General features: G+C 43.6%; 2 protein-coding genes and 1 non-coding gene across 3 annotated transcripts; 2 read left to right on the plus strand and 1 right to left on the minus strand.

The window, feature by feature from the left end:
• The first annotated feature begins 42,492 nt into the window (after positions 1-42,492).
• On the plus strand, positions 42,493-66,566 carry Gypa (glycophorin A (MNS blood group)). The gene is made up of 10 exons (XM_042701758.1): positions 42,493-42,588; positions 44,474-44,539; positions 46,888-46,998; positions 49,918-50,028; positions 52,925-53,035; positions 60,446-60,517; positions 61,908-61,943; positions 63,407-63,492; positions 65,478-65,556; positions 66,011-66,566. Exons 1-10 carry the CDS (start codon positions 42,552-42,554, stop codon positions 66,016-66,018), a joined length of 717 nt encoding a protein of 238 aa, XP_042557692.1. The 5' UTR covers positions 42,493-42,551; the 3' UTR covers positions 66,019-66,566.
• Positions 66,567-77,889: 11,323 nt separating this feature from the next.
• Positions 77,890-77,958, plus strand: Trnaa-ugc. The gene has a single exon. It is a non-coding gene; the product is annotated as a tRNA-Ala (tRNA).
• A 5,688-nt stretch (positions 77,959-83,646) lies between these two features.
• Positions 83,647-115,513, minus strand: Smarca5 (SWI/SNF related, matrix associated, actin dependent regulator of chromatin, subfamily a, member 5). The gene is made up of 24 exons (XM_042701606.1): positions 115,263-115,513; positions 111,891-111,965; positions 109,126-109,292; positions 108,302-108,402; positions 106,240-106,340; positions 104,912-105,091; positions 104,104-104,259; positions 103,882-104,013; positions 101,953-102,021; positions 100,190-100,299; positions 98,928-99,154; positions 95,905-96,026; positions 95,551-95,703; positions 93,386-93,518; positions 92,648-92,796; positions 92,375-92,494; positions 91,084-91,194; positions 90,696-90,809; positions 90,416-90,538; positions 89,330-89,462; positions 87,971-88,089; positions 86,967-87,179; positions 85,426-85,533; positions 83,647-84,885 (listed from the first exon to the last, which is right to left on the minus strand). Exons 1-24 carry the CDS (start codon positions 115,431-115,433, stop codon positions 84,820-84,822), a joined length of 3,153 nt encoding a protein of 1,050 aa, XP_042557540.1. The 5' UTR covers positions 115,434-115,513; the 3' UTR covers positions 83,647-84,819.
• Between the last annotated feature and the right edge of the window lie 6,383 nt (positions 115,514-121,896).

The following is a 121,896-nucleotide window of genomic DNA, read 5'->3' on the forward strand; positions in this document are numbered from 1 at the left end:
CATCTGTTGCACTCAGCTGTCTAGTAGACAAAGCTTTTCAATGTCGCTGTAGAATTGCTTTTTATACTTTAAATATTATCTCCATGAGTTTGGAAGAATCTGTTGTGCTGGAGAATGTTAGTTTGAAGACATCCACTTGACTTTAAAATTACATCTTGTGACTTGGAACTTTGATATCTTTATCGGCTTGCTTTTATATACTCCATAAAAGACTTAATAAATGGGTGATGGCGTTCAACAATTAGTAAACCTGCATATTTTGGATGCCAGGCACTGTACACAAATTGACTCTTCAGGACTCCAACAGTCTATTTATCCACATTTTACTGAGAGAAATATTGAAGTTAACAGCTTGCTCAACCCCCTCAAGCCAGCGTGAGAGGTGGCTCAGGTGTAAATTCCTCTCTGAAGGCTCCAAAATCCTGCAGCTTCTCAACTATAGGCATAATCACATTGGTGTATGATTTATCCTTTATAAAAATATAAGAATACAATTTAAATAAATGGTTTTATAAATGCAGGAATTTTGATATTTATAATTCAATGTAACAGCAAAAAGACCAATGAAGTCTCAACCTTAACAATGACCTGAACTCTGCCTTACTAGCTTTTTGAAATTATTTTGTTAGTAATTATGACAGTGTCTTTCCAGCAATAAAATTGGTGAGGTCCATGGGCAGTTTTATTTTAACATAGATTTATGATGGGTTTTTAAATTACTAGATTGTTTTCAGCAGATAAACACAGACAACAGACAACCTGGTTTTTACAACGGGACCCTCCTTTATAAGGAAACTTAGTGACTGACCCTCCCTTGTGGGGGGGGGGGGGCGGCAGTGCAGTACCAATGAGCTATGATTCTTTACTCTAGCCACAGAGCTCTTATCCCAGCTTGATTCCTCTACCAGAGGAGAATCAATCCAGGTGACACAAACATGAATTTGCAACTTGAGACTTGAGTTCCTTAGTCACTCCTCAAAATCCTGTCTTTTAAGTTGTTAAAATTCTAATCATTTTTATATTTCCATTTCACTAAAAGGTATTAAGATTAAGTAATTGAAATCTAGCCAGGTAGCAAGTGGGTGGTAAGCTGAAAATCTTTTAACCCAAGTTTAACTGCTTGGCTTGTATAGTTCTAGGTAGGCTTCTTAACTTTCCTGCTAACCCCTGGGTTCCATGATTCTGCCAAACCCAAGGCATATTTTGGATTTATTGCTTTCATCTGATACATTCCTAGTATCCTTCTTTTTTTTTTAATTTTGTGCCAGTCCTGGGGCTTGAACTCAGGGCCTGGCCACCATCTCTGAGTTTGTTTTGATTTTTTCTTTTTTTTCCCTGAAGGCTAGCACTCTATCACTTGAGCCACAGCTCCACTTCTGGCTTTTTTTGGTATTTCACTGGAGATAAAAGCCTCATGGACTTTTCCTGCTCAGACTAGCTTCAAACTGTGGTCCTCAGATCTCAACCTCCTGAGTAGCTAGGATTACAGGTATGAGCCACTCACAGCCAGCAGTATATTTTTATCTCTGACCTGCCTCTTTCTCTAAACTACCAAACAAAGAAAAGTAATCAGTGAAAAGTTTTAGACTCAACTTTCCTATTAAATAAAGTAATTCACTTTGAGTGGAGATGGGAAATGAGAAAATGTAAAATGTGTTTAAAACATGAATTGCTTTTGTTTCTGTCCAATAATATTGGATTCAAACTGAGACATGACTCCTCTGTCCAATTAGGATTTTCTTTGTTCATTTTTATTTGATTTTATTTTTACCAAAAAAAAGAGTTGATTAGCTCTGCTTAAAGTAGGCTCTTTCTGAAAGACTGTGAAAAATATTTCATCTTTATACTAGTTTGTTTCTGCTCAATTATTTGGATTTTAATGTGTAGGAGTTTAGAAGAAATTATTTCCCTTCAATTCTTTCCATAAAAACAAGTGTCTTATAACAGTATATAATGTAGGAAAGATACAAAGTATTGGAAAAGATCAGACTAAGTTAATGCATTGCTAAAAGATGGCAAACAACTTAACAAGATGGTCAAGCAAACCAGGAGCTCTTAGCTCAAGCCACTTTTTAACAAGCCCAATTATCATAAAGAGTGTGTCTCAATAGATCTACAAATGTCATCAGTTTCATAGTGTGCTTGTGGGTTAAAAAAAAAAAAAACAATGTGTTCTGGTGTTCATTTCTCTTTTCCTATCTGCATTTATGTCTGATTAGGCCAAACAGGAAATCCGCTACTTGTTTATACTTTAGGTCATGACAAAAAGACAACATTTTTTTTTCCTAAAACAATTTCACATTCTTTTAGGCTCTTATAACTTCCAAAGAATTTATCGTTGTGAAGATTTTTTTTAAGTTCTGTCACTTCAAAAGAGTAGTCATTTATCCAATTTGACTCTATTATTTGAAATGTAATTGGAGGAACCAAAGTCATATTGGATAGCTTCATTCAATTTTAGAATAATTTTGTAAGATACATTCTTTCTTCAATTTCTTCAGAAGGAAAAAAAACTGCACTGAAATTCCAGAAGAAGACAAGAAAAAGAAAACAAATGCGATTTCCCAATTAATTAGATAGTTATTGAAGCATCTTTCATGTAAAGCATTGTCCTTTTCTTGCTATTCTTCAAATGCTCCTTGGGAAAATATCACATCCTGTTTTATCTAATTCTCTTCTGCTGGCTCCAGTCATCAGCCTATCACCAAAACGGACAAACAGCTGTATTTGGCATGTATGTTTATGCATTTATATCTTTTTCACTATTTATTTACTTCTGCACTTGGCCTCCTTTAATATACTTTATGCCCTATGATGTGAAAGACTTTTTTTTACCTTAAATATTTTTGGACTAAAATTTTGACTTTAAAATTGTTGTCTATAGGTGATAGACTTTCCATCCATTATTGATTGGTTTTAAAAAGAAATAAAAGTGCTCCCCATTCTTCATATAGTGGGAATCCATCAAGGAAAATGATACCCACATTCTCAAAAAAAACTGTTGTCACTTGTAAACCTTGGGTTGCACCCTTATCTTGACTTGGAGGATAAATGTTAGAACTGAACTACTAAACAGCAAGTCACTTACAAGGTCAATGAAGCAAGTAGAAAATTGCAGGATAGAATTACATTTGAAATCCATAGGCATTCTGATTTCACACACACATACACACATGCACACACTGTTTAGTTAGATGTGAGTTTGTGCACTAGAAATCCTGCTTAAACAGCCAGCTTTGTTCCCTTTAAGATGGATAATACTGTTAGCAGTATAACAGAGGCATCTTGTGCTACATAAACCAAGAATTCTGAATGCAAACCAGTGGACCCACAGGAGAGGTTTGTTTTATCTGAGCTTGGAAGAAAGGACCTGTGAAAACAAACCAATTTGCTTCCATTCCAAATGATCAACTGGAAAGATTCTTCAACAGAATACCAGAAACAGATGTGAATGCCATTTCTCCGTGACTGCAAGCCAGAAAATGGTTTCTTGCCATTTTATCCCTTTATGATAAAACCTCAAGCTCTCTCCATACCAGAAAAAAGGAAACCCCTAGCAGAGATATGGTCCCACTTGGCCCCGGTGTTTTTCCATCTTCTCTGTAGAGATTGGATGGGTTACCAGGGCTCTTCGCTGTGTGTTTTACACTGACATTGTTTTGAAGATAATATCTCACACCGTTTCATACGTCTGCAGGAATCGCTGAATGTTGAAGAGTTGACGCTTAAGGCATCCTTCCGCTTCCCAAAGGACAATTTTATGTGCAAAAAGGCCTAGAGTTTTATTTTCATTTGAGAAACTTCCGTTTCCTGAGTACTATCTTTTCTAGAACAAGCTGATATGCTAGCTTTGGGATCTTTAGAAGCACAAGTTCAAATTTGGCCCACAATAAGCAACAAGCAACAATGTCTGGCGTGAGCTCAAGCTATTCTCTGGATTCCTGCATCATCCTTCGCCCACGCCAAACAAATCACCATCAACACAACTGGAAACATCTGCTGAGGAAAGATCTCAGACTTGCGTAGAGAAGATAGCCAAAGGCTCTTTACTATCACACCGTTTAAAAAACCTAAACCTATTGCTGCTGTTCAGATGTAAAAGCAAGGTACTAATAGAGTAGGGTCTAAGATCTTTTGTAGATATTTTGGTTTTTTATTGTAATTTTTATTATCTTTGAGTGGTTGTTGTACAAAGGAGGCTCAGTTCAGCAAGTCAGTGTATGGGCACAAGGCATCCTCAGCAGCACCGCCCCTTCCATCTTCTCCCCATCTATTCCCTCAGATTTGCACTTCTTTGCCTTGTGGGTGGCCCCCTCTCTGAAGATGAATTCATGGAGACATATCTCCTCCAAAAGCACAGAGGTTGTAGGCTTCAAGTGGGTGCAACATGTCCTAGATCCTTGTGAACTTAAATGCAACCACAGATGTTGCGGAATGTGGAAAAGGACTCTGTTTAAAAACACTAGCGGGTAGAACGGTCACAGTTTAAAACTATGTGGAATCACTTTCAACAACTTTTTTTTTGCCTTGTTTTTAAAGACCAATTTTTTAGCTTATGTTCCATTCTTCTAAAGGGGAAGGGGAGGTGGGGAGGAGACAGAAGGGAGGTAGAGGAAATGGGAGGGGAGGGGAAAGGAGAAGAGGGAGGAAATTGGAAGAGAGGAAAGAAATGATTTTTCAATCTTTGAGTAATATAGGCCACTTCTATGAGACATTCAACTCAAGATCATTGGTTCCCGCCCAAGAACGGTTGGTGGAAGAGCAGAACCATTCACCTGGAGAGGTGGTAGAAAGAAGATCGAGGGCAGAGTTCTACAATCTCCTTCTAAGTTATATCCCCAATAACTCAAAATTTCCCACTAGGCCCATTTCTTACAGTTTCCGCCATTTCCCCCGAGCAGCAGGCTGGGGACTGGAACTCTTAACATGTGGGTCTTTGGGAGACATTAGAGATGCGAACGATGGCAGGTGCTTACTTCAGCAGAGGGAGTGAAGTCACCACTTTCTCACCTGTGTGAGTCTCGCAATGCCTAGTTTTCGGCTCCCTTGTGTTCCGTCGCTGTGGTTTGGGTGGCTCATCACTTGATGGGTCTTCTTGGGGTGTCAGAAGTGAAGTTTATGGTTGCTTATAAAATTCTGCATACTCAACATGTACCCTTCGCAAGTACAGCTTGTTTGTAGACCAACAGTTCAATTATTTCCTTTTTTAAAATCTTTTGATAAGTATAGATCAAGTTTAGGGGATTGAGAACATTTCAAAGAGGGAAACAAAAGGGTCATATCATGAAGGTGTTTTGCCAGGCCCCGTGGTTCACACCTATAATTCTAGATACTTGGAGAGGAGGAGGTTGGGAGCACACCCTCCCTGCCTCCAACACACACCCCTGACACATCTGACAGCACACGTCTGTGTGGTTATAAAGGTTCAACACAAGTGTAACTTCAGGGCAGTTCAATACCCAGCTTCTATGAAGGTCAGACACAATAATTCCAATGCATTCACCCTCCATTTTCCCTTCCCCCACTTCCCCACTTCCCCACTACACACACACACACACACACACACACACACACACATACACGCACATGCACACACACACACACACACACAGTACACCACTGAGACACAAAGAGCTCTTGAAGGGGTCACTTGCTCCTCTAGGCTACCCTAGGAAGGATGGATCTTGGATGTACAGAATTTTAAAAGCAGCAATATGTTGATCATGCTGGAGACACTTCCCTTACAACCAAAGTTCACTTCTGACATTCCACGAGCCATCCTCCTAGGGGCGGGGCCCCAGCGAACACACCTGAACAGAAAGCTCAGCATCTCCAGATGCGCACAGGTGAAGCTCTCCTGCTCCCTGGCCTCCTTGCTGTGAAGAAATGGCAGCATGCATCATCATTTCTTCTCTCTGTCCTGGCTGCAGAGTCAAGGAAACCTCGTGGCAATTCGCTGACGATAACTCCTTAGTTCTGTGACGTCCCATGGAGGCAGTCACAGATCAAAGCTCTGTGGGGAGCAGATGAATCTGTCTTGTCAATTCTTGGAAGCAGGCCCGGCTCATTCACTTTTGTGTAAACTACTTTTTTTTTTTTTTTTTTTTTTGTCGGTCGTGGGGCTTGAACTCTGGGCCTGGGCGCTGTCCCTCAGCTCTTCAGCTCAAGGCGAGCGCTCTACCACTTGAGCTACAGCGCCACTTCCGGTTTTCTGGTGGTTTATTGGAGATAGGAGTCTCACGGTCTCTCCTGCCCGGGCTGGCTTTGAACCGAGATTCTCAGATCTCAGCCTCCTGAGTAGCTAGGATTACAGGCGTGAGCCACCAGCGCCCGGCTGTGTAAACTACTTTTAACTGAGGAGATTGAAAATCATGGAACTGACGATTGTAAATAAAATTCAGAAAGAAATCCCATTTAACTATATGGGAGGAAATGCTGAAAAATGGAAAGAATCATTAAAATAAAATGAAAGTACAATCTGTAAGTGCACATCTCTACAAAATATATACAGTCCTCGTTTCCACAAATTCTGCTCAGAAAAGGTTTTGCTCTAAGGACATACACATCGGTATGGACGTGTATGTGTGTGTGTGTATATAGGTATATACATATATATGTATATGTGTGTATATATAAATATGCTACACATATGTCCTAAAAAATAAAATTGAATAAAGTACCTTTTATCCTTGAAGATAAGAAGCCTACCAGACCACTGAATACAGAAAGAATTGTGATCAAAAATAGTTTTCATTCTACTCATTAAAACAAAGTTCACATATTAGAAGTTTTAATGTTAAGTATCTAAATTCATAGCTACCTTATTTTTGTAGATAATTTAATATATGTCCCAAACTTAGGCATTTTTAGTATGTACGCAAAGTTTATCGGCTCTCGGAAATTTATTTTAAAGGTGTCACCACACCAAAACTTCTGGGATTATCATGGACTCCTAAACTGAATTAAAGGATGCATTTCTTTTTGTTGTTGGTGGTGGTGGTGGTGGTGGTCGTCGTGGGGCTTGAACTCTGGGCCTGAGCGCCATCCCTCAGCTCTTCAGCTCAAGGCGAGAGCTCTACCACTTGAGCCACAGCACCACTTCCAGTTTTCTGGTGGTTTATTGGAGATAAGAGTCTCTTGGACTTTCCTGCACTGGCTTTGAACCGCAATCCTCAGATCTCAGCCTCCTGAGTAGCTAGGATTACAGGGGTGAGCCACCGGCGCCAGCTAAGGATGCATTTCTGAGACATGCTCAGATCTTGTTATTTAAAGAAGTCGGGCGCTGGTGCTGCTCTCTGGGGGACTGGCACCTCATCATCTCCTTGCTGGAACTGCCATGGGACTTGTTAGAGTAGTAGTTAGAAGGGTGAAACTCCTGAGTTGTTTCCTTGTTGCAAACTGGTATTCTGAGAATGTAGAACACTTGCTAATAATGATTACATTACAAGAGTGCATTTTTCCATTTCTCACTTCAGAAAGATTTATGATGCTGTGTGGTCATGCCTTCTTACTGATGTTTCCAATGAAGAATAATCTAATTTCCCAGTGAAGAAAAAAAAAAATGCTCATGTGACCTAGAGACATTTCTGTTTTGTCACAACAACATTCAATTTGCACTGAAATTAGCCAGAATTACACCATGTTCCTGGCAGACACTACCCTGCAAAAAATATCACCATAGTAACATGTATGTGACCAACTATCTCCCTGCCTGAGTGTAAGGTCCCATTCAATCAATAATTCCAAAATGGAGGGGGAAAATTGTGTTGGAATGGCAACCTATTACGATAAGGTATTTGTACCTCCATTTAATGGTATAGAATGTGTTTCTTTACTTAATGAAGCAGTTGTGTGGTCATTAGGCTAGATTGTCTTGGATATGAAGTAAGGGTTTTCCAGAGATGTTTTATAGGACAAAGTACCAAAATTCAATTTTCTTGTTACTGTTTCTTTCATCGCCTTCTAAGAAATTATGTGTTCATTTCAAGGAGTTGGGTCCCAGCTGACGATGGGAAGGTAACTTTTTGAAAGTTTGCTTCTTCCAAGTGAGAGGCCACATCCCATATTCTCTCTCTTTTTTTTTTTTTTTTTTTTGGTCGGCCATGGTGCTAGAACTCTGGGCCTGGGCGCTGTCCCTCAGCTCTTCAGCTCAAGGTGAGTGCTCTACCACTTGAGCTACAGCGCCACTTCTGGTTTTCTGGTGGTTTATTGGAGATAGGAATCTCATGGTCTTTCTTGCCCGGGCTGGCTTTGAACCGCAATCCTCAGATCTCAGCCTCCTGAATAACTAGGATTACAGGCGTGAGCCACCAGCACCCGGCTAACATCCCATATTCTCAAAGTAGGCCTCGGCCCCCTCCTCCCCAGCTGACAGCAAGCCCTCCGGATTCTCTTCATTCCCTCCCTCCTTCATCCACGAGATTGGCTGAACAGCGGTAGAAAGGAACACTGCACAAAGAAGAACTGAAATTGGTCATTATGTTTATTTTTTTAATGCCAGAGGAATAAGGAGGAGACACAAGATAGAAAGAGGAGCTAACATTTCAGTACCACTAGTTTTTACACCCCTGGACCGCACGTGCATGAGAGTTGGATTTTTTTATTAACATCCGGTAGTTATACGAGGAGGGATTTCACTGTGAAATGTCCACCCATGTATACCATGTGTCCTGCCCAACCTCTCCCCTTCCACCTCCCTCTCTTACCTCACTCCCCCTATTCTAGAAACAATTCTGGATTTTTTTAAATTATCTTTAGGTTGTTGTACAGGGGTTTCAGTTCAGCATGTCAGTTTATGAATACAATGCATCTTATCAGCATTATCCCCTTCTTCATTCTCAACCTCCAATTGTGTGTGTGTGTGTGTGTGTGTGTGTGTGTGTGTGTGTGTGTGTGTGTGTGTGTGTGTGTGTTGTTTGTTGGCAGCCCTGGGCTTGAACTCAGGGCCTGCCTGCGTACCATCTGTAAATTTTTATACTCAAGGCTGGAGCTCTACCACTTGAGGCACAGCTTCACTTCCATCTTTTTGTTAATTAATTGGAGATAAGAGTCTCACAGACGTTCCTGTCTAGGCTGGCTCCTAATCGCAGTCTTCAGATCTTAGCCTCCTCAGGAGTTAGGATTACAGGTGTGACCCACCAGTGCCAATCCCCAATTAGATTTTGAAGGAAAAAACTCCTTTATTGGTTTTCCTGAAAAAGGAGTGACAGTTACACAAGGAAAGCCATTTTTAGAAGGACTGAATGGGCACACAGGTAGGGTGGCCTGTGGTGTGGACACATTGCATGAATACTTCAGCACCTCTGTATCTAAGGAGCTTCCGCTTGATAGAATAAAAAATTGTTTTGTAAGAAAGATTGTGTTTGATTAATCGTGTTTAGGGTACAGCACAAGGACAATGAACTTTTCAGAGATGTTAACTTTATCTTTATGTTTTTGTCGCTGTCAGTAGATTAATGACCTAGAAAGCCAAACACTACATGTAAAGCCATGTATTTTTCAGTTTGACTTGAACTCCCGAACCATAGTGCAAGCCTGCTGTTGGCATTTTCACTTACAACAACATGCTCCGTGTGCTCCCTTGGCCTCCTTTGAAATGATTTTTTGTTTGTTTCTCTCTGTTTGTGTTTGTTATCTTTCTGGTTGCTTGTATCTCATTCCATTGAGTTTATAGCTAGGCAGACAGTGACCTGTACTTTATTTCCTTTAGGAGAATTTTTTGTCTTCATTCTTTGATAAACAGCCATTCATAACTTGGGGAAAACTTTGACACAAAGATACCATACTGTTTTCTGTTTAAAACTATGACAACAGAAAGTACTTTTTTTTTTTTTTGGTATAGCAGCCCTGTGTTCAACAATTGTTTAAAAACTGCTCTGATCAGTGTCTGTGGATAGACATGAATAGGCGAAATAGTTATGATCTCTCCTACCACAAACCCATTTCAAATAATAAATATGAATAAGCATTAGAAACAGGGTGTGGGGCTAGAGAGCAGAGGAAAGGGCGGAGGGTATTTTAGCTGAAGAGCTAGGGAGGATCTCCCTGAAATCTAAGCTGATTTTACATTTCAGTCACAGTGGGAGACAGAGGGTGGATGCAATGTAGCCGTGAACAGCGCGTGTGGACCAGCGGGCTGCAGAGTTCTGCACTGCGAGGAGTTATGGAGAAATGGCAAGTGGGGGTCAAAGAGATGGGCAGAGAAGTCCCGTGGGCCTGAATACGGGATGTGGGTTTTGTGCTCGCGTTGATAAAGCATGAATGGAGAATCTCCAGAGTAACACATGTGATCATTTTCACAACATCTAATCCACCACTCTCTGAAAAATGCACTAGAAAAAAATAAGAGTAGACACGAGGAAACACCATTTGAGGAGTAAAACTCCAAGCAAAATACTGTGGTGAATCTGATGAGAGGCGTGATGGCAAAGACAGAGAGACCCGCTCTCAACTCTGAAATAATAAATTCTTATTTAAGTCAATTATGCTCGGCAGTGCTTTGTGACAATTGAAAATGCTGTTGTCCAAGTTGCTGGAGACTAGGAAGAGAGCTGGTTTGGAAGGAAAAAGCAAGAATTTTAGATTTTTTTTTTTAAATTTAAATGAATCAAATTTTTGTGGTATGCTTATGTAAGAGCATCCAAGAACTTCATACTCTATGAGACTTAGGTTCATGCAGGCAGAATATTCTAACATTGAAAAGAAGAGAATGAATAAAAACGGAATTCAAAGATGTGATCAGAGATGTCTAGGGGTACATGTGTTCAATCCCAGCTACTCAGGAGGGAGAGATAGGAGGATCATGAGGTTGAGGTCAGCCTAGGTAAAATGATCATGAAACCCTGTTGAAAGCCAAACAAAACTCCCAAAGGGGCGGAGGCCTAGCTCAAGTGGTGGACACTTGACTAAAACGTGAGAAGCTCCATCCCCAGAAGTACCACAAAGGATTTTTTAAAGGAATACAATCTGAGTTAATATAAATGTCAGAATTATACGCTTCTAGATGATCATTTCAACCACGAAAGCAGATGTGATCACTGAGAAAAAGGAGGACATTCCGAGAGAGAAGGCAGACTAGGGATCCCCAAAATTCAGACGTCTCTATATCTGCGTCTCTTTCGCACCCACTTTTGTCCACTTAGTGGCTAATCCCACTTGCCTTCCTACATCTTGCAGCCTGACAAGGCCACCCATCATCCACCAGCGTAGGACACTGCCTAGACACACTAGGAAGCTGCTCAGCACTCCTGCAAGTGTAACCTGGAGGTGCACAGAAGTTCCTCCCAGCAGCCCACCGCTGGAAGGCCCAGATGTCACGGATAAACGCTTCCTCCTTCTTCATGGTTCTAAAAGGCATCACACATTACACTTATAAACTGATTTGTTCAATGGTAACTCCTGGGTACAAGTACTGACAGATAATAACAACATAATATTTCCAAAAGATAAAATAAATGAAAAACAAGCAGAGGCATTTCTAAGTGTTCGTAGAACTCCTGCAGACTCTAGGACCCATTCACAGGAGAGCGGCCATTTTACCTTTGGTCTCCCCTCACCCTGTCTCAGTGGTCCAGCCACTCAACTTTGCTTACGCAGTTCACTGCCTGAATTACATGTTACAAACTTACATCTGCTTTCTGGGAAACCAACACTAAGAAAGCCTGGTAGAAAAGGTAGGTACGAAAGAAGACACAGGAGAAGAGATGCAAGAAAACCCGCCAAGGAGCATCTGAATGCTAAGAGACCAGGCCAGCTGGCTGTGGGATATGGATGGGCAGATACAGAAAAATGGGCATCACTGTACTCTGCACTCAGAGGCATTGGTTTGTACACGTGTGCTAACAATGCAGAAGTAGTTTAAACTCTAGGGGTTCTTTGAGAAATTTTATATGGGTGAAAGTAAGAGGTTGTTTTTTTTTTTCAAAGCACTTCATTGTGACTAAATACTCATAAGGTGTTATAAATGGAAACTATTTTATAGTTGTTTAAAAAAATAACCTCTAATATAAAATGATAGGAAAAGCCAGGTGCAGTGGCACACATCTGTGATCCTGGCACTCTGGGATCACATGTTCTAGGACAACCTGGCCCACATAATAAGACGGTCTCAAAAAGGAAAAAAATCTTACAGGAACAAAGGAAATGCTACAGTTCTACTGAAGACTTGAGGCCACATCAGTTTGAGATTTATTTCAAAGCTCCACAAATGCTGTAGGTTACCCAAATCACTGGGAAATTGAGATAATAGTCGTTGTAGCCATTTCTAGGCTAGATAAGTTACTGAAACATCAGAATACATTCATTATTAACATCTGAGTATTCACGATGTTTGTCACCGATCAGTCAAGGAGAGGAGGAGACGAGAGAGGAAGGGTCAGGACAAGAAGCTACATTTGGCTAAATGACCCCAAACCCCTAGAACTCTGTGCTGCAATGATAGTTTGCATTGCAAAGAAAGATGGGGCAGGATAGAAAAAAGATGAATGGAGAACCTTACATAGCTCTCTAAAGGAAGTAAAATTTGGGGTGCATACACCAAGGCACAAATGAGGATGTGAGAACCTCCTGCAGAACTTGTATTTCATCTTCTTCTCATTTCATCTTCTGCTCAGCACTGAGCCCACATGCCCGGCCTTCCTCCGAGGATGACCTTGGGCGAGGCCAGAGCATGATTCCAGGGCTGTGCACCCCATACCACACGCGGGTTTAAAAGAACTCCGGGCAGGCCTGGCCGCTGTCCCTGAGCTCTTTTTTTGCTCAAGGCAAACGCTCTAGCATTGTGAGCCACAGCTCCACTTCTGGTTTTCTGGTGTTTCTGGAAGTCTGTCACAGACTTCCCTGCCTAGGTTGGCTTTGAACCATGATCCTCAAATCTCAGCCTCCTGATTAGCAAGGATTTATAGGCCTGAGCTACCAGCACCTATCTCTCATTTTTATTTGTCATTTCATCTCTTCTAGTGTTGGATCACAACTCATCCTGAATGGGCTGTGAAGATTAATTTAAGAACTAAAAGACACACACACAGAGAAAATGAGAGGAGATATTAGTATAATTTCCAGCCTAGTAAACACTGAGATATTGTGGAGAGTGTCTTTTTCCTGCCTCGTGAATATTAACATGCAGAAATATAGCCCATGTGTTTAAAGTCCACCATAGCTCATTGAGCAAAGAATTCCCTAACTATGTTTGTGATCCACATGCATTTAAACTCAAAGCTTTCTCAAGCACAAACACCAAAACGTTTGCTTTTTGCAAGTGGCAGCAGATGTGCGCTGCTTTTGCCACCCCTTTTTCCTTGATAGGAAATGTCTTTTTCTGATAGCTGTTTTTCTAGTGAATGTATGATAAAGAAAAGCTATGCATGCTGGGATTCCTCACTGGCGACATAGTCTAACTGGTAATTAGTCAAAGATGATGAGATGGGATATTTGATGAAAGCCACGTTGAACGCTTTGTGCAGATCCTGAGTGCTTCTTTCTGAGCAAGCGAGCTAACTACTTGCTCGCAATTTCAATGCAAGATCCTATATAGAGTCCTAGATAGAGTGTCTAACCACTGAGAGACAACACATGACGGGCTCTGTTCTGGACGGCTAGTGCACTGTGGGATTGTGACTGCACATGTCTAAGAATGCTCTGCATTGAGTATGCTCATGATTCTTGCTTTCTGCAGATTAATTTATTCTGCATCTGCTCAGCACGCACGTAGAAAACTTCAACCCAGTCTCCAGTAAGACACTTTAGACTTATCAGAATTGCTATCATACTCTACCAACATAGCCTCTTTTTAACACAGTTCTGAAGGTCATCTGAAGGATATCTGAATGCTCTTTCAGTCTCTGACCCTAAAAAAAAAAAAAAAATCAACCCAATGTGGGAGAAAATGAAGCAAAAGGCAATAGCATTGCTAAACTTCTCCACATTTGACTGTTTGAATTGCTTTAACTTCCTTAAGCAGCCTTTATGAATCTGTACTGAGTACATTCTATACCACCGTGATAAGAAGTGACCGTGAAGCCCATGTGTTGAAGGCTGGGTCAGCAGACAGCCCTTGGAGCTACTGGATATGCGGGGGCCTTTAAGAGGCCTTGTGGGGTGTCTCCGGTGGTTGGGAGCATGCCATTGGAGGAGAGAATGAGATTTCAGTCTCCTCCTTCATTCTTTTTTGTGTCCCAGCCTTGGAGTAAATGATTTGCTATGCTGTGTACTCTTGTCATCCTGTGCAACACACACACACACACACACACACACACACACACACGAGAGGCCATGAGTCTGTCCAATCACAGGTGGAAACCTCCTAACACATGAGCCACATAAATTTTCTCTCTTTCTCTGTTGATTATCTCACCGAGTCATGGAAACGCTGACAACGACATAGAATATCTCATTTAATCTTCTTCACTCTCTGAGATAAATTTCATTATTCCCATCATATAAATGAGCAGCCATGACATAGACAAATTATCCTCATGCCATTTAGCTAAGACCAAATCATAGGCCTCTTGGACCTCAATTACTTGACCCTCAGCGGCTGAGGCTTGGGGAGCAAAATCTACTAAGATTCACAGTTAGGATACACTGCTATTGAGAGGCCAGCATCAAGCCAGGATAAATTATGCTCAGAGCTGTTTGGGGTTTTAACAGATGGGCAGAGAGAGAAAGAGAGAGAGAGAGAGCGAAAGAGAGAGAGAGAGCGCTTCTGAGGAGGCAATATTGCATCTCTCCCAGGAGTGGGTTGATAGGAGGATCCCTCTGTGTCCACTTCCTCAGGATCCCAGGGTCATGGCAGCTGACAGACCAGCACCCCACGGAGGGTGGGTGGGGTGGGGAGAGCTGGGGAAGAGTTAGGAAAGGGGTGACACGGATAACAATGCTTTGTACTCATAAACAGGCCTGTTCAGCTGAATCCCCTTTGTACAACTCCTTAAGGATCCTTGTTTAGAAAAAAATAATAAGGGCTGGGAAGGTGGCTCCGTGGTAGAGCGCTTGCCTTGCATGCATGAGGCCCTGGGTTTGATTCCTCAGCACCACAGAAGCAGAAAAAGCTGGAAGTGGTGCTGTGGCTCAAGTGGTAGGGCACTCACCTTGAGCTGAAGAGCTGAGGGACAGTGCCCAGGCCCAGAGTTCAGGCCCCACAACCGACCAAAAAAATAAAAAATAATGATCATAAATACAATAATAATGTTTAAAAGACCAGAGCTTCATGCACAGTCTCTGCAAGAGCTTCCTAGGCAGTAAGTTTGATAAAGACCTTCCCGTCCTGAGGGGGCTGTCTGGGGTCATGCCTGTCCGCGGTGCCGTAGATGTCACTCGTGCTCTACGTGGAGCAGCAGGAGCTGTTGTCTCCGCGGTGTCTGAGCTCTTGAACGTGGCTGAAGGCATCTCGGGGCGGTGAGGGCAGCAGCTGACCGGATTCATGAACAGCCCTGGAGAATTCATTCTAGGTCTGTGAGCCAGGGTTCTGTTCTGTGTCATCCTGACCCAAGCCCATGGACGCTGTGTGTTTACCTTTTCCTAGAAGCTTCCAGAGGCCCTAGGATCCGATCAATGTGTTGGATGTCACCCAGCAGCCTTTGCAACGTGGCCTGCCCTTAACCAACGTTTGCTCTGGCTGGTTATCTTATGCAAATTAGCCCCACTGCTCAGATGAATGCTCTGAACCCACTAATCCAACGCCCCCCCCTCCCAGGAGCATGCTCAGAGTCTGAGGAGACATTTGCTCATGGCAAGGGATTACTACTCTGTCCTGTTCTTGCTTGTAGAATGATCTGAGGTGGTGCCATGGCAGGGGGCTGGGGAGCTCAGCTGACGTGAAGGCTGGGAATACGTGTGGTTGCTCAAGAGTCACGGGTGCCTCTCCGTGGGTGGCACTGGCAGCAAAGCCCTTTCCTTAGACATTGCCAGACTTGCCGGTATATTCTAGAAAGCGCTGGAACAGGGACAGTCCCAGGGCAGGAGACAAGGAATGCCAAGCCATTCCCAGCCAAGTGACTCAGTGTTTGACAAGAGGACAAGTAGCTTAACTGTACTCAGAATCCCTCAACTCCATAATGTCAAATGCGAACAGCAGGGAATGTCCTTGAGTGCCTTAGTCTCTTCTTGACCTAGGGATGTGAAGTACTTTGTCCAGGGTGAAGAGTTCCTACATTTCCAGCCAGGGAAAAGGCTGGTGACAGGGTGCACACACTGCTACGCTGGCACCACGGGTCTGCTACCAAACCCGGCTGGAAGGAAACTTCTGACGTAATCAAGTATGAAACTCAACACTTCGTGCAATTATGACCCATGTTTCTCTTAATGTCAGACGTTAAAAATGTATCCGTACTCAGCTTCTGGCTTGCAAGCCAGTTTCAAACACTTATTTTTCATCCTTATTTTGAGTCTGACTCAGGCTAGAGCTTCCTCAAAGTCCTGTTGCAGCTTACAAGAACAATGGCTATTGAATAATGAAAGCCTCGGACACTTTAGCTTCCCACATTGCTAGTAGGTGCCAGGATTTCATTCGGCTCTGATGCACACATACAAAAGCTCAACATGAAGTGCTCGCGGGCCACCGGTCTTTTAGCCCACCCATCTCTTCACAGGTCTGAATCGTCTAAGGGAGATGTAAGTACATACTAGTCATCAATGAACTTCCACTTGATACGAGTGTGTGTGTGTGTGTGTGTGTGTGTGTGTGTGTGATGCCAGTTCTGATGTTTGAACTCAGCGCCTGGGTGCTGAGCTTCTTTTGCTCAAGGCTAGCGTTCTAACATCTGAGCCACAGCTCTACTTCTAGCTTTTTAGTAGTTTCTTGGGCATAAAAGTCTCACAGACTTTCCTGCCTGAGCTGGCTTTGAACTGTGATCCTCAGATCTAGCTTTCTGAGTAGCTAGTGCTGTAGGTGTGAAATTACGTTTAAAGCCAAATGGACAGTTCTTTTCTGATACAAGATCCTTCTGGCATCATTTTCTGAGGCTAGTTTTAGCTGACAAGGGGACATTGGTGGTCCTAATATCAAGCAATTCCTCAGCCCCTCTGGCCACCTAGCACCTTCCATGGGTGCTGTGTATATTCCAACCAGCAGCGACCTAGTGTGCTTGCTCTTCCAGTCCTGAAGCCAATGTCCGGTTGTCTCTGAAGCTCATGTCAGGGATTTGCCCTTTGGTCTCATTGCTTGTCTACACAGTACAGGTTTTTGTGCCCTCTTTCTAGTAAATAGAATTGGTTGCACCTACAACACCCAATTCTTCCTCCCCCAGAGCATCCTGACTTGATGTGGTTAGCGTTTTCCTCCTAATTGCCTCCTAAGAAGCCACCATTCCAAGTGGACCTGGTTGACAAAATTTAAACACTCCAATAGTTGTAATTGATTCCGAAATATTTGTGGACTTAAATCACAGAGGAAGTGTGAACACGGGAAACAACTGTACTGCAGGCGGATGGGCAGCTCCAAAGTCAAGGTGTTAGACACGAGCAACTCCCACACCTGTGCTGTGTCCATATCCCAGACCGTCTTCTTTTCCTGATTTAAAGGGTCCGGAAGGGAGGCAGCTTCATCTTCTTAGTCTGTCAATCAATGGTGTGATTTTATGCAGAGTTCTAAGGATTTGCTGAAAAACTCACTTTTCACTACACAGGATTATATCTCTTGCTTGTATGGTATGCAGATAGCAAAACAATGAGACAATTGATCGTGTATTGGTAAGCGAAAAGCAGAAGGGGCTACAGGTTAGATTGGATATAATCGGAAAGATAATATTAGTCTACTTCAAAGACCAGACCTTGAAATGACTAGAATGTTCCCAAGGTATAACTGAGAAAATTGTAAAGAATAATAAGAAAGAGAGGAAGAGTAATAGAGGGAGTGAACATATCTAAGTGCATTTGCATGCATACACGGAACTATTACAATGAAATATTCTACTTTGTGCATTTAATACTTCCAGATTTAAACAAAGAAAAAAGACTAAAGCTGAAAAGGGAATGAAGAGAAAGAGTTGAGAGAAAAAGAGAGTTAGAACCCGAGAAGAGGGGAGGGAGAAAGACTCAGAGAGGGAGGAGGGAAAGAGAGGGGGGAGGAGGAGGGAGAGAGAAGAGAGGCATGTGGAGAAGGAGAAAGAGGAGAGGAAAGGAGAGGAGGGAGGGAGGAGGGAGGAGGAGAATACAAGCGAGAGAGCCTTAAAATCAAGTCACTGCAAACAGGAATAAAAAGATTATTTACCAAAGTTATCAAAGTAGAGCAACAATATTTTCTGTTTTGTTACACTTTTGGTGGAGTGACATTTAAATGTTAAATACATAAAATAAAGTGTCGTGAGTAATAGGAGTGTTCCCTGGCCCTCAGCCCGCCACACACACACACTATTTCTTTATCCCACTGGTCCCCCACCCCTTCAGGTAGAGAGGCATTTCTGCAGAACGTGTTAGCCTCCAGGAAGGAATGTGACAATCAGAGGCAGCGTGTTCTGACTCTTTCTGGCTTTTGAGTTTCCAAACACTCAGCCTCTCAGTACATGGAAAGGACTCGCAGCCGGGATAAAATATTTTCGAAGAAGACATCGTGAGTCAAAGCAAATATTCCTCACCCTGGGCCTCAGACTAAGGACAAACAAAATCCTCAGGTTGAAAGGGAAAACAACACAGATAAGCTATGAGAGAGTGCTTGGTGCTTTGAAGACACGGCTTGAAAATTATGCCCCATTTCTTCCCGCTTGAATCCGCACGTTGCTTTAACTCTTCAAACAATGGCAGGAGTGACTTTGTGTGCTTGTAAGAACTGGGCCATAAAAAGTGATGCAGGCTCACATCCTATTTTCCCAAATAAGGCCTCTTGCGGTGAGGAGTAATAGCCTTGTAAGAATTCCGACTTCACTGTGGCCGCCATGTTCTGAGGAAGCCCAATCACACAGATAAATCACAGGAGAGAGGGCAATCTTCAAGCCACACCAGCAAATCTCCAGAGCAGATGAGTCTTTGCAGAATTACAGTCCACCTCCAGCCTTTGACTGTCTTTAGCCAAAGCATCAGGCACCACGGCATGGGCACCGTGAATGCCGTGCTGGGTCAAATTCTTTACCAATTAAATTCTATGAGACTTTAAATGTGTTATTCTGTTTCATGTCCTGGCCCCCAGGGCTAGCAACAAAACTGGGCCGTTCTCTGCATCCCAGGTTCCCCAAGCTTAACCCCACCCACCTCACAAATAGCCCTAAGTAAGAGAGGAACAAAGTCCTTCATAGCCCACGCACATGGTCCTGAGACCACCTTGGGTGTTTTTTGTATGACGTTAGCCCTGCAAAGCCCATTCGTGGAAGGCACATTTTTCATGCTTTAGTTCTTTCTCATAGAGTGTTGCAATTATTTATTCACATGTCTCTCCCTCTTTTAATTCTGAGCCTATTATGGGCAGTGCATTCATCAAGGTTGGTGTGATAATGGTTAAAACTCTGACCAAATGAATCATGCTTCTCTCTATGCAAATACTCACCCAGTAACCTCCGTATAGGCTCAAAGCTTCTTGAGTCTGTGATTTGATCCAGTGGGACACTGGTAAATGGGATGAATTTAAGGATGCAAAAATGCTTATGAGCCAGGCACCGGAGGCTCACAGCTTTAGTAATACTAGCTACTCAGGAGGCTGAGATTATGAGGATCACAGTTCCAAGCCAGTCCAGGCAGGAAAGTCTGTGAGATTCTTGTCTCCAATTAACCACCAGAAAACCAGAAGTGGTGCTGTGGCTCAAGTGGTAGAGCACTTGCCTTGGGCTGAAGATCTGAGGGACAGCACCCAGGCCCAGAGTTCAAGCCCCACGACCAGCCCCCCACAAAAACAAAAGCTTATAAATATGACATTTCCTCTTGAAGAAGTCTAGGCTAAAGGCTCAGCAAACACCAGCACTGAGTTTTCTGATGTCAGAGGGCACAACTTGCCAAGTGCCATCAGATTCAAGAGTGACCCTAGCCTTGAGGAACAAAGATGAGCCATTCTAGCTGAGCCCTGTCCACGCCTCCAACCTATGGGATAGCTTTTGTCTTAAGCCATTAAGTTTGAAGTTGTTCTATAATAAGTCTGACACAAACTTGTTGACTACTGTCTCATAAGCCATTAGAGCATCTTGACAGCTTAACACAATGTAATTAATTTCTTATTAATCACAATCTTTGGTAAGCTCATAGCAGTGGGAAGAATCTTCATTCTACACAGCCATTCAAGGGCCCAAGCTCCTTTCTCCTTGTGATTCCTTTTTCTACTAGGTCTGTAGGGTTCTGTTCATTCACATGACAGGTGGAAAAGAGAAAGAATCATAACGGGCTATCTTTGTAGAGCAGGTCTGAACTAGGGACAAATTCCCACTTTCATTCTGCTAGATGGGATTTGGTAAAGGAAACTGAAGATGCTGTGTGCTCTGAAAACAAGGAGGTGCATTCATAAGAACTATTGGCCTCTGGCTCAGGCAGAAGTATCCTATTCCATTGTGTGAGTGTGTGTGTGTGTGTTTGTGTGTGTGTATCGTACCTAGCACAATGTTTAATAAATGCTGAAAGTCACAACAGTGATGCAGTAGCCTTATTTGTGGTAATATCTAAAGCATGAAGGACATTTGCCTCATCTTCTAAAACTTCGAGATGTGAGTTTTGTAGAACACTTGCCAACTGAAAAAGTAAGGTGCGAAATGCACATGAATGCTCTGCTATGGCCAGATTCCCAATCCTGAAGATGATACAGTAGCTTTTTTGTATCCTGAAATTTTCAAGCTCATCAAGTTTAAAAGAACAAGAAGATATGATTCTTCCAGTCACCATATATCAATTTATAATATATGTATATATAATAGGTTGTATATACACATATGTATATGGGTATGTGTATATATATGTATATACATGTGTGTCCACAGGGGTACATGTAACATTATAACATTATAATATAATGTTTTAATATAATATATAATAAGTACATTATAACATTATATATTATATTAAAACAATATATTATAATGAAGTACATTATAACATGAATGTACTAGTCAAACAAGTTATAATTAGTTATCATTAAAATAGAATTCTTTCATGAAATGTGTTACAAATAATATAATTACCAAGTTTAAACAATGTAGCTGTAATTCACCCTGAAAATATATGGTATATGAGTACAATAAACTAAAAAGCCAATGAGGCATGGTTTACAATTACATTATTATCTTATTGTTTATCACTTAAAATTTGGGGCTTTAACTCCCTATAAAATTCCAAGTAGTTTAACTTTCCATCCTAAAACATGGATTACAGGTATCACTCACGTTCTCTACCCACTTGTCAAATAGAATCAAAACAGACCAAGCTTCCATAATCAAACGTCAGAGAATTATCTTATATATTTATTTCACCTGAGCAAGGGGAAAGTGAGTAAATTCTTGGTGTCACGTGGAATCCAAGAATTCAGAAAGAAGTGACTCAGTGCTCTCCAGGTAGCATTTAATGGCTAACTAGAGTAGAGCAGCTACTCAGCCACGGCTGGAGGAAGGGGGAAGTGGGGAGAGGGGTTGGTGAGGTGTGAGGTCACCTGGAAGCCTTCTTCCACTCTGAACCCATGGCTGCACTGCCCAGCTACACACCATTCGTATGGTTAAGACACGTTCTTCACCATCCTACCACTGTGATGTGTACAGGAGTGTTTGAATTAATTGTTATTCCCCTGGCTGACAGAGTATCTTTAGCTATTGAGTCCTCTCAATCATCTAAGGCTTTAGAGGAGGGAATAACCAGGAGTGAGGTTTGGGGGAGGATGAAGAGGCCTGTTGTGGAGTGTGTTTTGCACACCACAGGTGTCAATGGCTACCAGGGAACAGGAGGAAGATTCCGGCGCTAAAGTGCTGGTAGCAGAACTCATGTTCCTAGATGTTCACCTCCAGAGAAAATGAAATGCTTAGGACAAGAAGAAGGCAAAAAAAAAAAAAGGAGGTGATATTGGCTGAGACTAAGGGTGGCTGTGAACGTCAGGTAGTAAAGATTGAGACCAAGTGTGAGCAGCTCCATTAGACCTGTTTGTTTAGACGCTTGTTCTTTGGTGTAGATTCTAAACTTTCCTCCTCTAACATTTCCCTTAAAGTGTTTCAGAAAGTATTTTCTCACCTTAATTCTACACTGTATCTATGGTATTAACTTGTCAAGTCATTGGATAAAAAGTAGATTTCCTCATGGTGTCAAGGAAAAGAATTATTTAGAGTCCAGTTATGTGGTTTGTGTAATTTGTTTTGTGTTTTTGGTTTTTGTTGTTTTGTTTATTTATTTATTTTTTTTTTTTTTTGGTGGTGGGGCTTGAACTCTGAGCCTGGGCGCTGTCCCTGAAGTCTTCAGCTCAAGGCTAGGGCTCTACCATTCTGAGCCACAGCACCACTTCCTGTTTTCTGGTGGTTAATTGGAGATAAGAGCCTCAGGGACTTTCCTGCCTGGGCTGGCTTAGAACCATGATCCTCAGATCTCAGCCTCCCGAGTAGCTAGAATTATGGGCATGATGAGCCACCGGCGCCTAGCTAGTTTTTGACCTTTGATTGGACTCTTTGATGTTGTTAGAGGCAGTGTTGATGGGCTTCTAGAAATATATGATATTCTGAACTGTGTGAATGATTGTGGTATAACTCCTTTGTTTCTTCACGACTCTATGGGGCAGATTAAGGATTCGTTGTACTTCTGTAATTTTCTGCTTGCTCTAACAGGGTTCGGGTAAGGCTGAAGAGAAAAATGCAAACCAGCTTGAGGCAGCACTGCTCAATTTGATCAAAACTAAATGCAACCATCGTGGGTTCGAGTTTGGTGGTCCAAAACACTGGAATGTTTCAAAGACATCTCAAATGCAATGCCAGTGTTGTTTTATTTGGTCTTGGGTTTGCTATTCCTTTATGTTAAATGGAGTTGGGAGAGAAATTGCACAAAAGATTCACTGTGTATTTTCACAGATGCCTACAGACTAGGTAGCCAGGGTTGCTGATAAATGAAAGCATCAAATGGGCATGGAACAGGTCTTTGTTCACCTACCTCATGAACCTAGAGAGAGCTGAGGGTGAATCACATCTGATCTTGATTTAGCATCCTATTTAACAGCAGTTCTCCAATGGACCAGATTGTGAACCTTACAATGGTACCAGAAATAGATTTCCCTCTCTGCCTAGATATTTTGAATCAAGCCAGTTCTCTTTGAAGCTGAATAGGGGTTTGAATCCAGCCTCAAGATCTTTTCTTTTTAAGGAAGTGATAAAAATATGTTGTCCATGACCCTTGGAGAGATATTACACCATAATCCAGGAGAAGAGGACATTGAGTTTAGAACCCACGTCTGCAAATTATACCTCTGTGACTCTCCAAGACATATTCTTCTAATAAACTATTTTTAAATGTTTTGTTTGTTTAGACCATATAGCAAAATACGGTCTTGTCAGTCAAGACAGACTTCAAACTGCCTGGGCCCGTTAGAAACGTTTCATTAATAACATGTGTTTACCATTGAGACGGAGAGGCTTTGTGTGCTGAGATTTTGTTTGTCAGTCATTCATTGGAGCCCCACTGTTAATAGCATACAATGGTTTGTGGTTATGCCACAATTTAACCCAGGTTTAAAAATACAAACTAGAGCCCTGGTGGTCTAGGAGGCACAGCAAGTAGGCGAAGGGATTGGCTCAACCTGCTTCGTGGGCTGGTGGCTTGGAATGCTTTACAAACTAATCAAATTTATTGACTATGATCCTGAGGGGGGACAATCCCGTGCTGGGGTGTGCATCCTGGTTGGACTGCAGTTTAGTGAGGTTCCGAATGTCTGAAGGGGGAAACAAGGCAAACTATTTGGCGTTCCTTTCCCCAAAGACAAATTAGAAACAGATATCTCAGACTATGGGAATTTTTTTTTCTTTTTCAGCAGTCGAATATGAAAAAGAGATTTCCCTCCATCGTTTTAATTCTACTATAGGGTAAGGATCAGTAAACAGAATTAATATGGCACGATGTAAAAGAAGCAAGTATATGTGGTTGTTGGAGCCGTAGGCATTCTGAATGATGAGAAAGGACTGGTTTGGCATGTAATATCAATTTGCCTTAATAGATAGCATGCATGTATGTATATATTATACAGTGTATGTATACAGATGGGTATATATGTATACATACATATATATAGGGGGAAAAGTTGATGCTTTGTACAGATGTGCATGTAAAATGTCCATACAAAAATTCAATAAAGCAAAGCATTTAAAATAGTGGCTAGAAAAGAAGATGGTATTTAATCAGGCCCTCAGTTTTGAGAAACATCAAGCCTCAAAGAGTTTCTATCCACGGTGTTTATGAAATCTCATAGTCATGGAAATAACACCACAATCCTAAACATTTATGAAATCATATGTGCTTAAAACCAATTTTCCAGTTGCTTACAATTTATGCTGAAATTTTTTTCAAAATAAAACAGATCATCTTTAGGCCACAATTAACCATGAAAAGTATGCTAGGCTATCATGAAGTTATCTCTCCATACCTTTCTTGAGGGAGACTTCTATTTGCAAACCTTTTAATGGCTCAAGCACTCTTTATATAAGAAAATGAAACACATCTAGAGAGAGAGAGAAGAATTTACTTTCTTTTTTTTTTGTGTGTGTGGGGGGAGGGCGGTCTGGTCGTGGGGCCTGAACTCTGGGCCTGAGCGCTGTCCTTCAGCTTTTCAGCTCAAAGCTAGCGCTCTACCACTTGAGCCACAGCACCACTTCCGGCTTTTTTCTTTTTGCTTATGTGGTACTGAGGAGTCAAACCCAGGGCCTCATGCATGCAAGGCAAGCGCTCTACCACTGAGCCACCTTCCCAGCCCCAGAATTTACTTTCTTAAAAGAGCCATTCCCCAAATTCTGAGAACAGAAAATATCTGTTAAACCCAAATCTTAACATTTCAAAACTTAAAATTGACATTCATTTAGACCATGAGGCATAAACTGTGTAATACTAGGCATGTGACCACATGCTAGGGCCAGTGGTGGGCATAAAGGTGAATGGATTCTCCCTACTTGAGAGAGGCGTATCATTTCTCACATGATAGCTCTTAAATTACTCAGTGTCTGACACAGTAACATTTTGATCTCTTGCTTTTACTTGTATAGGAAACTTACAGAATTTTCCTTTGTTTTTGAATGGGGCTTTTGCAGCTATCTGTAATTAGCTATGATGGAAACACAGAAAGCATACACACAGCATTTGGGGAAGGGCATCTTTCCCCCACAACGGGTTGGGGGGGGGGGAGGAGTTGAGCAGCTATAGCATCTCTGGTTGGGGAGCTTGAGAGGCCAGCTGGACAGATGATGTACCAAACAGCCGGATCATTCTTGATGTCCAGACAGGAGGAAGAACTTCTAGAAACCCTCTCCTCATCTTAAGCTCCCTCCGGACCACAGTGCAGTTAGTTTTCATCCCAGCCTGTAGTAGTGCTACCGTAAGACAGCATGTTTGAGGTTCTAAAATGTTCGCATATGTAAAGATCTTATTTTGCCTTATAAGGAAAACAATCATTTCACCAAATCACTCTAAAGCCAAGATTGCTTTTTTAATGTGCCTCATTTGCAAGATGTCACAAGGTAAAATTCCCACTTTTTCTGGATGATACGTCTATTCACTCACGTGATCACATGGAGAACTGCAATCCCTTTTTGTTTTGCTTAGCATAGATTATATGCTAGATTTCATTCTTCATTCTGGCACTGAATTCTGGGTAATCCTATCTCATATTGTGATTTTTCCTTAAATAAAAATATCACTGACCAGAGAATGAGTGATTCTTCTCGGTGAATTTTAGAGGTAAAATAGTGCCTTCCTTCCAGATCTACCCTGTGCTGTTGGAAACTGGATGTTGTTCTGATTCTTTATTTTCAGGAGGCTAACAGTTTCCTGGAGAAGCCTGTGGCTGGTGTCACTTTGACGGTAAAATTTATACAGTGCCTTTACTGCGATTTTCACATGGTTGAAATATTTTTTTACGTGGGAATCCTTTGGTGATTGTACATTTTTTTTAATTACCCTTCTCATTCCTATGATAATCTGGAATAAGCGTTGATTTTTTCAACATTATATTTAGAATGATAATTAGATATTCTGACTTGTAGAAGTCTCGTATGCAGGTCAATACTACTGAGAACATTGATTGCTTTCCCATTCATGAATGGGAATGGCTTCCTTTTCGTGTTTACTCTGGTATCATTCTTGTCCTATGGCTTTGTCTCATTAAAATTAAGAATCCATAACATCATCGATACCTCCTGAAGCCTTTCTATCTACTCGGTGCTTCTTGTGCTCACTTCTAGCCAAAAAAACAAATCGCCATCATGCCTAATTCTAAGCCACACAGCTTTGGAAAATTATTGATTCCTACAACATGAAAGCAACCCACAACATGGAAAAGATTGTAGCTCAAAGACAGTTACAGAATGTAGAAGCTCAGTAAAGCAGCCAGAAAGGTGCAGATGACTCAAGAGAGAAATGGGGAAAAGGGTTGAAGTGGAGACTTCATGAAGGAGAGAGAGAATGCAAACGGTCAATAAATCCACTTACATACTCTCAACTTGATCAGTCACCCAGGAAAATCACAATTCAAAGTGAATGCATCCGCTGTAGAGTAGTATGCTAAGTGTTGGCAGTGGTATGAAGCAACTCTTTCTATGCCACTGAGAGTAGAGTGAATTGCACAATCACCTTAGAAAACATGGCGGGGGGGGGGGCAGGGGGGTAAGGAGATCAGCAAATTCTTCTCTAGGTGTATATGCATAGGTATGGTATGTAACAAAGTGCATACCTGAGTTTACCAAAAGACAAGTCAAAGGTACATAGCAGCACTGTTTGTAGCAGACCCAAACCAGAGGCGGGGGTCTATAAATAAATTGTGGCATATTTGGGCTGGGAAGGTGGCTCAGTGGTAGAGCGCTTGCCTTGCATGCCTGAGGCCCTGGGGATTCCTCAGCACCACATAAGCAAAAAGAAAAAAGCCGGAAGTGGCGCTGTGGCTCAAGTGGTAGAGCGCTAGCCTTGAGCTGAAGAGCTGAGGGACAGCGCCCAGGCCCAGAGTTCAGGCCCCACGACTGGACCCAAAAACAAAAAACAAAACAAATTGTGGCATATTTATTCAATGGAATGTTATAATACAGTGAGAATGGTCAGTCTACAAGTGCACGTAATGATAGAGTGAGTTTGGCCAACAAAATAGTCACAAAAAGAAGTCAGACACAAGAGTACCCATGATCCCCTTAATACTAATTACACAATGAGGGGAATGCAAGCTCTGCTGTTAGAAGTCAGGATAGGGATTGGTTTTGTGACAAGAAGTCACTGGGCCAGGACTGCCAGAGTACGCAGGTGGCAGCATGCGTTGTTTTGGATGAGTGCTATCGGTCTGTTTAGCTCGTGAAAATCCACCAAGGTATATATAAGATAAATATCTCCCCTACACACATTATATACATATGTTTCTGTAACAGACGTAATATCTGCAAAACGATTGTTATTTCACTTGTGCCCAGGAACCTGAGTTCAGGGAACTCACTGGAACAAGGAGAATCCAGTGATTGCAGTCTCATTTCCGAAGATCTTTATACATCCTTAAACCCTGGAAGCCCAGGACAAAATATAAGGAAGGCAGAGCTAGTTTGCCAGAGAATAACTGTCCCATCAACTTTAAAAATCTAAAGACTTTTCCAGCCTACTTCAACATCAAATAAATAAATAAATAAAAGCAAAATGGTAGTGATTTGTTTATAGTGGCTTACTTTTTACACGTACTTTAGAAATTGAAAACTAGAGAGGCAGTAGGTATCATTGGCATTTCTTCTAGTTCAAAATTACTGCAAAACTATTTCAAGGTTCTCCTCTAAAGTTGATCTCAGCTATTTAATAAATGCAGCAGACACAGAGAGTCAAATAAATCCAGCCGGGCATGATGGTGCACACCTGTCACACACCAGCATTCTGGGAACAAAGGCAAGAGAATTTTGAGTCCCAGGCATTATTTTTGGCAAATAAGTAGGCTACTCAACCTCTCATTTATTCATTAGAAAAATGCTAACTGCCTTGATAGTTGCCCTAAAGCTCAGAAGAGGTAAGACAAGAGGCATTCCTGCGTCATACGTGACAAGACTCATCACATAGTTGTTATTCCTCCTGTGACACAGAGTCACAGGGCAGTGACCCTCTTTCCCTTCCTCCTCAAGATGAGCAGCTTCCATGTGCTGACCATCACACACATAGCAGTCCTTTCCCATCCCAGAGGACAGGATGAAAACTATGGAGCAGACAAGCCAGCCATTCTGAACCAAGGTCATTCAATGTCAAGGGGATGGATGTGGACTTCTATCTGTGACTCTTCTTTTGTAAATTATGTTGTGTGCATTCATTTTTAGCAGTTAGTTGGCAAAAAAGAAAAGAAAAGAAAAAGACTGCGGCTGTGAATCACAGTTTGAATTTGAACTTCTAAGACCCACCTTATCTTATTCCCCCCGTGTTCTTTATTCGTGTATTTAGCTTAAGTTAAGCTCCCGATGAGGCTGGATCATCTGGGAAGCGGGGAGAAAGATGAGATAAGAGGATTGCTTGCTGTGGTGGCTGTTGCTGTTTTCTCCTCAGGCTAATCCGTACAGATTCTATTCCTGACTTGTGACTTGAACATGGCCCAGAGGTTTCTGCATTTATTGGAACATTTATTTGGACTAGTTTAAAACAGACAGAAAGATGCATTATAAGTAGACAGGTAGATAGAGATGGTAGATAGGTGATAGGTAAGTAGATAGATAATAAATAATAGGTAGATATTTACAGATAGATAGATAGATAGATAGAATGTAGATTTGCCTGAGTGTGTTTTCACCAGATCATGATGTGTTAGTCTACATTGGAGACTGAGTTTCTTTGTGTGAATTTCTCATTGTAATGAAGTTCACTCCTCCATTACAGCATATTAACCTCAATAATGTATGTTCGTTCTGAGCTGTCTTTTTGACCTCATCTCCTGAGAGCAATGTCCTCCAGGCTGTCTCCTTCTCTTGTAAATCCTCAATCACTAGTGAGCTCACGGTACTTTCTGTCTTTCAGAGTAGAACACCTCAGGGCTGAGCCTTTCACTATTCTATTTGCTCACGTACTGCCATACTGCCTGGTGGCGAGTCTCCTGGGGGGGGGGGGGGGGCGGTCCTGTCAAATCACGAGCATCTTGGGTTGTGCTTATGGAGTTGATGTGGGGAGATTTTAGAATCACTCAGATTGGTGGAATCCAATCTTTCTGTGTCCTTGGGCCTACCTTTCCCACATCCGGGTCTCTGACTCTCAACGTGGACACTTAAATGAACACCCACATGCTCCAGGAGTGTCTCTGTCATAGGCCCATGGAGATGATGACAATTGGAAGAGTACCAGAACAGTTCTGACCTTGGCTACAACAGAAAACAGAAGCCATGGTGTTTCCTGGGGAAGAACTGGATTTGCAGTAGCCTGGAAAAGCCCTGCCCGGCTGCCTGCCTCTCTCAGGCCCTGACAGCTCCCGTCCACGTTGCCCCTTCTCTGCCGGCATCTTGCTTCAAGTCAATCCACGCAGAGATGCTTTCAGGAACATCTGCACTCTCTCATGCGGGAAGACAAGCAGAGCAGACATCCTGCAGAAGGAAATCCCAGTAAACATTTACACACCAGGATAGACCCTGGTTGGGCTATCTGCAGACACGGCTCAGGACTAAATGAACCCCACACAGCGGCCCCCCCCCCCCATCCACGGGGCAGGCTATTGAAACAGCTTCAGTGTTGCTTTCCATGTTTCCAAATGCCATGCTCTGGCGTGTTGGGGCACAGCCTGGATTTCATGGTGCAAGTAAAAAATAAACATTTGTACCAGCTTTTCTTTCCAAAAACACCTTCGAATTCCTCATGAATCTTGGACTGTAGGGCAGTTGACTAAGAAAATGCTATGCTTTAAATACTTACGAAGTAGTGAATAAATATCTGATGAAAATCAATGAATCTTAGAGTTAGAAAGTTCCCTTAGAGAATATCTAGCCGAGGCACAAACTATACTTTTATAAGATAGGGAACAGAAAAGCAAGCATCACTTAATAATCATCAGCGAGAAGCTTAGTTATTACATTTAAATTCCTAGAAAATACTTATTGTAGAAAACATATGGAATCATTCAAAAAATAAAAAAAAAAAAAGAAACCAAACTATAATCGCTTGATCCTGTTAACTCAATGCTTTACTTTGGTAGAACACTTCAATATTTTTCAGTCAGGGACTTAAGTCTTAATGAATATTTTCATACTCAATACAAAAGTAATTCATATTAAAACCTCAGCGTGTTTTCTAAGCTTCTTTGACATTTATGAAAAATATAAGAAAAACTTCAGGTTAATCATACAATCTTGCAAACTACCCAAGACTATAAAGGAGTGAGGGAAAAAAGCAAATTACAGTTCTATTATAGAGATAAACATAGTTAATACCTTGTTTCTCTATATTGGCTTCCTTTACTGCTCTTCACTAACTAAGGTCAGAAGTGGCGCTGTGGCTCAAGGGGTAGAGCACTCGCTGTGAGCTGAGGAGCTGAGGGACAGCGCCCAGGCTCAGAGTTCAAGCCCCACGACCCACCAAAAAATAAATAACTAAAAAATAACCAAGATCTTTCTATAGTATTTGGTTCTGTTTGTATTTTATCACCAGCATTATCTTACATGCACTAGCCAGACTTCAAGACACCTTACTGACCCCAGTGTCCAGGCCCTGGCACCCTGTGCGGCCCCTTCCCACACCATATCGGGGCTGTTCCAGTGGACGCTAGACAGCACTTCTGAGACTAGGTTATAAACACAATGGCATCCATACTGAGTTTGTTGTGTCTCTCATCACTCACTCTGCGAGAAGCAAGCTACAGTACTGTGAAAATCCAGACCCACAGACAGTAAGAAACCAGAGCCCCATACATAGCCAGTAGCTACCCTTCCAATAACCACACACATGAGCCAGGGAATGGCATCTCCAGCCCCACCAACGGCTGGCCAGAAACACACTACTAAAGATCCAGAGCCACCAAAGGCCTGTCCTGAGAAACCAGGTAGTAGACTGCTTGTAGTATTAAGCTAGGGATTTGGTCTGATTATTTGTTCAACAGCAGAAAACTAAAGAACTCCCATGATAAAACTTACTTTTTGTGGGGGGTGGTGGGGCAGTCCTGGGACTTGAACTCGAGGCCTGGATGCTGTCCTGGAGCTTCTTTTGCTCAAGAATAGCACTCTACTAATAGAGCCACAGCACCATTTCCAGGTTTTATAGTAGTTTAGTGGACATAAGAGTCTCACTGATGGGCTGGGAAGGTAGCTCAGTGGTAGAGCGCTTGCCTCGTGTGCATGAGGCCCTGGGTTCGATTCCTCAGCACTACATAAGCAGAAAAGGCCAGAAGTGTGCTGTAGCTCAAGTGGTAGAGCACTTGCCTTGAGCTGAAGAGCTGAGGGACAGTGCCCAGGCCCAGAGTTCAGGCCCCATGACCAACAGCAACAACAACAAAAAGAGTCCCACGACTTTCCTGCCTGGGCTGGTTTTCACATTCAATCTTCAGATCTCAGCCTCTGGGGTAGCCAGGATCACAGCCTTGAGCCACCAGTGCCTGGTTACAAAAACTCCTTTTAATGGTCAACCAGTAGTCTGTTTATAGCTGTTTTCCAATTTATTTTATTGTTGAATTTACAGACTGACTTCAAAACGGCACTTCTTTACTTCTTACAGTACATATTTATTTTTTTACACATTGTCTACATCCACAACTACTATCTTAGCCTCTTAGAAGTGAAATTATAAAATAAACTACTAATATGGTCAATGCTCTTGATATTTATTATCCTATTTTCTCCAGAGTTATTCTTCTAATAATTCTTCTAATTATCCTATTGGCTCACAAAGGACAAACCTGTATCATGGGGGAATTGTCTCTGTTCATAACACTGAGTATTCTTGATGAAAAGTGCTCCATATTTGATTGCCTTTTAAATATCATTCTAGAAAGTAAGTTGGACATTGAAGACATTTGCTTATTGGATTTGCTTAGAGGATTACCAACCTATCATCTGTCCTTCTGTCTGTTCACTTCCTGATGTCTTTCATCTCAGGAAACTGTGTCAATATTCTCCTGAGGCCAGGGACCCAGCAACGGGCACATCTCCTCAGACCACCTCTGATGCCGGCTCTACCATTCCCTCAGCCCCCAGTCCCTGGCCCCTGCCTCAGCACGAACCTTCATGGCCTCTCCCAGATGGTCCTCCCTGCCTCCTTCGCAAACCTTTCTGATCCATGCCTTTCCTTGGCCACCCTGGGTTTGTTCTTAGAAGGCCTTAGGAAGCATTTTAGTTCATGCAATCACAACCTCTATTGTCATCTCGCTTTATGACTGCTTTGCTGAACATTATAATCACATTTTATATACAGGAGATCATAAATACTTTCATCCAAAAAAGAAAAACAAAAAGCAAAAAGCCTGTGGTGAAGGCTGGCTGCGGGTCCCGGCCGGCTGCGGGGGCCGCTGCGCCCGTCCAGATGTCCTCCTCGCTGTCTCTCTCTGTCTCTCTGTCTCTGACTGTCTGTCTGTCTGTCTGTCTGTCTATCTATCTCTCTCTCTCCCTGTAATGCTCCTGGGGCTTGAACTCAGGCACCGTCCCTGAGCTGTTTTGCTCGGTTCTCTAGGCTAGTTCTCTACCACTAGAAGCGCAGCTCCACTTCTGGCTTTCTGGTGGTTAAGATATGAGTCTCATAAACCATGCAGACTGGCTTCAAACCACAATCCTCAGATCTCAGCCTCCTGATCAGCTAGAATTACAGGCATTTGCTCTAGCTCCTGCTAGCGACATTCACTGGGAATTTTCAGTGTTCCAAAGTGAAATATGGAAATTATGACAAATAGTAAAATGAATTTTTTTTGTTGGTCATGGGGCTTGAACTCTGGGCCTGGGCGTTGTCCCTGAGCTCTTCAGCTCAAGGCAAGCACTCTACCACTTCTGGTTTTCTGAGTGGTTTCTTGGAGATAAGAGTCTCATGGCCTTTCCTGCCTGGGCTGGCTTTGAACCGTGATCCTCAGATCTCAGCCTCCTGAGTAGCTAGGATTACAGGCATGAGCCACCAGCACCTGGCTTAAAATGAATCCTTGGTACTGAAGATTACACTCAGGGCAGACACTCTACCACCCCAGCCACACATCAGCCTCTTTTGTGCATTGGTGGGGTTTTGTTTTTAGTTTTTTTCTCTTTTGAGGTAGAACATTGCTTTGCCTGGGCCAGCCTAAGCTGTAAGCCTCCTATTAACGCCTCCCTGTGTCTCTAGAGATGATGGACAGCCGTTGTGCTTCCCCTGTAGCTGGGGTGGTAGGTGTGTGTCACTGTATCCAAACGTTAAGTGAGATGGAGTCTCAGAAACTTCTGTGCCCCAGGTAGCCTTGAATGAGATTCTTCAATCTCTGCCTCCCAAGGTGCTACCCTTAAAGGCTTGAGCTGCTGAATTTAGCAAAAAAAAAAAAAAAAAAAGAATTCTTTATTAATTATTATAAAATTTCTCTTGGACAGAAAATGACTATTGACTCGATTTTATCTTTTCATTAGCTGATAGGATTCTCCTATCGGTGCTTGCTCATTGATTTTTATTGGCTGAAGTCTCCCCGAAAGAACTAAGTGCAGATGAAATACTGTACTTTTACTGATCACTTACGGGAAATTAGCCTGCTTAATGTAGCATCTTCAGCAGACTTGTGTCATACAATGAAAGATACCGTAAGATGTCGGGTCCTCCTGAGTTTAGAATGAAGAGACATGGTTCAGTTCCCAGTTGCCATACTGGAAAAGCTGCATCTCCCAGGCTGGGGCTGTTTCTGTTTAGTGTGACGTGACTTTCACTCGAGCAGACATACAAAGAGCATATTGGAATGAGATTCCCATTTGTTTGGTTCTTGTTATCTAAGCTGTCATTTTTCGCGCTCAGACTTAGCACAGAGCACTTTGAAGGACAGCTCCGGCATTCCTAACATATTTCCACGAAGGTTCTCGCCCAGAGGACCCTAGCCACATGATAAGGGTATTTCTGTATATGATTAAAAAATTATTCAGAAGCGGGGGAGGTGAGTTGAAAGGGAGGGGGTACACCGACGAAGAGGGGAAGGGGAACGAACACAGGCAGAAAATTTCGTGCATTATCCCAGAAAATTAAGAAGCTAGAAGGGAGGAGCAGGGTTGGGAGCATCGGGAAGAATGATAAAGCACTGACAGCAATCAAAATGTGTTGCGCTCATGAACGGAACAGTAACGCCTCTGTACGACAGCGTAAAACTCTAAAAAAAAGAGCTGAACACCAGACAGACTCGTGACTATAAAAATGAAACCCGAAATAACTGAACAACAAACAATACAAACTGAAGCAGTCAACAAAGAAATTTCTTTTTATGACACTCGAGCACAACAGATAACCTGAAAATCCTTCTGCTGCCAAAGGCTAGAAACGCTGCCTGAACTATCCAAGGTACCTTTCGTGGCGGGGAGACCCCGGGGAGAAGCTGGGAGGGGTGGCATTGGCCGTACTGCATGGCGCTCACCAGCTGATAGGCTGAATTGCAACTCCTCTGTACAACTAAAGAGATTGCTTTTTGCACTTAACATATAAAATCTACCCTTTGAGCGTATATAAAAATATTATTCACCTTCCTCACTACTCATTATGTCATAGTGCTAAAACCTCCACCACCATTTTCTCATTCTGGCCTCAGACAGCAGCTGCAAGCGATTCCAGTCATTGGTCTCTTCCAGGAGAAGGAAGGTCATGAAGCGGACTGCTGTCTGGAGTGAGTTCTAAGTCTCCCTGCTGTGTCTTCTCCTGGCTGTGGCCCATTCATTCTGAATTGATTTTTTTTTTCCGGCCATGGGCTTGAACTCAGGGTCTGGGCGCTGTCCCTCAGCTCTTCAGCTCAAGGGTAGTGCTCTACCCCTTGAGCCACAGTGCCACTTCCAGCTTTTTCTGCTTATGTGGTGCTGAGGAATCGAACCCAGGGCCTCATGCATGCAAGGCAAGCGCTCTACCACTGAGCCGCCAGCCCAGCCCAAGGCCCATTCATTCTGTATCAGTTCAGTAGGGGCCTGGATTCTCCTAAGGCATCTCCTAAGACTAACCGTGTCCCTGCGCCTTACAGCCCTGACTCAGGACGCTGCACCCCTCAAAGCACTAACTCTGATGACTTCCTGCTGGCAGGACAGGACTGTGCCCCGGTGCCTTCCCTATCCGCCCATCATCACAGTGCTACCTCTGCGCTTCCTACCAGTTTCATCCCCAGCCCTGAATTCCCCTGAGCTGACCCTCCCGAGTGTGAGTTCTCCAGCTAGCACGGACCTGCGACTTAGCCTGCATGATCTGAACCTTTCTAACACATTGGGGGAACTTCAGGAGTAGCCAACAGCTCCTCAAAAGTGCACCTGCAAGCCGGGAATCTGTGGCTCACGCCTGTAACACTAGCTGCTCAGGAGGCTGAGATCTGAGGTTTGCAGGTGGAAGCCAGCCCAGGCAGGAACATCCATGAGACTCTTATCTCCAATTAACTTTCAAAATAATAGTAATAATAAAATAAAGCCAGGCATCTGTGGCTCACGCCTGTAACCCTAGCTACTCAGGAGGCTGACGTCAGAGGATCTCGGTTGGAGCCAGCCCAAGGAGAAAAGACTATGAGACTTTCATCTCCAATTAACTACCTAAAAATCCAGAAGTGGAGCTGTGGCTCAATGTGGCAAAGAGGTAGACTTAAGCATAAAGCCTCAGAGACAACACTCAGGACCTGAGTTCAGGCTCCGTGACCAACAACAACAACAAAACTCAGGGCCAGCACCCAGGACCTGAGTTCAAGCCCCAGGACCAGCACCAATAATAATAATAACAACAACAACAATAGAATGTTTACCTGCAGCCCCAAACTACCTTTGGGCTTATTGTGTGGCATGTGTCTAATTACAGTCAGATAAATGTGACTTTCAGACTCAGCTGACATTGTAAAACCATCTTCCATGCCTTAGAATTATTAAAATTGTAGTCCATGTCCAACGATCCTTTCTTCCCTGTTTTCTTTCTTTTGTTTTTCAAGTCTACTATTGGTACTAAGGCCTTAAGTGTCCCAGGGGTCACAGTCAATGCCCGCTGTTCTACTGGTTTTGTAATTTCACAGGATCACACATACCCTACCCCACCTCCCACTGCCTCCCCCAAGAGAGAAGAAGGAAGGAAGGAAGGGAGGAAGGAAGGAAGGAAGGAAGGAAGGAAGGAAGGAAGGAAGGAAGGAAGGAAGGAAGGAAGGAAGGAAGGGAAAGGAAGGAAGGAAGGAAGGAAGGAAGGAAGGAAGGAAGGAAGGAAGGAAGGAAGGAAAGAAGGAAGGAAGGAAGGGAAAGGAAGGAAGGAAGGAAGGAAGGAAAGAAGGAAGGAAGGAAGGGAAAGGAAGGAAGGAAGGAAGGAAGGAAGGAAGAAAGAAAGAAAGAAAGAAAGTTATTTAGTCCTTCCAGATGACCTGGAATAAGATGAAATAATAACATGAACAGACCACCAGGCAGCCTGCAAGTGATCCAGTATACATAAATTTACTGTTTTCTTTGAGAGAAGGGTATCTTCCTAAGCCAAGTGCCAGTGACTCACGTCTGAAATCCTAGCTACTCAGGAGGCTGAAATTTGAGGATCGTAGTTCAAAGCCAGGCAGGGCAGAAAAGTCCTTGTGAGACTCTTATCTCCAATAAACCACTAGAAAAGCAGACGTAGCGCTGTGGCTCCAAGTGGTACAGCGCTAGCCTTGAGCAAAAAGAGCTCAGGGACAACACCCAGACCCTGAGTTCAAGACCCACGGCCAACAAAAAAAGGGGGGTGCCTCCCTTCTCCACATAGGAGGGGCTCTCCCCTAAGGTGAGGGAGACCACACTGACGAGACACTGCCTGGGTGGACCAAAAGTGAGAATTTCATCACACACAAATTTTTTTCTCCAGATAATGAGCTTATACACACACAGCATGTGTGTATGTATGTGTGCATATGTAATTCATTCTTAAACATAATGTCTTTACAACAAGAAAATTGACTCCCAAATCTGAAGGCTAATGAGGGTAAGATGAAAAATTAATGAGTTTTTGAGATGTAGATTTGAGTCACTTTATTAATAGAAATACAAGTGCAAACCCCAGCTCCTGGTAGATTTCCTATTACAGGGAGGTTAAAAAAAAAAGCTCCAGCTTTCAAGTAGAAGATCCCAAATATTGTCATTCTTCTATGAGTTCTTAACTGCAGTACCTCCCATCTGTAGTTCTGCATGTAACTCACTTTTCTATATCATGCATTATACAACCATTTTCCAACATGTCTTTGAATGTGTGGCCAAAGATGCAGGGGGAAATGTGAAGGTTATTTACAACTTAACGAATAGCGCTGACATCCGGGGTATGAGGGGCGGTGATCAGCCACTTTCAACAAGGCGGAGAAAATACGTCGCAGCCTCTGTTCCGTTGTTTTCACAGGTCTTTCAAGGTTTCAATTTTTCTTTGCCTGTCTTTCTGATTTAGCTTGTTTTAAAAAAAAAAATGAAAACAACTTATGGAAAACGGGGACCTTGGGTTCTTCAAAGTTAATGGAGATCAAAGTCGCTGAGAAAGGAACAAGCCTGCATGCAAAATGTGTCACCTTGACATTGGCTTGCAGACTCTTAGTTTATGGCTGGAAAGCAAAGCCTTAACCTTGGACTTGTCAGGTATCTAAGCACTGGGGGTCCTGTGTGTGTGTGTGTGTGAGAGAGAGAGACAGACAGACAGACAGACAGATAGACAGACAGAGACAGAGACAGAGACAGAGAGACCTTCCAGAACAAGGGTTTGAACTCAGAGCCTCCTTGTTCTAACCTGGCTTTTTCATTCAAGGCTCATCTTGATTAGCTGTAGCAGCCTCATTCTCCAGTGTGAATTAGCATACACCTACCTCCCTAGACGCTCGGCATACTAACAGCATTAAATAGTAACTATATATTTTTTTAATTTTTGTTGGTCATGGGGCTTGAAGTCTGGGCCTGGGCACTGTGCCTTGAGCTGTTTCACTCAAGGTGAGTGCTCTACCACTTGAACCAAAGCTCTACTTCCAGTTTTCTAGTGGTTCATTGGAGATAAGAGTCTCAAGGAGTTTCCTACCCAGGCTGACTTTGAATCATGATCCTCAGATCTTAGCCTCCTGAGTAGCTAGGATTATAGGCATGAGCCACCAGTGCCCTGCTGTGACTCTATTTTTCTAGCTGTGTTTGAAGAAACTTTGGAAGTGAGAAAGGTTCTTTAACGATCCTAGGGAGCTCTGGGATCTCTCTTACCTTTCCATAATTTTGAGTGAATGTGGAGTTTAAAAATAATCATTGACATGCAAAACTGGGATGCGGTCTGTTAGTCAAAAAGATGCCAGGGTGTTCTCGAATGTTCTGCTTGGTTGACACCCTTCTCCACCACACATGTTCCCAGCAAAGCACGACGTTTTCTCCTTGAAATGGCCCATGCTGTTTCGTCTGACACAGTGTCTGCCGCCGGGGACTCTGGTCTGCCTCAACCACATTACTCAGAACTCACGTTCAGCAGGTATCGGTCAATAGGCCCTTTGGTATCAGAGAAGGAAATAAATCACTTTGCCCAGAAACACCCAGCTGTTTTGAACAGGCCCAGGGATAGATGGCAGTCTGTTGTGAGGACTATTTAATATTCAAAAGAAACTCTAATCCAAACAGTTTACTTTCTTTAAGTCTAAGCAGCGAAGGATATTCCAGTCAATGCTTAAAACTATGCTAACAGGAGACGCTAGAAGCATCCTTCTGACTCAAAAAAAAAAAAAAAAAAAAACTGAAGGGAAAAAAATCCTAATAATGTCTATGACTTTGGCGACCTCTACTGGTCAATATGAAGAACAAATTTAAGAGGGTTTTTTTTTTCCTTCTAAAAGCTCATCAAAGTCAGAAATCACATTGTTTTGTAATTTTTATACCTTCCGTGAAATAAAATAACTGGATCTGACTTTTATTAATAGTGAATAGCAATTTATTCTCTAGATAAAATACTTCATTAGCTGTACCATGCTGATGCCTGTCATCCTAGCGACTCAAGAGGCTGAGATCTGAGGATCGAGGTTCAAAACCAGCCCAGGAAGGAAAGTCCCATGAGACTCTTATCTCCGATAAACCACCAGAAAATCGGAAGTGGAGCTGTGGGTCAAAGTGGTAGAGTGCTAGCTTAGGAAAAAAGAGATCAGGGAGATCAGGGACAAGGCCCAGGCCCCGAGTTCAAGCCTCACTATGAACAACTAAGTAAATCTCCACAGGAGAGTCACACTAATGCTGCATATTATCATACAGAGACATTAACTTTGTTCCAAAAAATTCTCCCCAGATAAATGTCTCCTTTCCAATATTGGTTCTTTTTTAAGGAATTAGTTTTAGGTCATTTTGGGGGTTCAGGGCTTTCTTTTTCACTAGGTATGGTATTAAACAAGCTAATTAATGCCAGACCATCAGCCCTCAAAATCACTGAAGCTATTGAATTCTTATGCTACTTGCTTTTATGAAACCATGCTTCCTTATGACAGGATTTTCCCATCTATTCCTTTAAACTGCAGCTTGCATCCATTGCGAGGTGGACTGAAGAGAGTGCGTTAGAAACATTACTGTATGACTCACCTATTAAATCATACCAACTGATAAGATAATATGTTCAGAACCCAGTTGGGTGTTTGAAGACAACTTCTTCCATCGCTCCTTGTCACTCTGGGTTTTGAATGTTTTGCTTTGTTCAATTTGTTGCTGTTGCCAGGCGCTGGTGGCTCACGCCTGTAATCCTAGCTACTCAGGAGGCTGAGATCTGAGGATCGCGGTTCAAAGCCAGCCCGGGCAGGAGAGACCGTGAGACTCCTATCTCCAATAAACCACCAGAAAACCGGAAGTGGCGCTGTGGCTCAAGTGGTAGAGCGCTTGCCTTGAGCTGAAGAGCTGAGAGACAGCGCCCAGGCCCAGAGTTCAAGCCCCACGACCGACCCAAAAAAAAAAAAAAAAAACTAATTTGTTGCTGTTGTTTTCATAGACAGGGCCTTGCTATGTCTTCCTGCTTCAACTTCCCAAATTATGGAATTTTTTTTTCAGTTGGTCATGGGACTTGAACTCTGAGCCTGGATGCTGTCCCTGAGCTCTTCAACTCAAGGTGAGTGCTCTACCACTTGAACCACAACACTGCTTCTAGTTTTCTGGTGATTCATTGGAGATACGAGTCTCATGAACTTTCCTGCCCTGTGTCCTGTGGTGTAAATGGTGAACCCCAGTTGAGAAGAATGCCAGTTTCCCATCTCCAGGCAAGGTCGGGGTCCCTCCCTCCCTCCCTCCCTCCCTCCTTTCCTCCCTTCCTTCCTTCCTTTTCTTCTTCCTTTCCTTCTTTCCTTCTTTCTTTCTTCTTTCCAGGCCTGGACAAATCCTTGAGCTTCTTTTTTGCTCAAGGCTAGCACTCTACCAGTTGAGCCATAGCACCACTTCTGGCTTTTTCTCAGTAGTTTATTGGAGACAAGAGTCCCACAGACTTTCCTGCCTAGCTCTGTTCTCTGTTCTCTCTCTCTCTCTCTCTCTCTCTCTCTCTCTCTCTCTCTCTCTCTCTCTCTCTCGCTCACCCCACCCCCCCTTTTAAACACAGACAACTAATCCAATATGTTTAACAACAACAAAAAAAAAAACTTGGAAATAAATCGTCAACGTGCTCATACCTAAAACCAGTGTGAGTGGTGATATCTCAGTATCTGTATGTCTAAGCATATGGGTGGGTTTTAAAAAAAAAATTATTTGTCAAATCTGAAATGAGACGCTCATGGACAAGATCGAGAACAGTCATTATGCCAGGCTGGACATTTCCAGGGGGACAGGCACCCAGAAGTCCTGTAAACGAACCCCGGCCTCCACTTTCCTGTCTACCCTGTGCTCCGTCCTCCCTATAAAACAGAAAACTCCAATCAGACCAGCAGGCAGCCCCAGGGAGAATGTGATCCTCAAGGAGCTGAAGAATTGGTCATTGGCAAGAATAAACGTCCAGCAAGGTGTGGGCCTGGGTTGGTCAATGCTGAGATCGTATTCCTCTTCTCCTAGACGGAGCCCCGGCCGGGAAGCAGGGGTGGCCCTGAGCGAAAGCCCAGGGGTCCAGGGCCACACACTGCGAGGTCGCCGGGTGCCACGTCACAGCTCCACAGGGTTTGCTTCACAAGCAACTTCCCACAGGACAGATGGACTGATCAGACACGAGTGCAAGACATGTCTCACGGGAAGGATTCGAAGACACAGCCAGAACAAGCGCTGCAGTCAGAATGGAGAGAAGTCAGGGAAGGACGGGCCCGACACAGCACGCTGTCCCAGGCATCTCCTCTGCTGTGTTGCCTTGAGGCTGATTTTCCCTCTTCTATTCTGCAGTCATGCCACTAGAGGGCACCACGGCCCCGCTTCCCTCTGCACCTGGGTGTGGCAGATTACTCTCACTGTCTTCCCTTTTATTTTTAACAAGCTTTACTTTTTTTAAATTTTTGATGGTTATTATAAAGGCGACATACAGAGGAGTTGCAGTTTCGTAAGTCAGGGAATGAGTTTGTTTCTTTTTGGACAGTGTTACCCCTTCCCTCCCTCCCTCTCTCTCTGTTTTCCCTCCCATCCCCACCCGAAAGTTGTAGAGCTGATTTTCAAGTGTCCAGTGAGTACGGCTGCTGCATTTGTTCACCCTTTGTCCCTCCTCTCCTGGGCCCCTTCTGCCCCTCCCAAAGACAGATGAACAAACAAGACTAAAAGAAACTTACAGAAAAAAAAAAAAAAAAAACACTTGTGTTTCTGTCTTTTCAAACCCCAAGACACGAAAATGGCCATTCATGTTTTCCAGTGTGTTTCTCCTGGAGCACAAGCACCACCGCACTACTGATGAGAAAGAAGGGTCATCTTCCACCCCACCCACCCCACCCCGCTCAAGTCTCTGTCCCGCTGGGAGGGGGGAGGGGGAGGGGGGCTCCTGCTACCACTTTGCAGACTTAACACATGGCAGCCAGTTCCTCAAAGGGAGGATTTATTACCGCTGCCACAGTCCCAGATTACGATGACTCGGAGGCTGGGAAGGTGGCTCAGTGGCAGAGTGCTTGCCTAGCACGCATGAAGCCCTGAGTTCAAATCCTCAGCACCACATAAGCAGAAAAAGTCTGAAGTGGCTCTGTGGCTCAAGTAGTAGAGTGCTAACCTTGAGCAAAAGAAGCTCCGGGACAGCGCCCAGGCCCTGAGTCCAAGCCCCAGGACTGGAAAAACAAAAACAAAAAAAACTCAGACTCTGCAGTGGATCTTGATTGGCAGGCACTCAGCAGCTGGGTATCAAGTTAGACACCTCCCAAGTCTACCAACGAAAGCGGCCTGGGCCCCAAAGATATCAGCGTGTAGCGGAGGTGCAGGGCGACACTTGCAGCCCTGCTTGGCCGTTTTCACGCCTGTGTGAGGCAGCTCGCCACCCTGACAATGCGTGGGACCGTGCTGCTGGCGTGGCTGCTGTGTGGTGAGTGGCTCCTTTATATTGAAGGTGCCTTACAGACTCGGTGGTGGTGAGGATGACAGTCATAGCTCTGGGACATGAATTCACAGGCTACTATCCAGGAGGGACCAGCTGCGGGGGTGAGGAGGAAAGCGGGGGAGACAATGGGGTAAAGAAGATCAAAGGACATTATATACATATATATGTGTGTATATATAATATATACATATAATCGCCACTAAGGACTTAAGAAAGGAAGGTAGCAGGCAAGGAGGAGGGAGAGGAGAAATAGGAATGTAGGTGAGAGGGTGGGTTTGTTCAAAGTGCACTGTGTACATGTATGGAAATAGCAGCATGGCTCCCCTCCTACTAAACATGTATGCTGATTGAAAAATAAAACAATACATTAGGAACAAACCCCACTTCACGTGTCTCAGTGAATAAATAGATGAAGAGTATCTCAAATTCGAGACTGCCGGGTGCGTTTTAGCAGGACTCAGTGGGCAATGTGGTGGTAATAGTTCAAGGGAGGGTCCTATATTTGGGGGGTGGCCAATACTTGGGGCTCAATCACAGTTTCTAGGATGAGCGATCAGCTTTGTCCCTAAGCCTTTCTTGGAATCAAAACCATGTTTACCAAAGAGGAGAGATATTTCAGTTTGAGTGATGAGGAGAAACATTTCCAAATTAAAGACTCATTAGCGCGGGCGATGGTAGGTATACAACCCTTAGTTTTCAAAGGACACAGCTTCCTACTTGGCCCACAGAAGGGCAAAATAGAGATTTGAACTCTGAAGCCACAGAAAGATGTGGTTCTCTCTCTCTCTCTCTCTCTCTCTCTCTCTCTCTCTCTCTCTCTGTCTCTCTCTCTGTCTCTGTCTCTGTCTCTCTCTCTATCTCTCTGTCTGTCTGTCTGTCTGTCTGTCTTTCTGTCTCTCTCTCTCTCGCTCTCGCTCTCTGAAGTGTGCTCAGCACACAGACATAGCGGTGAGCCAGGTGAGAGGATCAGGCTGGGCAAACACAGGTGTAAGCGCAGGGAAGAGGTGCGGTAGAGCCTCCCGTGGAGCGAGCACACAGGCATGATGAAGAACAGGTAGGTTCAAGTGTGATTCCAGAGCTCAAAGTCTGGGCAACACTGAAAGGAGCTGCTGGTCCTCCTGTCTGTCTGCACATGCCCATCAGACAATGCAGGACCAGTAGCTATAATAATGGTCAGCCTCAGTATGTATGAATAATAAACATATTCTTAAAATATGTCTTGGCCATGTAGATTCATGATAGGCAAGAAATAAACCTGGGTCTATGGCTGACTAGCACTGTGCTTCTAAACCACATTGTCTTGACCTAGTCATACAGTAGTCTACTAGGTGGATGTCATAGGCAAGCGACTGTGTAGGCCTGAGCAAACCTAGGTGTGGGGCATGTTTGAGTTCATTTTCTCTGACAGTATACTCAGAAGCATAAGAGATTGCTGAACCATATAAAACAGGACTGGTTTTAGTGGTGGTTGTTTTTTATTTGCACCTGTTGCTAACTGACGTTCTTACCCGCAAGGTGCAGGAGTCCCTGTGGCCACACACATTCTCTCAAGCGTTTTCCTTCTTTAGTCTGAATAGTAGCCCTTCTAGCCACAGCTTTGATTGGCGTTTCCTGGATGACTGACCCCTAGTGAGCAATTCCCTTTCATAGAATTCTTGGCCATTTGTATTTTTTTTCTTTTGAGATGTGTCCATTCAGACCATTTTCCTATGCTTAAATCATGTGCCTGGTTTTTGGATTGTACAGTTTTTTGAATTCCTTACATATTCTGGACCTTAACCCTCGGTCAGGTGAATCATTTGATTGTCTCCTACTTCCTTCCATGCATGGGAAGCACATGTCTGAGTGATTCTCAACATTCTCTTTGCAGGTTCTATTTTCCCATTAGCCATTGCCCAAGATAATGGAACTGCAACATCAGTTGTAGAAACACCAGGTGGGATTTTATGTTTGTTCATGAAATAGATTTAAATAAGTACTTATCTGGCAGTGTGTGTGTGTGTGTGTGTGTGTGTGTGTGTGTGTGTGTGTGTGTGTGTGTAACTATTGAACTACACTAAAACCAAAACTAAAAAATTGAAAGAAAAAAAACACCCTCAGGACTAGGAAGGTGGCTCAGTGGTAGAGCGCTTACCTTGTATGCATGAGGCCTTGGGTCCCATTCCTCAGCACCACATAAACAGAAAAAGCTGGAAGTGGTGCTGTGGCTCAAGTGGTAGAGCGCTAGCCTTGAGCTGAAGAGCTGAGGGACAGCGCCCAGGCCCAGAGTTCAGGCCCCACGACCAACAACAACAACAACAAAAAAAAAAAAACTGGATGCAGTGGCTCCACCTGTAATCCTAGCAACTCAGGAGGCTGAGATCTGAGGATTGCAGTTCAAAACTGCAGGAAAATTCATGAGATTCTTACCAATAAACCACTCAGAAAACAGGAAATGGAGCTGTGGCTCAAGTGGTAGAGTGCTAGCCTTGAGCTGAAGAGCTGAGGGACAGTGTTCAGGCCCAGAGTTAAAGCTTCATGACTGAAAGAGAGGGGGGCGGGGAGGGAAGGGAAAGAAAGGAAGAAGAACGAAAGGAAGAAAGAAAGAAACAAAGAAGGGAGGGAGGGAGGGAGGGACGAAGGAAGGAAGGAAGGAAGGAAGGAAGGAAGGAAGGAAGGAAGGAAGGAAGGAAGGAAGGAAGGAAGGAAGGAAGGAAAGAGAAAGAGAAAGGAAGGACGGAAGAAAGAGAGAGAGGGAGGGAGGGAGGGAGGAAGGAAGGAAGGAAGGAAGGAAGGAAGACCCTGAGTTACTTTGGATGATGGAATTGTGGGTAACCTTCTTTCCCCTGCTTTTTAATCCTTCCTTAAACTTTCTGCCATTTTTGATGAGGATAATGTAAGAAATAGCTAGATGGATCTGGACACTAGATAGAGCTGCCTGCCACCTGTAATCCTAGCTGCTCAGGGGGGCAAAAACTTTGAGAGGCCCTCCCCCCTTCCTGATCTCAGCCAATAAGAAACAGTATAGTGGGATGGGCCTGTCATCTCAGTAGTGTGGACATGGTAATAAAGGATTGCAGTCCAAGCCAGATTAGTATAGGGAAAAGGTAAAACCCGACTCAAAAAATAACAAAAGCAGGGCTGGGAAGGTGGCTCAGTGGTAGAGCGCTTGCCTTGCATGCATGAGGCCCTGGGTTCGATTCCCCAGCACCACATAAGCAAAAAGAAAAAAATAACAAAAGCAAAAGGGCAGAGGAGCATAGCTGCTCCGGCAGAGCAGAGGCTGTGTGGCAAGCACAGGCCCGACTGAGTTCAAACTCAAGCACCACCAAACACAGAGGAGATAATCAACAGACTGATAAACACAATCATTCCCTTGTGCCAGGAAGAAACCTTTGGATTTCTTACAGTGTGTGAGGGGATTAATGTAGGTGTTATGCTCACCCATGTGTCTTCTGGTCCAGTTGGAAAACAGAGAACTTTGTCCTCTTGACCTTCTGTGACCTTGACTTGTCAATCTCCACACATGGAACCAATGCAGCCCTTCCACTTTTACCTGTGAGCTACCTGTGACTTTAGGCATTATGTACTGAATGATATCAAAAAATCCAGTAAAAAAGAAAATGATTTCTCTGTTTAACAAAGCCATGTCAGGAGAAAGCTTGCCTGCTTTTGGTTTTTTTATTTAATAGGGTTAGGGCAGACAATTTGGGATTTCAAATATGTCTTTTAGAAAAAATGAAAATTTGCAGACAAAGCCAAAAGTGCAGATGTGGCTCAGCTGGTTGAGCTCTAGCTTGAGGATAAATAAATAAATAAATAAAGCAAGCTCCAGGCCCTGCGTTCAAGCCCCACGACACACATACACACAGAAGTAGAAATTCATTCTGTAGTCTGCGTTCTCAATGAATACATTCTAATGTTTTGTTTCCCTGTACACAGTGGTCAACTGTGGTCGTCGGCCATTTGTATTTTGTATCTATTCTTGGAGAAAGTAAGAGTGAGTTTGGGGCTTGAATCCTTACTCCAACCTTGTCACCCAGTGTTCTAGCTGTTTGCATTCAGAGGAAGAGGCTCCTGAGAGTTTGTCTTCCCTTTAGGGTAGTTAATGAAGTACCTGACATCGGGGTGGCTACTATGTTGCGATTCTGCACATTTTTTGAGGGCTAGCTAAATCTTTTCAGTGGAGATTCTCTGATGCCTTTTTTTCCCCCTTATTTCCCCTCGGGGATCCTATTTATAATTGAACACAAAATAAGCACACAAAGAACAAAATGTAAACAGCACAACTGTTTGAGGTTGCAGGTGAGCATGCCATCCCGACCTCAGAACCTGTCTCTCTGCACCTCAAAACCCAGGAGAGCACCGCCCCTGCTTCCTCTTCAGCAGCTGCTGGGACTCCACAGGCTGACTCAGGTGACAGACAGCGCCAGGCGCGGAGGGCTGGGGGTGCGCTTGGCTTGGGGCTGCTGTGTACCTGTTCCACCAGAAACGGGGCGGGCCAGCGGCGAGGGACGTGGGGGACAGAGTTTCCATGTCCCCTGAGAATTCTTCATCACAGCCAGCCCAGCGTCCTTAAGCTGGTGACCACCAGGTAGATTTCAGAGACAGAAATAAGTGCTCAGGTCCTGAAAGAAAACGTCCACAAAGGTGACTCCCCTTGGACCGTGAGGAGTCTGTGGGCGGTGGGCGTGAGCAGACTGAATCATGTTTGGCTGGAAAATAATGGCAGCCCTGTTAACACCACAGCTCGCTGCTCTACCTTTCACCCAAAAATTCTGTGTTGAGGGTCCCCTCATCCAGTCGCTATGCCAGGTGAATTGTCATTTCAACGTCCTTTCAGTTAGCTCTGCTTTGCTCCAAGCCTGCGAGAGAGTAGCAGTGTATTTTGGGGGGAGTGTCATCCACTCTTAAGGTAAGCCTTCTTGGGTGGGGATATGATGAGGACGCTTTAATCCCAGCACTCATGCCGCGTCCCAGAAGGCTCTGCACACGCAGGTGTGACACCCACACATTGTGTGAGCCCCACGCGTGCTGAGGGGCTTGCACGGCCACTGTGGTGCGCCTTTCATCGGAGGGCAGCGGAGCTGTGCCGTGCGCCCAGCCCTCAGCATCACAGCACGCCCTTCCTCTGGTCTTTCTGACAGGTGGACGAAGCGCCCTCCTTCCCCTGCTGACCAGGGGTGTGCGGGCATGCTTTTGGCTTTGTGTTGGTGTTGGTGGTGGCCATTGTGGGGCTTGGACTTGCCTGGGTGCTGTCCTCCTGGACTACACCTTCCAGCTCTTCTCACCCCGCCCAGAGGAGGGTGGGCAGTGCCGGGGGGGGGGGGGGGGGGGCGGCGGCTGCCAAAGCCTGCCGGCCCACAGATAAGCAGAACTTGGCAGCTGCGCTCAGCCTCTGCATCTCAGATGGCCATGCTGTGAGCCACAGCCACAGCCACAGCCCGGGGAAGCTGCTCAGACCAAGGGAAGCCGCCGAATCACCAGGCTGCCGCGTTCTCCTGGGTAGCACTCGAGCCCTCAGAAGTTCCCTTCGCTGAACTGTAATTGACTGCTCTGGTTTAACAAAAGCCTCCTAAAAAAGAGAGTGAGAAGGAAGGAATGAAGGAAGGAAGGAAGGAAGGAAGGAAGGAAGGAAGGAAGGAAGGAAGGAAGGAAGGAAGGAAGGAAGGAAGGGAGGAAGGGAGGGAGGGAGGGAGGGAGGGAGAGAGGGAGGAAGGAAAGAAGGAAGGAAGGAAGGAAAGAAGGAAGGAAGGAAGGAAGGAAGGAAGGAAGGAAGGAAGGAAGGAAGGAAGGAAGGAAGACCCTGAGTTACTTTGGATGATGGAATTGTGGGTAACCTTCTTTCCCCTGCTTTTTAATCCTTCCTTAAACTTTCTGCCATTTTTGATGAGGATAATGTAAGAAATAGCTAGATGGATCTGGACACTAGATAGAGCTGCCTGCCACCTGTAATCCTAGCTGCTCAGGGGGGCAAAAACTTTGAGAGGCCCTCCCCCCTTCCTGATCTCAGCCAATAAGAAACAGTATAGTGGGATGGGCCTGTCATCTCAGTAGTGTGGACATGGTAATAAGAGGATTGCAGTCCAAGCCAGATTAGTATAGGGAAAAGGTAAAACCCTACTCAAAAAATAACAAAAGCAGGGCTGGGAAGGTGGCTCAGTGGTAGAGCGCTTAACTTGCATGCATGAGGCCCTGGGTTCGATTCCCCAGCACCACATAAGCAAAAAGAAAAAAAATAACAAAAGCAAAAAGGCAGAGGAGCATAGCTGCTCCGGCAGAGCAGAGGCTGTGTGGCAAGCACAGGCCCGACTGAGTTCAAACTCAAGCACCACCAAACACAGAGGAGATAACTCAACAGACTGATAAACACAATCATTCCCTTGTGCCAGGAAGAAGCCTTTGGATTTCTTACAGTGTGTGAGGGGACTAAATGTAGGTGTTATGCTCACCCATGTGTCTTCTGGTCCAGTTGGAAAACTGGACCTGATATGAATAACAGAGAACTTTGTCCTCTTGACCTTCTGTGACCTTGACTTGTCAATCTCCACACATGGAACCAATACAGCCCTTCCACTTTTACCTGTGAGCTACTGTGATTTTAGGCATTATGCACTGAATGATATCAAAAAATCCAGTAAAAAAGAAAATGATTTCTCTGTTTAACAAAACCATGTCAGGAGAAAGCTTGCCTGCTTTTGGTTTTTTTATTTAATAGGGTTAGGGCAGACAATTTGGGATTTCAAATATGTCTTTTAGAAAAAATGAAAATTTGCAGACAAAGCCAAAAGTGCAGATGTGGCTCAGCTGGTTGAGCTCTAGCTTGAGGATAAATAAATAAATAAATAAAGCAAGCTCCAGGCCCTGAGTTCAAGCCCCAGGACACACACACACACACACACAAATAGAAATTCATTCTGTAGTCTGCGTTCTCAATGAATACATTCTAATGTTTTGTTTCCCTGTACACAGTGGTCAACTGTGGTCGTCGGCCATTTGTATTTTGTATCTATTCCTGGAGAAAGGAAAAGTGAGGTTTGGGGCTTGAATCCTTACTCCAACCTTGTCACCCAGTGTTCTAGCTGTTTGCATTCAGAGGAAGAGGCTCCTGAGAGTTTGTCTTCCCTTTAGGGTAGTTAATGAAGTACCTGACATCGGGGTGGCTACTATGTTGCGATTCTGCACATTTTTTGAGGGCTAGCTAAATCTTTTCAGTGGAGATTCTCTGATGCCTTTTTTCCCCCTTATTTCCCCTCGGGGATCCTATTTAAAATTGAACACAAAATAAGCACACAAAGAACAAAATGTAAACAGCACAACTGTTTGAGGTTGCAGGTGAGCATGCCATCCCGACCTCAGAACCTGTCTCTCTGCACCTCAAAACCCAGGAGAGCACCGCCCCTGCTTCCTCTTCAGCAGCTGCTGGGACTCCACAGGCTGACTCAGGTGACAGACAGCGCCAGGCGCGGATGTCTGGGGGTGCGCTTGGCTTGGGGCTGCTGTGTACCTGTTCCACCAGAAACGGGGCGGGCCAGCGGCGAGGACGTGGGGGACAGAGTTTCCATGTCCCCTGAGAATTCTTCATCACAGCCAGCCCAGCGTCCTTAAGCTGGTGACCACCAGGTAGATTTCAGAGACAGAAATAAGTGCTCAGGTCCTGAAAGAAAACGTCCACAAAGGTGACTCCCCTTGGACCGTGAGGAGTCTGTGGGCGGTGGGCGTGAGCAGACTGAATCATGTTTGGCTGGAAAATAATGGCAGCCCTGTTAACACCACAGCTCGCTGCTCTACCTTTCACCCAAAAATTCTGTGTTGAGGGTCCCCTCATCCAGTCGCTATGCCAGGTGAATTGTCATTTCAACGTCCTTTCAGTTAGCTCTGCTTTGCTCCAAGCCTGCGAGAGAGTAGCAGTGTATTTTGGGGGGAGTGTCATCCACTCTTAAGGTAAGCCTTCTTGGGTGGGGATATGATGAGGACGCTTTAATCCCAGCACTCAGGCCGCGTCCCAGAAGGCTCTGCACACGCAGGTGTGACACCCACACATTGTGTGAGCCCCACGCGTGCTGAGGGGCTTGCACGGCCACTGTGGTGCGCCTTTCATCGGAGGGCAGCGGAGCTGTGCCGTGCGCCCAGCCCTCGCCATCACAGCACGCCCTTCCTCTGGTCTTTCTGACAGGTGGACGAAGCGCCCTCCTTCCCCTGCTGACCAGGGGTGTGCGGGCATGCTTTTGGCTTTGTGTTGGTGGTGGTGGTGGTGGTGGTGGCCATTGTGGGGCTTGGACTTGCCTGGGTGCTGTCCTCCTGGACTACACCTTCCAGCTCTTCTCACCCCGCCCAGAGGAGGGTGGGCAGTGCCGGGGGGGGGGGGGGGGGGGGCGGCAGCTGCCAAAGCCTGCCAGCCCACAGATAAGCAGAACTTGGCAGCTGCGCTCAGCCTCTGCATCTCAGATGGCCATGCTGTGAGCCACAGCCACAGCCACAGCCCGGGGAAGCTGCTCAGACCAAGGGAAGCCTGAAAATCACCAGGCTGCCGCGTTCTCCTGAGTAGCACTCGAGCCCTCAGAAGTTCCCTTCGCTGAACTGTAATTGACTGCTCTGGTTTAACAAAAGCCTCCTAAAAAAGAGAGTGAGAAGGAAGGAAGGAAGGAAGGAAGGAAGGAAGGAAGGAAGGAAGGAAGGAAGGAAGGAAGGAAGGAAGGAAGGAAGGGAGGAAGGGAGGGAGGGAGGGAGAGAGGGAGGAAGGAAAGAAGGAAGGAAGGAAGGAAAGAACGAAGGAAGGAAGGAAGGAAGGAAGGAAGGAAGGAAGGAAGGAAGGAAGGAAGGAAGGAAGGAAGACCCTGAGTTACTTTGGATGATGGAATTGTGGGTAACCTTCTTTCCCCTGCTTTTTAATCCTTCCTTAAACTTTCTGCCATTTTTGATGAGGATAATTTTAGAAATAGCTAGATGGATCTGGACACTAGATAGAGCTGCCTGCCACCTGTAATCCTAGCTGCTCAGGGGGGCAAAAACTTTGAGAGGCCCTCCCCCCTTCCTGATCTCAGCCAATAAGAAACAGTATAGTGGGATGGGCCTGTCATCTCAGTAGTGTGGACATGGTAATAAGAGGATTGCAGTCCAAGCCAGATTAGTATAGGGAAAAGGTAAAACCCTACTCAAAAAATAACAAAAGCAGGGCTGGGAAGGTGGCTCAGTGGTAGAGCGCTTGCCTTGCATGCATGAGGCCCTGGGTTCGATTCCCCAGCACCACATAAGCAAAAAGAAAAAAATAACAAAAGCAAAAAGGCAGAGGAGCATAGCTGCTCCGGCAGAGCAGAGGCTGTGTGGCAAGCACAGGCCCGACTGAGTTCAAACTCAAGCACCACCAAACACAGAGGAGATAATCAACAGACTGATAAACACAATCATTCCCTTGTTCCAGGAAGAAACCTTTGGATTTCTTACAGTGTGTGAGGGGACTAAATGTAGGTGTTATGCTCACCCATGTGTCTTCTGGTCCAGTTGGAAAACAGAGAACTTTGTCCTCTTGACCTTCTGTGACCTTGACTTGTCAATCTCCACACATGGAACCAATACAGCCCTTCCACTTTTACCTGTGAGCTACTGTGATTTTAGGCATTATGCACTGAATGATATCAAAAAATCCAGTAAAAAAGAAAATGATTTCTCTGTTTAACAAAACCATGTCAGGAGAAAGCTTGCCTGCTTTTGGTTTTTTTATTTAATAGGGTTAGGGCAGACAATTTGGGATTTCAAATATGTCTTTTAGAAAAAATGAAAATTTGCAGACAAAGCCAAAAGTGCAGATGTGGCTCAGCTGGTTGAGCTCTAGCTTGAGGATAAATAAATAAATAAATAAAGCAAGCTCCAGGCCCTGAGTTCAAGCCCCAGGACACACACACACACACAAATAGAAATTCATTCTGTAGTCTGCGTTCTCAATGAATACATTCTAATGTTTTGTTTCCCTGTACACAGTGGTCAACTGTGGTCGTCGGCCATTTGTATTTTGTATCTATTCCTGGAGAAAGGAAAAGTGAGGTTTGGGGCTTGAATCCTTACTCCAACCTTGTCACCCAGTGTTCTAGCTGTTTGCATTCAGAGGAAGAGGCTCCTGAGAGTTTGTCTTCCCTTTAGGGTAGTTAATGAAGTACCTGACATCGGGGTGGCTACTATGTTGAGATTCTGCACATTTTTTGAGGGCTAGCTAAATCTTTTCAGTGGAGATTCTCTGATGCCTTTTTTTCCCCCTTATTTCCCCTCGGGGATCCTATTTATAATTGAACACAAAATAAGCACACAAAGAACAAAATATAAACAGCACAACTGTTTGAGGTTGCAGGTGAGCATGCCATCCCGACCTCAGAACCTGTCTCTCTGCACCTCAAAACCCAGGAGAGCACCGCCCCTGCTTCCTCTTCAGCAGCTGCTGGGACTCCACAGGCTGACTCAGGTGACAGACAGCGCCAGGCGCGGAGGGCTGGGGGTGCGCTTGGCTTGGGGCTGCTGTGTACCTGTTCCACCAGAAACGGGGCGGGCCAGCGGCCGGGGACGTGGGGGACAGAGTTTCCATGTCCCCTGGGAATTCTTCATCACAGCCAGCCCAGCGTCCTTAAGCTGGTGACCACCAGGTAGATTTCAGAGACAGAAATAAGTGCTCAGGTCCTGAAAGAAAACGTCCACAAAGGTGACTCCCCTTGGACCGTGAGGATTCTGTGGGCGGTGGGCGTGAGCAGACTGAATCATGTTTGGCTGGAAAATAATGGCAGCCCTGTTAACACCACAGCTCGCTGCTCTACCTTTCACCCAAAAATTCTGTGTTGAGGGTCCCCTCATCCAGTCGCTATGCCAGGTGAATTGTCATTTCAACGTCCTTTCAGTTAGCTCTGCTTTGCTCCAAGCCTGCGAGAGAGTAGCAGTGTATTTTGGGGGGAGTGTCATCCACTCTTAAGGTAAGCCTTCTTGGGTGGGGATATGATGAGGACGCTTTAATCCCAGCACTCATGCCGCGTCCCAGAAGGCTCTGCACACGCAGGTGTGACACCCACACATTGTGTGAGCCCCACGCGTGCTGCGGGCCGTGCACGGCCACTGTGGTGCGCCTTTCATCGGAGGGCAGCGGAGCTGTGCCGTGCGCCCAGCCCTCGCCATCACAGCACGCCCTTCCTCTGGTCTTTCTGACAGGTGGACGAAGCGCCTTCCTTCCCCTGCTGACCAGGGGTGTGCGGGCATGCTTTTGGCTTTGTGTTGGTGTTGGTGGTGGCCATTGTGGGGCTTGGACTTGCCTGGGTGCTGTCCTCCTGGACTACACCTTCCAGCTCTTCTCACCCCGCCCAGAGGAGGGTGGGCAGTGCCGGGGGGGGGGGGGGGGGCGGCAGCAGCCAAAGCCTGCCAGCCCACAGATAAGCAGAACTTGGCAGCTGCACTCAGCCTCTGCATCTCAGATGGCAGAGGTGAGCAGGCCATGCTGTGAGCCACAGCCACAGCCACAGCCCGGGGAAGCTGCTCAGACCAAGGGAAGCCTCCAAATCACCAGGCTGCCGCGTTCTCCTGGGTAGCACTCGAGCCCTCAGAAGTTCCCTTCGCTGAACTGTAATTGACTGCTCTGGTTTAACAAAAGCCTCCTAAAAAAGAGAGTGAGAAGGAAGGAAGGAAGGAAGGAAGGAAGGAAGGAAGGAAGGGAGGGAGGGAGGGAGGGAGGGAGGGAGGGAGGGAGGGAGGGAGGGAGGGAGGGAAGGAGGGAGGGAGGGAGGAAAGAGAGGGAAGTTAGGAAGGAAAGAAGGAAAGAAAAAGGGAGGGAGGGAGGGAAGGATGAAAGAGAGAAGGAAGTTATGAAGGAAAGAAGGAAGGAAGGAAGGAAGGAAGGGAGGGAGGGAGGGAGGGAGGGAAGGAGGAAAGGGAGAAGGAAGTTAGGAAGGAACAAAGGAAAGAAAAAAGGAAGGGAAGGAGGAAAGAGAGAGAAGGAAGTTAGGAAGGAAAGAAGAAAGGAAGGGAGGGAGGGAAGAAGGAGGGGGAGGAAGGAGGGAGGCAGGGAAGGAGGGAGGAAGGAAAGAGAGAGAGAGAAACAGAAAGAAAGAGCAATGATAGCAGACAGGATATTTTACAATCTGACCCAAACTGACCTCATCAACCTTTCAGCTTAAGAGCAAATCCAGATTACTCCTTTAAATAGCACCTTCCGGCCATGGTTCTCAAACAGCTTTTGGCACGGTGCCCATCTGGCAAGCGGCCCATTTAGTGGAAAGCAATGTGGAGGTGTGGCAGAAGGTGTGCTGTGTGGGTAGCCAGCGGGAAGGAGTCTTGTCCTAGCTTGGTTGCAAATGGACCATCTAAACTTTCTACAAACACACTTAGCAGTCTTCACGAGGATCACAGGCCAGGAACACTGTACTTAGAAGTCCTTTCTGGCTTGGAAGCTGCTGGAGGCTTGTCTCTCTGGGCGGGGTGCTGCTGTGAGATCCAAGTGCTGAGCTTCTCCTAGCCAGATGGGGTGCGTGCTTGGAGGGATCACTCCTGGTGCAAACTGCAGGGAGCGGGTGGCTTTCTCAGCACCGCACACCCTTATCATGTTTCTGTGTATGTGGTATGTTTGAAATGACAACCCCTGGGAAAAGCCTCCCGGTCTGGGAAAAACGGAGCATGAAGAGTAGTGAGGAGGCTGGTGCTCTATTCCCCCCCACATCCCTCACAAGCCACTACACCAACGTGGCTTCACAGAAAGGCAACAGAGACCCTGTTAACTCTGTGTCACCAGCACCCACGCCTCAAAGGCTGAGCGTAATCCTGAGTCACTGATGTCAAATCAGGGGAGACCATGGAGGTAAACCATCACACCCCCACGCGTGGAAGGGAACCAGCGGGATGGAGGGAAATGGGGAGGGATGGGGAGATGGAGGGAGTGATAATAATCAGCATGCAGTGTATTCAACCAATGTCCAGTTAAAAGCCCTTCCTATGGAAGGGCAAAAGAAACACATGTGTAACTGCATCCACAAGTAAACACATATGAACGTTAAGTAAGTGAAAGGTAACTGGCGGTCTGTGCAGCACTTAACTTTCTGGGAGGTCGAAAATTACATTCCACCCTACTTAGTTCAGGCCGTGATGTGGAGCATTTTTTTTTTCCTGTGGGGCTTGAACTTAGGGCCTGGGCACCTGTCCCTGAGCATTTTCGCTCAAGGCTAGCACTCTACCGCTTACAGCCACATGGTCATTGCTAATTTTTTGGTGGTTAATTAAAGAGTCCCAAAGCCGGGCACTGGTGGCTCATGCCTGTAATTCTAGCTACTCAGGAGGCTGAGATCTGAGGATCACGGTTCAAAGCCAGCCCGGGCAGGAGAGACCGTGAGACTCCTATCTCCAATAAACCAACAGAAAAACAGAAGTGGTGCTGTGGCTCAAGTGGTAGAGTGCTCGCCTTGAGCTGAAGAGCTGAGGGACAGCGCCCAGGCTCAGAGTTCAAGCCCCATGACCAACAGAAAAGAAAAGAAGAGAGAAAAAAAAAAGGAAAAAAAAAAAGAAAAGAAGTCTCGGGGGACTTTCCTGCTTGGACAGGCTTTAGCCACAATCCTCAGATCTCAGCCTCCTGAATAGCCAGGATTACAAGCAGGAGCCACAGACCCCCACTATGTGGAGTACTTAATACAAGGCAGCATGGAAAATTCCATTACAGTGACTCAGATGACAAATTTTAAGCCAAGTGTTTGACCAAGGCTACCTTCAATGCACCAATTTGCCTCCTGTCCGGCTGAGGCTCACAAATCATTTCCTGAGCACTTACCTTCCCTCCCTCCCTCTTCCTCCCTCTCCCTCCCTCCCCCTCCCTCCCTTCCTACCCCCCCCCCCTTGTTCTCTCTCCCCCTCCACATTTTAGTCTTTATCCTAATCCCCTCTTCCCAATCTCCACCTTGAACAACCACCTTCAGTTCCAGCAGAGATTCATTTGCAAGTAGGCCTGGGGTGAGGGCTTGGGTGGAGCCCTCCCCCTCCCCCCCCCCCACCTCCCTGCCCAGCCAAAGCGCCTCCACTCGAGCCACATGTCTGCCCGGCTTCATCCCAGAGAGGTGAGGGTTTTCAGGTGGACTGAGGATGCACTAGAGGGAGGGAGGAGGGACAGGCCGAGCAAATGCCCCTCAGGTTGGTATCGCCAGAGCAACAGCATTCTCCTCCATGGCCACAGCCCAGAGAGCTTAGCCATATTGTCCAAGTCATCAAAGTCAAGACCACGTGATTGCTCTGAAAAATTCTGGCTCTGAGGAGAATTCTCCGGGGATCTCAGAAGAACTGAGCTGCACGTGGGGTACAACGTACCACGTGCTCACTGAGTAACATGCTAAGACAGAGAGGAAGTCGTGCGGACAAGGTCTGGAGCAGGTGGTAGGGTGTGGGAGGTGCAGCCAACAGAGCAGCAGTGAAGGTCATCTCAAGGTCAGCTGCCACCGGTGGAGCATGGAGGGAATGGTCTCAACAACCTTTTATCAGATTATCTGAGGGCATTTGTGGACGCATTTCCTTACTCTGTTGACTTAGACAACTATCAGAAGGAATCGTATCAAAGCAGCTACAGCTAGAGAATGAAAGCAGGTGCAGAATTCTGGGAACCAAGCAGAAAGTTTCCCTGTCACTCACTCTTTGTAAGGGCACAGAGGGGAGGACAGGGGTTCGGGGGAGACTTGGATAAAGTGTACCCAAATTTTGGAAACTGCCTCAAGTCCTGACAGTTGTTCAGGACACTGTGAGATAGAAGTGAAGGTCTGAATCTGGGCGGGAAGAACAGAGTCTATGATCTAATGTAGGACAGTTTTTATTAGCATGAATTAGTTGTTCAAAAGAGCTTCCCTGTATTATTTCCATACAAGCATATAGCATACTTTGGCCAAAGTTATACCTTCTATTATTCTTTCCAATCTTCCCTCTCTCCTTCCTTTCTGACAGTTTTAGTGGATTTAATTATGCTATTTTCATCCATATATATGTATGTATATATCATAGTTCTATTCTCTCTATATAGCTATAAATAGATATGAAAATAGCATAATATATGTGATAGTTCTATTTTCTCTATATATATGAATTAAAATATACAATATAATATACACTCTACTATGTACAGTATAGTGTGTATTAATATGGTATATATTGTATAGTATCTAATATACTATCTATGATTACACACTTCTATCATATTCATATTCACCTTCATTTCCCTTTCTTTTTCCCCCAGTGGTCCCCTACTTTGAGCTAAACAGTCCTTCTTTTATGATCATGCCATATCATAATTGTTATTTTTTTAAGTGTTGATTGTACATATGAGAGAAAAATGTATGCTATTTGTCTTTCTGGTGTCCATTTCTATCCATTTTCCTGTCAACACTAAGATTTCATCTTCCTTTATACCTAATTTTTGTATGTGCTACATATTTGTTATGCAATGACTGGCTCTTGGGCATCTGAGTGTGCTCTGGATAGAGGCCAGGAAGGGATAGCACGAGCTTGTGGCAGTCACATTTTGACACACCTCCGTACTGATTTCCACAGTGGCTACACGACTTTCCATCCTCACGAACAGCGCAGGGTTCCTTTGAGCCGGCACCCTGGCTGGCATTGGTGGCTGGCTGCTTTCTTGATGGCAGCCATTCTGACTCAGGCGAGGTAGACGTTGGGTGGGAAACATTTCACTCACCATCAGAGCCTGCCTCCTTCCTGCTCTCAAAACTTGGGTACCATTTTGGCCTTTTGGCGATTTGCCTTCTACTTCTGAATACTAGGTGCTCTTTTCCCAAGAGGTAAAGAAAGTCTATGAAGCTGCTAGGAGTTCAAAATGAGTGTAATCAAGTTTAAAACCTATTGTAATGTTCTCTCTCTTCCCAACTGGTTTCTTATTCTGATACCAAAGAGTTACATATACTCTGTGTGTCGATTTAAAGTGTTCTTTTCCTCCTGCCTGGCTTTTTATAAGGTGCTGGCTTTAAGAGCTGTTAGTCCTGCTGGTGAAGGCTCTGCTCTATTCTTCATGTAAATTCTTCTGCTCTGCTCTCCCTGCAAGACCTGGGGCCCGGCCTTCCTCACCCACAGCCATGCCAAGGAGTGATAAGGCTTTCTGGAGGGCGGGTGCGTTGTTTGCAGCTAGGTTGCCTATCTGGGCGCGTCTTCACCCCGCAGAGGCTGGATGCTGCCTGGTGTCGATAGCTGAGCCTGTGGCTGATGTTTAAACTGAGCACAAATTGGGTTAAATGTCTATGCATTTCTTCTGGACCTCAATATCTCTTGATTATTTTTTGCTATATAGGTTTGTTGTTGTTTGTCGGTTGTGAGGCTTGAACTCAGGGCCTGGGCTCTATCCCTAAGCTTTGTGCTCCAGTCTAGCACCCTGCCACTTGGAGCCAGTTTTCTGGTGGTTAATTGGAGATAAGAGTCTCATGGACTTTCCTGCCTGGGTTGGCTTTGAACTGCAATCCTCAGATCTCAGTCTCCTGAGTAGCTAGGATTATAGACATGAGCCAGCAGTGCCTGGCTTCTACATAATTTTGTAGTACATTCATACATAGACTTAATTTCCTCAATTTACATGCCTTTGTGAAACTATAATTGACAGTCCATATTCTGTTCTAAACTATAGTTCATGTCTACATTTACTAAGAGATATAGATTTTTTTTCTTTATGAATGATCCATTTTGGCAATTTTTGTATACTTCCGCTGATTCTTAAAGAAAATATTACTTTTGTCATTTTAATATTGCCAAACCTCAAAAGAGTGACTCTTCTATTATCTTAAAAACCATCAGGCCTGATTATACCTGAGCATATTATCCCTGAATATAATTATCCCTGAGTGTGTTATATCTGATTTTACTACCTTGAGTCTATTATACCTGAGTATATATCTTTGCGTATATTATGCCTGAGTATGTTATACCTGAGTATATATCTTTGCGTATATTATGCCTGAGTATGTTATACCTGAGTATGTTATACCTGAGTATGTTATACCTGGGTGAGAATGTTATACCTGAGTATGTTATACCTGGGTGAGTATGTTATGCTTGAGTATGTTATACCTGAGTATGTTATACCTGAGTATGTTATACCTGGGTGAGTATGTTATACCTGAGTATGTTATACCTGGGTGAGTATGTTATGCTTGAGTATGTTATACCTGAGTATGTTATACCTGAGTATGTTATACCTGAGTATGTTATACCTGGGTGAGTATGTTATACCTGAGTATGTTATGCCTGAGTATGTTATACCTGAGTGTGTTATGCCTGGGTATGTTATACCTGAGTATGTTATGCCTCAGTATGTTATACCTGAGTATGTTATACCTGGGTGAGTATGTTATACCTGGGTGAGTATGTTATGCTTGAGTATGTTATACCTGAGTATGTTATACCTGAGTATGTTATGCCTGAGTGTGTTATGCCTGGGTATGTTATACCTGAGTATGTTATACCTGAGTATGTTATGCCTGAGTGTGTTATGCCTGGGTATGTTATACCTGAGTATGTTATGCCTCAGTATGTTATACCTGAGTATGTTATACCTGGGTGAGTATGTTATACCTGGGTGAGTATGTTATACCTGAGTATGTTATACCTGAGTGTGTTATGCCTGAGTATGTTATACCTGAGTGTGTTATACCTGGGTATGTTATACCTGAGTATGTTATACCTGAGTATGTTATACCTGGGTATAATGGTCCCTGACTATATTATCACTAAGTACATTACACTTGAGCACTTTATACCTGAGTATAATACCACCAAGTATGAATATGTTATGCCCAAGTATACTAACCCCTGGGTACACTCCCCCTGAGTGCTTTCTGGTGCCTTCAGACCCCTGAACTTCTTTCCCTCACAGGTGCTGATGTAAGGCTCAGGGCTACAGTGAATGCCACTGAACACGGTGTCACTCCAGGACCCGACCCATCAGGTTTGTTCTCTCGTCTTTACATCGTTGATCTAGAGTCCCAATTGTGATGCAGTTTTATTCCACGGGACCCAACCAGTGACTACATGAATAGTGTGACCAATACCGAGACTGGCAGGCTAGGTGGACGGCAGGCCAGGCAGCCACACCAACATGGCAAAGGAATGCTCGCATCTCACCACACAGAGATGACAGTACAGTTACAAGAAATCACAGCCGTGTGAGGAAGAGGGAGCTGCTCGGGGACCAGGAAGGATCTTTTGAGATGTAGAGTTTTGTCTTAAACTGATTTCTTTTCAAGACCGAACCAAGCCACGCGTCAGGCTGTTCAAGAAATAGCAGAATGTGGGTATATTTTGAGACTACCTGGGCACTGCTAATGTTATTTCAAAGTCACTTTGAGTAACTGCATTTTGCCCTATTTGAACTAGCCAATACGAGCAGACTGTGAACCTGAGCTCCGCCAGTAAGAGCAGAGGGGCGGGGCCTGCTGGGTGAGGGCCTGGCCCTGCTGCAGACAGAGTCCATGGCCTTCCACAACCTCTGTTCCTCAATTCTAAAATGAAGCCACCAAGTCCTGCCTCCAGTGTTCCTCTAAACATTAACGAAGACACCAATAAGAGTGTGTAGCTCAGAGCCTGGCGTAGCCCCAGGGCCTCCAGGGAGCCTGGCTGGTCACTGAGATAAATGACAGGCACATCTGCCCTCTTTCTAGAGAGATGGTGACTTTACCAGACCTGCTTAATGATTAAAAAGAAAGAGAGAGGGGCTTCTTGGGAGGGGCTTAGGAAAGATACTTCAGATTTAAATTCACCTCATGGGGATGGGAAGACACAGAACCACTGAGAAATGCAGGGAAATAAATGGAAGAAATGGATTTTAAAAAGAGCACAGGCTAAGGGAGAAAAATTAGGCCAAGTGCTTAACAACTCATTACCTGGCTTTTGGGGCCAACAACACAATCTCAGCTTAACATGAGCTCAGAGGGAGCCTGGGACAAGGTATCAGACTTGAAAGACCCATGTGCAACGTGCCCTCACTGCATAAACAATACACAGACGAGCACAGGACAGCACTACAGGAACATTTCCTACATTCATTCATTCATTTTCACAAGAACCTAGAGCAATCGGCTTCATCTCACCCACAAAATTACAAACACACACAGCATCAGAAAACACATAACCCATAAGGATGACAGAAGTATAACCAAATTCTTGACCACATCAGACAATGCAGCATGACTTATTATTGATAATAATTAAAAGGTTTAAATACCTATGTGAGCAGTAAGAAACCCATTCAACAATCTAATTCTAAAATGGTGCTTAAAATGTTTTTTTGATGTAGTCTGTTCATTCTGACTTATTTTGAACTTTTGTCTTCTTTGAAGGGAGGAAACAACTTAAACACATTTTTTCAGAACCAGGTATGTGAATAGCTGTGGCAGACTGATAAGTCCCATTTCAAATCGTTTGTTGTGTGTTTCAGATACCTAAGAATTAAGAAGTGCCCATTTTAAGACAGAAAAGCATGTGTCATTAACATCTCAACTTTGAAAGAATCATTTCTTCTTTTAAAAACACTTTGGAAACAGTAGTGCATAATTTGATCCTGCTTCTCTTAATTTTTTAGCTTTCTCCTCAACCATGAGATCTTGAGAAAACATCACTGAGTTGATAAAATAATTGAATTTCTGTCCTCCCCAATATAAAGTGAACAAGGAGCTTGCCTAAAAACCATCCAATTAATTAGCATTATCTAAAAATTAGAGATCTCTCTGTCTCTCTCTGTCTCTGTCTTTCTGTCTCTCTGTCTCTGTCGGTCTCTGTCTGTCTGTCTGTCTGTCTGTCTGTCTGTCTGTCTGTCTGTCTGTCTCTCTCTCTCTCTCTCTCTCTCTCTCTCTCTTCCACATTTGGTCCATGCTTCCACTAGGGGGTGATCTTCACAACCTCAGATGTAAGTGATACCACTTCCTGCTCCCCTCCCCGCCTCCATACATGGGGCTTTGGTTCATTGATGTACTGATGTACTATTTCCCCACATAAGAAAAAAAATGGATGGTAATACTTGATCAGAGTCAAAAATTATAGCCGAGTGGATGACAAAACTGGATAACTCCAGGAAGAGGGAAAGTCTTTTCTAAAACCTCTTTTAGCATTTGAAATCAAGAATAGGCCTTTCAGACATAACGTGGCCAAACAAATCTGTCTGTCTGTCCTTCAGTTCTGTGGGCTTCACTAAAGCAGGGCTGCAAAGGTACCATGAGGATGGAACCTCCTCTACCTTCATTAAGTTTTGTTTACTCGCGTGTAAATTTCCTGGCAAACTTGTGAATCTGTGATCTGTGTGATTTCCCTAGATACACTAAAATTTCACATCCTCTCTTCATGTTCAAGAATCAGAGCCTCAAGATCTTGGTTCTAGCCAGGCGCTGGTAGTTGACACCTGTAATCCTAGCTACTCAGGAGGTTAAGATCTGAGTATCATGGTTTGAGGCAAACCTGGGCAGGAAAGTCCCTGAGAGACTTCTATGTCCAATCCAGAAGTGGATCTGTGGCTTGAAGTGGTAGAATGCTAGCCTTAAGCACAAGAGCTCAGGGACAGCGCCCAGGCCCTGAGTTTGAGCCCCACCACTGACAAAAAAAAAAAAAAAAAAGATCTTGGCTCTATCAATAAATAGTTCTGTGTCCCTGAGTAAAACTTTTTATCATCCACAGCTCAGTTTCTCACAAAGTCACTCTTAAAATAACAGTGTCTGGAGGAATATTATACAGCACTCATGTACGTTCTATGCGATGCTTCCCTCAGTTCACCAGTTAGATTCTCCAACTATGAGGGGGTGATTCTTGGCACATGTGTGTGATTTTGCTATTCGCTTTTCTCTCACAGTGATAATAGCCATTGTTTTTGGAGTGATGTTTGGTATCATTGGGACCATCCTTTTAATTGCTCTTTTAATCAAACGGCTGACAAAGGTGAGAATTCAGTTTGGGGGTTGTTTTGGATTTCGTGTGTGTGTGTGTGTGTGTGTGTGTGTGTGTGTGTGTATGTGTGTGTGTGTGTGGTGTGTGTGTGTGGTGTGTGTGTGTGTGTGTGTGTGTGTGTGGTGTGTGTGTGTGTGTGTGGTGTGTGTGTGTGTGTGTGTGTGTGTGTGGTGTGTGTGTGTGTGTGTGTGGTGTGTGTGTGTGTGTGTGTGTGTGTGTGTGGTGTGTGTGTGTGTGTGTGTGTGTATGTGTGTGTGTGTGTGTGTGTGTGTGTGTGTGTGTGTGTGGTGTGTGTGTGGTGTGTGTGTGGTGTGTGTGTGTGTGTGTGTGTGTGTGTGGTGTGTGTGTGTGTGCGTGCGCACACACGCGCATGCATGCATACTGGTCCTGAGGCTAGTCAAGGCTGTTTCTGAGCATGCTCAATCAAAGAGAGTGAAGCACAGCAATGCTTCTCGCTTTTTGGTGGTTCATTGAAGAGTCTCAGGAACTTCCCTCCCTGGATTGGCTTTGAACCATGATCTTCAGATCTCAGCCTCCTGTGTAGCTAGGATTATAAACTTCAGCCACCAGCACCTAGCAAAAATTCAGATTTTAACCATGCTTTAAGTACCAGTATAAACAACAATTATATGCTTTAGAATATTCTTTAGAAAAATACTGCATGAAATTCTACTTTTTACAGATTATAACATAGAGCCACTCTAACAGATTTCTTCATTTGCCCAATTGAAGATGATTTTCCCCAACATAAATCGACCCAATTGGATGATCTCCCAAATATTATTTTGTATATATTTATGGATAGAGATGAATTAATCAAATTTCTACTTTATTTAATTTTCAGACAAAATGTTTCAAATAATAGGACATACTTTGGTATGTTTAAAACTTTTGCTTTTTTTTTCCATTTTTCTCATTTCCTGAAACAAATTTTTCAGTCTACCCATGAGTTTTTAGCATGTAATTTTGTTTTCAGTCATTAGCCTAGTTTTATAGCCACATGACAGAGCCTTGCAGATTATATGAGCTTCTGCCTAAGTAGTTTAAGACACCATATACAGCTAGACTTGGTGGTCACACCTCTAACTCCACCCTCTCTGAAGGCAGAGGTCAGAATGAAGTTGGAGACAGGCCCTGTATAAAACCACAAGGCCCTATTCAAAAAATAATCAAAACATAAAAAACTCTGGTCAATGTTCTAAAATTGGCGGGGGAGGAGTTAATGAAATAGTTCACAAAATTCAGCAAATTTTCTCTATAAATATCTATGCATGATGGATGGAGAAAGAGAGAGAGAGAAAAAAAAAATATGACCAGTCAACATGACTAAGAAATCATACCTCCTCTTTATTTTTATTTCTTTTTTTTACTATTTATTTGAATATCAGGAAAACAAGAAAAAGCAAGAATATGGGGTAATATTGTACCTACTAAACACCATACGCTATTTAAAATACAAATATAAATTTAAACCCTATTAAATTTAAATACAGAAATGTAAATCCCTATGAAATCAAGACTTAAAATAAACTCTACCATGTAAATTTCACTAAAACAAACTTCACCAGGCACTGATGGCTCATGCTTGTAATCCTAGCTACTCAGGAGGATGAAATCTGAGGATCTCACTTCAAAGCCAGTTCAGCCAGGAAAATCAATGAGATTCTTATTTCCAATTAACTACCAAAAAGTTGGAAATGGAGCTGTGGCTCAAGTGGTACAAGTGCTAGCCTTGAGTGAAAAAGCTCAGGGATAGTACCTAGGCCCTGAGTTGAAGTCCCAGGACTAAGACAAAAGAAGAAAGAAGGAAGGAAGGAAGGAAGGAGGGAGGGAGGGAGGGAGGGAGGGAGGGGAGAGAAAGAAAAGAAAGAAAAGACACTTTGGAAAAATGTTTTAGTCTAAAGACACATTTGAATTTTTGGTGTCTTTGCTTTAGAAAATTGTGGCGCTGATAATGTTCTGGGTTTCATTCACAGAAAAACTCAGTGGACATGCAACCTACCTTCCTGCCCAACACAGACATACCCTTGAGTTCAGTTACAACAGTTCTGCAAGGTGGGTGTGAATACTTGTCTGGCTTTCTTCCTTTGGGGATGGGAAATAGCCTGAGTTAAGACAAGAAATAACGGATCAGGATTTATTCAGTATTTATCTTTTCTGAGTCTGGCTTACTACACTTAACATGATGACCTTCAGTTCCATCCATCTTCCTACAAATGACATTATTTCCTTCTTCTTTATGGCTGAATAATATTCTACATTGTACTTCTCTGTATGGGTGCTAGAGTGGGTATGGTACAATAATTCCAGATGTAGAGCCAGGATGGATTCAAATCCATGACAGAACCTTGGCTAGCTGTGTAATCTTGAGCAAGGCACCACCCCTCTTTTGATATGATACGACTTCACAGAGTTTAATGTGAATTATGTATGCAATAATTTATTGTTGGAATTGAGTGTAACCGTGTCTTCTTCTACTGTTTTGTGTTTCCTCTTACAATTCTCACAGAAGAGTAGTCGAAGAAAATGTGTTCACCATGAGCGACTATGAAGGAACAAAACTCAAAGAAGATACAAAATTAAACTAGAAATAAACGTGTAAATTGGGGTCTTCGATAAATTATGCCGCATCATTCCAGGAAGGAAATCTCATCATAAAAAGTTCCAGTGAATAAATCGTCAAAAACAAATCTCTGCTCATGAATATGTCAATACTTGCATGCTTGTTTTTTGCATAAGCATAATTTTAATCAGTTGGAATTCAGACCCAAATTTTCAGTTGAAGTCATCTGTTTGTAACATTTTCTCTATGCTATTGTATTTTATGTTTTTTTTAATTATCTGTAGAGAGTGGTACAAAGGGTGTTGAATTCAATATGCCAGTTTATAAATACAATGAGTCGTGATTGGTGGCTCCCTTCCATTGTTCTCCCTCTTTTCTCTCAACCTATGCTATTGCATTTTAATTATAGTATTATCAAATGAAAGGCCTGTAACATCTCATGAAATCTAAGTTCTCTTTTTCCAAATTTTGTTTCAAATAAAGGAATAATGACATTGTCTCATTCATTTCCTTCATTGAGCAGGCATATTAATATCACTATTAATGATAGTGATATTTTGTTCCCACTAATGAAACTTGTGCTTAAAAGCCACCCCAGGCTGGCTTTGAACCATGATCCTCAGACCTCAGCCTCCTGAGTAGCTAGGGTTATAGCTATGAGCCACCTTTATCCAGGGATAGATCAATTTCTCTGAGAAACTGATAAGGAACTTGGAATGTGATAAGGAATGGGATATGAAAGAATTTGCCTGATCATCTGATCAGGATTATATATGACATCTTACAGGCAACAGAATCCTATTTTCAGGAAATTCTGAGAATACATCTTTTGGAAGCAAATTAGCAAATCTACTCTTGTGCTTGTAATCCTAGCTACTCAGGAAGCTGGGATCTGAGGATGGTGGTTGGAAGCTACTGGGGTTGGAAAGTCCGTGAGACTCTTATCTCCAATAAACAAACCACCAGAAAACCGGAAGTGGTGCTGTGGCTCAAGTGGTAGAGCACTCGCCTAGAGCTGAAGAGCACAGGGACAGTGCCCAGGCCCAGAGTTCAAGTCCCATGACCAACAACAAAAAAAAAAGAGCCCAGTGACATCTGTGGATTCCCTGACCATTTTCTTTGATGCATGGGTCTAACAGTGGAGATTATTGCCACAGAGCTATGCTGTGGTTTCTTTTAGTTCTAAACCTTTCTTTCCTAATTATGATTTCATCAAACTTCAGCAACAGCTGTAAACCAGAGATCATCCTCTCATTGGAAGCTGGCCAGATGGGTCCCAAGTCTGGCCAAACCCACTGACAACAGCCAGTGAACCACTGTCTGTGATGGGTAGAACTGTATCTGGTGCGTTCACAGGCTTCCATCTTCTTCCCTTTTATGTATATGGATGTTAATGCACCTTGCCCTTTCCTAACCTTGATAAAGCAAATTATCCTTGGAATTCATCTTTCTTTGTCCTGCATTGTATATAAGCAAGGGTAGGAATGTGGCCTTCTTGCTTCATTCTTAAGAGAATAAATGATTCAGATTTTTATCCTCCAGTATTTCAGAGCTACTAGTCATCGACATCAACACAGACCAGGGGGCACCATCTCCTGGGCTGGAGGCCCATTAGGAAGCAGAGGCTTTGGTGAATTTTCAGAAAATACTGATCTATCACATAGACTTTTTCCTAGTGTCATCTATATGACCAGGGTGACATGATCAAATTGTACACAGATGAAAACAGAGTGTGAAAAAGTAGTCAAAACATTCTGTAGAACCCAAAGGCCTTGTTTTTATTATTCTTTAAGAGATTTCTGTAAGCCAGTCACCAATAACTGGTAATCCTGGCTACACAGGAGGCTGAGATCTGAAGACTATGGTTTGAAGCCAGCTCAGGCAGGAAAGGCTTATCTCCAATTAACCAGCAAAAAGCCAGAAGTAGAGCTGTAGTTCAAGAGGTAGAATGCTCACTTGGAACAAAAAAGCTAAAAGACAGCACCAGTCTCTGAGTTCAATCCCCATTACCAGCACACACACACACACACACACACACACACACACACACACACACACACACACACAAAGATTTCTCTAGAATAAGACCTTCAACCTTAAATACTAGTTCACAGACTGGCCATCTACCTAATATTTTGAAGAAGAAGCTGCTATAAAAGAAGACTCTAAAGCATGGCTAAAGGTATCAACTTGATTGCTGACTAAACTAAAACTTGGCTTTGGACTATGATATTGCTAGACATTTGGGTGGCTAGCTACCCCAAGCCCATGTGCCAGATCTGGAGGGAGGGAAGAAGAAGAAAAAGAAGATGAAGAGGAGGAGGAAAGAGAAAGAAAGAGGAAAGAAAAAAAGAACCTTCAGCTGAAATGTATTTCCTTTCTCTCCTTCTGTACTTCCTTATCTCAAAGCCCATATAACGCTGCCTGAAACCACATCCACCTTCCGGGAAGGGCCCCCAAGGGGCCTGATTGGCTGTTCCAGCAAGTGCTCCTAAGGTCCCATTCTCCTCTGGGGCGGGTGAGTAGCAAAGCACAGAATCAAGAAGAAAGAAAGAAAATATGGAGTCTCCTTCGTATTCCTATTTATTTATTTATTATTTATTTATTTATTGAGACATTGCTCAGGCTGGCCTCAAACTCACAATCCTCCTCCCATCATTTCCTGAACATCTGGAATTAGGCACAGGTACCACCAGGCACCACCAGGCCTGGCTCACACTTACTCATTTTGCAATGTTCCTTAGCAACTTCATTCCCCTCAGGTGTCATCCACCTCAAGCTGTGCTAGAGTTGTCTTCCCCTAATGCTCCGGGGTGCCCACTCAACCAACAGGGCCTGCACATGCCATCATGGGATCAGGTGCAATGCCAGGGAAGGAGATGAGGGGGAGCCCCTATGACTAAATTAAAACCCACCCTCCAAAAGGAAGTAGGCCTGGGCCACAGCACCTGGCTGGATAAATACTTATGAGAGAATATTTTATAACATGTAAGTCTATCCTCTACAATCCCTGAGGGATGGAATGAATAGGTAGTTTCCTCCTGGACATGTTACTCTTGGCTTCCTTAAGTGTTTGATGATATTATTGTTATCATCATCATCATCATTATTAATTCTTAGTATGTTTTCAAACCATCAGTGTTGGGAGAACTGGAGCTGTGTTAGGAAACAGGAATTAGTGACTTCCTCAGAAGAAAAAAAATAACAATAAAAACATCACAATAGCGTTTAAAATATCCAATATGAGATACAATAGTGAAAGACTTGTCAAGACCAAATTTTCCCTTCTCTACAAAATGTTCAAGAAAAAAATTTCTAGTATTATTTGGTTTTTGTGTTTATTTTTCACAGCATTCGGGTTTGAACTCAGTGCCTTGGGCTCCTTAGGCTGGTGCTCTGCCACCCGAGCCATGCCTCCAGCCTTGCTTTTTGCCTTTTTTGTCAGTTGTGGAGCTTGAACTCTGGGCCTGGGCGCTGTCCCTCAGCTCTTCAGCTCAAGGCTAGCACTCTACCACTTGAGCCACAGTGCCACTTCCGGTTTTCTGGTGGTTTATTGGAGATAAGAGTTTCACCGACTTCGCTGCCCAGGCTGGCTTTGAACCATGATCCTCAGATCTCAGCCTCTTGAGTTGCTAGGGTGACAGGTGAGAGCCACCAGTGCCCGGTTCTTGCTGGTTATTTTGGAGATGGAGTCTAGTGAGCTTCTCTGACTGGCTTGCCTTCTGTCATCCAGCTGTCAACCTCCAGAATAGCTAGGATTACAGGCATGAGCTGCTGTTGCCTGGCTAGTGTTGTTAATCAGCTGCTCTACCATTAAGCCATACCCTAGACTCAATGGCTAGTATTGTGTGTTGTGATGTTAACACTCACGATGGCCTACTGAAGCGAGAATACCCAAACTGCACCACCTCAGGTCTCGTAATAAAGCTTGGATTCTGCCGTTGTTTCTGTGTGTGCATTCATCTCTGAGCTGACACTAGCTGCGGTGGAAAATAACATTTACTGTGATTCGTAACCCCTGCAACAATTCCTCTGGCCTCCTCACTCATCTCCGAGGTCCCCACCATTGTAAAGCATGAAAAGCATTTCCAATGTAGCATGAGCAGTGTTGTATTTTGCAAACCTGCTAAGGACAGCCCACGTTCATATAGGGTGGGTCACTGAGAGACAACCTGCAGTAACTGGGAATTGCTCCTTTGGCCTCCTGAGGGAGGGGAGGACAAGGAGGAGGAGGAGGGGCCTCCTCTGCAGCTCAGCAGGGCAGGCGGGCTGCAGCAGGCTCTTGGCTGTCCTTTGTTCCCCCACCCAGGTATGAAGCTGGGGAGGGGGGAGGTGTCTTGGCTCTGTGAGCCCGGTGACTGGCATGGGACTGGTGCTGGATGGGGCAGTGGTAAAGAAGGAGAGGGCTGTGCTGGGCAGCTGGGTCCGCCCTGTGCTGGTCTCCCTCCCAGCTCCCCACTGTTCTCCTCAACCACCCGGAGGAATTTCATTGTTTTCCCCCTCAAAATTGGAACAAAAGCATCTGTTGGAGCTGCACAGGTCTGTGGGTGAGATCAGACGTGTGCACACCATTTAGAAGAGGTCGTGGAGAGTGTGAAAAGGGCGCTGTCCCTTCTGGGCAGCCCTGGGGAAGCCTGTGTGCCGCCAGCCTCTCTCTCCCCCTTTCCAGTGCCACCCTGCAGCCGGCTTGGTGTCCTCACCCCCTCCCTCCTTTCCAACTTCTTCACCCCCAGAGCCACCATGTCGTCATCACAGAAGCCGCCCCCTTGAAGTCATCTTCTCTAACTTCTGAGCAACTGCACAATGAGGAAAGAAAACGTGGACATAAAGGAAGACCACCCAAATGAGAGAGAAAGCCGCCTGTTTGTTCATGGGTCTGAGAGTAAGAAAGGAAAGGAAGGCAGAGTAGTAGTGGGGCGGGGGGAGGTACAGGTGCACCTGGCCCAGGCAGGGATCCCATTGGCATGCGGAGCCAGGAGGTGGGAGAAGCTCAGGTAGAGTGTTCTGTGTGATCTGTTATTGCTTATCTAGCACTCTCTAGCGATCCCAAGTTAGATGTAGGGAAAGAAGAAGGACAAGGAGGAGGATGAAAGAGGAAGGAGGAAGGAGGGAGGAGGAGAGGAGGAGGAGGAGAGGAGGAGGAGAAGGAGAGAGGAGAGGAGGAGGAAGAAGAGAGCAGGAGGAGGAGGAGAAGGAGAGAGGAGAGGAGGAGGAAGAAGAGAGCAGGAGGAGGAGGAGAGGAAGAGGAGGAGAAAAGGAGGAGGAGGAGGAGATCGGGGAGGAGGAGGAGGAAGAGGGGAGGAGAAGGAGAGAAGAGGAGGAGGAGGAGGAGAAAAAAGAAATGTTGGGAGTGATTGATTCCATCCTGACAATATAGAACCAATTGCTACAGAGTTTGTGACTCAGTTTCCTGGGGTCACCGCTGTAGATTTGGGCAGGGGGAGGGGGGCATCACTGCTTTTGTTTGTTTGCTTGCTTTGGTTTTTTAGTTTTTGTCGGTCGTGGGACTTGAACTCTGGGCCTGGGCGCTGTCCCTGAGCTCTTCAGCTCAAGGCGAGCACTCTACCACTTGAGCCACAGCGCCACTTCTGATTTTCTATTGGTTTTTTGGAGACAAGAGTCTCATGGACTTTTATATCTGGGCTGGCTTTGAACCGCGATCCTCAGATCTCAGTCTCCTGAGTAGCTAGGATGACAGGTGTGAGCCACCAGCGCCCAGTTTTATGGTATAGTTACTTCCATTCAGTCAGTTTCAAAATCTATACTCGCCCCCAATAACAGAGATTTTTTTCCTCCAGCTCTTCTGCTCTCAATGAATATTTTGCTTTTTGAAATAAACTTTAGGAGACTCCTCTCCCTGGAACAGTCAATGAAGAGCAAACACAAAATCTGAAGCCAAATGTACAGGAACAGCATTGAATTACCCTGTGGTTTTTTTGGTCAGCCCCAAGTCAAATACACTGGAGATTTTCAGTGATTGAAAAGGATCTTGTGGTCAACCACGTGCCCAGGGCTCAGCCACTCCTCTGATTGGCCTTTTTCACAGGCTACACAGGGGTTCATCATATAAGGGGGGAAAGGGAAGAAAGCTGATTGTTCTGAGGGCCCCAAGAATGTCCAGGTAAAAGACTCCTCTTTCCTTTCCTTTAAAAAATACTGACTTGAGGGTGGGGACAGGAGGGGAGAAATGGAGGGGTGGGGGGCAACAGGAGGAGAACAAAGGAAGAGATGACATTAAGAAGTTTTGTAGGGGCTGGGAAGTTGGCTCAGTGGTAGAGCGCTTGCCTTGTATGCATGAGGCCCTGGGTTCGATTCCTCAGCACCACATAAGCAAAAAGAAAAAAGCCAGAAGTGGCGCTGTGGCTCAAGTGGTAGAGCACTAGCCTTGAGCTGAAGAGCTGAGGGACAGCGCCCAGGCCCAGAGTTCAGACTCCATGACCGATGAATAATAATAATAACAACAACAACAACAATAAAGCCAGGCACTGGTGGCTCATGATTGCAATCCTAGCTACTCGGGAGGCTGAGATCTGAGGATCATAGTTCAAAGCCAACCTGGGCAGGAGAGTCAATGTGACTTTTTTTTTTTGGGGGGGGGGGGGGGTTCTGGTGGTAGGGCCTGAACTCTGAGTCTGGGTGCTGTCCCTCAGCTCTTCAGCTCAAGGCTAGCTCTCAACCACTTGAGCCACAGCACCACTTCCGGCTTTTTCTTTTATTTTTGCTTATGTGGTGCTGAGGAATGGAACCCAGGGCCTCATGCATGCAAGGCAAGCGCTCTACCACTGAGCCACCTTCCCAGCCCCTCAGTGTGACTCTTATCGCCAATTAACCACCAGAAAAACAGAAGTGATGCTGTGACTCAAAGTGGTAGAGCACTAGACTTGAGTGGAAAAAGCTCAGGGCCCTGAGTTCATATCCCACAATTGACAAAAATAATAATAATAATTTATGTTTTGCATCTCAAAGGGTATGGTGGGGCTATCTTCTTCCTGAAATACAACATATATCCTACAGACATTCTCTTCCAGACAGTTCTGCTGTAATTTTACTTTCTTTGAAGTCTTTTCTTTGTCTTAAACAGATGTACAAAGGGGTTACAATTCAACCTGTCAGATTGTGAGTACAATGCATCTTGATCAATGTCACCCTTTCTGTCCGTCTTCCCCATCTCTCCCAATCTCACAATTTACCTGGTTCCGTTTTCACATATACATTGAATATTATGACTGACTCTTTCTCCCTTCCTCTCCTTGCTCATCTCTCCACACACACAGTCTTGGAATTCTAGGTGGGCAGATTTTCTTCCTACCCACATTTGGAAGTTATTACCCCATTGTCTTCCAGCTTCCACTGTTGTTTTTCTAAAGTCTGCTGTTAGTCTAAAAGTCACCTTTGTAATGACATCTTCTACTGTTTAAACTCTTCTACAGGTATTTAATGTAGTGTGGTGAAAATTCTCGAAGCTTCACTTAAAGAGGTTTTCCTCTGCAGAGGATTTGCTTTGCTTCCACAAGGCACTATGAACCTGAGAACCTGCTGCTGCCCTGGATCTCTAGAAGTCATCACTCAGTTTCCAGTCACTTCAGTACTCTGTGCCTGAGGCCTGGTTTCAACACCTGCTTTGAGTGGGGGACCCTGTTACAGGGTTTTGTTTTAGGTCTTGGGAAATTTTGTTGTTTTGTGACCTAGATGATTTCCCTTGCTTTCTATAAGCACAGGAAAAGCCACAACAATTATTTGTACTTGTCTTGCAATGTGAGAGAATTCCAGAAATCTCAAAGATGACATGCTGCAGCAGCCCCACTATCCTGTTCTCTCCCCGACACTTCTCTACAGTCAGGACCTCTCCCCCAACCCCTAGGCCTTCCTAACTTACTAGCGATGAGGTATTTTTCTTTTTCTATTTTTGTGGGGGTCCAGTTGTGGGGCCTGAACTCTGGGCCTAGGCACTGTCCCTCAGCTCTTCAGCTCAAGGCTAGTGCTCTACCTCTTGAGCCACAGCGTCACTTCTGGCTTTTTTTTCTGCTTATGTGGTGCTGAGGAATCGAACCCAGGGTCTCATGCATGCAAGGCAAGCGCTCTACCACTGAGCCACCTTCCCAGCCCATATTTTTCTTATTAAATACTAGTATTCTGTGTTCCCAGGTAAAGAGATTTCATAGTTATATTTAATAACACGATTTGATATAACTTACTATGTGAGTAGTATGTATCTGCTCTTGGTATTTATCCTGAGGAGCTAAACATGAGTTCTGGACAATAATCTTTTTCCTACAACCTGTCATACCAACGTTGTGTATTCTTGATGCCTAAGAAATATGTTCTCCAACACTCAGTCTTTTTGAAACAGTTGCTCTTTTAAAAGGCATTGAAATACTGCTTAAAAAAAATCAAAATTTTTGTTGTAGTAGTATGGCCCTTTGCTCCTTGTGTGCCCACCCAGGAGCCTCCCTGAGAGGCCAGCTATCTGGTCTTGTCCTGTAAGTGTCCTGTGGTGCCCAGTATCCATCTCCCTTCCCATTAGCTAAGGAGTGCCTGCCTCTGTGTTTGTGCAAATGCCAATCTCTGCCATCCCAAGAACCAGCCTCTTCTGGTGAACCTGATCTCAGAGGACTCTTTCAGGCGTCAGTGTTCCCAGATAAGATTCACACTCAAAGTTGCCTAACACTGCCCTCCCCCATCAAATGGAACCCTCATCCCCCATGCCTGTTCATTACTAGCAGTCTCTGCCCTCTGCCTGCCTCACGTATATATGAAGACATAGTCCCAGACATCAGCTTGCAGTTACTTCAATTTAGATGATGGGGGCCTTGGCATTATCACAAAGCTGTGCATATACCACAGCTCTGAGCAAGAATGACCAGAGTATCCAAGCCAGAACCTCACAGTGAAAGCCTCACTACTGCTTAAGAAAACACATGATAGGAAACTTTGATATTTTGCAAAAATTGCTTATCTATAGTATATTGAGTAATTTTAGATGTTGGTATCATCTACCTATACCATTTACATTAGTATGACCCCCTCTTGCAATTTTAGTTCTAAATCTTTTGTGTTGCTGGATTTTTTTTAAATGTTTTCATCTTTTAGTGGGACTGCACCAAGGGTCTTGTGCAAGCTAGACAAGTGCTCAACCACTAAGTTATATTCTTAGCCAGATACTTTTAATAACATTAAGTCAAAGAAATCCTACTCCTATTCACTCCAGAGAAATAAAATTGCATACCCAAAGCCCAGAACTAGATTAGTCAAAGCAGCAGTATGTATAGTAGCTAGGCACTAGAAAGACCTTGTCATCAACTGTAAATGAATAAAACAAACTGGGATACAGCCACACAATGGGGAACACCAGTCAGCAAGAAAGGGAAGAAAGGGAAGAAAGGCCACGACTCATGGATGAGTCTCAGGGGCATTGTGTTAAATGAAAGAATCCAGACACAAAAAGCATTGTATGTTTCCATTTCTGTGCAGTTCTCATAAGGGTAAATAAGTCTACAGTGACACAAAGCAGATCTGGGGTTTCCAGAGCCTAAGAAACAGGGAAGAAGATGGATTTACATGGAGTATAGCTCAACATTTGTGGGTGTACTAAAAAAAAGTGTTCTAAGTTATGTTCTAAGTTGGCCACGCGATTATATGTATTTGTCAAAACTCACAAAATTGTGCATGTATGTTGATGAATCATGATGTCAGTAAATTTAAGGTGCACTGAGCTGAAGTGGAGATGCTTCAATTGATCCTGTACTCCTGGTATGCTAACAAGCACTCGGTGACGGATGGCGTCTTACAGCAAACTCTACTCAGGATAGACCAACCCAGCAGATGATGGAGGTGTTGCCATAGATGTCACTGTGGGTAGAAGAGGAGCCAGAGGAATGCTGTAATCCCCACAGAATTACAGTATGCATTTTCTAATCCTACTTTCTCTGCTCCTTTGACCTCGCCTAGGAATGAAAGGATTAGGCTAAGCCAGTCCCAGCGTCCAACCACCCTTCAGCTCATTTGGTCCCTAATCTATACAATTTATTTGTATGTCATATTGGATATATTGAATATATACTATTTAAAGGCCATTAAATTTGGATCACATCAAAATATCAATCTATTCTGTATAAGAACTTCTGATTCATATTTGTGAATGCAAGGGAAAGTAAGCCTGCCCTACAATTCCCAGTTGGAATTCCATTTCTTCTCATCTTCCCTGTTCCTTCTCACACTCCTGCAGGTTCCGCCATGGAAACCATTCCTTCCTTGGTGTTAGTGTCCTCTGACTATATACCTCAAGACAAGAAGACCACGCCAGCACCCTCCACTCTGACAAGCATGACTCTGAGAAGCCCTGATCAGCAACAATGCCCTTTATGAAGAGGAGGAATCCTTCCTTGTTTCAGGGTCTGCCCGTGGGAGGAAAGCCCAGAGTCAAATTCCCCACCACCACAGTGACCATGCTGGCTGAGCCCGAGGATGGTAAGGCCGAGTCTTACGTCCTGGCTCTTGGTAATGGCTGTCTTCTGTTCACACATTCGTCATGTTGAAAAACGAAGCTTGCCTTCATTGTCTTTTTTTTTTCTTAAAAAATTACTTTATTGTAAAGGTGATGTTCAGAGGGGTGACAGTACATAAGTAAGGTAATGAGTACATTTCTTTCTTCCTTCCTTTCTTTCTTTCTTTCTTTTTTTTCTTTCTTCTTCCTTTCTTTCTTTCTTCTTTCTTTTCTTTCTTTTTGTTGGTCATGGGGCTTGAACTCTGGACCTGGACACTGTCCCTGAGCTCTTCAGCTCAAGGCAAGAGCTCTAGCACTTGAGCCACAGTGCCACTTCCAGTTTTCTGGTGGTTCATTGGAGATAAGAGTCACATGGACTTTCCTGCCTGGGCTGCCTTTGACCCATGATCCTCAGATCTCAGCCTCCTGAGTAGCTAGGATTACAGGCGTGAGCCACCGGTGCCCGGCTAGCAAGGATTTCTTTTAGTAAAATAGTTAACGTAGGGAGAAATGGAGAAGAGAAACATTTCTTCCCCTTACACAGGAAATGGGAGCTAAAGACTTAAAACATTGGTTCTAACCAGTTGCTTTCATGCTTTGAGCTCAGAGAATACACATGGTTGTGCTGGTTTAGAGACTCTTAATCCTTAGACAATAGTTGTAGTAAGATGGGTGAGGCCTGCTTCAAACCCAGGTAACCTTTGGAACTTCTTGTTGCCAAATGTGCAAGACCTATCAATCTTCTGCTCGATTTTCCCGGAAGGAAATCAAGAAGAGAACCTGAGTCAAGTATCAAAGTTCCCATTGAGGACCACCCAACAAGCAGCGTGTGAGTTTTCAAAGGGCGCAGGGTGCCTGGAGCTCCTTGTGTGGGCATCTGGGGAATTTGGCTCCAGGCCCTGGAGAACCCAGCTGAGATTGAGCCAGAGAAGAAAAAGGCTCTTCATTCCTCAACACCAGCTCTCTCTTCCCAGATGTAATAAGAAGCATCAACTGCAGTGCTCCTTTCTCAAGTACTCATTTCTCTTTCTATAAGGAGCATGTTTAAAAGAGAATGGTAAAATAATATATAAATAAATAGACATGGACAGGATCAGACTGCTTCATTACCAAATTACACCGAGGGCTACATCTCTCAAGCTCTGTCAGGGCTTGAGCGCTGCAAGCTGCTTGGCTCAGGTGTAGGCAGGATTAGACTGGCACTTGCAGACCCCAAATTAATATGATTGTCTCATGGATCCAGTGCAGTTTCCTTTAGATGGAGAGTACATACTCTCTAGGCAAGTACAACAAACAAGCATGTACTGTGTTGTTCTGTTCAAAAATTTATCTTTGAGGGCTGGGGAGGTGGCTCAGTGGTAGAGCGCTTGCCTTGCATGCATGAGGCCCTGGGTTCGATTCCCCAGCACCACATAAGCAAAAAGAAAAAAGCTGGAAGTGGCGCTGTGGCTCAAGTGGTAGAGCGCTAGCCTTGAGCTAAAAGAGCTGAGGGACAGCGCCCAGGCCCAGAGTTCAGGCCCCACGACCGGACCCAAAAAAAAAAAAAAATTTATCTTTGATTGCCCTGGGAAGGTGGCTCAGTGGTAGAGCGCTTGCCTTGCATGCATGAGGCCCTGGGTTCGATTCCTCAGCAACACAAGCAAAAAGAAAAAAGCCAAAAGTGGTGCTATGGCTCAAGTGGTAGAGCGCTCGCCTTGAGCTCAAGAGCTGAGGGACAACGCCCAGGCCCAGAGTTTAGGCCCCACGACTAGACCCCCCCCCAAAAAAAATTATCTTTGAAATATCCACAGGGGCAAAAAATCCCAACCCAATCCTAATAGGACAAGGGAGATCAACAAAGATTTGTTCTCAAGCCAGGCACTGGTAGCTCATGCCTGTTATCCTAGCTACTCAAGAGGCTGAGATCTGAAGATCATGGTTCACAGCCAGCCTGGGAAATAAGTCCGTGAGATTTTATCTCCAATGAACCAGCAAAAACAAACAAAAAAACATAGAAACTGAGGTGTGGCTCAGGTGGAAGAGCAACCAGCCTTGAATGAAAAAGCTAAGGAACAGTACCCAGGCCCTGCATTCAAGCCCTAGTACCAACATGTTTGTGCACGTGAGCACACACAACCATATGTGTTGAGGACATGGTAGACTGGAGGCTGACTTTCCTAGAGAACCGCAGTGTCTGACATGAGCTCTTGGCTCCTTTCTTGGGTGAGCAAACAAGAGGAGCCACTTAGGGGTTTAGCAGGATTGCAGAGTCTAGCCAGGCAAAGGATGAGTTACAGTGAAGAGCCAGCACGGGCTTGCTGGAGGTCTTGTCCAAAAGCGCCATCTAGGGAGATGAATGGCTCTCAGCAGAGGCTTTTCCCAACATGAAGTGACCAAGGAGAACCACATGCCATCCTCAGGAAGGAACCACAGCAGAGAGATGCCCAACTATGGGAGCGGCAGACTTCCCAAGAACCCAGAGCGTGCCCATAAGAAGCCATCCACTCTTCTAACACCTCCCGTGCTCAGAACAAGCACTGATCGCCTCGAAGCCACCCATCAGGAAAGACGCACCCGGCTTCTCCCGCCCCTCCTGTTCCAACCTGGAGACTCCAGAAACATCCATTAGCAAGCACTGATGGAGAGGAAGGTGTGGGTAGGGAAAGAAAGGATGACCCCAGGACTTTTCTGAGTGCAGGTCCCCCCAAGTCCCTTCCCTGAGCGCAGGGCACAGCTATGAATCTGGTTAATCTTCTAGGGAAAATCACAGAGCAAAAAATTGTTCATTTCTTGAAAGAACCAACTATGTCTTCCCAGTGCAGAACTCGTTATCGGTGTGTTAAGGAAGAGTTGGGCATTCCTTCATGAACTCAGCACACATCACTGTAAATGCAGGCTGTGCTGGCTGCATTCTGAGCTGTTTGGTGTAATGCACTGTGGGGTATGGTTTCCGTGGGTTTGTGGGGGGATGGACTCAATTCAGATTACATCAAGGCTTGTGTGGTATGGTAACATAGTAAAACTTCGCTCACCCTTTACAAGATCCAATAAACGATATCCTAGGCAAACAATGCTTGTTAAGTTTAATTTCTACCAGACCAATTTTTCATTCAATATGCTTCCTCTCTATAAAGTCGGCAAAGATGTCATCCTTGTGACTTGATTTTCCACCTGGTGCCTTAAATCATCCCAAAGGCATTTGCTTCACTACCTTTTCAAGGGTGGTGTCTCCATAGTTAGTGGCCAGGCTGTGCACAGGTTTCAAATAGTCAGAAGCTCCTTTTCAGAAGAGTGAACCAAGGACAGGGGCTTCGCTGGAGCCTGGTTGGTGTCCCACTGTGCCTCCGGCCCTGTCTCCACGGAGCCTCTTGCCTCTAGGGAGAGTTTCTAGCATGTGAGCATCTCAGCTGACACAACCCACCTCCTCTAGATCTCTTACTTCTGTGGCCAGCAAAGCTGAGGTCCTGACTCAGAAGCCTTACCCAAGTGTCATTCAACATAAAGAACCATTTTTTTTCTTTCTGCAGAGAAAAACGCTGAAAATTCCCTAACTTCCCATCATCTTTTCCAATCAACTGATGATCTCTAAGCTACAGCGCACTGGCCAATTTTGGTTTGACTGAAACCTAACATAGAAAAAAAAGATGAGTAAGATCTCCAACTGATTTTATTTCCCAGCACTTCCTGGAGTCAAAGTGATGGCATGTCTCTCTCTGACATGGCCTTTTCTCTCCCAGACCTATAGAATGTGTGGTCTGTCAGAGAGGGGAACTGTAACATACTCATAAGGACAAGGCCCACACAGGACCAGAGACAGAATGCCTGAGAAGCATAGCATCGCTGCGGGATCTTTGTCTGCCTCCCTGAAGCCTGCCTCACACTTTGAGGGGGCTGACGGGGTGGGCCACGTGGGAATGTTTGGCGAACGGGCACTGATCTTCCCTGAACATCACCCATCAGCGTACCCTCTGGGAGCACAGGGCAGAGCCCAGCGGAAGATGAGCACCGTGGGAAGAACAGGCAGGGGAAGCGGGGTGTCTGTCGGGTACAAGCATGCCTCATCTTTGCTGACCAGCTCTGATCATTTCTACTACCCGAAGCCAGGTACACAGGCTCATGCCTGTAACCTTAGCTCCTCAAGAGGCTAAGATCTGGTTTTGAAAATATCAGAATACATCAGGAGTATATGTACACATACTATGTGTACATTTATATACATTATGAATGCATATAAATGTTGTTTATATTTGTATATGTATTGTTTTACATAAATATAACTTTGAAAATGAGTGTCCAATTATGAATACGTGTGTGCACATTACAAAGGTATATAAATATTATACTCTAGATTATGTGGGCATCAGCTGACACCTACTCTGCCCCAGGAGTGGTCGTGCAGACAAGCCACGTGACCATTCTGGATGAGCAGAAGCAGCCCGTCCTGGAGGGCCCAGAGAGGCTTCAGTTACTTCTCTGGGTACCACCATCAATGACACCATCCCTGTGGGCAGAGTGCTGTAAGCGCCCACACTGGAAGATGGTAGAGAGTAAGTACCAGGCAGCCAACAGTCTCCACAGCAGAATGAAATGCTGTTTCGGGCTTAATGACTGCGGGAGGAAGGAGATAGTGTCACTGGTACCATGTGCAAATACACTTTGTGACTGCATGGATATACATACATGCATATACTTATCTATATATGCATATATATACATATACATATATATGCATATACACGCGCGCGTGCGCTTATGCAACTGATTGAGCCTGTGCAAAATGACACTGTATGTTTGTCATCTTTTTTTTTTTTGGCCAGTCCTGGGGCTTGAACTCAGGTCCCTGAGCCTCTCTATGCTCACTTGAGCCACAGCACCACTTCTGGCTTTTTCTGTTTATGTGGTACTGAGGGCTTCATGCATGTTAGGCAAGCACTCTACCACTAAGCCACATTCCCAACCCTCATCTTCTATTTTCTTCTACTTTGTTTCTAAACTCAGTAGAAATCCATCACTATCAGTTAAATCAACACTTGGGGCTAAAAGAGTGACCTCTTAATGCTGGGCAAAAGCACGCACACACACACACACACCTCATTTTAGATTTTCACATTTGATTTGAGTGCCCTAATACATTTGCAAGTAAGCCCAAAGCTTATTTGGGCAGAGCCATGGAAGTTGGAAAATCTTTTCCTCTACTCTCCCTTCGTCTCTAACAGTAAAGTGATAAAATGCAAAAAAAAAAAAAAACAAAAAACAAAAAAAAAACTTGAAAATTAACATAGCCCCCAATTGCCTAATTACTAGCTGTCGATTAGTTTTAAACTAACAATAGCAATGGTCATAGGTATACCTTGCCTATACCTGATAAAGGCATGCAATTTAGTTAGAAACCAATTTTGATTTTCCATCATTTTCTTTTAGGTATTTCTTGTAGTTTTGTTTTTGTTTTGTTAGTCATGGGGCTTGAACTCTGTCTGGGCGCTGTCCCCGAGCTCTTCAGCTCAAGGCTAGCACTCTACCACTTGAGTTACAGCACCACTTCTGGGTTCTAGTGGTTAACTGAAGTCTTACAGACTTTCCTGCCCGGGCTGGCTTTGAACTGCAATCCTCAGATTTGAGCCTCCTGAGTAGCTAGGATTACAGGAGTGAGCCAACAACACCCTAACGTGTTTGTGTATTTGGGGTGGGGGTGGAGGTAGATAGCATCTTGCTATGCATATGTAGCCCTGTCCTTGAACTCTTCATCATTCTGCCTCAAGATCCTAAGAGCTGAAATTATAGTCATGTACCACTCTACTTGGCAAACTATACACGTTTTAAAATTGACCTTACAAATTAAAAATATTGATCCCTAGAAAAGTTACCTCTAGAACCAGCTAAACCACAATGCTCAATTTGGTTATTACCTTAGATGATTTTTTTTTATTGGAGTTTTTTACATTTGTTAATTTGAACCTTCAAGCTTAAGACCTGACAATAAACTGTTTCCCCTCTGTATCTTTTCCTCTGTTTCTCCATCACTTTTGGGAGTTTTATAAGGGTTTTTTTTGTAGGTTGTGGGACTTGAACTCTGGGCCTGGGTGCTGTTCCTGAGTTCTTCAGCTCAAGGCAAGCACTCTACTACTTGAGTCACAGCACCACTTCTCATTTTCTGGTGGTTCACTGGAGGTAAGAATCTCACAGACTTTCCTGCACAGGCTGGCTTTGAACCACGATCCTCAGATCTCAGCCCCTTGAGTAGCTACAATTAGTCGTGAGCCACTGGGGGCCCTGCTGTCCATAAGGTTTTTTTCTTTCTTTTTTTTTGTCAGTTGTGGGGCCTGAACTCTGGGCCTGGGTACTGTCCATCAACTCTTCAGCTCAAGGCTAGCGCTCTACCACTTGAACCACAGCACCACTTCCAGCTTTTTCTGCTTATGTGGTGCTGAGGAATCAAACCCAGGGCCTCATGCATGTAAGGCAAGCGCTTCTACCACTGAGCCACCTTCCCAGCCCCATCCATAAGGTTTTTTCTTTTTCTTTTTTTTTTTTTTTTTTTGGGGGGGGGGGGGGTTGTCGTGGGGCTTGAACTCTGGGCTTGGGCGTTGTCCTTGTGCTCTTTAGCTCAAGGCCAGCGCTCTACCGCTTGAACCACAGCGCCACTTCTGGTTTTCTAGTAGTTTATTGGGGATAAGAGTCTCACGAACTTTTGAACCGCGATCCTCAGATCTCAGCTTCCTGAGTAGCTAGGATTATAGGCGTGAGCCACCGGTGCCCAGACATCCATTAGGTTTTCTACAGCCTTACATTTTCAATCATTTTCAGCAACAGTGAGTTCACACTCCTATTAAAACCCCAAACCTTGTACACAAGTCAGCGTAGGGGAGCATGGAGTGAGTTCAAATTACTTTGGAATTAACTTGCCAGAAAGAGCGTGGTTAAGGGCGCCAATGCCCACATCTCTGGAAGATTGTGCAGAGTATTAGTCATACTGTAGAAAATCAAAACTTTTAATGACTTGTGAGGAATAATTAAAAACAACAAAAAAATCGAGAGAAGACATCTATAGGAGACCATTTCCTAAGGAAGAAAGTAAAAAATTAAATGAAAAAAATTAAAGAAATGGAAAGAATAGACCACGTTAAGGATTATAAAAGTTATATTTATTCACGATGCTACATTTATTGCATTCCCTTAGAAAAATGGAGAACTGTTTATGTACCCAATTTGCACATATAAAACTTTATACAAATTATGTGTAGCACATAAAGGCCTCTGGTACAGCTAAAATCCTGACACTACAATTTGGGTATTCCTGCTTCAGGGTCTCCAGTTCATCAAGTCTGTTCCATAGAAATAAAAACTAGAACTATACTCAATCCTGCTAACACTTAGAAATTATGTTAAAATATAATAAAATAAAATTTGCATTTACCCTAAAAACTCAAAAATACTATCAACTAGGAGGGGATACATTCTGTTACCAATTTTAACAGTATGGTAAGGTCATACCTTAGTTTGGCTGATTCTTTCAAAATTTAAAAAAAAAAAAAAAATCACCTTAGTTCTGACATTATCTTTCTAAGTTGTGGCTGTGTGGGAAGGTCATTTGTCAAAATATTTACCAAATACTTAAAAAAAAATATTCCTTTTACAAAATGGTGTAATACTAAATGTCTTTGGCTATACAACTAAAAGGCCATCCGTCCAACAGAGGAGGGCGTCTTTACTCCAGAGCCAACTACAGAAAAGAAAGAAAGCGCAACAGATATATGCACAGAAATGATCATTTGCTTGTCTTTCCCCCTGTTCTACAAGAAGCAAGGAGAATGGAGTTTACATGATCTTTTGATGAGACTCAACAACATTACAAAGAAAATACCAACATTTCTGCAAAGGCAAAGGGAGTTAAAGCAATTCCACCACTAAGTGAGGAGGAGCAAAGGGACAAGCGCTATCTGCAATGTCATTACTTGTTTGCTTGTTTTTAAGCCACACAAGTGTAGAAATCATAGCTGATAACAAAAAGCCACAAACTTCACAAATGGAACTGTAATAGAAAAATAAATCAAATGAAACATTTATTAATAAATGAAGCCTATTTTATTACTTCAAGTTAATGATAAAAAAATTTTCAGCACAGCTGTTGCATTTAAAAAAGTGAAACTACATACTACGTTTCTAGCTCAGTAAACAGATGAACCTGATGTCTTTGAATGACATAACAATTCAGCATTGTACAGTACATCTTATGAAGACCCGTAAATTAAAGAACTACTAGTTTAAAGTTAGTGATTATGAAACAAATACGCATTCATAGTTTCAGCTTCTTTTTCCTCCCTCGACCATCAGGTGCTCCATCCATCTTACGTTTCTGTGTCTATAAACAAACACAAAGATTACTTCTCATGACAAGACATAGTAACCATGAAATATTCAGACACATGACTGCCCTTTATAGTGACTGCTAAGTACATTTTCCTCTCCAAGACATAATAAATCTTTCAAAATTAACTATCCAATCTCCAAATTTTACTAAGTTACAAGACAACTTTTTTCCCCTTAAAATGCTTGTCTTCACATTGCTAAGACAGAACTGAGCAGTAAATCACACTTTAGAAATCAATCTTAGAGGTTATAAAACTATTTCTGTCGTATTACGAAATAAATACTCTAAAATGATTGCATGTATTCCCAATGAGAAATGCATATCCTGACATTCTTAGGACATACTTTCCCAAACTTTTAGAAGCCCCTTATAAGATTTTCCCTATACAGTGCAATCAAGTTTTAATTTATACTTTTTTTTTGCAAAACAAAGAGGCTAATAATACACATGAAATCCATGAGTTTAACTACTTAAGAAAAAAATATATAGCTTATGTAATCTTAAAATCTTCACATATTCATGAACACTTACTGTAGGCTTTGGTCCGCGTTTCTTTTTCTCTGCCTTCTCTTTCTCTTCTAGTTCCATGTTTTCTCTTTCAATCAAGGTAATAAGGGTATTACACCTCCTCTGCAGTTCCTGCATTACAAATATCCACAGTAAACTTGTACCTGCCATTTGCCTGTGGTCAGGATTTCAATGTCTAAACAAGACTATGCTTTACTAGAAAGAAAGGTATATTATAAACAAGTTTTCATTGTTTGTTATTGCTGAAGCTGTTTTCACACCAAGTTCTGCAGTTAGGTAATCTAAATATAACTATATACATTTTCCCACAAAAAATTCAGCATAACTAGAACTGCTCTAAGCTAATGTAAATGACATCCTCAGTTAAAAATGTAGCCGGTGCCAGTGGCTCACACCTGTAACCCTAGCTACTCAAGAGGCTGAGATCTGAGGATTGTGGTTCAAAGCCAGCCCCAGCAGGAAAGTCTGTGAGACTCTCATCTCCAATAAACTACTCAGAAAAAGTCAAAAGAGACACTGTGGCTCAAGGGCAAGAGCAATAGCCTTGAGTACAAAGAGGCTCAGGGACAGCACCTAGGATCTGAGTTCAAGCCCCAGGCCAGGCAAAAAATTAAAAAAAGAAAATACCATACACAACTCATTAAATATCTGAAATAATAATATAGAAGGTAATAACATCTAATTAGTTTCCCTTACTGGGCTACTGATAGGCTAAAGTATAGTTTTCACTTTCAGAGCCCTGTATGTTAATGACTTTCTCTAAAAAGGATATCAAAAAACAATATCAGTCGTCAAACACAAAAACACTGTACTCCATCCATTGCTGTGTTGTGTGACAATAAAAGGCACTGAGAACTATAGAAATATTGGAAGACTTGCCATCCCAGTATGTCCAAACCTAACACTAGAAAATCTCTACATTTTCATCATCTTGCACAATCTAGGAGTTTAAGAAATTCAAAACTGCTCAACTACTGAAGGAAAAGAGCCATCTCTTTTTTAGACACAAATGGGATCAACAAAACCCAGAGTTAGATCTCCACCAGGCCAATTGCTTCTCCATATTGGCCACTTAAAAGCACACTCACAAACTAATAAAATGCTAAAAACTAGCAATGCTACAAGTACATGGCATTAATGGATGGGACTAACAAATAAGCTTTTTAAGTTACGTAGGTGTTAGGTTTGCAAGCTGTGGATATGAGTTACTTTTCTAAAAAAGTTTACAATTTCTGCTATCACCTCGAAGTTAAAAAGTAAAGGATATGTATTCTGAGGAGCTGGGAAGGTGGCTCAGGGGTAGACTGCTTGCCTTGCATGCATACGGCCCTGGGTCAATTCCTGAGCACCACATAAGCAGAAAAAAGCCAGAAGTGATGCTGTGGCTCAAGTGGTAGAGCGCCAGCCTTGAGCTGAAGCGCTGAGGAACAGCACCCATGCCCAGGCCCAGAGTTCAGGCCCATAAAAAACAAAAAAAAAGAAAAGAAAAGAAAATTATATTCTGAATTCTGCTCTATTACACAAAAACACAAATGAAAACTCACCATTGCAGTTCTGGACTTAAGAAACCAATCAAATCTGAACTGAGGGGAGTTTCGAATACACTGTCGCAATTCATCATAAACATTTTCCTTGTCAAATCCGAGTTTGTGAAGCATGCAGATGAGAAATCGATCCTCTTCTTCAGTGTAGTTTTTTCCTTTGTTAGTGCCATACGATATTCTCAGCTGATGAAAAGGTGCTTTGTACCGGCCAATCTACGGAAGTCAGACTTGTTAAACTATAAATATCATCAGAATATTCTGTCCGAGAATCTCAATTGTACTTCTCCTATCAAACTCTGATGGTGTTTATCATTTTCTAGAGAATATAAACTCAGACCACCTTCCTGATGTTACTTAGGAAGGACTAAGCTAAGTGTCTGTGACTCAGTATCAGTCAATTCACAGGCTCTTTAACAGTTAATCATTTTTCTCTGAAAAAATTTTAAATTCTCATTTCTTTTAAAAGTTACTTTAGGAGGATGGGAATGTAGCTTAGTGGTAGAGTGCTTGCCTAGCATGCATGAAGCCCTGGGTTCTATTCCTCAGTACCAGAAAAGGACAGAAGCAGCACTGTGGATCAAAATCTCAAGTGGTAAGAGTGCCAGCCTTGAGCACAAAGAGGCTCAGGGACAGAATCCAGGCCCTGAGTTCAAGCCCCATGACTGGCCAAAAAAAGTTACTTTACGCCACACATTTGTGACTTGCATGTATAATCCTAGCTTGCTCAGTAGGCTGAGTGAGATATGAAGATCATGGTTCAAACTCAGTCTAGGCAGACAAATCTGAGAAACTCATCTCTAAAATACCACAGAAAAAGACAAGTGGAGGTGTAGCTCAAGTGGCAAAGTGCCAGTCTTGAGCGAAAAGGTAAAGAACAAAATCAGACCAAGTTAAAGTCCCAGTACCAACACCCCTCCTACCCTAAAAAAGTTACTGCAACTCATATTCACAGATAGGAGTTAGGACAGTAACCATCATACTTATTAATATAGTACCAACTGTACCTTTGTATCAAGTGCTTTTTTGATACTTATTCTTCTTTGGATTCTTGCCTCTCCCCTCTCTATCTGAGCCATAATCTTCTCTATGTCCTGGAGCTCATTGCATCTTTCCCAGAACACAGCTATGGAGGAAACGTTGGAGAGATGGAGGGAATGAAGGAGAACATTAAAACAAAAGCTTGCTGATACAGATATACATGTGTGTGTAATTGATTTGCAAAGGACTAAGAAAGATTTTCACTTATTCTACATTTAATAGCAGAAAGGAAGTAAGTCGCTTATAATGTTTCAGTTTTCTTTTTTTTTTTTTTTTTTGGTCGGTCGTGGGGCTTGAACTCTGGGCCTGGGCGCTGTCCCTCAGCTCTTCAGCTCAAGGCGAGCGCTCTACCACTTGAGCTACAGCACCACTTCCGGTTTTCTGGTGGTTTATTGGAGATAGGAGTCTCACAGTCTTTCCTGCCCGGGCTAGCTTTGAACCACGATCCTCAGATCTCAGTCTCCTGAGTAGCTAGGATTACAGGCATGAGCCACCAGTGCCCAGCTTTGTTTCAGTTTTCTTAAATGTGAGAAAACAATTCTGCGTGTTAAAAGTTTTCTTCCACTTCTTAAATATTGCTACTCTAAGATTTTGTACATTCTTACCACAGCATAAACTACACATATTCAGTATGAAACAAAAATTGAAGTGCCACTGTGCAATGACCTATTATGGGTTTTGTGGCTATAGTTAGTTGATCTAAACAACAACAACAACAACAACAAATCTAGCCAGGTGCCTGTGGTTCACACCTTTAATCTTAGATACTGTGATTGTGACTCAAAAAAGTTTGAAACTCTTACCAAAAAATCTGTGAAACTATCTTCAACTAATCAGCAGTAAAGGTACACTAAGATATGGCTTAGAACCACCAGCCATGAGAAAAAAGCCAACTGAAAACTGAGCACTGGTGGCTCACGCCTGTCATCCTAGCCACTCCGGAGGCTGAGATCTGAGGACCACGGTTCAAAGCCAGCCCAGGCAGAAAACTTTGTGAGACTCTTATCTCCAATTAACCAGCAAAAACCTAGAAACAGAGGTGTGACTCAATTGGCAGAGCATGAGCCTTGAGCAAAAAGGCCAAGCAAAGTTCAAGACCGCGAGTTTGCCTGTGCCAGCATGCTGCACATACATGAACGTGGATGCACACGCACATGTGCGCGCGCCCACACACACAGTATTTTTAAATAAAAACAATTAGGTCATATCTTAATGAACATACCAGGCTACACCATAATCAGCTGAGATAAAGAAGAAGCTTCTACAACTGATATTCTCCAAAGGCCTAATAACACTTTTGTTCATTCAATTAATAGAAGTATTACCTGAGTATTCAATGACTTCTTCTGGAGTTTTCCCTTCCACTTCTCTGGCTATGTTTTCAATATCATCACGGCCCCACTTCTCATTGGCTTTGATAAACTGGTTAAAATCTCTCTTATTCCAATTAGTAAATCCCTACAGAGCAATGAATAAAACCATCACAGCATGTTACACTTGGAAACAAAGCCATTACACTTTACCTATGCATTTGAAAATTACAGATAAAGTTTCAACTGCTCCTACTTCAATTAAGTTCTTTTTACAGCGGTTAACTTACTTGTACAGATACACACTTTTACCAACACTTTGTGTTTACTAAAAGAAATACTATTCGATGTGAGGGAGTAAGGCGCAGGTGGCATTTTTTCTGAGCTCTGACGTAGACGGGGAGTTTTTAAGGAAGGGTCATCATAAGCTGAAGAGCAGAGATGCCCAGAGAGACACGAGAGCAGAAAGCTCCAACAGGGGGTCACAAGCTGGATTTGGAAAGGCTCCGAATGAACCCTGAAGGCTGACAAACAGCACCATGAAGATATCTGTCATGGGAAACATTCCGGGAAAGATGCGAACACTGAAAAGAAGGTCTGGAAAAATAAACCCTCCACCAACGACTAATCTAGAATCTTCTCAACCATGTTGGCAAGTTAACTAACCAAACAATTCAATCATGGTTTACCATCTTCAATCAGTCTGTATTTTCCCTCAACAGGGTCTTTTTTTTATGTTTTGTCAGTTGTGGGGCTTGTTAGGCACTGTCCCTGAGCTCTTTGCTCCAGGATGGTGCTCTATCACTATAAGCCACAGCACCTTCAGGTCTTCTGGTGGTTAACTGGAAGACTTTCCTGCCCAGGCTGGCTTTGAACATGCGATCCTCAGTTCTCAGCCTCCTGAGCAGCTATGATTACAGGTGTGAGCCACCATCACCCGACTCTCACAGTGCTTCTTGCATGGTAGGCAAATGCTCTACTATTGAGCTACGGAACCTTCAGTAACTGTTCTTTGAAAGTAGAAAGTTGTATGTACCAATACAACCTTAAACAGCAATTTACAAAATAACTGTTTGCAACTGTGTTGATTGCAGCCTATACCTGTGTCAAAAGCTTCTCTTTTTCTTCTAATTCTTCATCATTAAGTGGTTCTGCTTCATCGATTTTGAGCTGTTCTTCCTTCTGGGCCTGGGCTGCATTAGGTAGGTCAGGACTTCGAGGTACCTAAGAGAGATGCCATCAATCAGCACATTTAAAGGACACATAATAGATTAACAGATTTCTCCTCAGGAGAAAGGGTATTGGCTCTACCCTAGTTTTATATGTTTAATATATGAAATTGGTTTTCATTAAAAAACATAAAGTGTAGAATTTCACTTACCTTGTACCCAATAGTTTTTCTGTAATACAGAATTTCTTTTTCCAATAATTCAAATAAACGGGGGGGAAAGAACTGGAAATCCTGAACATTGGGTTGTTTTGGAGGTCTAGGAGCCTAAGAAAAAATAAAACACAGTATTGTCCATTAAAATATAAGCAACAAAAAACCCTCACCCTACTTGCATTTGTCATTTCATAAGCCATGACAGCCAATTTTTAAGGAAGTGAAAGCATAGCTCAGTAATGCTGAACCAAAAGAGCAAAAGGATCACCCCAAAGAACTTTTCAGTATTTAAATAATAATGGAAGGGGAATCTGTACAAAAACACACAGAATGTAAGTCTCAATCTTCCTTTGTTGTAACAATGTACGAACAAGCATCAGCTCACCTTGGGTGCTTTCGGTTCACTGACTCGAAGCGCTTCCCTGAAATAGGCATCGACAGCGTAGTTAGCCTTCCTCTCTCGTTTAGGAGGTTCAATCCACTCTGTGAATGCAATCTAGCAGTGGGAAACAAGTGGAATGGCCACTGTTCATTATATACGGTAACAAATGTTTAGGGCACATGATGGGCCTAAGTAAGGTACCGATGAAACCCTGACGTCAGGCAAAGGCAGTACAAAAGTCGGGACTACCTTTTGCACCAGAGAATAATTCTGTTGGACAAGGTGAAAATACTACAAGATGCAGGTATGTTTAATCCAGAAAAAAAAAAAAAATCTGAGGACATACTTATCAATGTTAACCAGAAAAACTCTACAGAGAATTACACTTTTCTTCTTTTTTATTGACATGTCCTAATTTCTTTCCACATTGGCATGTAGTATTAGCGAAATTAGAAAAAAATTGTCTTAATCCCTACCAATTCTGTTAAATAAAATTCAATTTGTGACATTTTTCTTGATTTTCATTTTCAAGTATCTCAAATTATACTCACTGTACACAAGAAGGTATGTTACAGTATACAATAAACTTAACTGCATAAACTTAAAAATAAAAAATTCAAAGCCGGACGCTGGTGGCTGTAATCCTAGCTACTCAGGAGACTGAGATCTGAGGATTGCAGTTCAAAGCCAGACTGGGCAGGAAAGTCCATGAAAGTCATCTCCAATAAGCCACCAGAAAACCAGAAGTGGTGCTGTAGCTCAAGTGGTAGAGCACTAGCCTTGAGCTGAAGAGCTGAGGGACAGCGCCCAGGCCCAGAGTTCAAGCCCCACGGTTGACAAAAAAAAAAATTCAAGCCAGAAGCTGGTGGCTCACACCTATAACCCTAGCTACTCTGGACTTAAGATCTGAGGATCAGGGTCTGAAGCCAGCTTGGGCAGGAGAATCCATGAGACTCCAAATAACTACTCAGAAAAGGCTAGAAGTAGTATTATGGCTCAAATGGTAGAGTGCTAACCTTGAAGAAGCTCAGGGACAGTGACCAAGCCCTGAGTTCAACCCCCAGGACAGATGCACATGTGTGTACACACATGCACACGTAGCGCACATGCACGCGCACACTCACACACACATACACATGCACACACTATCAGAGCTTACCACACAGAAAGTTAAAAAATTAGATATGAACCAACAGAACTGTTACTTAAGACAAAATTACAAAGCACTGAAAAACAAAATTCCAAGCTTTCAGCAATATATAGCATAGGTAATTAAATCCTCATTCTGCAATACCTTTTGTTTTTCTCTGTAGTCTTCCCCCTCAAAGTTATAAACACTTGACTCAGTGTCCATTGTGAAGTTCCTAAGGGAGCTTTCACCCATCTTGGAGAGCTTTTCATTCATTTCTGCAGTCTGAATTGAAGACAAAATGAAGAGCATGAGATCTGTAATCAAGACAAACTAAGATTTCACAGTACATACAAAAGCTTTCTTTAGAGGAGGACTATGGGCAGATAACCCACACCACAGGTCTAGTGGGAAGTGTGTGTTCAGCCTGCAGCTCACCTTCTTTGCACCTCTTTCCAGAATGCCATCGATGTCCTCGTCAGTGATTTCACTCTCTTTTGAGGCAAATACATGAGTGGCTCCATGTCGTATCATTTGAAGCATTTCATCTTTCCCGATTTTGTTCAGATTCTGATCTACAAGCCTCCCTGAAAAAGATGGTGTTAACAATATCATTTTACTGGAAGCATGGAAATCTTCAATGTTAGATGTTAATTCACTTCAGATCATTTTCTTATTTATTAACTTGTTAATGCCAAATTTTCATCTTAGGCATTATTTATTTTAATGTATATCAGCTTGCTAAAATGTTTTGTGAAAGGTAAACATAATATCTGAGATATTGGGGAAAAAATTTCAGCATATATGAAGCATTACAAACACAGTAACTCATTTCTGGTGAGCAGAAGATCCACTCCTAATCTTCTTAAGTCAGTTTTTCTTTACACTGCCAGGAGCTGGGGTAGCTCATGCCTGTATTCCTGGCTACTCAGGAAAAGCTGAGAGGATTTTGGTTTGAAGATGGGCTGAGGAGAAAACTCTGAAGACTTTTACCTTGAATGAACCAGCAAAAAGCCAGATGTGGCTCACGTGATGGAACCAAGAGCCTTGAGGGAAGAAAGGTAGGAGTGGGAGAGCAGCATTCCAGCCCAGTCCACACACGCACACACACGCATGCACGCTGAGTGTCCCCCAAAAACAAAAGAATAACAACAATAGCAAAGTTCAAAGCATTACCTTGCTGAATAACTATTGAGTCCAGTCTGAGTTTCATCTCGGCACGTTCCACGATTCTTTCTTCCACTGTGTTATCTGTTATAAAGCGGAACACTCTGACTGTCTTCGTCTGTCCAATTCTGTGAGCTCGGTCCTAAGTGATTTACCATGTTATTTTGAATACAGTGAAAAAGTCAAATAATAGACAAATGTGTACACTGACAAAATTTAAATATTCTTCAAGTTTTTCAAATATGTCTGAGCAACTTATAATAAGATTTTGATATTCCTTAAAATTCTTGGTCAAGGCCGGGCGTCAGTGGCTCACGCCTGTAATCCTAGCTACTCAGGAGGCTGAGATCTCAGGATCACAGTTCAAAGCCAGTCCAGCCAGGAAAGTCCATGAGGCTCTTTTTTTTTTTTTTTTTTTTTTTTTGGGGGGGGGGGGGGGAGGGTCCAGTCGTGGGGCCTGAACTCTGAGCCTGGGCGCTATCCCTCAGCTCTTCAGCTCAAGGCTAGCGCGCTACCACTTGAGCCACAGTGCCACTTCCAACTTTTTTTTCCTGCTTATGTGGTGCTGAGGAATCGAACCCAGGGCCTCATGCATGCAAGGCAAGCGCTCTTCCACTGAGCCATCTTCCCAGGCCCTCTATGGGACTCTTATCGCCAATGAACCACCAGAAAACCAGAAGTGACACTGTGGCTCAAATGGTATAATGCTAGCCTTGAGCTGAAGAGCTAAGGGACAGTGTCCAGACTTCAAGTTCAAGGCTCATGACAGACCAAAAAAAAAAAAAAGGTCAAAGTAATTGGTTTTCTCACAGGGAAAACTTCTATAAAACACATCAGAATATAATCTTTCAGAAACCATCACATAAATGATAAAACTATCCAGATAATACAAGCAAAATTCTAAGTTTGATGATAAATGATAGTCTAGAATCTCTTAGGTTTAAATTCAAAGCATGTTTCTATCTAAATCAAGTCTTAATTTCCATTTATTAGGGAAAGAAGTGACCTAAAAATAAGTTCCACAAACTACAACAATCAATCCTAGTCATTTGCTTACATGTGTGAAAATTCAACAATGGACCATTCAGAAGCAGTTGAGGGGGAAAGCAGGAGGCAGCAGAGGGGTGAGGGGTGAGGGGGATGGCTGCGATGTGACATGTGGTAAGTCACAGTGAAGCCCTTGTACAAATAATACAGGATAATCAAAACTGCAATTAAAAGTGCTAATCTTTAACTTCACACAGTCAACTAAATATAAGCAATCAAGATATTTTGGATGCATTTGTATTTGCCTTCTGGGTAAAAGCACAAAACCACATTCCTATCAAACACTGTTCTAATAATGTCAATTTTGCTAGCTGCCCTTACAAAGAGTTTAACATGAAAGTAACTAATATGAAGTTTCAATAAAATTGCATTTATGGACACTAGTATCATTCTTCATGTTAGTGGTGCCATACCTAAGAATGGGTGCCTCTTCACGCTAGTTTATGGGTCATATGTAAGAATCACCTTCCTGAGCTAATCGGATGTTCCCCAAAGGCCATGAATTTTAAGCTTCCCAAATGGTAGAGATCAAACCATTTCCCTTTTCTCCTAGAACAGAACTATACACTCATTTTAGCAGTGTCCTTCCAATCAACTACATTTCTGTTCTGGCCAATCAATCTGAGACTGCTTTGAGATCTAATCCATTAAACATTTCCTTGGCAAGCCTTATTTTTCTCAGAATGTAGAGGCTGTGGAAGGCTCTGGGTTTTGAGAGCCATAAAATGGACATAACTTGATTCAGAGAAGAAAATGGTGTTCAAGGGCTGGGAATGTGGCCTAGTAATAGAATGCTTCCTTAGCATGCATGAAGCTCTAGGTTCGATTCCCCAGTACCACATAAACAGAAAAAGCTGGAAGTGGCACTGTGGCTCAAATGGTAGAGTGCTAGCCAAAGAATCACAGGGACAGTGCCCAGGCCCTGAGTTCAAAGAACTGGCAAAAAAAAAAAAAAGGTGTTCAACATACCCTCACTGAGCCATTAGGTCTGTAAATATAAATTTAGTAGAAGTTAGAAGTACACCACTATAACTTCATAAGTGGAAATGTAACCCTGCAAAATTATTTTGCCTGAAAATAACAAAATAACATCTACTAAGCACAGATTAAATTTCTTTATTTCTTACCATCGCCTGGAGATCCACTTGGGGATTCCAATCTGAATCATATAAAATGACCACATCAGCAGTAGCAAGATTGATGCCAAGGCCACCAGCACGCGTGCTTAACATGAAAACAAACTTGGTACTGTTTGGTTCATTGTACGCGATGATGGAATCCTACGGATATAAAGCAAGACAAGTGTCAAAGTGATTTTAGTTTTGTTTTGTGAGATGGGGTCTCATGCTGCCCAGGATGGCCTCAAACTCTTGCTTGAGCCTCCCAAGTAGCTGGGACTCAGGAGGCACACCACGGTGCTCAGCATAGAGAAATATTTCACCTGGCTTGGTTTTGTCTTTCTTCCCTCGCATTTTACTCACCTGTCTTTCATCATGGGGTGTCTGTCCATCCAACCTACAGTACTCATAATTTCTCCACATGCAATAATCTTCCAAAATGTCTAGTACTCTTGTCATTTGACTGAAGATTAATACTCGCGAACCTGTTAATATAGAAGCCTATCATGAGAAGCTCCCAAAGTAGAAAAATTCAAACTAAGATTAATACGTTATCCTTTAATTCTAGGTTACTTTGCAAAGAAAAAAAATGGCATTATTAATGTCACACAAATCAATCATTACCCACTACTTTTCCATCATGGCATAAATAGAAAAGGAATGGTCATCCAGTCCTCTCAAGCAGATAGAAAGGACTCCATCTCTCCTATGGCAACCTGAGAGAATCATTCGCTTGTTAGCTCACACATTTTCTATCACCTGACCAAAACTCTTTCATGCATATCATTCCCTACATCTCCAATGCACATTCTGGTTCTGGAGACACAATCCAACTTGAAGGACCACAAATGTATTTTATGTAGATATATATGGATAGATAGATTTTTTTTTTTTTGGTCGGTCATGGGGCTTGAATTCTGGGCCTGGGCGCTGTCCCTCAGCTCTTCAGCTCAAGGCTAGAGCTCTACCATTTGAGCCACAGTGCCACTTCCAGTTTTCTAGTGGTATTTATTGGAGATAGGAGACTCACGGTATTTCCTGCCCAGGCTGGCTTTGAACCATGATCCTCAAATCTCAGCCTCCTGAGTAGTAAGGATTACAGGCGTGAGCCACCGGTGCCCGGCTCGTATTTTATATTTTAAAGCCCTCCACTTCTCTGACCTCACACTTACAATAAAATTAAATTTAAAAAAAAAAAAAGCCTTTCACGTAAGGCCTGAGCACTGTCTCTGAGCTTCTTTTGCTCAAGGTGAGCGCTCTACCACTTGAGCCACAGCACCACTTCCAGCTTTTTCTGTGTATGTGGTGCTGAGGAATCAAACCCAGGGCATCATGCATGCAAGGCAAGCACTCTACCACTGAGCCACTTTCCCAGCCCCAAGCCTTCAGAATGCTTGAAGATGAAGGGATCAAATAGCTACTTGTCAATTGATCCTCTCTCAATCTCCGGTCACACATTCACACACCTGAATGCATGAGGAGTCGAGTGTCCACTCTCCCTATAGTTTAATACAGCTTTCAATAAAATCTAGGCATTGCTACCAAGTTCCTGCCACTCTTTCCCATAAAATCCATTTCTTTAATTATTGAGCTTTCAAAGAAAGCATCAGAAAATATACTTTTCACAAAAAAGTTATAAAAATCAGGTGGTTGTAGCGTGATAGAGCACCTGTCTAGCAAGTCTGAGGACTACAGTCCCTGTCATCAGAAAGAGAAAAAAAATTCACCAATAATCTTTATATTTTTGACAAGTCATTATCAAAGGAAACCATCTCGGACAATTACCTTTCCAACCCAAATAATACATAGAAACACAAATGGAGAAATATGAAACCCAACTGTATTCTATTCTTAATATGGAATCACTACAATTTTGCAGAAGTGTTTTTCTTTTCTTTTTTTTTTTTGTCGGTCTTGGGGCTTGATCTCTGGGCCTGAGCACTGTCCCTCAGCTCTTCAGGTCAAGGCTAGCGCGCTATCACTTGAGCTACAGGGCCACTTCCGGTTTTCTGTGTGGTTTATTGGAGATAAGAGTTTCACTTTCCTGCCAGGGCTGGCTTTGAACAGCGATCCTCAGATCTCAGCCTCCTGAGTAGCTAGGATTACAGGCCTGAGCCACCAGCACCCAGCTCTTTTTTGCTGTTGTTGTTGATTGCGGGGCTTGAACTCTGGGCCTGGGTGCTGTTCAGCTGAAAGCAAACATCCTATCACTTAAGCCACAGTACCACTTCCCATTTTCTGGAGATAAGACTCTCATGGACTTTCCTCCTCCGTCTGGCTTTGAACCGTGATCCTCAGATCTCAGCCTCCTGAGTAGCTAGGATTATAGGCGTTAAGCCACCAGCGTGCAGCCGAAGTGTTATTTCTTAAGAGCCATATAATAAACAATTTATGAGATACTGCAATGTTTAGGGTACATTTTGAATGCTCTAGAAGGAAAGGTGTAGCATAACAAGTTTTATTGTTAATGCTGAAGCTGTCTTCACACTAAGTTCTGCAGTTAGGTAATCTAAATATAGCTATGCATGTTTTCACACAAAAAATTCAGCATAACTAGAATGTTTCTAAGCTCATGTAAATGACATTCAGTTAAAAATTTAATTGGAAAACACCCTGAACAACAACAAAAAAACCACCATTATCCAACAAAGCATATGATATCCATTATTGATATTAAAAAAAAACACATGAAACTTCTCAAAAAGCTTATATAAAATGAGAATTTGTCCCTAAATCTAGGGACTTTGGCTGTTGTCACTATTTATTACCTTCTAAAAGATTTAAGGCCAAGCCAGTGTAGGTGGCTCACACCTGTAATCCGAGCTACTCAGGAGGCTGAGATCTGAGGATCGCGGTTCAAAGCCAGACTGAACAGGAAAGTCCATGAGACTCTTATCTCCAATAAACCACCAGAAAACCGGAAGTGGCACTGTGGCTCAAGTGGTAGAGTGCTAGCCTTGAGCTGAAGAGCTCAGGGACAGTGTCACGTCCAGGCCCAGAATTCAAGCCCCAGGACCAACCAAAAAAAAAAAAAAAAGACTTAAGGCCTAAAATTAGGATAGAGGTGGTTAGTCAAAATGTATCTAATATGGTTTTGTGGGGTTTTTGGGTTTTTTTTTTTTTGTCAGTCCTGGAGATTAAACTCAGGGACTTCCACTTGTTCATCTAGCACTCTAACACCTGTACCATCCTGCCTTGATAGACTTCAGATATCAACCTCCCAATCACAGCCTCCAGTGTAGCTGGGAATATAGATTGTTAATGTTTCACACTTCAACATTAGAAAGTGGAAGAGCAGTCATTTCAAAGTACTGTGTTCCTTGTTAACACTAGAACTATTAGTCTTCATTACTTCTCAATTTGATACCAATACCACAGATACATACCTTGTTCTTTTAATTTGGGGAGCAACTTGTCTAGTACCACCATTTTGCCACTGTTGGTAACCAGATGCATATCTGTTGTGTAAGGTGGACCAGGTTCAGCTCCATCGAAGAGGTATGGGTGATTACAGCACTTCCTCAACTGCATTAAGATATTCAATAACCTCATTTTATCCATCTTTCCTGCTGAGTTTAGTATGTCTATATCCTTCATTAATATCCGAGTATACCTATTGATAAGAAAAGTATTTTTAAGAGGACACAAATGTTCCCTGACCATTCTCTGTCACTTTATATACTGAATCCCTCTCCCCATCTGAGCCCACAAATAGCTATAATGAAAAAATTATGAAATGCTGTAATTCCGGGATTGGCTTCAAGTGATCTAAGAGGAAAAAAAGTTTTCCATGACACTGGTGTGATTGAAAATGTTACCTACTGATGCTTACCTTACAGGTAAGCAATTATGACTGTCACACACCAGGTGGTCTGTGAGATTTCTCTCCAACTACCCAACCACGAGGCCAGTTGAAGCTCAACTGGTAGATCACCAGCTTTGAGTGAAAAAGCCAAGCAAGAGTAAGAAGTTCTAAGTTCAAGCACTAGTATAATACTGGCCCCAAAAATAAGTAAATAAATACAAATAAAGTTAAAATCCCAAATTGAGTTCTCTTACAGCTTGATATATTGCATCTTAAATTTAATTTTTAGATTCATGACTCCATAAATTCACCATACTTCCATCCTATATATTCCATTCAAGACTCTGTGAATGTGATGGCTAAGCCCTAAGTCACTCTAATATTCAGCTCAATTCAGCCAACAGGAATTCCGTGAAAACACAAATTAGAAAATACCATATAAATCAGCATGTGGTTCAAGTGGCACACAGCCTACTTGCCTGTCTAGTAGTAGGCCCTAGACCCTCAGTTCAAACACCAGTACTAATCAATTATTGGTAAAATGAAAATTAGAAAACAGTAATATCAGGGGCTGGAAAGGTGGCTCAGTGGTAGGGTGCTTGCCTTGCATGCATCAGGCCCTGGGTTCGATTCCTCAGCACCACATAAGCAAAAAGAAAAAAAAAAGCCAGAAGTGGCACTGTGGCTCAAGTGGTAGAGCGCTAGCCTTGAGTTGAAGAGCTGAGGGACAGAGCCCAGGCCCAGAGTTCAGGCCCCATGACCGGACCTAAAAAAAAAAAAAAAAAAAAAGAAAAAAGAAAAAAGGAAAGAAAATAGTAATATCAAACATCTCAGAACACATACCATTCCCTTTGCATTTTGCTGAGACCTACGTAGATTTTGACTTCCTTCTTTGGAGGTAAACTCTTTTCCACATCAGCCTTAATTCGACGAAGAAGAAATGGACGCAAAACCTTGAGGAAAATAGAAAGTAACAGACATAACCTTATGTGTAATGTTGATATTATTTCAAAAATCTTAAAATCTTGTGTTAAATACACGGAAAAGAAATTTCTCTGCTTAAATATTAAATGACATTTAAGACTTCTCCATTTCAAATTTCTGATTTGTTATTGAACACCCAGAAAGTAATAATACAATTAAGCTTACTCTCACAAAATATTAGAAATGATACACTTCGAATGTTTTCAGAATTAGAATGTTACTTGCACATAGACTTTGTGATAACGCTTCAGAAATGGCTAGGTAATTACAATCTTTTTTCTTCCCACCCCTGAAGACTTATCCAGACCAAAATATCAACAGACACCAAAGTCCCTGCTGTAGGTAATGAAAGAACCTTATATAAGGTAGTTGGTAAGGTTCTGCTTCATACTCCTGAAGAAGGGTATCGGTATCTCAAGCATAGTAAGATAAATTTCTCTAACAACTATTTTGTGTCAATTTTTAAAGGAAGGAATAAACAAAGCTATCTATCAAAGTAAAACCTACAGTATGGACCCCGTTACTAATTCAGCTATTTGTTGCTTCATATCCTGTCATTAGATTTGCAAACAATATGATCATTAGTCCTTTCCACAATGTTAGATTCATCTATGGAATCGAAATAACACTAAGCTTTAAAAAGCTGTCTAAAGTGCTGGGAATGTGACCTAGTGGTAGAGTGCTTGCCTAGCATGCATGAAGCCCTGGGTTCAATTCTCAGTACCACATACACAGAAAAAGCCAGAAGTGGTACTGTGGCTCAAGTGGTAGAGTGCAAATTTGAGCAAATGAAGCTCAGGGACAGTGCCCAGGCTTGAGTTCAAGCTCTAGGACTGGGGGGAAAAAAAACACAAAACACCAAACAAACAAAAAACTAATTAATCATTAAGTGACTCTTCCACCCTCCCACTGTACTTTTCCTGACAATTAACTTAAAATCCATCCCAGGTTTCAACAGTTAAAATCACCACACATCACTTCCCTACCCCATTTTACAATCAGTTAGATGGCAAAATGCAAACTGATCTGATGCTACAGTAAACATGCTTTTTTCTTTTTCTTTTTTTTTTTTTGGGTCCGGTCATGGAGCCCGAACTCTGGGCCTGGGCACTGTCCCTCAGCTCTTCAGCTCAAGGCTAGCACTCTACCCACTTGAGCCACAGCGGCACTTCCGGCTTTTTTCTTTTTGCTTATGTGGTGCTGAGGAATCGAACCCAGGGCCTCATGCATGCAAGGCAAGCGCTCTACCACTGAGCCACCTTCCCAGCCCCATGCTTTTTTCTTTTCTTTTCTTTTTTTTGTCAGTCGTGGGGCTTGAACTCTGGGCCTGGGCGCTGTCCTTCAGCTCTTCAGCTCAAGGCGAGCACTCTACCACTTGAGCTACAGCGCTACTTCCGGTTTTCTGGTGGTTTATTGGAGATAGGAGTCTCACGGTCTCTCCTGCCAGGGCTGGCTTTGAACTGTGATCTTCAGATCTCAGCCTCCTGAGTAGCTATGATTACAGGCGTGAGCCACCAGCGCCCGGCTCCCATGCTTCTTTCTTAACTGGAAAATAACCTACTTATTTAAATCTCAACTTCCTTCCTATTAGAATGTATTGGATACTGCTCCAAAACACTTACCATATGAAGCCTCTCAACTAGCTTCTGATCCCCAAGGCAGTTGTTGGTATCAAACCAGGAATCAAAGTCCTACATTAACAAAAAATATCTTAAGGTCAGAGATATTGATGACAAATGTCTGATAATACCAGTAATGAATGTAGGGTTGTGAAGTACAAAGACCACTTAGTCTAAGCCACTAATTTTTTCAGATTCTGATTATAAAACAATTATTTCCTAAGTATTTTACTCAAAAATATAAAGAAAGCACAAAGAAATTTTAAAAAAAACATAAAGATGACAGATTTCATAATAAAGGGTCTGAAAACGTTTAGTAGAAATAATTAAAATCCTCAATACAAGGTTTCGTGAACATTGCCAATTTTGATTAACAAAGGGAGGTAAAAGGCATTTAGTTAGTATTTGGATAGGATTTGAATAAAGACCATTTCCTTACCCTTACCTCAAACATTCAGTTTAAACCTTCCAATCTGACTAAATATCTTTGTGTATGTACTAGTTATTGGGGCTTGAATTTAGGACCTCACACTTCAGCTTAAGGCTGTCATTCTACCACTTGTGCCATACCTCCATTTTCAGCTTTTAGGTAGTTAACTAGAGGTGACAGTCTCACAATTCTCTTGCCCAGTGACCTTGAAACACAATCCTCAGACCTCAGCATTCTGAATAAGTAGGATTTAGGTATGTGCCTTAAGCATCTTTTTATAACACAAATTTCTGTTTTTTAAAAACATCCTTAAGCCAGGAGCAGTGGCTCACGCCTGTAATCCTAGCTACTCAGAAGGCTGAGATCTGAGGATCCTGGTTCAAAGCCAGTCTAGGCAGATTGGAGATTTTTATCTCCAATAAACTACCAGAAAACTGAAAGTGGCGCTGTGGCATTGTGGCAGCCCAAGCGATAGCCTTGAGCTGAAGAGCTGAGGGACAGCGCCCAGGCCCAGAGTTCAAGGCCCATGTCTGACAAAAAAAAAAAAAAAGATCCTTAATAAATCAAAATGAGTATCCTTCTAGAACTCACTTCTATACATGTACTAACATGGAGCTCTTCAAGTTTTCTGTATACACACTCCAGATGAGGAAATCAAGGCTCAACAATGAACTGTGGCCCAGCAAAATCCAATTACTAACATCACAGACTCTTGGTATACAAAGTGTATGTTCATTCATGTGACTAATAATTAAGTACTGCTACCAAATCTACTATGCAAATAATCTATAAAGAGACTACAATGTGAAAGAGGTTAGAAAGGTATTACCACATCTGAACTTCAAAACACAAGCATTGTGAAATTAGCAATTCACTTGCAAATGCTAGAAAAATAAGCAGTCTATCTTAAACCCTTACTTACAGAGTTAAGTCAACATGATTGTTAAGTAAGATCCCACTGTTCCAATGGAGAAAACTGATGTAACATACTAAACCCAAAGGCTCAAAAGTAAATTAACAGATTGCATCATCAAATTTAAGACCAGCCTTACTACACAGAAGCATGTAAAAATGAATGAACTAAAAAGGCAGACTATGTTCTACTATAAAAACAAATGGAATCAGGATGGATGTGCTAGTGCACACCTGTAATTCAGGTACACAGGAAACAGGTCAGTCTACAGGAAACAGGTTACAGCCAGTTAGGCAAAAAATTAGCAAAACCCTGTTCTCAACAAATAAGCAGTGTGACAATAAACAGCTATATAGTGAACAGCTATAGGCTGTCAGGCCAGGCCAGCCCTGAGCCAAAACACAAGATTACGTAAAACAACAATAAAAAACTAAAGCAGAAAGGGCAGGAAGCAAAGTTCAAATGGCAGAGTGCTAGTCTAGCAAACCCAATGTTGTGAGTTCTAACCATTTTTTTTCCTCTGAAGGAAAAAAAAGCAGAGAGCAAGATAAATCATTAAACAAAATAGAAAACTATTAGAAGTACTTACATCAGCTGAATTAAACACATCTGGTAACAAAAAATTCAGAAGTGACCACAGCTCATGTAAGTTATTCTGCAGAGGTGTTCCAGTGAGTAACAGCCGATTTGTGGTCTTAAATTCCCGCACTATTTCTGACAGCTGAAAGAGTCAAATTCCATCGAGACAACATTTTGAATATGGGTCAGTCTCAAATAAAGGCAAAATTCTCACATGGAAATAACAAATTACCTTAGATTTTTCATTTTTGATCCTATGAGCTTCATCTATAACCAAGTATCTCCAGTTAAATTTTTTGAACACAGACTTCTCCTTAATAAGCATCTCGTAAGATGTCACACACACATCCCATTCTCCTGGTAATAAAACATCCCGGACAAAAGCAGCCTGTATAGCAAGAGAAAGAAAATTCACCACTCAGGAATCAATTAGACACTTATTTATAAAGTAATAAAACACATAAAAAAGGGAGTGAGAATAATTCTAGTGGTATTATGTAAAATTTAGAACTAGTTCTGTCACCACTAAAATAACTTCATTGATCATTTATGTGACAGGTTAAAAAAAAAAAAGGAGAGAGAGAAAAGATAAGGTCAACCAGCCCAAAACTTCATAGCCGGTGGCTCACATCTGTAATACTAGAATGATTAGGCAACTGAACTTCAAAAAAAAAGCAAGTTGATAACTTAGAATACCCTAAGTATCTATAAAAGGAGAAAAGACATAGAAAAGTATAGAAGCATCAGATAGCTAACTGAAGGGAAAACAAAAATCATTTATAATACACTGTGCATAACTGCAAGTCTGAACTCTATATTAAATGTTTATTTCTATATCTTCTTTCTAAAAGAGTATCCTAACAGACCATCAAATTACCAGGATATATTAATCTCAAAATCCAGCTCCTGAAAGTTCTAGTAACTTCACACATTCAAAGCCTCTTTAAAAAGGTTTTCCTTTTCTCTCCCTATTCTCCCACCCCAAGTCCCAATTCCAATTCCTTTAATATCCCAAGTACAATGAAATACTATAAACTTACTCTTTGTTCTTTATCTCCTATCAAACAAACAGACCTAAGTGTTGGTACCCATCTCTTGAATTCACTCATCCAGTTGTGTAATGTAGACTTAGGAACCAAAACCATATGAGGACCAGGAATGTTTCTATAGTGTTTCATGTAGCCAAGCAGAGAAATGGTTTGAAGAGTCTTCCCCAGACCCTAAAAATTCAGCACATACATAAAGCAAAGAAAGACACAAAAAGTATTTCATATTAATACCTCCATAAATACATACATATGCATATGGACATTGAAAAGAAATGTTGTGTTTAGTGGCTATAACATATGTCACGAAGCTAACAGACAGGAAAGCTGCCAAATGCTGTCACCTAATCCTCCAAGTCTATGATCATCACCACCGAAGGCCCAGAAAAGTGTGTCATTCCCAAGGAGCTTAGCAGACCTAGAACTAAAACACAGTTCTTCTGATTTCATACATCATCCCAACAACAAATTGCTTTACCATTGTAGAGATAAGGAACCTTTTTCCACCTTAATCATGTAACTAGTAAGTATTAAACAGGAGACTGTTTTATGAAACAAACCTGGAAAGCATTCACATTTATAGATTATACACAACCAATGGCCCACTTGTTTCTCTTTCAACAAAAGAGCAGAGAGAGAGAGTCAAACTATTGTAGTACTAAAGTAAAACAAAGCCAGGTACTACTGGTGGCTTACGTCTGTTATCCTAGATACTCAGAAGGCTAAGCTCTAAGGACTGCTGTGAAAAACTAGCCTGACAGACTAATCTAAAATATGCAAAATGTGTTATTTTAAAGCCTTTTCTCTGACTGAAGGACTAAGACTGATCAATAGGCATTGAACACTCCAGGTTTATAGTTCTAGCGATTTAGGAGGCTGAGATCTGAAGATAACAGTTTAAAGCCAAACCAGTCAGGAAAGTCTGAGAGACACTTATATCAATTAACCATGAGAAGTCAAAGTGTAGCTGTGGCTCTAGTGATAAGAGTGCTAGCCTTGAGTACAAAAGCTGAGACAGCGTCTGGCCTGAATTCAAGTCCCAGGGCCAGCATACATTAAAAAAAAGTGTTATACATGTATTATACACATAAAATGTTGAATTATACAACTATGTAAAGGTTTTTCTAAAACTTTAATCTCATAGATAATTCTTCACAAGTGAAGCTCATTTATGAAAATAAAGCAAGCTGTTCATAGTGGTTTGAAGGAAAATTAGTTATCAGCCCTAGACTATAATTTACAAAACTGTGAATCTTCTACAAACTTTATAAACAATATCTTTATGAAATATGGCCTTGAAAGAAACACTAATGAACACATACCATTTCATCTGCAAGGATACCATTGATGCCGTTCTCATACAAAGAAATAAGCCAATTCAATCCTCGGACCTGATAATCTCTTAGTTTACCCCATTTGACATCTAAGAACAAAAGAAAAACCATAATGCAGATTTTAGGTTTAACTAGAGGCCCATGTGTTTACTAACATTACTTTCACTTCAGGAAATTCTGTCATTAGAGGAAGTTTTCACAGGTAGATGATAAGGTCTGGAACAGAATAGCAGCAGATGGACAGGCAAGGAAGATAGCCAAGACAGCTTGTGCAGACAAATTGGAGAGACTCTGGTCTCCAACTAACTGGCAAAAAATTGGAACTGGCTGGGTGCTAGTGGGTCATGACTATAATTCTAGCTACTTAAAGCTGAGATCTGAGAATCAAGGTTCGAAGACAGCCCAGAGAAGGAAAGCCCATGAGAGTCTTATCTCTTATTAACCAACAAAAAGACAGAAGTGAGATATGGCTCAAGTGATGCAGCACCAGCCTTGGGCAAAAGAGCTAAGGGATAGCTGGGAAGGTGGCTCAATGGTAGAGTGCTTGCCTTGCATTGCATGCATGAGGCCCTGGATTCGATTCCTCAGCACCACATAAGCAGAAAGGTGGCACTATGGCTCAAGTGGTAGAGTGTTAGTCTTGAGCTGAAGAGCTGAAGGACAGCGCCCAGGCCCAGAGTTCAGGCCCCATGACCGACCAAAAAACAAACAAACAAAAAAAAAAGCTAAGGGATAGAGATAGACAGATAAAATTAAGTATTAAAAATTAGCATGAAAGCAGGTCCTAGCTACTCAGGAGGATAAGCTCAAAGGATGGCAGTTCAAAAAAGTCTATGAGACTCTCATCTCCAACTAGCTGCCAAAAAATGCTGGAAGTGGAACAGTGGCAAGTGGTAGAACTGTAGCCTCTGAGCAAAAAAACCTCAGGGGCAGAGCCCAGGCCTTGAGTTCCAGCCTGGGCCAGCACCAAAGGGCTGGGGAAGGGGAATGGAGGGGAGCATAAAAAATATATTAGGAAATGAGTAAGTCAAACGCTTCATTATTTTTTGTTTGTTGTTAATTAGTTTTCTTTTTTTTTTTTTTTTTTTTTTGGGGGGGGGGGGTCTGGTCGTGAGTCCTAAACTCTGGGCCTGGGCGCTGTCCCTCAGCTCTTCAGCTCAAGGCTAGCGCTCTACCACTTGAGCTACAGCGCCACTTCGGCTTTTTTTTTGCTTTTTGCTTATGTGGTGCTGAGGAATCAAACCCAGGGCCTCAAGCATGCAAGGCAAGCGCTCTACCACTGAGCCACCTTCCCAGCCCTTAATTAGTTTTCTTTACCTGTAACAAATACATGGCAAAACAATTCCAACTTTCACATGTGCCTTAGGACAATAATAAATTAAATGGCATTTTATACACCTCTGAAATATAATACCAGTCTTCTATAATATAGTACCATCTCCATTAAAAAAAAAAAAACAAAAAACACTTCTCACAGGGCACAACGGTACATACCTATAAACTCAGTACTTGGAAGACTGAGGCTCAACAATCTCAAGGCCAACCTGGGCTACCTTGTGAGATGCTATCTCAAGAAAAGGAAAATAAAAGAACCAGGAATGAAGGTTCATGCTTGTAATCCCATCTCCTGGAAAGGCAGAGATAGGAAGATCACCATTCAAGAGTAGCACAAGGAAAAAAGTTCGTGTAACTACCTCAAAAAAAAAAAAAACAAGTTCTGTCATATGGCACATGCCTACTGTCCCAGTAACTTGGGAGGCAGAGGTAGAAGGATCGCAGCCAAAGGCTAGCCTTATGAAAAACACAAAGTCCTACACAAATATAGTAAAAAGGGGATGGGTGGCTCAAGTGGTAGTCTTTGCCCACCCAGCCTCAATGCCATGAGTCTGAATTCAAATAGATAATTCCCAAATCTGAAGCTTATTCACAACCAATACAAATATCTGAGATTACTAAAGATGCCCTTTGTAAGTTACAGCGAAGGCAAATCCAAAATATGTTTCCAAGGAAAATATTTTTTAAAACAATCAATGAGATATATTTGACATACATGAGGGAGAATCTTCAAATCGAGTGCACACATTGGTTGCTTTGGAGCTTTCTGTTAGTAATTCTTCATCCTCCTCTTGCTCCGTCCTACGGTGTCGATAGCTATAACAATGAAAAGAAAATCAAATGTGAATTTTGCCTTTTCAGTTGAACTACCAGGTACTATTCTCAACCTACTAGCCAGACAGCTAACAGATAGCCAGTGACCCTTCCCAGGCCAAGAACAGGAGCATTCCTCAGAAGCTCCTCCTCAAGGGCCTTCCTGCTTGTCATATGAGTTTCTAATCGGAATGTGTCTCAGTATTACTTCCTGTACTCTTCTGCATCTAACTCAAAATGGAGAGCCAATCTCTACTCCACCCAAATTATTCTCATAAACTTTGACATTTATATAAACTCTCCCTAACAATATAGCTTTTAAACTAAGAGGTGCAAAACTGCTGTGGCATAAATTATCATGATACCCACCAGACTAGACTTCCAAGTACCACCTTCAATTATGTATGTGGTTTAGGAGACACAACATACACCCCAGCCAGAGCCATGTTCAACCCTGATGACACCATCTACTTTTAAGAGATGCGGAATAAAACACTTAACTTCTACATTGATAATTTCTCTAAGGAACGGCAAAGCCTCTGAATCCCATGTTCTATAATATACCTGTTAAAATGCATAAAGCACTTAATGACGTAAAAGATTAAGAATACCTATTTGAAATACTTGTAACACTTATGGAGACACTATGACATTCTAGCCAGGCCAAACTACAACACATTTTAAGCTTTACTGAGAATAATTAAGTTGGGTGATTTTATTACTCACTCGCCAACTGAGAGCAAGTTCTGTTTCTCATCCTTCTTTATTCGTGGGCGCCCTGGTTTCATCTTTAAAGGTGAGGTTGGAGTCTTCTGAGCAGCAGGCTGAATGAAATGTGCAAACAACTCTGTCTGCTTTAATAAATACTCAAATCTATTTGCTCGGTCGGTTTGCTGCAACAACAACAACAAAAAGTTAACACACATTTCATCAAAACTTCAGAAACCAGTTTAAACTTGGCTCTACATGATAAACTTAGATTTTTTAAAAAATCAAGCAATTAAAACCTGCAACATAAGTGGGACTCAAAAGCACATTGCCAAATGACAAGCACTAAATACAACTGACTGCTGTAGGAGTCTACTAACTGTATATGAAATGCTAACTTATGATGAAAACAGATTCGAATTGACATGAGCTAGAACCAGGAATGACAGCAAAGGGGCAGGAATAAACTCTAAGATAATGAAAACTGCATTATCTTGGTTGTACTAGTGTGTAAATGACTCCGTTTACAAGCCAAAACTCGTCAAATTGCAAACCTAAAACTTTACGTAAATTATCCTTTGAGATACCTGGTGAGGAAAATGTTACAGCATGAAGACATTGAGCAGGTATGGATGGGTAATGCTTGTAATTCTAGCTACTATGAAAATGTTACAACTTTAAAAGACATTGAGTTAGGCGTGTGTAACTCACACCCCCGGTAAACCTAGCTACTGATATTTGAGGGGTGTGGCTCAAAGTCTGCTTGGGCCAGAAAAGTCTGAGACTCTTATTTCTAATTAAGCACCAAAAAAAAAAAAGTGATAAAGTACTAGCCTTGAGCAAAAAAGCTAAGGAACTACACCCAGGGCCTGAATTCAAGCTCCAGGACCTGCATAGCACAAAGGAATAATGAAGCAGGGCGCCAGAGGTTTATGCCTATAAATCCTAGCTACTCAGGAGGAGATCTGAAGATCTAAAGATATAAGTTTGAAGCCAGACCAGACAAAATAGTTTGTGAGATTCTTATTTCCAATTAACCAGCACAAAGCCAGAATTGGAGATGTGCTTCAAGTGATAGAAATACTTGCTTTCCAACAGTGAAGCTGAGTTCAAATCCCAGTACCACTAAAAAGTACGAAGTACCGGCATAGACGCCTTGGGCATATATTAAGGGGAACTTCCCATCATTGAGTTAACAATAAGTATATGCATTCATTAGTTAGATGCATTCATTAGTTAATGGCCTGTAGATCCATCACTTGCAGTAGAAAATTAACTTAGATTTACTTTTAAACTGTAATCACTTTAATGTTCATTCTAAAAAACAGAGCTGCAAATGTTTTTCTTTTTCTTTTTTTTTTTTTTGGGTCCGGTTGTGGGGCCTGAACTCTGGGCCTGGGCGCTGTCCCTCAGCTCTTCAGCTCAAGGCTAGCGCGCTCTACCACTTGAGCCACAGCGCCACTTCCGGCTTCTTTCTTTTTGCTTATGTGGTGCTGAGGAATCGAACCCAGGGCCTCAGGCATGCAAGGCAAGCGCTCTACCACTGAGCCATCTTCCCAGCCCCAAATGTTTTTCCTTTAAATAAATCTGATTGTAAGAGGAAGCATTTGTATAACAGGTAGAAGAATTCCTGTTAACAATCATTTGTATCTTAAACTGTACTGGAATATGTTTATATACATCATCTTTGTATGTCCACTTATATGTGTACACAAAATATATATAACACAATTTTAAGATTTTGAAGCTATTTAAGAGAATCAAAAATATCTGTTGATTTTGAAGTGAAGGACAAGGTAAAAATCACATTCCATGCCAGATACTGAAGATTGGTATACTGTTCCTACTTTCTGCCACATGCCATGTAACAATGTTACTAATGAACACATTGTAACTTTCTTTCCCTCAAGGCTATTTCCTTTACCACAGGAGCCATAGCTCTACTTCTGGCTTTTTCTGGGTTAGCTGGAGATAAAAAGTCTCAGCCTATCCTGCCCAGGCCTGCAAACCTAAGTAGCTAGGAATATAGGAGTAAGCCACCAAGGCCTGGCACATTTTAACTTAAGAGTTCAATGTGATTGAGTTCACACCAAGTAATCAACAGAGCCTGATACATAGCAAGGATTCACTGTCAGCCATTACTGTTATCCTTAAAAATAAATTTAAATCCAAAGTGCTTTGTAGACAATGGCTGTCAAATCATAAAGTTCCCTAGAAGGAACAAGGTGTAAACCGGGTATGTAAAGGAGTAAAGATCTATTCGCAGGATGGGCAGGCTGCTGAGCTCACAAATCACCCAACTACCATGTAAGAGTGTGATTCCCCAGCACCTCAAGAAGTAAAAGGAAAGAATGCTGTGGACAAGGAGCACAACACTTACTCCTTAAAACCAGTAGAATGCAATGTCAGATGGGCACTGTCCCTGAGCTCCTTTTGCTGAAGACTAGCACTCTGTCACTTGAGCAACAGTGCCACTTCCGGCTTTTTGTTTATGTGGTACTGAGGAATTGAACCCAGGGCTTCATGCATGCTAGGCAAGCACTCTACCACTGAGCCACCTTCCCAGCCCTTTACCTCACTCTCGATGTTACAATCTTAACGATAAGCTAATTAGATAATTATCACATTATTTCTATTTACTTTATGCAAATAAGAGAAACTGTTAACACCCCATGTTATACATATTTTAGATAACTATGTTCTGTTAACACTAAACAAGATATTTTCTGCATTTAATTTTTTTAAAAGTTTTTAATAAGACTATTCAACTGTCTACAACATACCATTTTCTCTTCATAGGTAGGATCTGGTTCTTGGATTTCTTTCTGCTTTCCAGGTGAGGCGTCATCAAATACTTCCTGATAGGAAAGAAAAACCATGGAATGATTCAAGATTTCTGTCCAAAACACATTCTAGATAATGTTATTGCGGCCTCAACTGCCTTAGATATTTAAATGCCTAACCAGACAGGAAACCTGTTGCCTGAAAACTGCAAGAATAACAACACAGATGTAAACTGTAAAACTACTGCTGAGATTAAAACAAAATGTAATAATCAACATCACCCTAAAATGTCTTTCAGTGTAAGTCATATGGGCAAATCTGCACCTTTTCTAACAGTGCCTAAATCTACTGTGCTGGTATACAAATGCACACATAGAAGGCAGCATTAGTCACTGACTTTCATTATCCAGCCTGTTACATAAGCTCTATCATCTAAATCAAGTACTCTTAACAATCGCCTGTTTCCTAAATTAGTAATATATCCTATCCTTTCTTGTGTGTGTGTGTGTGTATGTGTGCGTGCGCGTGCGCTAGTCCTGGCTCTTGACTCAGGATCTGAGTGCTATCCTGGAGCTTTTGTGCTCAAAGCTGTTGCTCTATCATTGAGCTACAGCTCCAATTCTGTTTTTTTGGTGGTTAACTGGAGATAAGAGTCTCATAGACTTTCCTGTCTGGGCTGGCTTCAAACCAGGATCCTCACATCTTAGCCTCCTGAATAGATAGGTTCACAGGCATGAGCCACCACCATCTGACAATAAATGCTATCCTTGTAGATGATTCATTCCGACATTCAACTGCCACAAACAGCAAAAATCAACAACAGCAGGCAATACAAAACTTTAAAAGTTGACAAAATATAACTTTTTATCAATCCTGTACAATACTGTGATTATAACCAAACAGAAAGTGATTAAAACATTGAGGGGCAGAGTCTGCTGTGTTACTAATATGAGGGTTCAAATGACCTCATTCCATGTTGAACTTCATTGCTAAGACTTGTAAGCCCCTGTGACTGTTGCGCTCATCATAAACCCCTCATATCTACATGTGAAAGTGACAAAGCCAAACTATCTTGTCCAGTTTACGGAGTTCCTTCTGGAATACAACAGATATACCCTACCTAAGCAAAATGTCACTTGTTCTTCTGTGGTCTAGTGTACAATTATTGCCACTTAGTATGCCTATCTACCAATGTCATTAATAGTGAGAAATGAGAACGAATGAAAATAGGCTGAACACTCTCAAAAACAAAATAAGAAATGAGATTTCTCCCTTTACCTAGTACTGATGGAAGAAAAAAATTTAATGAAATACACTGAAAAGCATTACTTCGGCCTAAATGCGCTTTATCATGAAAAAATTCACAAATGCTCAATTTACTTCTGACTTTGAAAAAATTCACTTTTAAGTCCTACTTTCAAACAAGAAAAGGGCATTTTAAAATCTTTTTTTCCAATTGCAAAACAGATTAAGATCATCAGATATTATGCCTGTGTGCTCAAACCTAGCTTTTAGTAAATCTCAGTGATCCTCAATTAAGGAAATAAAAACAAACTGAGGGTAAATTGTTTTAAAAGAAACACAAATCCATCAAAAAAGGGGGAAAACAAGGGTGAGTGGTGAATGAATTGATAAAAGATAAAATATTGATATGCCTACACTACCTAGGCAAAAATACTGTCACTCTTCAATAAATGAGATTACCAGGTATCTATTTTTAAAGTATTAGCCAAGACAAAGATGTGGAGGGAAAGGCTCATTTTTTGGAGCCAAAGCTGAGTTCTATCACAGGTTCTACTTATCCTCATCTGGCAAATACCTATTTTGAATTTTAAAAACAGCAACTCAAAGCCACAGCATTCTGTGTGCGCTTTAAAGGACTGTCTTTTCTGACATTTAAAACAGGCCTCGGGTGTGAGGTCATTCAAAATCTGAACTGCAAACTCTCTGAAAAGCTCCAAAGAAATTTTGCATTTGCACACACTTGCTTTTAACCTCCCAGGTTTTCGCACCCCTTAAATCACAAAGCTGTAATCCCAAAGAGACTACCTAACCGAAAGAACTATTTAATACCTTTAAGGGAAAGAAAATGCAACCATGAATACATCTAAGTTCAAACAAATCTAGATCGCTGAAAACTGCCAACTGCCTCTGGGAATGCACTAGGGCCCCCCGGACCTCTCCTCACCACCAGAAGTTATTTCAAAGACGGGCAATGTTACTTCACCCAGGAGCCCCGAGAAGATTGCGCCAGGGCCTCGGTGGTAACCTGTCCTTACCATTTCCTTCCAGTGTCAATTCTGCACTACGGCAGTATTAACTTCTCATTCTGAGGATGCAAAGCCCATAGATCTTCGGACTGGGACGACAAAAAAAAAAAAAAAAAAAAAACCCTCAAAAAGGGTCGAATGCTGAGAATAAAAGGTGGAAGCAAGCACTTTGTGCCCAGACGGTGCTAGGCCTGGGAACACACCCGAGGCACCAGCCTGGCACCCCCGACGGCAGGCAGCAGCCCCGTCACCAAAGGGCTAAGCGGACAGCGGTGCCCATTTCTTTCAAAACAAAAGAAGATAAGCTCTCAGGTCCCCCGAAGACAAAAACTGCGTGGCACGGACAGCCCACTCACCACCCCCGGTTCTCCGACACATGCTCCCGCCCTCCACCCCCCAGACTAGCGGGGGATCCCAGACAGCTGCTGTCAGGGCCGCCGGCCTCCCGGGGGAGCAGGGCGCGGGCGGGGCCTCCTCTCCCCGGGCGGCGGCAGCTGCGCCCCGACGATCCCCGGCGCGCACGGGGCCGTCCAGCTCTCGCCATTGTTTGTACCCAGAAACGGAGAGTTATCGCCCCCCGCCAGGAGCGGGACGGGAGGAAGACCGGGAGGCGCGGGGTGCTCCGCGCAGAGGGGGCCGGCCTGGCCCGCCGGGGCCACCGACCCGGCCCCGAGGTGGGGGGGGCATCTCCCTCTCCTCCCTCTCCCATCCCGGCCCCAACTTTTGCTCTCCACCTAAAACCCCGCATCGGGGACGAGAGGGAACTGTGGGGAGTGGGCGCGGGACGGAAGAAGTAACCAAGGGCATCTGGTGGATAAAAAGCACTCCAACATGTGGCCAGATGTGTCTGGGGAAGAGATGGGGGGGGGGACAGAGAGAGGAACGCGAAGCGCCCGAAGCGCCCGGCGCCGGCTCGCGTGGTGGGTTAAGCTCGAGAGCCCAGGAAGGGAAGCATCTCCTGGGGGTCCAACGGGTCCCAAGCAGGACGAGGAACGGCTCTGCGTCCGAACCCCAGACGCGGGGGCGAGGGGAGCGGGGAGCGGGGCCGGGGGGGCGGCGCGGCCCCCGGGCGGCCTCTCCCGCGCCACCAGCCGCGCTCACCTCCATGTCGGCGTCCGCGGGGCCCGCGGCGGCGGCGGCCGCCTGGGCCGCGGCGCCCTCGGGGCCGCCTTTGTTGCCGCCGGTGGTCCCGCCGCTGGCGGCCGAGGCTGCGGGCTTGGCGGGCGCGCTCTCGGGAGGCGGGGGTGGCGGAGGCTCGGCCGCGGACGACATGATGTTCCTTCTGCGTCACCCGCTGCAGCCGGAGGCCGGGCCGGCGGCGATGGAGGCGGCCTAGGCCCGGGCGGCGACGTCGCCGCGGCCCGGTGGGGGCGCGAGACCCACCCGGATGCTCGCCCGCGCCGCGATCCGCGATCCGCGATCCGCGACGGGCCTGGCCCGGCCCGGCGGCCCCTGGGGTGGTCCGCCTGCTCCGCGGGACTCGGGGTTCGGCCGGCGCTTACCCCCACGGCGGGAACCACGTCGAGAGGGTGGGCGGGGCCAGCAGGGTCACCGAGGTCAGAGAGGGCGGGCTGGCCTAGAGGAGGGCGGAGGGCTGCGGGAAGGGGGACCGACACTCGCGGTGCCGCGGCGGGGAGCGCGCTCGCGTCGTCGTCTTCCTCTCGCAGAAATCATCTATCTCCCAGCTCCCAGGACAACCACCTACGCCACGGGCGCCCAACCATCGCGAGAGTGCTGCCGGCCTCGCCGGCCGGGTCCTAAGTGCGCGTGCGCACGTCCCGCCTCTCCTCCTTGGCCACGCCTCCTCCCGGGCTTTAGCGGGCTCCGGAGCGGAGAGTGGGCGGGGACTTGGGGGCGGAGCTCGTCTACGTAGTTCGGACCGTCGGCTCCTGGGCCTGACGTCAGCGTCGCCTTCCGCGCGTTCTCGGCGGCGCCGCGGCCTGGCCCGCCGCTGGTTGTGGGCCCGGCTTCCGTCGTCGGGACTTGGCGGCAACTCTGCTCAGGTTTGGCGCTGCCGAAGCCGGAGGCCTGGGCCGTCCGGCGCACTTGTGCCGCCGTCGCCGGGAGGCGTGACGTGTGTCTGCCCCGGTGACGTCTCGCCTGGCGGCGGCCGGCTCGGGGCGGGGACGTGTGGGTGCGCGGGGCTCGGCGCGGTCCCCGCGGCCTGCCGTTCCCGGGGTCCCGGGTGAGCGTCCGCTCGGGGGCTGCGGGCCGAGCGCTCGTCGTCCCGGGGCGGCGTGAGGACCGGGGCGGGGGGGAGGCACGGGGGTCCTCCGGGCTCGGGCCGCTGCCGCGCGGCGTCGCGGCCGTGAGCACCGCGGGGCGCCGGGGGCCCCGCCCGTCATCCCACCTACCCGGCAGCCTGAGACCGGAGGCTCGCGGTTCCAAGCCAGCCCGGGGCAGCCTGGAGACTCCCATCTCCAGCTCAACTACCAAAAAGCTGGCCGCGGGGCGGCGGCTCGCGACCCTCCGCAGCCTGGACCTAGTCCCCAAGATGAAACAATAAAACTTAAAAGTCCTGGCTGGCTTTTGATTACAGTTGGTATAGACGCCCCCTTTTACACGCATGCGCGCACACATACACACCACAGTAAATAAGAGCGCACACGGAGGCTGAGGCCTGAGGATTGACCTCCTGGCCCGGGAGACTCTTAACCTCTGGTTAACCATCAAAAATAGCTTAGGAAGTGCGAGTGTGACTCCAGGGGTAGCACGCTGACCTTGAGCACAAAAGCACATGGACAGTGCCCAAGGCCTGAGATCAAACCTGAAGGCCAGCAGAAAAAAAAAAAAAATCCCGGGCTGGGAAGGTGGCTCAAGTGGTAGAGCGCTAGCCTTGAGCTGAAGACCTGAGGGACAACACCCAGGCCCAGAGTTCAAGCCCCACGACCGGACCCCCCCATCCAACCCCCCCCCCCAAAAATGAAAAAAAATCCCCAGATTCTCTTACCTCAGTCACAATGACTGTCATCAAGAAAACTGTTGGTGAGGATGTGGGAAGAAAAGAGCCCCTGTGTGCTGACAGTGAGACTGTAAGCTGATGCAGCCAAAAGAGGATGTAACTTGACTTATAGTAGAGATACCTGTACACAAGTATGTGAACCATCTTAATCGCCCATTAACTAACAGATGAATCAAGAAGATGTGATTTGTGTACACAGTGGACTATTCTGCCATCAAGAAGAAGGAAATGTCATTTGCATCCTTTTTTTCATGAAAATGGATGGATTATGTAATGCAAGAAAGCTCACCTCAGCGGGGCTGGGAAGGTGGCTCAGTGGTAGAGCGCTTGCCTTGCATGCATGAGGCCCTGGGTTCGATTCCTCAGTACCACATAAGCAAAAAGAAAAAAGCCGGAAGTGGTGTTGTGGCTCAAGTGGTAGAGCGCTAGCCTTGAGCTGAAGAGCTGAGGGACAGCGCCCAGGCCTAGAGTTCAGGTCCCATGACCAGACCCCCTCCCCCCAAAAAAAGAAAAGAAAGCTCACCTCAGAAAGACCAAAAACATGTTTTCCTTCATACTCAGAAAGTAGGTCCATAAATACAAACAGGAACGCATGAGCCCAAGTGGAGCATTATTTGGGGGACCTTGAATGGAGATAAAGGAGGTGATGTGGGGTAAGGAGGATCAAAGTACTCATGTCTAATCCTAGCTACTCAGGAGGCTGAGACCAGGATCACGGTTCAAAGCCGGTCCAGGCAGGAAAGTCCATGAGACTCTTTTCTCCAATAAACAACTCAGAAAAACAGAAGCGGTGCTGTGGCTCATGAGCTGAAGAGCTGAGGGACAGTGCCTGGGTCCAGAGTTAAGCCTCATGACCGACAAAAAAAAAAAAACAACCATTCTTTCGTATAATAAAAAGGAAAAATGAGGGGGCTCGGAAGATAGCTCAGCTGTTAAGTGCTTGCCTCCCATGCACAAGACCCTGGGTTCAATTCCTCAACACCACATAAGCAGAAAAGACTGGAGTGGCACTGTGGCTCAAGTGATAGAGTGCTAGCTTGAGCTGAAGAGCTCAGGAACAGCGCCCAAGCCCACTGTTCAAGCCCCATGACTGACAAAAAATAAAGGAAAAATGCAACTTGCCATTCACTTTGGGAAGTCAAGCTGTGTCAGCTTGTAGCTCATGGGAGTAGAGGTTTTCTTTTTCTTTCTTTCTTTCTTTCTTTCTTTCTTTTTCTTTCTTTCTTTCTTTCTTTCTTTCTTTCTTTCTTTCTTTCTTTCTTTCTTTCTTTCTTTCTTTCTTTCTTTCTTTCTTTCTTTTTTGCTTGACTTTGCTCAAGATTGGTGTTCCTTCACTGGAGACTCAAGAACAAATAAAGGCTGTTACTCAAAGCTTATTCTACCAGCAGTCAGCCACCATCCCCAGCTCTTCTTGGCAAGTAGGAAAGAGAGCAGCTTTCTGGTGGCATGCCCTTGTGACAGGTTGTTGGCTTGTTAGAGCTGGAGGTGGACATGGAGAAGCAGGACCTTTTGGGTGACTGGTCTAGGAGCATATAAGGCCTTCTGGCTGGCCCTGAGCTGGCAGTAAAAGCAAAAGTAAGTAGATGGGGTGAGCATGTTTCGAACACTTAATTACTTCTGGGGCTGTGGCTTGGCTTCTGCTAAAACCTCAAATTCCTATGTTGAAATTGTGACCTGGAAAGTGATCATTTCGGGAGGGGAAGCTTTGGCAGGTGATTAGGTTGAAAGGGCTGTGCAGAATGGGATGAAGGTTCTTATAAAATAGGCCATGTGAGGATGCCACGAGAAGGCCTTCTTTCTAAACAAGGAAGTGGGTCATCACCAGATACCAACTATGCGGGCATTTTATGCTGGCAAGAGTGACTTCACTTTGGTCTGTCAGATCTAGTACAGAAACTCAGCCCAAATCAATGGCTTCTGATAAACTTTAACACTACATTTACATATTTTAAGTAAAGTTTACTTTGCTAGGCTAAGGAGGAGAAGCTAAGCACACAGCTGTGTTTGCCATATTTAAGTCTTGGAGGAGAAAAGATGGTTAGGGCTAATATTAGCTTCAGAGCCGGCCCTGTGATTAAGGTTTCTGTGGGCATAGAATGGGAAAGGGAGGAGCTAGGACTCTCGGTAGCTCCTGGCTTTAGTGAAAGATCGAAGGTTGGTAAGGGACTGGTTTTAAAGGAGGGAAAAGCCACTGCATTTGCCAACAAGCGACGAGCAGTAGAGATCAGTGCTCAGCCAGCAGAAGCCGGAGGGACAGGCCCGGGGCAAATTCTTACCTAGTCCGGGAGGCTGGAGCTCCAGACTGGCAGCATGGTCTATTTCCCAGTTCCAAGCCATAAAATTAGAGAGGATAAGAAATAGAAGCTGTGTTCCTGGCTCTCTGATAGGGAAAAATTTAAATAAAGAGGAATGAAAAGGGGAAAATAGAAGAGAAACAATTGGAAACCAAGCCCTTCCAGAGCAGAGTGAAGAGAGGGGAGTCCCTCCAGAAGACAAGCTGCTAGTAGTGAACTGACTGCTGGAGGGCAAGAAAACTTGGAGGTTGGGGCCTGAAGCCTTCTGGGCTGTGTGGGACACACGAATTTCCTCCCTCTCGCTGAATTTCCTAAGCCAGTACCCGAATGAGTGGGAATCTTAGTTTCACTCACACCCCTGGCAGTTCCAGATCTCAGTAACACCAGTACTCCATTTCAAAGGAAAGGCGAAAGTCATATAGGCCTTGTCCAAATTTTAATAGAGCTCTGCCTCACATTTGAGGATGATAATATTGGACATCATTCACCTTGTTTCTTTCCAGAGTCACCACTGAATTTTGTTGCAGGGAGGTTTTTGTTTATCATTTCATCCTGCCATCTGCAAGCTGTGTAGACTGCAATTCCCTGCCTGTAATTCCCTGCCTGTTTCCTCCCTAACCTGTTATTTTAGTCAGTCTCTGCCCTTTCGAATGGGCAAAGTATTCTCATAAAAGAAAGGTCCATTAAGGACACACAGAAGGAAGGTCCCAAAGGCCAGGTCTAGTTTACTGATTCCTTGATCTTGAATTTCCCAACAACTCTGAGCAATAAATTTCTGCTGTTTATAAATTATCCAATCAAATGCTTTTTCTTATAACAACACAAATGGACAAAGATAAACACTTGTTTTTATTTCTCCAGTGAGTTCTGGAGAGAGATGAAAACTTCTATATAAAATGCAAGATATTGTCTATATCCTAACATCGATACCTTGACTAGTATGCTGTACCTATGACTCCCGAGTTAAGACTTAATTGAGGGCTGGGAAGGTGTTTCAGTGATAGAGTGCTTGCCTTGCATGCATGAGGCCCTGGGTTCAATTCCTCAGCACCACATAAGCAGAAAAAGCTAGAAGTGGCGCTGTGGCTCAAGTAGTAGAGCGCTAGCCTTGAGCTGAAGAGCTGAGGGACAGTGCCCAGGCCCAGAGTTCAGGCCCCACGACCAGCAAAAAAAAGACTTAATTGAAAGGACTTGGGTGATTCACAAAGTAAGGCACCAGTGTTTTCCTCTCTTTCAATACTAATTCCTCAGTTAAAAAGCTAACTAATATGAGATGGCCATGGGTAATTCTTGGCTACACCAGAGGCTGAGATCTTAGAATCTAAATTTGAAGTTGACTCTAATAGATAAATATGAGACTCTGATTTCAAAGTCAGCAGTAAAAAGCAGGAACTGGAGGTATGGCCAAGTGATAGCGTCCTAGCTTTGAGCAGATGAAGCTGAGGAACAGCGTGAAGGCCTGAATTCAAGACCCAGCGTGGGCACAACTACCAAACAAGTTATCTAACTGTAATGGGTGAATTTCATAGTATGTGAATTATATCTCAATGGAAAAGTAACTCAATTAACTCTGTTCTACTTAAAATATTATGGATGTGAGAATGCTTTAGGGAAAAAGTTAAAAAGCACCAAGTACCCATGCAATTACAAAGACAAGTAAGTGGAACCTTTGAAAATTTAAAGGAAAGGACTAATGTTGAGCTGGTCATACTGACCTACTGAGGGGTGGGGCAGATTATCTGACATCAAGAAACTTCTAATTCCAATGAGAAGTACAAGTTGTCATGTCCAAAACGAGCTTTACAACGTCGGTGGGGGGGGGGGGGGGAAGGGGGGTAGGAGAAGGATTGGGATTGGGGGGGAGGGGGGAGGCTGGGAAGGGATGTAAAGGGTAAACCAAAGGAGGAGGCTGCAATGCTTGGTAAGAAATGTACGCATTATCCTGCCCATGTAATTGTAACCCCTCTGTACAGTATGTTCACAAAATTAAATAAAAAAAAAAAAAAGAAACTTCTAATTCCTTGAAGGTACAGTTGTATATATTCCCTTTGTCAGACTTTCTATGAAGATCCAGTTTCAAGCACAAGAGGGCACTGTCCACCAAACACCAACTTGATAGTTGCTGTAAATGCTCTAAATCTGAGGGAAGAGCAAAGTAATATCTGGGCAGACCTAACTTAAAAGTCTCATATACATATGGAAACCTATGTGTATATATATATATGTATATGAGACTTGGATATATATATTTATATACACATACATATATATGCACACATACACATTCTTTTTTTTGTCAGTGGTGGGGCTTGAACTCTGGGCCTGAGCATTGTCCCTCAGCTCTTCGGCTCAAGGCTAGCACTCTACCACTTGAGCTACAGTGCTAGTTCAGATTTTCTGAGTGGTTTATTGGAGAAAAGAGTCTCACGGACTTTCCTGCCCGGGCTGGCTTTGAACTGTGATCCTCAGATCTCAGCTT

The sequence above is a fragment of the Dipodomys spectabilis genome, unplaced genomic scaffold, assembly GCF_019054845.1.
Source record: "Dipodomys spectabilis isolate Male_0828 unplaced genomic scaffold, ASM1905484v1 ptg000297l, whole genome shotgun sequence".
Lineage (NCBI taxonomy): Eukaryota > Metazoa > Chordata > Mammalia > Rodentia > Heteromyidae > Dipodomys > Dipodomys spectabilis.

Excerpts from the sequence above, each read along its gene's own strand:
- Smarca5 (XM_042701606.1), bottom strand. The coding sequence starts at position 115,433 with ATGTCGTCCGCGGCCGAGCCTCCGCCACCCCCGCCTCCCGAGAGCGCG. Across the intron at positions 93,519-95,550 it reads AAGTGGATCTCCAGGCGATG|GACCGAGCTCACAGAATTGG; the intron begins GTAAGAAATAAA and ends TAAATCACTTAG. Across the intron at positions 89,463-90,415 it reads AAGAGAAGCTTTTGACACAG|GGATTTACTAATTGGAATAA; the intron begins GTATAGGCTGCA and ends ATTGCTCTGTAG.
- Gypa (XM_042701758.1), top strand. The coding sequence starts at position 42,552 with ATGCGTGGGACCGTGCTGCTGGCGTGGCTGCTGTGTG. Across the intron at positions 46,999-49,917 it reads GACTCCACAGGCTGACTCAG|GTGAGCATGCCATCCCGACC; the intron begins GTGACAGACAGC and ends TTGAGGTTGCAG. Across the intron at positions 53,036-60,445 it reads GACTCCACAGGCTGACTCAG|GTGCTGATGTAAGGCTCAGG; the intron begins GTGACAGACAGC and ends TTTCCCTCACAG.